Source organism: Calliphora vicina, chromosome 3 (assembly GCF_958450345.1).
Source record: "Calliphora vicina chromosome 3, idCalVici1.1, whole genome shotgun sequence".
NCBI lineage: Eukaryota > Metazoa > Arthropoda > Insecta > Diptera > Calliphoridae > Calliphora > Calliphora vicina.
In genome coordinates, this window is record NC_088782.1 from 32,113,388 (window position 1) to 32,257,566 (window position 144,179).

At 29.1% G+C, this 144,179-nt stretch overlaps 2 protein-coding genes across 2 annotated transcripts; one reads left to right on the forward strand and one right to left on the reverse strand.

The window, feature by feature from the left end:
- Nucleotides 1–16,070: 16,070 nt before the first annotated feature.
- LOC135955377 (band 7 protein AGAP004871-like) lies at nt 16,071–77,072 on the reverse strand. The gene is made up of 9 exons (XM_065505728.1): nt 77,020–77,072; nt 76,463–76,779; nt 46,020–46,129; nt 40,394–40,466; nt 40,160–40,242; nt 25,770–25,973; nt 16,834–16,889; nt 16,572–16,752; nt 16,071–16,503 (listed from the first exon to the last, which is right to left on the reverse strand). The coding sequence occupies exons 1-9, from the start codon at nt 77,070–77,072 to the stop codon at nt 16,318–16,320; spliced, it is 1,263 nt and encodes a 420-aa protein (XP_065361800.1). The 3' UTR covers nt 16,071–16,317.
- A 6,277-nt stretch (nt 77,073–83,349) lies between these two features.
- On the forward strand, nt 83,350–84,813 carry LOC135955378 (fibrinogen-like protein 1). Its single transcript, XM_065505729.1, has 5 exons — nt 83,350–83,379; nt 83,648–83,757; nt 83,825–83,956; nt 84,019–84,513; nt 84,580–84,813. Exons 1-5 carry the CDS (start codon nt 83,350–83,352, stop codon nt 84,713–84,715), a joined length of 903 nt encoding a protein of 300 aa, XP_065361801.1. The 3' UTR covers nt 84,716–84,813.
- Nucleotides 84,814–144,179: the final 59,366 nt, after the last annotated feature.

The window sequence follows — 144,179 nt, forward strand, 5'->3', positions numbered from 1 at the left end:
CTTTTTTCGTAAAAGCCTTTTAAATAAAACTAAAGCATTTTAGTTTTTTCTTTAATATAATTAAGTTTTTAACAAAAGAAACACTAAAAATAAATAGTAAATAGTATATGCAAATAAACAGGAATTAAACAGCATTTTTCAAATCTATATAAATAAAAAACATTTTGATTTTGTTAAAAACTAAATAAATAAACCAATGAAAAGACAAGGGGGTTAACTATAAATTTTAAATGATTTGTTTGCAATGTTCCATAATATTTATTAAATTTAAAATTTTCTTTGATTTCAAAGTTTTAAACAATTAACCACTTTGTCTTTTCAACTCAAGTTATTGAAAAAAATTTATATATATAAATAAATTTAAATACAATACATAAATACATCGTATGTAAACGCAATCATTAAACATTAAGAAATCATAAATTTAACTAAAAACAAAAATAAAACCACAAATTCCCCCACATAAAAATCATGTTAAAAATATTATATAAAAAAACAATTATAAAAATGATAAATAATAGAAAGAAAAACCTAAGTAATTAATAAATAATTAAAAACATAAACAATTATATAAATAATAATAATGTGCTTAAAATTGACTTGAAAACATAATTATTATAAAGATTTTTTTCTATTGATTTTACTTTTCTAAATCAATTGATCATTTATTTATTTAATTGTTTAAAATAGTGTTGTAATACGAATAATAATATTAATGATATTTAATGTATTAATATAATTTCATATAATTTGACATTTTTTTCTTTTGTATATAAATTATAATTTTTAACCAGGATTAACAATAATATTGATGATTGAATAATGATGATAAATAATGAAAATCATAAATTTAGCTGAACCCTAATGTGTAAGTGTATTAATAAAAATATTAAAAAAAACAAAAAAAAAGAAAATAACAACAAATAAAATTATTATATAAAAATTAATTTTAAAATAACGAATTTCAATTTTGGTTGAGAAGATGGTTTTGAAAAGGTTTGTATATAGGCTAGGGTTTTTAATTTTCCGATCTATTTTGATTAATATATAAATATATAATAATAATGTAAATCCTAAATATTAAAGCCGAAATTCATATAAAAACTTGATATTTGTTAGAATTATTATGTAAGTTGTTATACAGCTGCGGTCAAAATAATAGCACCACGACATTCATATTGTTATATAATAATATTATGTAAAAACTGTTAAATTATTTTTTGTTGGTTTTGTATAAATTTATACTTAATTAAATAAACTTTCAAACATTCAAAATAATTTTGAAAATTAGATGCAAATTTTAAAGAAAAACTACATAATATATAACTACCTAAGAAATTCACCATTAAAAAAAAATAGCACCAAGATAGAAATCGATTAAAATAAACAAAAATTAACCAGGACAAAATTTAATTTAGTAACAATTATTATGGTTTGTAACATTCTTAACACGTTATTTTTAAAAATAAAATATTGTTGCCTTTTGTTTTCGTATTTTTTTTTGCAAAAAATAGACCTACCTCCTACACATAAAGATTCTAAAATTTTGTATCGAACTTGTATGCCAAATATATTTTTTCATTCCACAAAATAAATTCTTAAATATTTTTGGTTTCCTTTTACTCTTTTTGTGACTCTTGGCCATCTATTTATACCCTACACCACCATAGTGGGGAGGGTATTATGCGTTTGTGCAGATGTTTGTAACGCCCAAAAATATTAGTCTAACACCCACCTTAAAGTATACCGATCGACTTAGAATCACTTTCTGAGTCGATTAAACGATGTCCGTCCGTCTGGTCGGCTGGCTGGCTGGCTGTCCATGTAAACTTGTGCGCAGAGTACAGGTCGCAATTTTGAAGATATTTCGATCAAATTTGTACTTATTATTTTTTCCGCTCAAGGACCAAGCCTATTGAAACAGGCTGAAATCGGTGCATTATTTCACCTAGCCCCCATACAAATGTCCTCCCGAAATTGAACTTTACCGGTCATAAATGTTTAATTTATATATGTATCTCCACAAATTCCGCTTCAAATAAGTCTTATATACACAAAATTCATGTCACCAAATTTTGTTACGATCGGTCCATAATTAGTCATAGCTCCCATATAGACACGCTTCCGAAAATCACTTTAACGTGCATAAATCGCTTAAAAATGTTGGTATACACACAAAATTCAACATAGTTAACTTTAATATAGACATAAATCACACTAATTTCATATTAATCGGTCCATAATTGGTCATAGCCACCATATAAGGTCCACTTCGGAAAATCACTCAAAAATATAAATTATTGAAATTTTAAAAGAAAAATGTTTTTGCTCTTTTACTTAGTGTAGGGTATTATATGGTCGGGCTTGACCGACCATACTTTCTTACTTGTTTGAATAAAATTCTGTTTGGGGTATCTCATCCTGTGCCACGACATTAACCTTTTAGCTTGAAATCCAAATTTATATCAATTTATCATTCCGTAGATTATTCCTAACGTCATAATTTCTTTGATTTATACACAGAGAAAACAGATTCGTGAAATGAAATGATTCTGTATTAGTGACCGAATTTTACAGTTATGGATATAGTATTTTGGAAGGGGTAACTAAAGTTTGGTGGTCTCAACTGAAATTCTTCTTTATCAACTGACTTTCTGTTGTTAGAACTGAAAAATTCTATGTGTGCAACCGAATCTTTCGATTGGCAACAAATTCGGTTGCTATAACGAATCTGTTTTCTCTGTGTATCTGAGTATGATTTTGTCAAGCATTTGTTCATATAATATTGAATTATTTATTCCACATATTCAATATATTCTTCGAATGTTATAGTAGAAAAACCACGATCAAACTATAATTTTAAAATCTGTGTGTTTGTAAGAAAAGATGAATATATTATCTTAAATTTTGGTTGAAATTGGATTTGGAGGACATTTTATAGAAGTCTGATATCAAACAATATAATTTGTTTCATTATTTGACCAAGAAGTGCTTTGGGACTTGAATGTAGAAAAATGGTAATGCGACTTTGGAAATTTTACCTTTAATAGAGGATGTAATATTGTTATTGGTGAAACTTTTCTAGGATTTAAATAATTTAAATTTAAACACTAGTCGCCACTTTTGACCACCGTGCAGAACATAATTGCCTGATTTTCGAAACGGTGGGCCAAGAGTGTTATGATTAAAAGCGATATGCGGTTTCGCAACCTAAAATTTATATTTTTATTTCACCGCAATGTTTTTTAATTGAAATTGATTTTATTATTGATTACGATTCATTACATCATATTACATATGTGTGCAAAATTTTAAACTTTTCAAAAATAACCAAGTTATAACCAAAATTGAAACTAAAGTATCATCAAGTATATGATTTTCTTAAACAAAATAACGTATACGCTTTGAGTAATTAATTAATAAATCGTTTTTACCTTATTTTAGGTAGTATCCTAATTTTTTAATAAATTTGTTCCAATTGAATATTTTTTGCAGTCTTAATGAAGAACCTTTTTTAGTTTAAAAAAGTAGTTGTTAGTAATTAAAATTAAAAAAACATAATACTATTAAAAATGTATATATAAACTGCTTTTATTTAAAATAAAAAAAATATTTTTATTTAAGTTTTTATTTTTTCATAAAAATTTATATTGATGATACGTTTTTTTGTTTCAGAAAATAACAATTCAAAAAAACTTAAGCCATATAACTTAAAGTGTGCTTTGAAAAAATTAGTTTTTTTTTCATAAAATATATTTCTAGAGTAACTGTAATTCAGATTTGAAAATTTTTTTCAATATTTCAAGTAGTTTTCATTTTATATCGTTTTTTTCTTCTGCTATAAACTTATGAAAAGTGATGTTACGTTATTTTGCATTTTAGATGACGATATGTAAGTTAATTCAAATTATAATTTTATGGCGATTTTTTAAATCGAAAACATAAATATTCTATATTTTTTGGACAATTTCATACGATGGTGCTTTATTTTGACTGCACAAAATCTAGGTATTTTTCAAAAATACCATATAATTGATTGAACGGTTAATATTTCTTAAATAAAACTTTACTCATAGAAGAATTAGAGATTAATTAACGATCTTATTTTATATTTAATTAAAATTACTATGGAAATAAAAATATTTTCCATGTTAATTGCTTTAATGTCCTGTAGTGCTATTATTTTGTATGTACATTATAAGCCAAAATTTTTTTTTTGGGAATTTTGGAGCGGTTATTGTTATATTTGGGGATTATATATGGGGGATTTCACGTCAAGTGAACCAATTTTTAAAATCGATGTCTTCCAATCGGGATGAAATTTACACCAAGGTTAGACCTATTGGACAGTAATTCAGACACAATTTTGGGACAAGATTTGACATTTTGGCCAAACATGTGATTTTTCTCATCCATGTAACTTATTACCTATTGTTCTTAGCAAAATGTGTTCCAAATAGTTTAGATAGCTATTTCTATTAAAAAAAAAATAAAATAATTTTAATATTTTTTTTCCGAAATCAAAAACTTTTTTAACTTTTTTTTCAAAATGGGCCTTTTTTTTCTTAAAATAAAGCTTGGATATTTTCCTTTCAGACCTATTTGGTGGCTTAGTGGGATGCGAGTGGGATATCTTTCAAAATAAATGTTTTGTAACTCAAAACATGCAATTTTTCCCTTTTTTTTAAAATAGAACTTTTTTCCAAAATGGGCCCTTTTTAAATTTTTTTTTTGCTCAAAAGAAAGCTTGGGTCTAGTCCTTTAAGATATATTTGGTCGCTTAGTGGGATGCGAGTGGGATATATAGCAAAATAAATGTTTTGTAACTCAAGATATACAATTTTTAATTTTAATTTTTTTTCGGCAAAATAGAACTTTTTTTCAAAAGGGGCCCTTTTTTTAAATTTTTAGCTGAAAAGAGCTTTTTGGTCTCGTAGTGGGATGCGAGTGGAATATCTATCAAAATAAACATTTTGTAGGTCAAGACATACAATTTTTGTGTTAGAACATTTATTTTGATACTATCCCACTCGCATCCTACTACGAGACCAAAAAGCTCTTAAAGGAATAGACTAGAGGAATTACTATCCAATAGGTCTAACCTTGGTGTAAATTTCATCCCGATCGGAAGACATCGATTTTAAAAGTTGGTTCACTTGACGTGAAATCCCCCATATATAAAACTATAGTTAAATATGAAATTTTGTCTTTCTATCATGATTGAAACCCGTGCCGACTTCCGATTTAGTTTTGAGGTGCATTTACAAGGGGAAAAATGCAATTTTTTCAGTTTTTGTAAAACTTTTGCTATTAAGTAAATACTTTTGCAATTTAAATTAAAAGAATCGAAATGTGTACGTAATTATCATTCTAATGAGATATAAAAGACAAAAATTGGTTAAAAAATGTTAAAGTTATATAAAATTCGCCAGGCATTTTTAAATATTAAAATAAAAGCTCATTTTTACTTAAAGTGTATCCACATTTAATTGTGTATGAGTTTTTGACTTAGTAGGAAACCGTTAACCTATTCACAGGTATGACCAAAAAAATTCAAATTTTTTTCAAATTTTTAAAAATTTTGTTAAACAAATTTTAGAATTTTTTGATCATCACATGGGGATTTATTAACAACATAATAGGGAATAAAAATTTGAAAAAAATGTTATAAAACCTACTATAGTTTTTCCGTACCTGCGATTTAAATTTTACGATTTTCGAGAAAAACTAATTTTTTGGCCATATTTTGGCGAATGAGCCGAATTTCCTTACTGTTATAATTTTTAAGTAAATGCCATTCAGATTATTATAGCCCAGGTAATTATAAATACAGTCTGAAAGTTTTACTAAAATCGGAAAACGTTAACCCTTAAATCGTGAAGGTCAAAGGTCAAATTGTTCAATATTTGGAATTTCTAATGGAAAGATAGCGAAATGTTATATATTTTGATGAAACTTAAGAAAAATATAACATAAAGTCAAGTATTTATAATAACAGCTCAAAAATGGAAATTATCCCTTAAGAGCACTTGTTTTTCTTGATTTTAAAAGTTCAGGGTCATTTGGACCACAAGTGCGAATAAAGGTTAATTTTAATTTTTCTGCTGAAATTGTCATTGTGAATACCGCTAATGTTTTCAAGGAAAGGCACAATAAAATAATCTAAAAAGTAACTGAAACACGTTTGTGATGTGTTCAAACCATAAAACAAGCCAAAAGAAAGTGCATTTATTAATGATTTCTTTAAATTTCAATACTAGAGGACCTTCTCACACGTTCCCGATCTAAACACCTTTAGAAACTAAACTATAGGTCGGATCGCAATTAACTTTTTTAAACGATTCTAGATAAAATTTCCTTAGAATACGTGTGGGGTTCCAGTATACTTCTCATGAATCATCAAAGAATAATTTCAGTTTGAAATTGGAGGGTTAAAAACCAAAACCATGTTCAAAAGATACGCCATATATTGTTGATATAAAATGTGTTGATCGTCAGAAGCAGTATGTATTTATGGTTATTTAAACCTTTATATTTTGTTAATAATAAGACAAAATATATCCCCCATCTTTTTTGATAGTGGGTCTAAAAATACTTACCTTTGCTTGCAAACTTTAAAATAAAAACTTCGTCATAAACTTTTTTTATTTTGTTGAATTTTTATACTTTTATTAAATATTTTTAAAATATTCAAAATTTACAAGACTTTACATGGTTTCATTTCATTTTATTTGTTGTTGTTGTTGTTATTTGTTGTGACATTAATGAAAATAAAAAATATTATTTTAATTATTATTATTAATACTTTTGTTGTAAATTACATCAAAAAATGGTTTTTGTTGTTGTTCTTGTTAAAAAGGGTGTATTGTATTTTTTTATTATTATAATTTTAATTTTTGTCATAATTTCTTGTTAATATGTATTTTAAATTTATTTGACACAAATATTTACGTTTTGTAATTTTCAAATTCAATTTAAATAACTGTGCATTTTACATACATACAAACATATTTAAATTTTTATTGTAAAGTTTTTTTTATTATTATAAATTTTGGGTTTATATTTTAATATAATTTTTAACAGTTAATTTGGTTTTAGTTGGAATTAAATAAATTTATGAAAATTTGTTTAAGATTTTTTTTTTTGTTTTGAAAAAGTTTGAGGTTTGTTTTTTAGTTTAAATTTTAATTTTATATAAGGATTATCATCAATTTCTATTATAAATTCGTATTAAAGAATTTGTTATTTGTTTTATTGAGTTTTATTAGGAGTACAATTTTCTTTTTAGATTTGAACATTGAATTTGAGGGTTAAATATTTAATGCAATTGGTTTTTGTTTTTGAAAAATGAAGTAGAATAAAATTTTAATTTATAATATTTAGTTTTAGAATTGCTTAAATAATTTACTTAAATAATAAGACAGATTTTACCGAATTAATTTAATTTTGATTTACTAATGGTACTTTTTTTGTATAGAGGGAATTAAATTGACATTGATGAATCTTTTGCTGTTGCCGTCTCATAATGATCTGCTTCTGCGTATAAATCAGTACTCAATATTCAACATAGGCTACTGTCGCTCAGTGGTACTGAGGCTACTGTCGCTCAGTGGGATTAATCCAAAAAAGGTTGTAATATATCTGGATCTTCTAAACTACTGGCCCGATTACAAAATTAGATATGAACGAATCATAGAGGAGTACTAGTTGACCTAGATCCGTGCCTACCCTTGCCACTCGTGATGAAGATTATAAAATATATTTTTAAATAACCAAAATCGTCTGAAAATCTATAACTTTTTCACAATTTACTATTTTGATTTTAAAGAAGAGAAATATTTAAGAATATTTATTTAACTTAATTGAGGCAGTTAGAAGAGTATAAAATTACAAAATATTTTAAAGTTTATTTCAATTAATATTTATTTGTTTTACCTAAATTTTGTATTAATTTATTTTTCTTTAACATGTTTCTTTAATTATATAAAGTTTTATTTCATATTAACAACTACAATCAAATATACAAATTTATTTATTCGTTTTTTAGCTTGTTTTTATATTTCGATAATAAATTGTAAAGTTTTACATGTTTCTATTTGTTTTTTTTCTTTTTTAATTTTTATTTAATAAGACCACATATAGATTGATTAAAAAAAATTGTTGTTGATGGAAAAAATTCTAATAAATATTCTATATATTTTCTTTAATATTCGTTTGTTTGTTTATGTTCTACACGTGTGTTGAAACGCAACTAATACATTTGTAAGCATTTGAAACAGTACTTTTAAAGGATGAATAGTTTAAAAAAATTAAAAAATTTAACTAAATAAGTGAATGTAAGCGATTATTTTTTTTAATACAAATTTAATATTTTAAATACCTACGAACTTGAAATTCTGTTTTATTTAAGAGTTCATTTGTTTAAAATATTTAATTTATTCTTTACCCGAATTTTATCTCAAAGTTATCAATGACGTATGAGTGTTAATATATTTAGAACACAAATATCACTCATACGCCATATGTGTGTTTAGTAAAGCATTCATATACGCATATGTCGTATGAGTGATATTTATGTTCAAAATATATTAACAATCATACGCCAGTATGAATTTTGAATTTAACAATTATGTCAGCCCATACTTTTTAAATATATGAGACAGGGATGGCAAAATTGATACAATTGTACTTTTTTTTGGTACAATTTGATCTAAAAAAGTACAATGGTACACCAATGACTCATTTGGTACAATTTGAAAATTTATTGCACAGTTAATATATTAAAACCAATTTACGAATTTATGTTCTCTATCAATTATACCAAAATATTAACAATAAACTTTTTAAAATTATACTTTTGAGTTGTTGAAATAAAGAAGAAATAGCGGCATTTGACTAGTCTTGTCACCCTCGCAATTTTAAGTGTTTTTCAATTTGTAATTCTTAATGACAGAATTTTTCTGCTGTGGCTAAAAAATGTTAGATGGTTGACAAAAATTCGATAATATAAACTACCATGCTTTATTATTAACTGAATATCTGTTGCTAGAAAATGGATGTAATGAAATCGATCCAAATTTATTCATTACAACTGTTCATTTGTTCATTGTAACTTTAAAAAAATCTCGAAATTTCACTGGAATTTAAAAAAAAAAAAATATTCCCGGAAAAAAAATTTCCGTGGAGGAACCCTAGTTTTGGTACAATTACAGTCGAAAAAGTACAATTTCAGATGCTTTTGGTACTATTTTTAAATTCCATTTTAAAATAGGTTACGCAATGTATTTTTAAGAAATAATTTTCACAAATTTGAGACCAACAACTAACCATTAAAATTTGTATACCCTAAACCATCATAGTGAGGAAGATATTATGCGTTTGTGCTGATGTTTGTAACTCCTAAAAGTATTAGTCTAAAACCGACCTTAAAATATACCAATCGCTTCCGAATCATTACGTCGATTTAAAAAAAGTCCGTCTGGCTATCCATGTAAACTTGTGCGCAAAGTACAGGTCGAAATTTCATAGATATTTCGATAAAACTTGACACATGTATTATTTTCAGCCCAAGGACGAAGCCTATTGAAACTGGCTGAAATAGGTCTATTGTTTCACCTAGCCCCCATACAAATGTCCTCCCGAAATAGGACGTTTTGGACATAAATGCTTAATTTATATAGATATCCACACAAGTTCTTTCAAAACTAAGTTTTATAGACAATTTAAGCACATCTATAAATTTTGAGCGGATCGATTTGTAATTGATCATAGCTCCCGTGTAAGGCCCACTTGCGAAAATTATTTTAACCAGCATCAAACACTTTGAAAATTTTGATATCCAGAACAAATTCAACACAAATAAGTTTAATATATAAAGAAATCACATGACTTAATATCATGGCAATTGGTCCGTAATTGGTCATAGCTCCTATACAGGGCCAAATCCCTAAAACTACTTTAACGAGCATAAATCTCATAAAAATGTTGGTATCCAAATAAAATTTAACAGAAATATGTTTCATTTAGAAATAAATCAAGCTACTTAAAGCAAAACATTAAATAAAATGTGCAACCTCTAAACTTTATCCATTTATATTTAGGATTATATTGTTAATATAATAGTCAATAAGATTGTCAAATGAGAAATGGTTCTTTAATTTTCACATAGGCATTTGTGCAGGCATAGCCGAGGAGACCTCACTAATATCTCAGTGGCGGCTCTGTTGGGGCATCTCATAACACCCACCTTATAGCATACCGATCGACTCAGAGTAAACGATGTCCGTCCGTCTGGCTGACTGTCTATGTAAAGCTTGTGCGCAAAGCACAGGTCGCAATTTTTAAGATATTACGCTCAAATTTGGCACATACATTTGTTTCCGCCCAAGGACGAAGCCTATTGAAACTGGCTGAAATCGGTCCATTATTTCACCTACCCGGCATACAAAAGTCGTCCCGGAATAGGTCATAAAGGTCATAATTTGTATAGGTATACCCACAAATTGCATCACAAATAAGTTTTCTACAAAAGTAATAACGTTTAAAATATTTGTGGATCGATTCATAACTCACCATAGCTCCCACTTCTGAAAATCACTTTAACAACCATAAAACTCTTCAAAATTTTGGTATCCATTTAACATAACATTTAATGCTTGTACATAATATAATATGTTTACCTATTTATCATTATTTAGTTGTTCGAATGTGCAATGAAAATATAATGATTAAAGTAACTTAAATATTGTTGAAATTACAAAGAATATAGTATAATTGCCGAACCATGTTTTTTCTCTGCGTGTACAAAGAATATTTGGGGGAAATTTCACCCCGTACTTCCTTTTTGCGCTATTGCGCCAACAACGGACAAATGGATAGACGGACAGACATACCTAGATCTTCTTAGAATTTTATAAGGACCCGGAATATACCTTTTGGTACAAAGCCCAATATTTCAATATGTTACAAACGGAATGACACACTCTATATACGCTACATCTTTTTGGTGGTGGGTATAAAAGCAATAAATTAAACAACAAAAAACTCGAGTTAAAAAATATTTTTACCGATTTTGACCCATTATAAGACTATGTACTATGTACTATGTCATTATATACGTCGTACAGTGGTATAGAACAAAAATAGGGAAATAAATCTGTAACTTCTGAACGGTTAGTGAAGTTTAGGTTTTGAATTTAGACCTCATGGCCCCACCAGGGCCGCGGCAAGGGGTCCCAAAAGTAGGGTATATCAAACTTTTAAAACGATTCTATTTCTTCGTTTGTATTCCAATATATTCAATTATCTCTTATAGTTAAGAAGATATTCGCATTTGAAAATTAGTTTTCAAAATTTTTACATAACCTACGCCAGTTTTTTGATAACAGCATAGAGTAAGTTCGGGTAATGTGGTATACCTATTTTATATTTGACTATAATTTTTAGAATCTTAATTCGATTGGAACAGTTTTCAGGTGGTGTTTTACTACAAGTGTTAGGTTTACATCCATGAAAGTAAAAAAGTCTTTTAAGTTCAAGTTTTAGAGAAATTTGGGGAAAAGAGAAAACACCCATAAACAAGCCATTGAAAAAATTGGCGGGTAATGTGGTATACCATGTTCTTTTAATATTGTATACCAAACCGCATAACCGATATATAGTATTTTAATTTGTAAATGAGTTGCGTTTTATTTAAATCATCTTTAATGGATGCGGTTAAAGTTGGCGGCTGACCAAGCTTACCAGAAGCTCCTCAATACATTCTTCGCTTCGTAGGAGACATTGAATGACTGATGCGAAAAAAATTGCCATTTGTTGTTTCTAATAGCTCAGATAGCGTTCTTCAAATCTTCCGCTGCCCATTTTCATACTTCACATTTCTTTGGCATATTATTTGATTGAAATTCTTTAGCTATACCACATTAGCCGACCACGTGGTTTTATAAAATTAAACATATACACTAAATGTACTATATTGTTACATATGTTCTTCCCATTTGACTTTAAAATTAAATTAATAAAGTTTAAAACACGTGATTGTAGAAAAAAATTAATTTTTAACAGATCACAAAAAAAGTCTACCATAAGATAATGCTGATTTTTTACAACTGGCTATTTCCATGACCTGTAAAAATTAAGTACACTCTCCCAATGTGAATTTTCTGAGATCATAAAACTCTTAAGCTTGGTACAGCTACTGCTATGCTCTTAGTTTTAGAGAAAAGCAGCTATACCACATTACCCGAACTTACTCTATCTAAGTATTTCCTGATTTTTTTTATTTTATTGCACTAACAACAAATGTATATGTCAACTAAAAAAAATCATGACTGACTCCAAAGTTATATGCATTTGAATTTGCGCTAGTTTTTTGGAAATGAAAAAAAAAATGGAAATTTATTATATTTAGGGTAAAAATTCTCAAATCACATACTCGAAATCAAAATATAGTAACCCACTTTAGATGGCACAATATGTTCTTAATTGTAAAGGGTTCTGATAACGCTATGGATATTATTATACAAAAAACTAAAAAAAACCCTTTTTTGGAATTTTTCAATTGTTTTTTGGGAATTGCGGGATCATATATGTAAGTCATTTGGGGGCTACGAAAAGTTGATTTCAACATACAGATGTACATGGCTATATCGACTCCATGATCCAGAATATATATACTTTATGGGGTCGCAAATGAAAAATGTAGAAATTAGAAATGGAATGAAAAACTTGACTACTTCATACCACCTGTACTACATACATACACACAGAAAACAGATTTGTTGGAAATCGGTTATGATTATTAAAATTTAATAATATATATCGAATATTTATTGTAGTTATTAAATAACTATAAATTTAACTGAATTTCGGTAATAAGAATCGTAAAACCATAATTGCAATTGAAATATGGTTGAAGCAGCCTTAAAACACCGGTTTGTGTCTTTACTAAACTTAATTTAATGTATTCGGAAAACACTACCGAATTATATTCAGCATATTGATGGTTGCAAACGAAAAATTCCATTACGATATACAAGTATACTAGTTTGTCAACCAATGGAAAATTTTTTAAGTTTTTTGTCATTTTATAAAAAGAATTATTAAAATAAAGTGAATAATCAAAATAATTAAATTTATTGTACAAGAAGAAATAACCAGGTAAGTTCTTCATTATTAATTAGGTCCATCTAAATACATTTTTGTACATAAATTTAAAATGTCTCTATAGCTTTTTTAACATTATTTCAGAGAAAAAAATCGTGACTGTATCTTCAACACTTGACATAAACGCAGAAATCAAATGCTTTGCTGCTTCACGCCTAATGAAACCTGAACATGTCTCCAATTTTGGTACCTACTGTGATGGACGACTTATATATAGGACAAAAAACGAAATACGGGCCTGTTCCAACCTTCGCAAGATCCTCTTATTTTAAGAATCATTTAGTATTATTTGTGTTATATTTAGATATAATTAGAGATGTAGCATATTTACATGTAATTTTAGTATAAACGAATAAAGAGTCACAAAAAAATAATTAAATTATGTGTGTATGTATTTTGACAAAACAAAAAATATATTAATTGTTCCAACTGATACTTTCAGTCCTTACCACTGAATTATTATTTTCGAACAGTTGTGTGTATCGTTAATTCAGCAAAGGGATATTGTATATACAAATATATTCAGTCATTGCAACTGAATAGAATGATAGTACTTGCAACCGACAAAATTCGATTGGCGCCAAATTCGGTTGTGAATACGAATCTGTTTTCTGTGTGTATATGTATGTAAGTAGTTTAGTAATGGCTGGCATATATATAACTTGTTTATGAGCTGATTTACCAAATTCAGAATTATTTTATAATTAAACGCTTTTAGCGTTTTATTGATTAAATTTGTGTCGATTAAAATCTACTACAAATTGATGACTACTTGAAAACTTTCAAATATTTTCAAAAAATATGCACACATGTGATATGAAAAATAATATTTTGTATTTCATACTTATTTAAGTCCCTATTTGTAAGCGAATGTGGTAAGTACTTGCCTCCAATGACATCACCGTGTTAAAATAATGTGTTAAAATGCCAATATATAAGTGGTGAAGAGTAGTTATATTAGCTTTTTAACTCATTACTTTTCAATATAAAAGCGACCTGAACGTTTTGTTCAGATTTTTAGAATCAATTAAATAATTCTTCGCTGAGCACTCATTTAGCATAACTGAATGCAAAATTAAGTAAAGTTCTTCATTATTGGACATATTATTTAACTAATATAATTGTTTATTATAGAAGCGGGCATCGAGTATAGGCATCTACATCCATTAAACAAATTGGACCCCGATCAGATATTCGTGAGAAGCCTTTTAAGAAGAGGAACAGTGTGTATTTTAAAATGGAGAGTTTTCGGTCATTAATTTGTTAATTTTTTATTTTTAAGTTTATGTTTTTGAATTTAGTACAGAGACAAATTAATATAATCCTGTAAAACGCCTTCATTAACGGAAAATTTTTAATACCATCTTATTTTAAGGTAATTGTCGATGACATATGCAATTTCCTAAGGAAGAGCAGGTATCGGTGAGTTTATAGAAATAGTTGTTTATGTAAACATTTATTTATGTATAATGCTTGTAAAATATATTGAATAAATTTGGTTAATATTAAAAAAAATCGTTTATTTAATGTTCTGAACGCAGCTGTTAAAATAATAAACTTACGTTCAGTACACAGAAAAAACTATTTCTTAAACCGTTTCAATTCAAATATTTGTCACATATTGAACTGGTTTCAATTATTTCATAATTAAATCAAGTATTCATTTGCTCAAAAACAAAATTTTTGATATTTGTTATTGAATTTTGAGTTTTGAATTTGATTATTTTGACAATTGAGTATACAATTTTCGTTATTGGTTGAATTTCAAATACAAAAATTATTGAATAGATAATTTTCGTAATTGAAACACAAAAAATAACAAAAATGTGTTTTCAATTACGAAAATTATCTATTCAATAATTTTTGTATTTGAAATTCAACCAATAACGAAAATTGTATACTCAATTGTCATAATAATCAAATTCAAAACTCAAAATTCAATAACACATATCAAGAAATTTTGTTTTTGAGCAAATGAATATTTGATTTAATTATGAAATAATTGAAACCAGTTCAATATGGGATAAATGTTTGAATTGAAATATAATTTTTTCTGTGTAATGAAGAAATTGAATGCATCGGATATAAAACTAAACTGTCGTTCAGTATTGCGAAAATATAGTTAAAACCTGAACGCCCATTTGCTTTTGTACAAGCTGAACTCTATAGAGTAAAAAGCGGAACTCACGTTCAACATAATGAACGTTTTATTCGGTTTTCTACTACAGGCATTTAGGGTGCAAAAAACCTCAAGTCAAATTTATTTGAAAAATAATCAGCATTCAAAATTATTTCTTTATTTATTTGTTACTAAACTAATATTATTCATTTCATTATTTAAAAGTTCTGTTCTCAAATATAAATGTAATAGTTACACATACTAGATACATAAGCAAGTAAATCCTAAATGTACATACGATCAAGTTCAAATTTATTTTTATAACTATTCAGTAAAGTACAATACATGTAAGTATATAAGTATTCATATGACTGTGTGTAGGGTATGTTTGTATGTAAAGTATGTATGTAAATATATATTTACTTATTTTAATACTTATGTCTGATGTTGTTGTTGCTGCTGTTCAAAGAAAACCAATGAATTACATTTGTAATATTTGTGTAGTAGATTTTTGTTTTTAATAATGTTGTTTTTGTCATCAAGTAGATAAAGTAAACATTTATTCACAGTTTGTAAAATGAAATGTTGACACAGATATTTTTTATTTTTTTTTTATTTATATTTTATTACACACTCTTTATCAAATGTTCAAAAAGAGGTTAGAGAATTTTTATTATTCTTTAAAGAAATATTTCAACAGATTTTAAAGTCAAACTTTTTTAAGTAAAATTAAAAACTTTTGATAAAGAGCATATAGAATTCGTCTAAGACATATTAAATTAACTTGTTTTATTTTGTTTTTTTCTATTTCAATTCTAAATATTATTTTACACATAAAAAGTTCATTTGGCTGTTGTTACTGTTACGAGTTTTTGAAGTTCTTTTTAAGTTGTTTCTAAAGTATTTTCGTTTCTATTTGTTTTTGTTTTAATAAGTTTTTGTTGTTGTTGTTGTTAGTTACATTCAGCTTCTGGTATTTATTTGTCCAAGTTTTGTTTGTTGTTGTCTAAAGATAAAAATGTTGCAATTTACATTTACATGGCGGTTGATTGCTGTTGGTGGGCAATGGCCTCCACCGTTGACTGGGCAATGGCTGCACAGGCTTTGGCAGCATTTTTCTGTGTCTTCTCATCGGTTGTTTTCAAAAAGTAGGTAATCAAGTCAATGGGCAAGGGGAAAACAATCGTTGAGTTCTTCTCAGCTGATATGGCGCTTAAGGTCTGTAATAAAATATTGGTTGTAATTTAATTAAAATTTTTTGAAAATATTTAAGGCATATTGAAAATACCTGTAAATATCTTAATTGTAAAGCTGCTGGTGAATCGCCTATAATTTCCGAGGCTTCTCTTAAGGCCTTCGAAGCTTTTTGTTCTCCCTCGGCGGCTATAACTTTGGCTCGGGCCTCTCTGGCTGCCTCGGCTTCTGCAGCCATGGCTCTTTGTAGTTGTACGGGCAAGCGTACATCTTTGCTGTTTTGTAATTTTAAATAATATTTCAATATTTTTTCTTAAACATTTTAATATGTTTTAAAAAAGTGTTAAACTACTAACATTTCCACACGTTCAACTTTAATACCCCAGGCATCGGTAGCTTCATCCAGTTGTAGCTGTGTTTTGTTATTTATTTTTATATATTTTTTTGGATTTGTGGTTGTGGTGGAAATTTTTGTTAAAGAAATTTTGTTTATAAAAATAACATACCATTTTGTACATTGTTTTCTTGTGACAAGATGATTTTGACTTTAAGTTGCATATTAAGATACATATATTTTTTAAAAAATAAAAATAAAATGGAAACAAGAAAGGATTTGTTCATGTTTATAGGGGAGTAAGGAATACCTCATACACATACATACAAATATATTCATTTAGATATTTATATCTAGACCTAATCGCAAAAATGCTTAAGTCATAGAGTATTATACATAGAGACGAGACACTTCGTCAAACAAAAATAAAACAAATCTTATATCTGATACAACAACAAAATACATATGTTACCCTATTATGTGCTTAACACATAACTTCTCAATAGAAAAGATGTTTTATGTTTTTTTGATTCCAAGCAAGAATTGTTCCGATACAACCGAGTTACGGATGAATCATATTAGGCTTAATCATAGATTATATTTCCATTAACACAAAGTCTGATTATATGTTAACTTACAGTTAGCTTTCGGTTAAAATAATGTTTGTATGAAAACTGTCAGTTTAAATTTAGGCTAAAATACATTGTGATAATGGGTGTTAGGGGTATTGTGGGATTTAAAGTACTAATTAATGTATTTTTTAATGGTTTTCGGATATTTTTATGCAAAATCTAAAATTTTAAATTATTTTTAAGATTTTTAGAGGAGAGATGAAAATTGAGCCATCCCCACTATATGTTTGGCTGGACCCGCATGGAGAAACAATAAGGTGCCGATGTTCCCAACTAAAATTAAAATTTATGTGCTAACCTTTATTTTAGGCTAGCTCTTGTTTTCGAGATATACCGTTATTTCGAAAACCCGAAATTCCAAAAAAACAAATGATTTAAAACTGTTTTCAATTTTTAATTTTATAAACAAAATATAAAACAAATACATTAGTAAAACCGTTTTTGAGTTAAGCGAATACATCGAGGGCCTATATTCAAAACCGTCTATCTTTAATTTTCACGAAAATTACTTTTTGATGGTAAAATGTTCAGTAAAACAGCCCTCATATATTGTGAATTTTATAACAAAGATGTTTTTTTTTTTGCTGTTTTATTTGCATTTTTGTTATTTCTCTATCTTACACAAATAATTTTTCTGAATGTAAAACCCTCTATCATCACAAAAAAAAAAAAAAAAAGATTTTCAAATATTTTTTTTAAATTTCTTCAATCAAACTTCAAAAAAATTTACAAAAGCAAAATAAAAACATTTTTTCTATAATTTTTTTGTTTAATATTGTATTATTAGACGATATCTTAAATAAATTAAGTTATATTAAATAAATCAGGTTAAAAACTGACAGATGGCAAAAATGAAATCAAAATAATTAATTTTTATTAAAGTGCAAAACCTTCTATCTGGTCATTTCATACATACAAAATTTTAAAAACCAATTATATGTACAGTATGTCAAAAATGAGTTTACACATTGAAAATAAATTTATATTTTCGAGTTTGATTACATGAAAATACCACTTATTCTTTCATTACATGTATTTTTTTGGTTTGTTATGAATATATAGAGTATATACAAAGCTTACATAAGGAAAAAGTTGAATTATAATGTAAAATAGACGGAAAAAAAGTTAAAAACAAACATTACTTAATCTTTTCACAACCAATTTTATTTGTGTTTTTTGGTACACACTTAATGATCAATGGTAATTTACAGATAATTATGATCTGTATTCTTCTTCTCTATAAATTTGTTAGTTAGTTCGCGATCGATTTTTTGTTTTGTGGTCATCATTATGTAAAATATTGTTAAGAAAACTTCCAGGAAGAAGAATATCTTACAACGTGACTCTGCTAATTTACTACAATTGCCAATTGGAAAAAAGTATACAGGAGTTGTTGGGGATGTTTTTGGCAACACGAAATATAATTTATAGTGTTTGAGAACGAGCAGAAATGAGGGTAGAGGAGCGTTAAAATGTAGTGGTAGCCCTAGACCTATAATAACTGAGCGCCTAATGTCAGACAACTTCATTAAAACGCTCAGATTTCAACCAGAACTCCTCCGAGGGAACTTAAAGAAGAATGTGATGTAGTCATTTCCCATGAAACAGTTAGACAGACCATAAGAAAAAACGAATATTCAACCAGAGTAACATATAAAAAACTACTGCTTTCTGCACCAGATGTAGAAAAGCGTTTTTTCTTCGCGTCGATTATTGGGATGACGTTATATTATGCGACGAGACTTAAATGATCTTGTATTACAACAAAGTGCCATCTAGAGTTTGACGTAAGGTGTTACTTTAAAATTTCGATTATGATTTGGAAGTATATCTCAAGCAAAGGATTGAAAGACTTATGTTTTACTGAAACAATCATGGTCGCGGAACAATATTGAAACACTCTGAAGAACAATTTGCTAAGAAATGCAACTAAATTTGGGTTTATCAGGACAATAAACTACAATACAAATTTTATCTAAACTTAAATTGTATATAGTGGGGATGTGGCTTCTGTATAATTTCTGCGATGTTATAGACATGACAGCAAAAGGTCTCATCGTCAATCCAACTGAAAATTTTAGTGTGTGTTTAAAGAAAAATATCGCTAAAAGGCAACCAAAAAACAATACTGTAAAATTAGAAGAGTTACAAAAGAAATGGAACACTATGACATATAAAAAAACAAAAAGTCATCTGCATTGCGTGGTATATCCTAAGCGTGGTCATACCAAATAGTAAAATTGCCAAATAAGTAAATAGATTAGTTATTTAATTACTTAAAACTAACTTCTTGTAATTTGTGAAAAGAGTTAATTGACACTACCAAAACTAAATAGTATTTTATTTTCACTTCTTGTTCGTTTCTTTTACATTGGACTTGAACTTTTTCCATATATACGATTTATATATACTGTGTATATTCATAATAATCCAAAAAAGTTTATATATCGAAATAATAAGTGGTATATTTCTTGCTATCAAAGTCGAAAATATATTTTTTTTTCAATGTGAAAACTCATTCTTGACATACTGTATGTGGGATTCAGTAGTTGCTTTAAAAAAATATTGTAGAATACCGAATTTTACTCTAGTAATACGCGAATAAAAAGTATTTTGTATCTCCTTTTGAATATAGGCACTCGATATGTTGTGCAACCTCCTCCATTTTCGAATGGTATATCTCGAAAACAAGAGCTAGCCTAAAAACTGAATTCAGCGTACTCGAATTAGGTGCCCCGCTTGACAGTTTTTTCAACTAGCACAGAAATTGAATTGAAGCCGAAAGACCTTGAAAGACTATTTTGCATCTCCGAAATGCAGCTTGAACGCTACAAAAGAATATCATTTTTGCACCGAATCATTACTTGCGATGGAAAATGGATCCATTACAATAACCCGAAGCGTAAGAGATCGTATGTGAAGCTCGGCCGACCAGCTGAATTTAATGGGAGCGATTCGTTTGAAGCGAGAATTCGCCGAAAAACTGCAAAAATATTCGGCCAGACCTGATACTTTAGTATTCCCTCAACCCTCGGCCACATGTTGCAATACCTGTTAAAAAGTATTAAGAATGAAGTGGTTGGAAGTTTTGCCTCACCCGCTTTATAGTACAGATCGTTCCAATTTGTTCGATTGATGCAGAATGCTCATTGTGGGATACGCTTCACTTTGGAACAGAGTATCCGATATTGCCTTGATTCCTTCTTGGCCTCAAAAGTTGAGCAGTTCTTTTGGCTCGTAATCCATATGTTGCCCGAAAGATGGGAAAATATTATAGCTAACAATGGCCAGTACTTTGAATAAATTTGTATTGTACAAATGTTTCAAAATCAAAATCAAAAGATTTTAAAAAATTCCGCATTTTTAAGTCATAAACCCTATAGTTAACCCTATGTAAATTTAACGAAACAGTTTTTTCAGTTTTTCGAAATTCAATCTATTTCGATTTTTTTTTTAATTTTTGGAAACCTATTTTCATTCCGATCTAATGTTGGCTATATGCCCATGATAATCACAATATGGATATCAAAATAAGCATAATTTGATAAGCTTTTCATTGGTATAAAACAGATATTTTAATTTAACTAAAATACTTTGTTGATGAGAATAATCTTATACATGACTGCCAATATGGATTTAGGTCCCAACATTCAACAACTTATCAGATCAAACGAATTGTTAGTATGATAAAATAAAAGATAAAAAGACTTTCAACAGGTATTCTTTTTGTAGATATAGAAAAGGCGTTTGATTCGTTTCGGCATGCATGACATCTTTATAAGCTTCGGAAAATGGAATTTCGTTTATATTTAGTTAAATTAATCAAGAATGTTCTTATTGAGAGATGATTATTTGTATTTACAGTGCGAGAAATCTGAATAAAATCAGAAAACCTTTTAAAATGGAAATTTTTATCTTTGGGTCCAGCTCACCAGGTCAAAGATGTTGAAAAACGGTAATATAAAATAAATTACAAATAAATTGGGAACATCCGTGATGCCCTTATATATTAACCTTAATATTAATATACTCGTACACTTCCTTTAATATACAAAATTATAACCCATTTCTTTGCTTTCATTAACATGCTGATATTGTTGTATATATATTGTAATATCCTGATTATAATGCCATCAGGTTTATGGAATTTTCGAATGTAATTATTATAATTGTTGATTAAATATTAAGTAATTTAATAATTATTTAATTTTCACCATTAAATATGCATTAAATAATTTATGTTCATATTATTTATGCAGTAACTGTATGCTGAATTTCATTCATGAAGTTAATTGTGTGCATGAATGTATAATCTTTTATTTAATACTTAAATGAAACGTTAATTATGGTAAAAATCATAGCCAATAAGTAACCTTAGTTACATGTATTCATTTGGTTTTTATTTAACAAATTATGGCTTAAGGGGAAAAGGACGTAAAGTAGAATTATAGTGTTCTGTAAAGTAATGAAGTACTTTGGATAGCAGTACAAACAAAAATTTATATAAAACGAGAACAAATTTGTCTTTTTTTTGTTTTGAAATTTATATCACAGATGGACAGATTGAATTGCCATTAAAAACTCGTTTTCCCAAGATTTGAGTTAGCACATTTTAAATATAGGCTCTAGATATGTTTAAGGATAAACATATTTTCGAAAGTTCCTCAAAATTTGTTTGAAATATAACGAATTTAATGAAATCGAAGTATTAATTATTTTCAACATTCCTTTCGTTACTTTTTTTCAAATAAAATGAATGGCTGTAACGCCCTAATTCACATGAACACTTTTTAGTAGAATATTAATTATAAAATTCTCATCTTACAGTTCATTTGAATTGGATGCTGGTTGTTGTTTTTTTCCTCTTTTATATATGATTTTTGTTTTTATTGTATATATGCAATTTTTCAGTTTAAGTGCGTATGTTTCCAATCCAATGATTGTTAAGCGTACTTATTTACAATAAATGGAAAAATACAAACAAACACCTATAGACAAATTTGCCAGTATATATAACTACAAAAAATTTAAATAAAAAAGCAAAAAAAAAAAACTGAAACTCATTTGCACAAGTGTTTGTAATCGTATATTTGAAAAAACCAGATCTGTCTTTTTTGTTGCTTTTTATTTATGAACTCGTATATTGCAAGCGAATTGAAAACTGCAAGTAAGTGTACTGGCAAGTATGAGTACGTACATACACATATTCTGTTAACTCAATAAGTATATGGATGTGTCAGAAGTTAAAAGGCCTAACTCCACAAAATAAAAATTAGAGTAAATTGATTTCCAAAATCTATGAAAATAATAAAACGAAACAAATGGTGGTAGTCACTCATCATAAATTAAATTAAATAATAGAAGAACAAATTAATTTTCAAAGAGTTCACAACTAATTAGATATTAATATAACAAAATTGAGAAATTTTCGAAAACCGGAGTTAGGCCATTTAGCTTATGACACATCCATATGTATATTAGGATGTGACTAATTTTGCACTTTATGAGTTGCTCCTAAATAGGTCTCCGTTAGCTTTAAAAAATTAAATTATACGCTTGGAGATGATATCCGAAATAAATTTTATACAGCCAAAGCTGACGTGTTTCGTAACATTAAGTCGTAGTTAACATGGGGACTAGTTGCCGAAGTTGCTTACCTCAGCTCACAGAATCAGAAAAATTCCGAATGTCGAGAAATTTTACATTTGTATACCCTTTGCCATGAGTGGCAAGGGTATATTATCCCCTCAATAAAACAATACTGTATAAGCAATAGTTTATTGCATAATAAGATATTTTTACAAATAAAGCTTGAGTGTCTGTAATTCTCAAACACTCTATATTTCTATTTGTATAATATCTTTAGTTTTTCTAACGATATCTTTTGGGAAAAGGTTTCCTGATGATCTGGCCTAAGCAATCAGTGAAATGCGCATAGGAACTAGCTTATCCCCCAACAATAAATTTCAGTGAATTTATCAAATTAAAAATTGGGAATTTAGCATAAAACTATTTTACTAGAATCTCTACATAACTGATTCTATATGTGGTCAAAATTTGGTGAAATTCTACTTCTACAAAGTGGGTCAAAAGATCAATTGAAATATTACTTTTGTTCTAGATGTCTACTAACACAAAAAATTTTAAACTCAATTATTTCGAAATGGCAAAAATGTATGCACTATTTTTTTTATTAAGGGGACGATATATAGTTGGGTCAAAATCGGGAAAAATATTTTTTAACCTAAATTTAGTTTTCGTCAAAAAATTTTTTTTGTTATAAATTCTTTTTCCAAAAAAAATTATCTTTAAAACTAAAAAAAATATTAAAAACAAAAATTTGGAAAAAAAACTTTTTTTAAAAAAAATTTAAAAATAATTTGGAAACCAAATTTTAAAACAATTAAAAATAAAAAATTAATTTCGTTTAAATAATATTTAAAAAAAATATATTTTTAAATATAATTTGGCATATAAGATTCGGCACTGCCGAATATAGCTTTCTTACTTGTTTTTAAATTTTTTATATTATATTTTGAAACATTTGTTAACTATGTCATTACTCACATCTTTCCGGCAACATATGGATTTCGAGCTAAAAGAACTGCTCATCTTTTGAGGCCATGAACGAATCAAGCCAGTATCGGATACTCTGTTCCAAAGTGAAGCGTATCTCAGAGAGAGAGATCTGCATCGATTGAAGCAAATAGTAGCCGGACGGGTCAAGGTCTGGACTATAAGGCGGATATTTTAAATATTTTTAAAAGGTATTGAAACATGTGACCGAGCACTGTCTTGATGAAATATTACAGTCCATGACTAGCTTCATATTATGGGCGTTTTGCGGTCAGATTTCAGCAGCTCATAATAGATAGGAGCCTTTTGCACCCACAAAATACAGAGTATTACCTTAGCGTCATGGATATTATCTTTGGTGTGGATTCGGCTGGATAGCCGGGCTTCACGTATGATCTCTAACGCTTCGGGTTATCGTAATGGATGATATTGTTGATTGAGTAGCTCCCATTGATTTTGCAAGTTCTTGTTGTGTTCGACAACAATCTTCATGGAGTAATGCCTACAATTCTTTGTCTTTGAATTTTTTTGGCTGGCCTGGGTGATCTTTGTCTTCCGTGTCAAAATCACCACTTCTGAACCGCACAAACCATCTCTCGCATGTTAAAACTGATGGAACACATTCATCATAAGCTTCGGTGAGCGATCGGTGTACTTCCGCGGCTTTTATGATTTTTTTCATTTTAGAGAAATAAATTCAAAATTCAATATTTACAAATTTCGGTATTTAGGTGCAAAAAATGGAAAAAAATATCAATTCATTGATTAAGCGACCTTTTGAAATATGTAAGTTCCAAATTTGTTAACGATATCTTACTAAACATGTTCGATTTTTACTCTAATTCAAATCAAAAAATTTTTCTTCACAAAATATCACTAAATCATGAAATTTCATGGTGAATGTTAGTCTAAACATTGCTTGGCTATATTTTTTTCTATAGTCTTTTCTCTAGTTTTAAAGTATTCATTAATATCAAATACTTGAAAATAGTGATTATATCTACTCTTCAGGATACTCAAACCCCTCTTTCCCTTCTCTTGCAATTTTTAATTTAAAAAAATTCTTCACAAATATCTCTTGAACTAAAAGACAGAACAAACACATTGAAGCATATGTTTTGCAGATATTTTCAAGAGCTATCTAAATATAAAATTTCTTGATATGGATAAAAACAAAATTTCTTCTAAATCTTGCAATTTCAAATCGTTCCATACGCTCACGCATAATAGATCCAACCGTTAAAATTTCCATTTTTTATACTGGTTTAGTAGTCATTAAAACCGAATAAAATTTATTGAAATTTCGTTAGAAAAAAATTTAGAAAATTTACAATTTGGGTTTTGAGATATTCATGCTTTTTGTTGGTATCAAGTTCTAATAGCCCAGCAAAAACTTGCATTGCAAAGTAATGAGATGAAATGTTAATATATTTTATGACACAAAACAATTTTCGACCTTGGAAGCCATCGACAATCGCTAAAGTGCAAAATAAGTGCCACCCTAATATTCATAAACACATAGTCTCTTAACTGAAAATATGTACTAAAAACTATAGCTGCTGTAGTATATAAATATGCATGTGTAGTGAGGTATAGGAATGGTTTTTAGTGCGTATACAATAAGTACATGGGGAGTAAATAAAGTAAAATTTTGTTAAAAGGTATGTAGTATTTTTGTAGACTTTTTTTTATTATTATTTTTTGTGTGTGTGTGTGTTTTTTTTCTTTTTCTTTAGGTTTTGGTGCTTACCTGCATTGAACCAGATATAGATACACGTTCACTGAGTATCTCATGCAAATGCCGAGTTCCCATTGTGTTTCGTAGAGTAGTCTGTGCCAATAATCGTGTCGAGTGGTGAGCATTCTCCACGTTCGCTATAGAAACTGTCGCATTCGAAACGCGATAGTAAACCACTGCATCCACTGAGACTGTGACACTATCCTTAGTTAAAACCTACAACAAGTGCAGTGGGTAACGATTGGTTTTTATGTTTTACTATTTATGTATGTAGTTATGTAGTATTTTTATTTATTTTTTTTTGGTTGGATTTTTTACTTAAAGTTTGTTTTTTAAATGGTTTTTGTTATTTTTATCTTATTTTTTTGGTTTCATTTTCATTTATTCATTCAATATATATCAAAAAAAGTGTATGTATTTCATAAATGGAAATACATTTTTGGTTTTTTAGAGATACATACATGTATGTATGTATGTATGTATAAGTGGTATATGGGTGTTTCATATTAAGAATAGTTTTCAAGGTTTTATTGTATAAATCCTTTAACAAGCTTTCTAATTTTTAAATTTTATAAAGGAAACTTACAAAATGCAATATTTTAAAAGTTATATAGTTTGTTTGTTGAAAGATACTTAAAAAATTATTAAAATTTTTAATTGACCTAAATTAAAATTAAATTATGTGGAAGAATTTCCAAAATTTAGGTTCTCTTATTTGGTCACGAATGTACTTAAACAAAATATTTAAAAAATACGTATTGCCCATTTTATATACAAATCATTGGTTTTATATTATTGGTACAATTTTCAAAACATTTAACCTCCAAATATATGAAAATAAATACTATTTTTAATAAGAATTATCTGGTTTAAATTTGATTCTTTTTTTTAAATCGTAAAATTTTAAATATGTAGTTCCCAAAGATTTTTCATATCAAATTAAAATTTTATATTAATCCTTTAGACCAATTGTAAAAAAATAATCTTGTCCTAGATATTCCTAAAACTAACAGTTTCAAAACGAAATCTTAAAATAAACAATATTTCCTTTTGAGGTGATGACTGAAACGCTATTATTTATGTCTGACTGATTACTTTTGACAAAGCATATAAAATTTGTGGATGTATATTGTGATAGAAAACATTTGAATAATCATTTTGCTCAGTTTTATTTATACTAATTTGAATTCTCCCCAAAATTTTTAGAAAAATTTTACTAAAAAAAGCGTAACCAATATTTTTAGCACAAATTTGTTTGACGATGCACAGTGGTATGAGAATAAAAAAAGAGGGAAATAAATCTGTAACTTCTAAACCCGTACGCCGATTTGAATGAAATTTCACATGCGCAAAGAGGAAGTGTAGTCGAGTTCAAGTTTTGAATTCGGACCTCATGAGCCTACCAGGAGCGGGACCAGGGATTCCCAAAATAGGACACCTCGGGTATGAACGAAGAAATAAGATCATTTTAAAAATTGAACATACCCAAGGTGTCCTACTTTGGGAACCCCTGGTCCCGCTCCTGGTGGGGTCATGAGGTCCAAATTCAAAACTGAAACTCGACTACACTTCCTCTTTGCACGTGTGAAAGTTCATTCAAATCGGCGTAAGGGTTTAGAAGTTACAGATTTATTTCCATCTTTTTTTATTCTCATACCACTATGCGATGTTTATTCCTAAAAGTTTTGGAAATAATAAAACTATTGCTGAATTCACAACATTTTGTATCGTGTATGTTGTATTAAATACACTTTTTGTTTACTAAATACACCATTGTGTTTTTGAAAGAGTAGTATGTATAACATGTAGTCCGACTCTCAATTTTTTCGAATTACTCTCTTACATATACGGGTACTGTGTGAGCTCAGAGAAATGTAAACAAATTTATAGCTGTAAACCAATACAACTTTTTAAAAACATATGAAATAAAAGTGTATAATGTATTTAATTTTTGTATGAAAATTTCCAACAACAAGCTTACACTATTGTATTGAATACAATAATACACTCGATATACTCGATACAAGGGGTTTTGTGAATTCAGCATATGTATCTACTGTTCTAATTGTTCTAATTAAGAACATTTTTTAAAGAAATAAATAGAAAAATTAAAATATAGTTGTATTGTTTATCATAACCATTTCAACATCACTGTAATTATTTTCATAATTGATTGTAGTAAATAAATATATGTTTATGGTAATCATGTTCATGATGAATCATAATATATTGTTGTTGGATTGCCATGTGTGGCAAATATAAATATAAGGTTTTATAAAATTATATAACGTAAAATATTACAATAACTTCAAATAGGGAATTTGTGGTTCATATTGGGGGTGTCCTCTAAAGTCGGATAGACCCGTTAGTTTGGACTAAAGCCTAGAATGAAGTAAAATAGGTCTCGCGATCCAAAATCGGTACTTAAAGTATCAGTACATCGAAAAGACATGAAGTCTGTATTTGTTACAAAAAAAGGTACATATGGATGGAAAGGTAACAATGGATACTTGCCAATTTATTGAATCCAGAAGGATATATTTAACTAACATTTTTTATCTTACAAAAACAAATGCGGCTAAATGTAGAGTCATGTCAAGTGCAAAATATGATATAAAATAGAACCACAAAGAGTTAGAGTAACCATACCACCAACATATATAAGAAGGACGCAAGTTGAACTGGTCTATGTCAATGAACATCAGTAGTAGACAGGAGAAATTCACTAACCGAAGCTGATTTTGAATAAACGTTAGAGAAATTTGTGATTTTTATTTGAATTTTAAAATTGTTTCTTTATGGACTTTTCCTTATTAATTTTGAGTAATTTTTCATAGTGTACAGTGGTGCACTATTAATAAACAATGATACACAGATACAAAGGTGGAGAGAACATTTTAAAGAAATTGTTAACGTTGCCACAGATGCAACTACTGAGGACTACGAAATTGAAAACAACAGCCCCGAAGAAAATATCCTAAAAATAATAAGCTTGTATAAGTGAGATAAAGAAGGCTATCGGGAAGTTAAGAAATAATAGGGCTACAGTAGAAGATGGAATACCAGCTGAAATTGTTCGCGATGACTTCGAAACCACAGATTAACTACTACGAACATAAAACAGTATGGGAGAAGGAAAGGATAAGGAAAGGATACCATCGTTAAGTTACTGACTTTGAAGATTGCAAAAACTGAAGAGGAATTACTCTGCTTAACACCATATACAAGATACTTTCAGTCATAATATAGGGTAGGTTTCAAAATAAAATGTGAACAATCAACCAGATGAACATTCAAATTTTCGGCCAAACAGGTGCTGCATAGATCAGGCCAACACCCTATGCATTATAATAGAATGGCGTACTCCACTGTCTACTATCAAATGGACTGCCTTATGCAAAAAACTGTGAAGAAAAGGAGGAACTCTCAGTTCTTAACAAAGGGAATATATGTCAACTATTTCACACAAACGCTGGAGTAAAACAAGGATGCCCCTATCAACCCTGCTATTCACCATAGTGATAGATGTCATAATGAGAGAAGTCTGTTCAGAGAGAAGAGGGATTACATGGAGTCTCTCACGCCAACTCCAGGACTTGGATTATGCGGATGATATTTGTCTACCCTTGCACAAGATTTCCAACATCTGTGCAGTACAGCGTCAACGAATGACGGCGATGAAACAGATAACAGGCTAAATAAAACTAGAGCGGCTTTCGGAAGACTATGGAGACGAAACCATATTCAATGGATGTGTAAAGTCTACTCTGTTGTATGGAAGTGAAACCTGGTTAGTATCGAACACTATCATGCAAAAGCTACACGTATTCATCAGCAAGTGCCTCAGAATCATATGCAGAATATTCTGGCCTAACAACATCAGCAACTCGGATCACTGGGACAATACCGGAGAGGAACCCATACTAACACAAACAAAAAGTAGGAAATGGCGATGGATCGGAAATGGAAAGAATCCTGGCAATATAAAAAGGATGGCACAAGAGTGGAATCCTCAAGTCTCAAGAAGCCGTGGTTGGCCAAACAATACATGGAGGAGCACGATACTCCAAGAGCTTACATGAGAAGACGGGTAAATGACTGTAAAAAAGCGTGTAAAATTTAGATGATTTGTGGAAACCATATGCTACCAAGGGTGTAATAAAGAAAAAAAAAAATATAGAATAATCCACATGTGCTTCTACTGTAAAGCTTTGATTATTTGAAGTGATTTTATATTATAATGATTACAGTGGCCATACTATTGCAGAATAAATAGTAATAATATTAACAAGTAAGAAAGTATGGTCGGTCAAGCCCGACCATATAATACCCTACACTAAGTGAAAGAGAAAAAATATTTTTCTTTTAAAATTTCAATAATTTATATTTTTGAGTGATTTTCGGAAGTGGGCCTTATATGGGGGCTATGACCAATTATGGACCGATCACCATGAAATTAGGTTGTGTGATTTGTGTCTATATGAAAGTTTATTATGTTGAATTTTGTGAGTATACCAACATTTTTAAGCGATTTATGCACGTTAAAGTGATTTTCGGAAGCGGGTCTATATGGGAGCTATGACTAATTATGGACCGATCGTAACAAAATTTGGTGACATGAATTTTGTATATATAAAACTTATATAAATTAAACATTTAGGACCGATAAGGTCCAATTTCGGGAGGACATTTGTATGGGGGCTAGGTGAAATAATGGACCGATCTCAGCCAGTTTCAATAGGCTTGGTCCTTGAGCCGAAAAAATAAAACCAAATTTGATCGAAATATCTTCAAAATTGCAACCTGTACTCTGCGCACAAGGTTTACATGGACAGCCAGCCAATATTTCTGGGCGTTACAAACATCTGCACAAACGCATAATACCCTCCCCACTATGATGGTGTAGGGTATAAAAAGTGTCTGTGATAATAACACACCCATGTTTGTATTTTAGTGCAGAGATTTTGGATATTTTAAATTGATGAGACGATGAGTAAGGTCACATAGTTTTTTTTGCATGTAAGATGACAAATTGAAAATCTTGACGAATACAAATTCGACGCAATCATCTAGCATTAGTTTTGACGTTTACTAGTTTATCACTCTGAAAATAACGGTAATTTTAGTAAAAATAAAAAACTATTCAAAAAAGTTTTGTTTTTTGAGTTATGACTCTTATTTTGTAAACGAGGGATATAAATTGATCTAGAAAAATTGGGAGATATAGTTATTTTTAAGATTATACTTTGTTCAGAATGTATAGAATTGGTCCATGTATTTTGGAGAGTATCAGATGATATAATATATACTTTAGAGACTTTTAGATGAAATTTGACTAAAAACCATAACACATGGAATATGACTCAATTGGAATAATGCCCAGACCAAGTCTACCTTAGTATAAAAATCCCTATGTTTTTTTATAAAATTTGTGTTTGATTTTACCTTGCTATTATCGCAATAATCTACAGCTATTATTCTTAATATGAAACTACCCATATACTTATACATACAAGTGTACACAGATTATGTTAAAATATATGTATCTTTAAGATAAATATATTTATATCTATTTGTATCATAGTTTTTGGGATGTTTGGTAAGTAAGTAAATGTTGATTTATTTAATTCTAAAGTTAAACGAATTTATATGAATGTATATATTTAGTTATATTGAAAGAGATAAAAATAGTAGCAAAGTTGACAAAGTAGAAAGTATATTTCTTATTGTTTATTTTGCATATCTTGCCGGGAAATTGTTTTTTATATAGATATATTTTACCAGCTAGAAATAACTGGGAATAAAAATCGTAACGTATTTGTTAACATACAATTTCGATTTGAAATGGTTTTTTTTATTTATTTTTTATATAGATATGTATGTATATAGATTGTTCTGGTATATTGTTGATTTGGTTTCTTAAGTATTGTATATATATGTATGTATTTATAAATGTATTGTACATTTTTCGCTGGTGAAATGCACTAAACTTTTTTTGTTGTTTTGTTCTTCATTTATTTAAATAGGTTTTCTTATATTGCTGATGGCTTTGAATGGGTATCCTTTTGTTGGAGGTTGGTTTTGCCATTCTGTGCTGGTTTTAAATTGGTTTTCTATGCTCTTTGAGAATGAAAGAAAAGTAGTAGGAATTGTGGGTTGGATGTTTATTTACAAAATAAACGAAAGAACGAACGAACAAATAAACAGAAAATAGATTTCTTAAAATAATTATTTAGATACAAATTCCTACACACATATACTTTCGATTCGCATGTGTTGTCTTTTGTATCTGACATGTAACTGCTGTACTAGCTGTAGTTTATTTTTGTATTTACAAAAGTAATTACTCTTTTTTTCTTCTGAGGGAGGGTTTTTTTTTTATTATTTCTATTTATTTCGCATAAAGTTCTTGTCGTCGTTTATAGTTTTCTAGAAAATTTTGTTTATTTAAATTCAAACTAATTTTGTTGTTATGTTTGTGGGTGATTTCGGCCAACTGCGCTATAGCGATACGTGGAGCAAACTCAAAAGTTCCAAAGTTATAGTGTGTTTAAATTTTTTTTTTTGGTAATTTTTGATTCTACTTAGTTTTTCTGGGGTTATAGTCTCTTCTCTAGTTTGTTGTCAAAACATTAAATGTTAAATTTATTTGTAAAGTTTTTGTTTTGAAAAAGTTCTGTATTGTCGTGCAGAAATTATTTAATTTTGGGTTATAATCACTTCAATGCACAATGGGTCAAGGAGTTTGTGTGCACAGATTTGTATTGAATTTAAGAAAAATAAATTAAGGATATTTTGATACATTTGAAATAGTTTGGGAAGAGAACTCTACATCATTAGCTAAAATAATTTGAGTGTTACTAATTACAGTTTGAGATATAGTAATGTCCTTAAATCTGACATTATCCTCTTTAAAAATAGTTCATATCTGCCAGAATATTAAATAAAGTGTTGAATATTTTGTTTAACTGGATTAATTAAACAGCCAATAAACTTATTTTAACTGTAGACTAGCGTTTTTCGTTAATATTCCAAATTTTATTCTGGGTAGTAAAATTATGGCCAAGACAATACAAATTTTATAAAAGCTTTTCCCTTGTGTATTTACATGCAAAGTTAAGTTTATTTTTTCTAAAACCAAATCGAAAAGGTGTAACACTTTTTTGTCAGAAGTCTTTGGAGTAATGTAGAGTGCTCTTCCAAACATGATTCATTCTCCACCAAGATGATGTGATAATCAAAATATAATATGGATGATCCCCTGTCCGCAATACACTTTTGAATGAAATAAAATTATCTTTAAATGATCAACGAATCTCAGATATAATCATATCAGTTCGTAAATAAACAACTCTAAATTGATCTAAACCATTGGTCTCCAGCAGTACGTCCGCGGGCACCATCTATGTGTGAGTTTCTTATATATGTGAAACCGAAATTAAAAAACGAACATGAATATTTTTACAGGTGTTGCCAGTGAAGGATATTTTCATAAGAAATTTGGTTCAGTGTACACACATCTTAACACTAGAATAAGAAGCAAATCTATTGTTGTGAGAGTTTGGTTAACAATGATCTAAACTGAATAATTGCGATTTATTTTAGGTCGCAGTTTTCTTCGTTAAAACCAAACATCTGGTACATTAAAGCAAAAGGAAATAAAGAAAATGAATTATTTATTGAGACCTTATAGAATAAGTTAATGTGTTATTCGCCACAAGGTCTACATAAAAAAGCTCTTTATCATAAAAAATAATTTTCGTCCAAAAGCTTTTTCACCAAAACAATTTTTTTTTTTACAAAATTAACTCTTATGAAAACTTTGCGTGAGGAAAACTGAAGGTGTAAGAAAATGATTTGAGGAGCAAGGACAGTGGAGAACAATTTGTAAAGACTTTGTGTAAAACGAACGAAAAACAGATGTTTTGTTCCATTTTAAAGCGGACACTTTTTAAAAGTACTAAAAACATAAAAGTTTTATAGATCCAAAGATAAATTAAACACCCAAACATAGACAAGATGGGGTCTAGTCTATACTTTAGTCTGGTCTCTAGTCTAATCTCTATTCTAGTCTCTAGTCTAATCTCTATTCTAGTCTCTAGTCTAGTCTCTAGTCTAGTCTCTAGTCTAGTCTCTAGTCTAGTCTCTAGTCTAGTCTCTAGTCTAGTCTCTAGTCTAGTCTCTAGTCTAGTCTCTAGTCTAGTCTCTAGTCTAGTCTCTAGTCTAGTCTCTAGTCTAGTCTCTAGTCTAGTCTCTAGTCTAGTCTCTAGTCTAGTCTCTAGTCTAGTCTCTAGTCTAGTCTCTAGTCTAGTCTCTAGTCTAGTCTCTAGTCTAGTCTCTAGTCTAGTCTCTAGTCTAGTCTCTAGTCTAGTCTCTAGTCTAGTCTCTAGTCTAGTCTCTAGTCTAGTCTCTAGTCTAGTCTCTAGTCTAGTCTCTAGTCTAGTCTCTAGTCTAGTCTCTAGTCTAGTCTCTAGTCTAGTCTCTAGTCTAGTCTCTAGTCTAGTCTCTAGTCTAGTCTCTAGTCTAGTCTCTAGTCTAGTCTCTAGTCTAGTCTCTAGTCTAGTCTCTAGTCTAGTCTCTAGTCTAGTCTCTAGTCTAGTCTCTAGTCTAGTCTCTAGTCTAGTCTCTAGTCTAGTCTCTAGTCTAGTCTCTAGTCTAGTCTCTAGTCTAGTCTCTAGTCTAGTCTCTAGTCTAGTCTCTAGTCTAGTCTCTAGTCTAGTCTCTAGTCTAGTCTCTAGTCTAGTCTCTAGTCTAGTCTCTAGTCTAGTCTCTAGTCTAGTCTCTAGTCTAGTCTCTAGTCTAGTCTCTAGTTTAGTCTCTGGTGTAGTCCCTATTCCCTATTATTCTACCATAAAAAAAGCTTTTCATTATCGAAAAAAGCTTTCTTATTACAAAATATGTTTATCTTTGAAAACAGATATAAAAAATTATTGAAAACATTATTTTTCTACAAATTTTTTTTTTTATTTAAAAAAAGCCTTTTAACATAAAAAACTTCTTGTCATCAGAAAGGTTTTTTTTTATCAAGCAAAAGTTGTTGAAAAAACCAAAGCTTTTTCTATGCCAAAAACCTTTTTTTAATATTATAAAATAGTTTTTCACAAAAAAAAAAAACGGTTTTCTTACCAAAAAAATTAAAAAAGGATTTTATTATCTTAAAAAAAAGTTTTTTAGTACAAAATTAAGTTTTCACTTCAAAAGCTATTTATTATACAAAAAAGTTTTTCTTTCCTAAAAAACATTTTTTTTATTTATAGAAATATTTTTGGCTATAAAAGAGCTTTTTAGCATTGTAAAGATAATTTTTATTATAAAAAAATTTTACACAACAAAAACTATACAAAAAGCATTTTATACCAAAAAAAACTTTTTTACTAAAACGTTTGGTTTATCATTGTTAAAAGCTGTAAGAAAATGGAAATTTAAAAAAAAAATAAAAAGTTTTTACCCAAGAAAGCTTTTTTTAACAAAAGGAAACTTTTTCCCAAAATTAAGGCTTTATCTTTTACAAAAGCGCTTTTTTATTATAGCTTGTATAGCAGAAAAAGCTTTTTTTTTTAATAAATAACGCTTTTTTTTACAAAAAAGCTTTATATCTATTAAAAGACAAGAAATGTTTTTTACAATAATAACGATTTTAGAAAAATTCTCATATAATCAAGATTGTTTTTAAGTAAAAAAGAGCTTTTTTATTTACAAAAGCTTTTTCACTTTTTCATCATACGAATACAAAGGCAAATGCTTATCTCAAAACAGTTTTAAACAATTTTCAACACTACCGAATATATTACAGACTTTTAAATAAAAATATTTAGTTCTACTTGACCCACTGTGCAATGAAAATAATTGTTCTTATATTTGTTTATCAAACATTTCTAAACTTAACTTAAATTCAATCCCTAACAGCAACACTATAATTTTAAAACCCAAGAGCTTTTGAAAAGAGTATAAACGAATTTAAACAGTTTTCACAGTTTTCCGAAATCATCCATACATTAATTAGGCGTGGCAAACTTTATCATTACATGAAATACAATTCATTCTGTTCATGAAAAAACTAAAAAAATAATTTTAGAACATTTCGTAGTTGGTTTTGTTCATACAACTATTTTCATTAAAATTCAAAATTCATTTACATACACTATTTAAATACATTATAATTGTATTATGTTTTGTTTATGCAAACATATTTTTTATATACATTTTCTTTTTTTTTTTGGTTTGAAAAAAAAGAACTAATATTTATAATTTATATTACAATTAGCATTTGGAAAAAAACAGCCTAAACCACGCAAAACACAGACTGAAGAACTCGACATGTAATTTTGTTGACTCGACAAATTACATCAAATCAGTTTGCATGTTTCTATATTTTTCTTTTTTTTTATATATTTTTTCTAGTCGATTTTTCTTAATATGTATATATTTTTTTTTATAATAATTTTTTTTTAATTGTTTGGAATTTTTTTAATTAAAGTCATATTAAAAAATCGTTTGTTTATATGATTTATTTACCTAATTAAGGTATTTAATTTAATAATTTAAAAAGTAAATAAAGTTTTTAAACAAATTTCATTATTATTATTGTTTATTAATAGGTTTTTTATTATTCCAGTAAAATATGCCAAAAAAATTTTAAATTTTTTTTTGAATTTCCAATTAGAGCTTTAGGCAAAGTTAATTAATTTAGTATGACAATATGGCATGTATGTATATTTTACTGAAAGTTTTCTAAAAAAAAAATAGTTTTGTTTGGTTTTAATAATTGAAAAATTATTTGAAAAATAGTAAAAAGGGGAGAGAGGCTTGTGTTATTATGCGGTTTAAGTGTTTATAGTTGAGAATAAAGTAAGAATTTTTTTTTTATTTTTTTATTTTTAAATATATTAAACTATATACATAAATATATAGAACAACATCGGTGTACAGAAACTGTGTGTTTAAATACAAACATTTTAAGGAAATTCATGCTTTTTTCAAAATGGGGATTTTATAAACAAGTGACAGGATGTGCAAGTGACATTTAATTGTTTTTTTTTTGTTTGGAATAAATGAGACTAAATGAAATAAAGTAATAATTACAAAAAAAAAACACAAAACTTTAATCTATAAGACTTTGCACATATATTGCTTAGAAAACTTTGCAGAATTTAACAAATATAATAAAGTTTTAAAGTTATTGAATGAGAACATTATGCTAAATTCAAAGAAGATCAAATAATTAAAAGCTTTAAGATAACCATCGAAAGTTAGTTTCTTGAAAAATTTCCACATCTCATTTCTATAGCGATTTTCCCAGTTCTTGGTGATTGTCCCAAACTAGTGATATTACCTATCACTTGGGATGACAACTAGTTACGTGACTAGTTATTATAATACGTGCATGTCCTAAACATACCCTTTTTGAATAAAATGTGCTACCTAACTGGTTACTTTATCAGCTACAACTAGTTATTTGAACATCTACAAGTGCAAGTGGATGCTTTCTTCCAGCAACTCTCCAATATATTACTTTTGTGGGTAAAATAACTACTTTAGGAACTACAGTACAAAATAAATGTTTAAAGTGACTAGACTCTAGGTTACTTAGAGACACTATAGTGATAATTGACTTGACGCTAGATTACCTGGAATGTATAAGGTAACCAATTGACTTCTTTCTGCATTACAAAGTGTACATAATTGTCAAATGACAAAAAGTAAGTGACAATTACCGTCTATAAGGGATAAAAGTGTGATATCATTGGAGTACTTACCACAAAAGCTTATAAAGGTTTTTTAAAGATCGATAGAACTTATAAAATGGTTAACTGTCAAACTATCATATTGCGCTCACTTTTTGAAATTTTTGATCAGTATAACCAGGCAAATTATGATGAATAGTTCTACGCTTCAACAACGCTACCAAATTATCCAAATTTACATTGAAAATCCGTCATCAATACGCGCAACTTATAGACGACTTCTTGATTTTGACCAATCCTGCGTAGACCGTAAAGACTTCATTAAATTCAGAAGAAAAAAAACGCTGATGGCATCATGGGCCCTTATTTCTTCAAAATTTAAGCCGGGGCTCGCGTTACGATCAATATAATTTTTTGCAATAATTTTTTGTTTAAAAATATGGATGACATTGATCCGGGCGAGATATGGTTTCAACGTTGACTTCAACCATTGATTTATTGAAATCAAAATTTGACAATAACTTGATTTCGGGAAATGCACCTATTAATTGGCATCCAAGGTCATGCAATTAGACACCTCTCGATTATTCCTGTGGGTTCCTGACGTTCTGAAGGCCATAATTGTTCATGTTATTGGTGACATGGCGGTATGTCACCAATAACATGACAATTATGGCAATGCTTGAAAAGTGGCCCAAAATTGGACGTCCATAATGCGCTTCGTTAAGAACAGCCATTTCGGCCATATACATGAAATCATTTTCAAACGTTAATGCCATGTATTGATATTGCAAATAAAACATTTTTACCGGTAGTTAAAAATGTTGAGTATAGTTTGTACCTGGGATAAAAGAGGAACACTTATGCATTGTCTTTTTGTTATCAGGGACAGAAAATTAAGAATGTGTTCGGAATAAAAATTATATACAAATTGTACTTGAAAAATTTAAAATGTTAATTTATTTTCATCTTAGCATAGTTGTGTGTTCTAAAAATTCTGTTATACTGAAAACGTTCTATAGAAAATGCTGTTATATTAAAGATTTTCTGTAGAAAATACTGGTTGCACTGTAGATTTTCTATAGATAATATAAAGATTTACTATAGAAAATACTGTGAGAGACAAAAATTTCTATAGAAAATACGGTTATACTTAAGATTTTCTTTAGTAACTAATGAAAATACTGTTATATACCAAATTTTGTATAGAAAATACAGCTACACCTAAGATTTGCTATAGAAATTACTGTTATACACATGATTTTTCTATAGAAAATATTAGTATACACAAAATTTTTGTATGGAAAATACTGTTATACTAAGGATTTTCTTTAAGAAAATAGTGTTATACACATGATTTTCTATAGAAAAATAGTTTGCTATATATATATTTATAGGAGTCTATAGGAATTTGCAAATAAGTCTTTATATATAAAATACTGAAAATTGTTTCAAAGTAGATCTCAAACGAGTCAAGGGAAATAGTATAAAAAGGACGATCGTATCAAAATTTCCATTGCTGATTGTTAGAGTTAGTTTAAGAGAAAACATCTGTAAGGCAGCAGCACAAATGTAATCGTGTTCCTTGAATATTCGAAATTTTTGTTGCCTAATAAATTTATTATACTCCATTTTTGAGAAGCTCTATTTCATAATGAAGCTAACTGCTGTTTTTTTTTAAATTATTTTTAGTTGATAAAATATGTGCAATGTAAATTTCAAACGCATTTACAACTTTCATTTAGTATTTTTTATTATTTTTTGTACATCCGCCATAAGTTTTTTTTGTTTTCATATTTTTTTTGAAAATAGTCCAATGTTTCTAAGCATTTTTAGCTTCTAGGTTTATTTAAATTCTACTTAAACTTTCTGTAAAAAAAAAGTTTAGACATTCCACGCGAAAATGCACAACATATATATTTTTTTTTGGCAAAAAAAAAGAACAACAACAATAATGTTGTAGTATTGACAACAAACAAATATTTGTTAAAAAGTTGAAACTAAAAACTACAATAAATTACAACAGATATTTGAAAACTTTTATTATCTAACAGTGATATGGAAAATGAAAATAACAATAATAGTTAAAGGAATGCACAACCTTTGGTAGCTTTAAATGGAAATTTCAATTGTGAATTTTGCAACTTTGCAACCAATAAAATCCTTTATGTGTGTTATAACATTTATTTTCAAATAATTATAAAATATATTTTTTAGGTGTTTGAAGGTTGTGCATTACTGGTAATAAATGGAGACTTAACACAAAAAAACTATTTACATATTTTTGTCATAAAAATGGGATACATGTGAGAAATTGTTGAAAAAATACATTTGGAGAAATTACACACATAAAAGACATGCAAATTATATAGAACACTAAACAGAAACAGGAAATAGACATTGAGTTGTAAATTTAAGGATTCCATTTAGGTGTATTTGATTAATTTTAAATTTGGGTAATTTGTAATTTACAATACATTTCTCTTACAGTATAAATTATTAAAAACAAGAACATAAGGAAATAAAATTATATTTAAAACACAAACATTCAACAATATACATATACACAAAATTATGAAAACTGTTTAAGTAAACTTTTATATTATTAATTTAAGTGTTACTCTAACTTAGTTATTACATACATTTACTCAACTAAACAAATATACTTATTAAAATTGTTATTTAGAAAATAAAAAAAAAACTAAAAAAAAGTTTTACCTCTTGTGGTGGTACATCATAAGTTCGAGTACGTAAATCAACACGAGCATATGAATCGATGCAGGGCAAAATGAAGAAAATACCTGAAGTTGATTGGGAAAAATTGTTTTTTGTTTGTTTTTGAAAGTTTGTTTTGTTTTGTTGTTGTTTTAAATTATAAATAATAATAATAAAAATGTTGTTTTAGTATTTTGCATAAATGGAAAATGTTTTTAATTAGTTTGAAATATTTACCAGGACCCTTGGCACCGCCTTGCATTAAACGACCCAATCTAAATATAACAGCTCTTTCGTATTCCTGTACCACCTTTAAAGAAAAAAGGAAAATTAGAAATTAAATTATGATTATTAAAGATTCAGTCCTAAGGCAGCCTTCATCACACAGGTTTTTGTTTTTAAACTCTGCACTACCATTATTTCTGTCTGTATATAAGTTTAACGTTTCATATGTAACACTTTGATTTACTCATGTTGTTTTAGAAAGGTCTGTCTGTGTAAAACACACTGACAACAAAAATACGGCACTGAAATCAATAAAATTCAACTGAAATGTTTATCATTATCCTAGACTGTTTGGTATTGAAAATAAATAAAATTTGTTTAACAGGAAAAAAGTTATGAACCAAAATGTGAGACAATTTTGAAAAACATAATATACGATATATTTACAGAATTTTTTATATATTGCGAGAGATATAGATCTGAAATTTCTCCTAACATTAAACAGCTTATAAAACAAAAAGTTGAAATTGAGAAAATCCAAATTTATATTGAGAAAAAATCAAATCGAAATTGAGAAATCGAAATAAATATTGGGAAAAATACAACTTGAAAAGGCTAATTCAAAATTAATAAATCCAAATTAATATTAATTTGAAATTGAAATTGATAAATCGAAATTAGTACGGAGAAAACACAAATTGAAAATAAGAAATCCAGTATTACGAGGACGGGAAAATAAATCCGTGACTTTTGAAATTTTTGCTGCGTTATTTAGTTTATGTTGAAAAGCCATTGATAGCAGACTACAGCGTGACTTAAAGATAAAATGGAAAGAAGTAAATTTCATGTGGACTCCCAGCTGAGGTCTCTGTAAGTGAAACAATTGCAAAAATTCAGGATATAGGGTTGGCCGATCGGAGATTGAAAGTGAGAGATATTTACAGAATTGTTTGTATATTGCGAGAGATAGTTTGTTCTGTTCAGAAATTGTGATTTTGACACGGATGATTAACATCGCGCAGACCAGTCAAAAAAGTTTGAAGGCCAAGAATTGGAGACATTACTCCATGGAGATTGTTGTCACACTCAACATGAGCTTGCAAAATTATTGGGAGCCACTCTAGCAGGAATTTGAAAATGTTTGTAAGTAGCAGGATACGCCAAAACGCATGCAAATTTGGCACCACTCGAATTGAAGCTGAGCATGAATTCTATAAATGAAAATCCTTTTTGCACCGAATCCACGATATACAGAAGCATAGAAGATCGTATGAGAAAAAAGGTAATATCTGTTAGGTAAATTATATGCGAGTTGTTAAGTTTTCCCTAATTTATTTGACATGTAAAAAACATAAGGTAGACATGTTATATATCAATGGATAGAGGATTTTGTCTATTTTTCAAAAATGTATATAACTTTTGACAATTAAAAACTTCATGGAATACTTTTTTGAAAAATATGACAAAAAATGCTTTTTATTGAATTTTGCATAGATACAAATTTTTCAAACTGAAATAAAATTTTTATTTATGAATATTTTTTAATGAAATTTCACAGTTATATAGATTTTTCCATTCAAAATGGAAAAATAAAAACAAATTTGTTAATTTGTTATCAAGAATCCCGCAATTCCCAAAAAAATCTTGAAAAATCCCAAAAATGGGAATTTTTCGTTTTTTGGCTTATTGGTTATCGGAACCCTTTACAAAATAATTAAGAACTTATTGGGCCATCTAACCTTATTTTGATATCGAGTATGCGATTTGAGAATTTTTGCCCTAAATTTTAATTTTACATAAAAAATAGGCATTTTTGGAATGGACCTGATCCCGTCGGTATCAAAAATTATAAATGTTATTTTCATTTAAAATATTTACCATAAAGTTAGCTTTTCAAAAAGTACAAATTCATTATACATCCTCTTAGAAATTGTTTAGATAACTTTAAAAGAATAAAAGCACTTTTTTCCCAAAAAAATTGCGAAAAATCGCCTTTTTTAATTTTTTTATATTCAAATGCATGTAACTTTGGAGTCAGTCATGATTTTTAAACACTTCTTTCTTTATTTGATATATAGATCTATTGTTAATCCTATAAAAGAAAAATGGATAAAATCGGAACCGAATATTTGGAACCGCGGTCACCAAAAAACTGGTGTAGGGTGGGTAAAAATGTTGAAAATTAAATTTTCAAATGCGAATATCTCCTAAGCTATACGAGATAATTGATAGCTACGACAATGTGTAATTTTTTTAAATCGGAACACAAACGAAGAATTAGGATCATTTTAAAAATTGAACATACCCGAGGTGTCCTACTTTGGGAACCCCTGGTCCCGCTGCTGGTGGGGTTATGAGGTCCAAGTTTAAAACTTAAACTCGACTACACTAAGGGTTTAGAAGTTATAAATTTATTTCCCTCTTTTTTATTCTCATACCACTGTGCAACGCTCGGCCACATGTTGCAATAACTATTAAAAACTATTTAGAAAGAAGTGGTTGGGAAGTTTTGCCTCTTATAGTGCAGACCTTGATCCGTCTGACTACTATTTGTTTCGATCGATAGGAATAGGCTTAACTTTGGAACAAAGTATACAAAATTGGCTAGATTCGTTCTTGGTCTTAAAAGATGAGCAGTTCTTTTGGATCGGAATCCATATGATGCCAGAAAGATGGGAAAATGTGTATAGCTAACAATGGCCAATACTTTGAATAAATTTATGTTGTACAAATGATCGGAAGATGCCGAACGTTATGGACGCCCAGCAGAGGTCACTAAACAATTGCACAAATTCACGATGCGAGAAATAATGGAAGCCATAGGCATTTCACACGTCTCAGTGGTTTCAATTTTGAATGATCACTTGGGTATGAGAAGACTCTTCGCAAAATGTGAAATTTCCATGGCAAAACTCCATGAATAGGCTACGAAATGCTCCCTCTTCCACCCTATTTTCCTGATTCAGACCCGAGTGATTATTTCATGTTTACAAACCTGAAGAAATTTGACCACAACGTTAAAATCATCTCACAAAAAATACCTAGACAAGTTTTATTTTTTGGATGGGATAAAAAAAAATTTTAGAAATCTTGGATAAAAATCGACCACAAATGCAATCGCGTGGGTAGATTTTATGAGGATTTGAAGAAAAACTCGCATTTGGCCAAGACAAAAAAAGTTCTTTTCACAGGGACAATGCAAAAGCGCACATAAGTCCAGTTTTCATGGAAAAAATTCATGAATTATGCAACGAATTTCTCACTTATCGGCGGAAAGAGATGACATCATCTCACAAACATATGCCTTATTTTTTGGAAGGGATAATTGAAGATAGGAAAACAAAGCTTGATATTCAGGATACCTTAATTTATATTGATATATAATAAAACTTAAATGTATACATGTAGCTTGTATTTATAAACAAGATATTTAAAAAGTAACATCAAGTTTTGTTTTCCCAATTTAAATTTGTTTCTCTAAATCAGAGCTGTAAATGAATCATTCTTTTTATACCCTTCACCATTAGTGGCAAGGGTATATATAAGTTTGTCATTCCGTTTATAATTTCTACATTTTTCATTTGCGACCCCACAAAGTATATATATTCTGAATCGTTATAGATAGCGGAGTCGATATAGCCATGTCCGTCTGTCCGTCTGTGTGGTGAAATAAACTTTCTGAAGCCCCTAAATAACTTACATACACGAATGATACATCAATATCTCCGAAATTCTTCCGGCTCGGTTGCTATTTAAAATCGAGAAAATCGGTCCACAAATGGCTGAGATATAAGGAAAAAACCAGGACAACCTCAATTTTTGACATATTTTTGACCCATATATGGATTACTAAATTATTAATATAGACAATATGGATATCTAATGATAGATATTTCAAAGACCTGTGCAACGAGGTATATAAGACCATAGTAAGTTGGACCTATAATGGGTCAAAATCGAAAAAAATATTTTTTAACCCGAATTTTTTTTTTTCACCAACATTTTTTTTCACTAAATATTAAAAAAAATATTTAATAACTAAAAAAAAATTTTGTAAAATTAAAAAAAAAATTATTAAATTTGGAAAAAACAATTTCGAAAAAACTACTGGAAAAAAAATTAAATTTTGTTTACCTAAAACTATTTAAAATTTTTATTTTAAAGTATATTTTGGTGAAGGGTATATAAAATTCGGCACAGCCGAATATAGCTCTCTTACTTGTTTGATTTTAATTCATTATGAATTAGCTAAATTTTGAATTAATTCATTGAATTGAATGAAATTTTTAATCAATTCAAACGAATTAGGCAGAAATGAGTTGCAATTCATATGAATTGATTTTGAATTAATTCAACTGAATTAGAAAAAAGAATTGGCAATTCAATTTTACCAAATTCAAATTTCATTCAATTAATTTTTTTGTGTGAATGATTCGCGAATTAATTCAAAAATTAATGATTCATTTACAGCTCTGCTCTAAATATTATTTTTTATTAGTTAGCTTTTTATACCCACCATCCACAAATATTATAATATACATACATATATTTAGCTATGTATATATGTATGTATATTATAATATTTGTTTGGCATTGAAAATGGGCAATATTGATCCATGATTTCACCTAGCCCCCATACAAATATTCTCCGGAACTCTATTTTCTTGGAAATTTTACTGTAAAGTACGCGACATCGGGCAAAATTTGTTCCTAGTACCCATGCAATATTCCCCTCAGGAAATTACTTCGTGATGAAATTGGACATAAATCTTTTTACCAACTTCTGTAAGGCTCGGTCCATAATTGACCCTACTCTAGCTAAATTTGTTTTTTTTTATGTCTTGTATATAAGAATATGAAAAAGATGAGCCGTATTTTTAATTAAAAGGGTCAGAATCCCTGGTTTAGAGCTTGAAAATTTTATTTGAAATTTTATGTTTTGGCTTAAAATAGCCAAATTTTTTTAAATTTTAGAAACTATAAAATCACTGTTTAATTGTTAGTGTTTGGTCCAAACTTTGATATTTTTAGAAATAAAGCCTGAGTGTTTGTAATTCTCATTTGATCTATAGATTTAATTGTATAATATCATTCGCTTTCCTAAAGTCTTTGGCAAAAGTTTTTCTAATGATCTGGCCTAACAAAATTTGTTGTTAATTAAAAAACAGATATTTCAAAAATATTGCGAAAGATTTGAATCAGCTATTAGCAAAGGTAAGAAAAGACAGAAATTTAAATATTCAAATGCGAATATTTCATAAAATATCAACATCTTTCAAAGTCGGATCGAGAATACAAATTTGGCACCATTTTGAATTTAATTTAATGTGACCTTGGTATTTAAAGTCTAAATTCAAAATTTAAGCTCTCTATAACCGTTTAGAAGTTACAAATTTATTTTCACTTTAAATTTTTGTAATTCTCCCACTGTGTACAGTTTATTAAAACCCCCAAAAGTAGACAATAGCAAAATGTTGCTGTGTGCCATTTATTCGCTGTGTGATGAAGGCCAATACAAATATTATTTTTCAAATACGAATGTATTGTACAGATGTTTGGGTGAGTGAGTGTTAGCCTGGAAAATACATATTTATTGTGTAGTGAGAAACCAAAATAGAAATAGAAAAACGTGACTTACTTTAAAACAAACAAATAAACTAAAAGGTAGTGTCAGTATACACAAAGCCACCGAAAGCAATATTAATATTGTGCCACATGTTGATGATTTTTCCGTTGTATCTTCTTCAGCTGCAAATAGAATAAACAATAAATATTGAGTGGATATTATAAAGGAATTTTATTTTATATTATTTTCAAATACAAAGAGTATGCATGTCTGTAGACGATAAAGGAATATTATATACTTAAAGTTGTTTTTGTATAAACTATATACAATTTTACTAGAAATAATAAGAGAAATAAATTTAGCAAAGAAAATGAAATAAGATAAATTTGTAAAGATAGATTTCATTTTAAGCTGCATAGCTCCTTATTGCTAAAGTACGTGTAAGCCTTGATTGCTGATTTTTTGTGTAAAGATTTGATTTTATTTGATTTAATTTTTTCTTTTTCATTATGAATTCACAATCACTTACTAATATTTAGATACACAATGCGTGTTTCGTGCTTTGGTGCTGGATCTGAAAATACGATTTTTATGTGTTAAAACTAAAACTTATGGGATTCAACTACATTTGCAATAACAACACAAACAACAAGTAATTAGTTTCAATAAAACGTTCATAACAGTTTTGGTTTTCTTTTATTTTATGTTATTATGTGTTCAGTTGTGGTAACAATACAAACTCAATTTCAATCCATTTAAATACATTTCAATTTTGAGTGGGAAAAATTTTAATTTATTTGTAAAACATTATCATATGGCTGTATTTACATAAAATTATTTATTTAACATGCTGTTGTTTGAACAAAAATTGGTGTTTCTAGTTGGTTTAAATGTTTTTGAACAAAGTGTATTATTTGACATTGTGTTTAAATGATGAAATGCATTTAAATAGAATAATTTGTTAAATACATTTGAGTAATTTTATTGTAAATTTGTTTAAGTCAGTGTTTAAAACATTAGTGTCAAGTATCAGGATGCTGTCGAAATACCCTCATGGTCAAACTCTGAACTATATAGTATATGTTGTTAGCCATATACAGTTGAAATTAACTGATTTTAAATCATAAAATTTGACTTTGGTTTGAACAAATGTTTAATTTTCCTTGCATTGAAATACATGACGTATGAGTAATATGGAATTACTTAGTAGGACAAACTTTATAACGTATACGTATTTTAATAACCAAAAAAAATATGGGGTTTCATGTCAAGCATTTCGTGGCAAAAAGCGACCAAAAGGGTCTCGAAGGAAAATATCTCAGCCTTTGTTTGAGCTAAAAAAAATTAAAAAAGGGATCATTTTGAAAAAAAAGTCAACAAAGTTTTTGATTTTGCAAAAAAAATAATGTAATTGTATGTTTTGAATTACAAAATATTTATTTTGATAGATATCAACTTCACATACCACTAAACCACAAAATAGGCCTTAAAGGAAAAGACCTAAGCTTTCTTTTGAGCAAAAAAAATTTGTTGTTTATTATGAAAAAAGTTATATTTTGAAAAAAAATTAAAAAAATGTGTTTCTTGAGTTACAAAATATTTATTTTGATAGATATCCCACTCGCATCTCACTAAAGCTGGGCTTCCGCATACACCGTCATCGGCGTAGATAACGAAAACTGAAACTGAAAAACGTTGGTGTTCGTCATCGTCTCGTTTCTGAATTGTTTTCGTTTCAGTTGGGTGCGTTGCGGCATAAAACAGAAACGAAATTATTTTATAAGTTGTCATTTGGAAATTAAATAGAATTTCATTATTTTTGACAAAATCTATGTATCTTCCAATAAAGAAAATTTATTTTTTTATTAATTTTAATTTTCTTTAAATTTGAAATAAAAAAATAATTTCGTTCCTACAGCACCGAAAACAACCTACTTGAAGTTGTTTTCGTTCCGGCCCCATATGAAAAAATTTTCGTTACTGATCGGTGCCGTTTCGTTCCCAATTTTCGTTGACGATTTCTGAAACGAACTTTTTTCGGTGCAAATGTATGGAATTTCGTTTTCGGTGCCGATTACGGTGTATGCGGAAACGTAGCTTAAGGGACCAATAATATCATAAAGGAATAGACCTAAGCTTTCTTTTGAGGAAAAAATTTGTTTTGAAAAAGCGCAAATTTTTAAAAAAAGTTAGATTTTGCAAAAAAAAGCAAAAATTTTATGTCTTGAGTTACAAAATATATATTTTGATAGATATCCCACTCGCATCCAACTAAGCGATCAAAAGGGTCTTCAAGGAAAATATCTCAGCTTTTGTTTGAGTTAAAAAAGGGTCCATTTTGAAAAAAACGTCAACAAAGTTTTAAATTTTGCAAAAAAAGTCAAAAATTGTATGTTTTGAATTACAAAATATTTATTTTGATAGATATCCCTCTCACATCCCACTAAGCGATCTTCAAGGTCTTCTAGGAAAACATCTAAGCTTTATTTTAAGGAAAAAAGGTCCCATTTCAAAAAAAAAAAATTTTGATTCCGGAAAAAAATATAAAATTTTTTTTATTTTCTTTATTTAAATATTTTTTCCGAAAGATTGAAGAAAGAGCTATCTTTGGGACACGTTTTGTTAAGAACAATAGGTAATAAGTTACATGGATAAGAAAAAACACCTGATTGGCCAAAATATCAAATTTTGACTCCCTCTAACTCAGAGAGTTGTCTATCGATCTTGTAGAAAAATTGTGTCTGAATTACTATCCAATAGAACTAACTTTGTTGAAAAATTTTGTCTGAATTACTATCCAATAAGTCTAACCTTGGTGCAAATTTCATCCCGATCGGAAGACATTGATTTCAAAAGTTGGTTCACATGACATCAAATATAAATGATATATAAAATGAATTTAAAATGTTTGAACAATTTAAAATTTTCTATAATTTGGAATTTTTTGGCTGCCGAATTCCTCTAGTTCTAAACTCTTTTTAATCAGTCATATTCTTGGCATAACAACTGGCTAGGCCTGGATAGTAAGATCTTAAAAATTATATTGTTGTTAAATGAAATGGTCCAGGTATGTAATGTCATCACGTGAGAACGGTTGGAGCGATTTGGCTGATTTTTTTTATTCGATTCGAAATTTGCAGGAGATGGTTTATAAAGAAAAAAAATTAAAAAATTTCGTGAAAACTCGGAAATTTTTTTTTTAGTCCAGTCAACTGTAATAAAAAAGCTCCCTAAAGTATGCAGTACAAATTTAGATATTTTATTTGCAAATAAATAAGAACAGGCAAGTGTATGTGGGTTGGAGAAACTTGAAGAACTAACATTATTAAATGCTACCGTGCGAAGCTGGTACTGTCAACTAGTACTTAATATAAATCAAGGTTAGCTAACGATTCCAAGTTGTTAAATGGTACTGGTACTAATGATAAGCATAATTTCCGTCGGACTTAAATTTTTAATAAAATTTACAAAAATTTAATAAGCTGATTGGTAAGTTGGGTGGTATTATGCGAGTATTACAGTTTAAATTTGGAAGATGTCAATACAAATTTTCATAATTTAAAATTATTTATGGAAAAGCGGCAAGGTATTTAGAGATAAAGATTTTTACGATTATATCTATAACGGTAGTTATTCATCTGATTCGGTATTTTAGGGATAATGGCAGCGGTAGCGGTAGCCAACCTTGATATAAATACTTTAAGATCTTATTAAACAGGATGTTAACAAAATTTATTAGTAGTAAAATTTCTATATTAAACTAAAGCAACATCCTGGCACTAAAAGGTTTGACTTGTTTTGCCAAAAAAAGAAAAAGTATCAGAAACTTTTACTCTTTTCTCATTTATAAGTTTTTTTTTTTGAACAAAATAAAGGACTTAACAATATGACAACTTGTATAAATATTTTGTTTTTTTTTTGCTTTCATTTGGAAACTTGCTGGTAAACAAGTGTGCGAGTAGTGATAAACAAAAACAATAAATAACAAAATAAAAAAAAATAAAAAAATAAACCAAAAACACAATAGATGGATACACTTTGATGTCATCATCAGTTGACATTGTTTAACCAGAAAATAAGAGCAAAGAAATAAAAGCAAAAGGAAATTGGAAAAAACTCTAGAAGGACCTTTATTTTTTTGCAGTATTAGTTGTTGTTTAACAGGCATTTGGTTATTAATATTAAATAGATGATAAGGCAAATAAGTACAATCAAGGATGGACAAAATAAAATGCTAAAAATATTTATTATATGAAACTTTTACAATGTACATATACCAAGTTTTCAATTAATTCTGGTAAATATTGTAAAAAACAAATGAATTAGAAAATTAAATTATTATAATTGAAGTTAGAGTATTCTGAGTCAATATTGCTGCAAGGCGACGAACGAAAGTAATTTGCTTCTTTTTTTATTAGGTTTTATATATTTCTTGGTTTTTTTTAGTTGTTCTATAAAATTAATTAGAAATGTGTAGTTTATCTAGATGTAAGATTATTCATTTTGTTGATTTTTCATTACAAGGTTATGGTTACAATTGTTCTAATTAAGTCATTAATTTATTTATGAGATAATTGTTGTACGCATGCATGAATATGCACAAGTGTTAATATAATGTTATTAGGACAGTGCAGTAATAAATTGTCTATTTAAATAACATATCGTCCATGTGCCAAAAAAAGGTCGGTGTGTTTTTTTTATTAATTTTTCAGTACAGCAGAAAAACAGTTAATTTTTACATGGAAGCGATGTAAATTTACACATTTTTTCGCATTTATGTCAAAATATCAAATTCGCCTCTTCAATTAAGAATATCCTAACATACTCTAAAATCATTGTAAAAATGATAATTCAAGTAATTTCTAAGACCCCTATCACACTAGGCAAGTCTCTTGTGTTTGTAGATGCCAGAGGTAATGCCGGGTTAAGGAGAAGAAAATTGTACATTCTGTTTTGTTGTTGGGCAAGAGACTTGCGCAACTAAATTGCCTAGTGTGAAAGGGGTCTAACTAAAAATAAATATACATATGAGGGATTTCATGTCAAGTGAACCAACTTTTGAAATCGATGTCTTCTGATCGGAATGAAATTTGAACCAAGGTTAGTCCTATTGGATAGTAATTCAGACACAATTTTTCAATAAGATCGGTAGAGATCTCTCTGAGGTAGATTTGACAATTTGGCCAAACAGATGTTTTTTCTCATCCATGTGACTTATTACCTATTGTTATTAGCAAAATTTGTCGCAAATAGTTTAGATAGCTATTATTTCAATCTTTCGAAAAATAAAATTAAAAAAAACAAGTAGGAGAATTATATTCTTAATCTTAAATACCCTTCAACTAATTAGACTTAAAAATATTTTTTTTAAATATTTTTATTTAAACAAAATTAAAAATTTTTTTAATTTTTGTTTTCCAAATTGATTTTTGAAAAGTTTTTTCCAATTTTATTTTTGTAACTTTTATAAAAAAAATTTTTTGGAAAAAGAATTTTTGAAAAAAAAAAAAATTTTGGATGAAAAAAAAAATTCGGGGTAAAAAATATTATTCCCTATTTTGACCCATTGTAGGACCAACTAACTATAGCATTATATACATCGTTGCAATGGACTTTGAAATTTCTATCATTAGATATCCATATTGTCTATATTAATGACTAGTAATCCAGATATAGATCAAAAATAGGGCAAAAATCGAGGTTGTTCCGGTTTTTTCCTTGTATCTCAGCCAGTTGTGGGCCGATTTTATTTTAAATAACAACCAAGCCGGGAGAATTCCCGATATTTTGATGTATGTAAGTTATTTGTGGGCTTCGGAATTTGTGCGGTCGCAAATGAAAAATGTAGAAATTACAAACGGAATGACAAACTTGTATATACCCTTGCCACTCATGGCGAAGGGTATAAAAATGGGACTTTTTATCAAAAGAAAGCTTAGATATTTTCCTTGAAGACCTATTTGGTCGCATTTTTTTCAAAATTTAATTTTAAAAGAATGCTTAGGTCTATTGATTTAAGAGCTTTTTGGTCTCTTAGTGGGATATATAACAAATAAATGTTTTAACTCAAAACTTGTATGCCTTGAGTTACATTTTGCCAAGAAAAAAATCGAAAATTGTATATCAAAAATTGTATGTTTTGATTCATAAAACATTTATTTTGGTACACATCCAACTTATTCAAGGAAAATAGCTAAGTTTTCTTCTGAGAAAAAGGGCCCATTTTGAAAAAAAGTAAAAAAAGTTTTTGATTTCGGAAAAAAAATTTAAAATTTTTTTTATTTTTTTTTTAATTTTATTTTGTGAAAGATGGATGAAATAGCTATCTAAACTATTTGGGACACATTTAGCTAAGAACAATAGGTAATAAGTTACATGGATGCAGTGTTGCCAATTTAGCCCTTTTTGGGCTAAATTTAGCCCTTTTCAATCTTGTTTAGCCACAAAAAAATTTATTTAGCCTTTAGACATTTTTTTAGCCTTTTTTATTTTCATTTAGCCATATATATTTACTCTAATGAAAATTATATATTTGCTCTAATGATCTGAAATTTTTGCTGTTGAAAATTAGTAAAATCAGTTAAAAAAAATTGGTAGGGATATTATGACAAAAATTAACTAAAAATGTTGAACCAGTAAACAATTTAATCACATACAAATTGTTGGACCTTCCATACATTAAAAAAATGCCATAACTAATATAGAGAAAATGGACGTTATTTGAATAAAAATTGTTAATAAATATGTTAATGTTTTACGCGCGGGTCCGGGCGTTTATAAAATCATATATAGGGTTAAAGAGAATACTTTTAACTTTATCTGGGCGATATATTGACGTAAATATAGTACTTTAACAAATATTTTATAACACATGCCATGTAGTATACCGTTTTCAAAGACTATAGTCCAACCAATTTAGAAAGAAAAATTCAGTTCATTATCGATAATAATTTAGCTATGATCATTTTTATCTGATCAAATATAGAAAATTAAATTTTTGCCAAATTTAAATTAAATATTTATGTTTACATATTTTGGCTACCTTAGTTTTGATATGTTTACTAACTAATGGCAAAATTTATGTTTTTGCCAATGAAAATCAATTCTGTCCGGCGACGTGTATAATTTTTAGAATATTTTTTTCTGCATTACATGAGAGGCATATTTGCCATATATTCACTTATCAAAATATTCTCCATCGAAGTTATTACAAAAGAATTACCTTATACATAATTTGTCTTTCATATAAAAAAATTTGCCTATGAGCATTTTGCAGGCCAGGTGATAAATACGAGGCTTTAAAAACATCGGCATATGATATACTTGTGGCCCCATATTACGCTATTTTAAAGTTAAGGATCAACATACAGGAATAAATATTCTTATTTTCTTGCATTTGAACGTGTGTTATATTCATACATTTTTGTTTGTCTATTCGGCTTAGCCAAATGTAACATTCTACGTTGTTTTTTGTGCCAAATGTATGTATTTTTTTTATTAAAAATGTTAGCCCCTTTTTTAGCCACTTCTTAGCCCTTTTTTAGCCTTTTTTTCTAAGTATTTAGTCCTTTTTGTTCACCATGAATTGGCAACACTGCATGAATGTGTAAAAACACCTGTTTGGCCAAAATGTCAAATTTTGAACCCGTCAAACTCAGAGTGTTCTTGACCGATCGTTTTGCAAATTTCATCCCGATCGGAAGACATCGATATCAAAAGTTGGTTCACTTGACATGATATCCCCCATATATATTTTAGCACTATAAGTGGGTGAGTTTTTTCCATGTCTTTAATTTATTTGGAAACCGGTTACCATGTTGCACCATCTGTCTCAATGTTAAATTAGCTACTTTTAAAGCAAAGTTAATATTTTTCTTTCGTTTGAACAATTGTTTAAATTTACTTGCATACATGACGTATGAGTAACATGGAATTAGTAGTAAAAACTTTATAACGTATATGCGTGTTTTTATACCCAAAAAAGAGATTTTCTTTGTTCCGTTTGTAATACATCAAAATATTTGTCGCAGACCCACATTAGTATATATATTCTGGGTCCTCATTTGATCTAAGATGATCTAGCTATGTCCGTCCGTATGTCTACCTGTTGAAAACACGTTAGGGCTCAAACGAAATTAGATAGCTGGCTGACATTTTTCACAAATACTCTTTGTCGTTAAGATTATGTTGGTATGGAATGTTGGCAATAGCGGTCCATGATTTCACATTGACCCCATACAAATGTTCTCCCGAAATACTGTTTGAGCAGTAATAAATATGTTTAGTGTTCGGCAATCCTGATAAAATTTTGCACAAATTAGTTCTAAGTAATATAAAACTACAGTGTAAATTATGGTGAAAATTGGGCAACATTTCTTCCTAGTCCCCTCCGAAAATGATTTGACCATTTTATTTGAACCCACATATTTCAGCAGCATAATTAAGTGTCCAACTTTTCAGCATTTTAATATTTACATGACCTTGGGTGCATTCAAAATCGCTAATGTAAGGGCCAACCTAATGCACATGTCAGAGTTTGATAAATATTTATCCAGAATTACAACACTTAACAATGTTAAAGGACAATTGACTAAGATTATCATCAAAAGCTATATAAAGTTATACACATACATTCATATACTGGTACTAACACTAATACAAGGATAACCCACATATACATATGTACTTATTTATATACATACATATGTATGTACTCACATATAACAAGTACATAATAAGTATGTTTAAAGTTTGTTTAGCAGTTGTAGTTGTTGTCATATAGTATATTTATGTAAATATGTCACATGTTTGTTTGTGTCACAAAGATGAAACATTAACATTAACAGCAACGAAAACGACCAAACAAAAGAACGTATGAAAGAACCAACAGAGTAGAATAATAATAATAATAAAAAATAAAATATTATAGCATAAAACAATGTGTGAAATACAATAAAATTTATATGTAAGTATATAAAATAAACATAAATTAATATTTCTTCATATCTATGTACATTAGGATGACTCTCAGAAAAAAGGGATTTTGTTAACCCCCCCTCTCAAAAAAACATTTCTTTGTTTTAGGATGTCATCCAAAATATTTCATAAATCAAGACAATTTTTCAAATATTTAAATTTTCTGTCAAAATAATAAACATTTTCATAACAAATTCTTTACTCTCTATATTGAGAGTAAATATTGACATGACAAACATGTGGCTAGAAGAGCCCTTTCAAATGATACTCAATATTATATGAGTTGTTATAAGAGAAAAAACAAATATGTATTTTCAAATATCAAAAAAAAAAAAAAAAAAAAATTTTTGGAAATGATCCAGCCCACGAACGGTTAATATTTTGGGAGGTTTATTTTGAGAGAGGTAACAAAATAACTTTCTTCATACTCTTCATACGAAGTGAGTCGCTCGAATGTATATATGGATGTTTGAATGAGGGGGAATATATAAAATCATACATAAGTAGATATAAATACATACATATATACTTTATTAAACTTAAAAAACTATATAAAATTAATCAACATTTTAATTATTGTATACTAAGTTTTATGGGAAGTTTCACAAATTTATTAATGACTACATTTACAGTTTTTATAATGAATTTATTTAAAGTGTTGTATTATAAAACTGTTAGCACAAAAGGGTTAATAATCTCATATTTTTAATCCATTGTAGTTAGAGACTAAAAAATCATAAAACTTCATGCATATCTCATATATTAAATATTTTGTTTTGATTCTAATAAAAAATTTTATTATGATTTATCATGGTGACCAAAATAAAATTTGACGGATTTCGAGAAAATTTTGTATTTGGTCAAATAATAATTGTTAAAATTATTTCTTAAAGAAAACATTTCGTATCCTATTTTCTAATATTTATTTTAAGATTGTTTTTTTCGGTTGCTTATTTAGAATGGAGTCAAAATTGTACACTAAAAATTATTATAAATATAAAATACATTATATTTGTTTGTTAAGAACATTTAAGCTGAATTCACCCATGAGTTTCTGAAACATTTTTTGTTCGGAACAGTTTTTTTTTTATATGTAGTTTGAAGTCTCTCTCAAAAATAGAATGTCAAACTACATATAAAAAAAAAATGTTCGGAACAAAAAATGTTTCAGAAACTCATTGGTGAATTCAGCTTTACTGTATTTTATTGGAACACAACTATTAAAAAAATAATATATATTTACTTGGATTTCATTAACCAATGATAAACTAAAGGCGGATTTTTATTCGCCTAAAATATGCTTAAAAAATCTAAATATTAGCTAAAAATCTTAAAAATATGGATTTATATTTTAGTGAATTATGAATATTCAAGTCAGTTTCTGAGGGGGCCTTCTATGGCGACTAAGAACAAATGTTGCTCGATTTTCACATACTTTACAGTATGTGAATTTACAACTAATTTATGCTAATTTATACTAATTTGTAAACGATTGCAACATAATCAAAATTTGTATGGAGAATAGAAGAAATTATAGAGAACAGAGAGTATTTGTGATAAATTTTAGCCTGCTAGTTACTTTCGTATTTTCAACAGATAGATGGACGGACAGAATGATAGATTATATATACTTTTTTGTTCTACAAACATAATAAGAAAATCAATATACCCCCATATTTTTTGATGGTTTTGGAATTTAATTTGATCATAATCTCATAATTTTACAATATTTATAGTCACATTTATATGCACTCGTAACTGCTTAGAACGGTAATTTTGAATTCGGCTTAATATGGGCTAATGCCATCCAAATAAAAAAATATTTACTTTTTTTAACAGATATTTTTGGAATTGACATTATTGTTTGAATATCACTCAAGCCAGATTTTGATACACCCCGGAGGAGAAAACCTTAGCGTTCGGCCGAAGGCCGGCAATGCAAACAACTTTTCAGAGCGAAGCCAGTTTTTGATACACCCCAGAGTAGAAAACCTTAGCGCCCGGCCGAAGGGCGGCAATGCAAAACAAATTTTCTGAGTGAAGGCAGTTTTTGACACATCCCAGAGGAGTAAAACTTCCCTTTTTTCAGATTACATAAATAAATTGCTTCGGATTGGGAATTATTTCATTTCTTTTTTTGGGACCAATATTTTTAAAATTATGAAACCGCCGATTATTGGGAGTAATTTCATTTTACCCTTTGGCAGTTATTTCTAAATTCTAAAGATTTCAATAAACTCTATTATTGAAATCAAAAATGTTCATAGTTTAAAATTATTTATAGAACAGCGGCAACGGTATTTACGTTTATATCAGTAAAAATATTTTATCGGGAATTGCAGTTTTTCGGTAACGATAACTTCGTAATTTATCCGTAAATTATATTTAACTGATAAATATTTTATGTATGACTAGAAGCCGCCAGACTAACTTTAAGCAATCACTGCTTATGAAAATACTTATTTGTCGTGAATAGGGTTCCTAATTTCCCGGACTTTTTTCTTTCACGGGAGGAAATTAAAAAATCGTTTCGGGAATTCTCGGGAATTTTTTACACTAAATTAAATGAAAAACCAGAAATTTTTTTTCGTATAAATTGACTTATAATGTTACCAGGGTTTTAAAAGAAGTATAAAATAACTATATTTGTTTGTTGGTCCAGCCTTTATAAGAGTTTATAATTTAATAGTGTTATTTGTTCGGTATTGTTATAGTCGTAGTTTTAATCAGTATGAAATCAATCAATTCTTTGTTTAATTAAAATACTTTTGAATGTTAAATCTATAAAACATGCGTAGTTAGAGAAATTTTTCAAATCTGATTGTAGAGAAACAAATTTCAACCCGGGAATTTGAACCCGGGAATTCTCTCGCGTACACAGAGAAAACAGATTCGTGATAGCAACCGAATTTGTTGCCAATCGAATGATTCTACCTTAGTAACCGAATTTTACAATTGTGGCTACAATATATCAGAAGGGGTAACAAAAGTTTGGTTATTTCAACCGAAATTCTTCTTTATCAACTGACTTTCTGTTGATAGAACCGAAAAATTCTATATCTATCATTCGATTGGCAACAAATTTGCTATTACGAATCTGTTTTCTCTGTGTAGGAACCCTAGTCTTGAAGCATATATTAGATTTGTATACCCTTCGCCAACATAGTAGGCTGGGTTTTATGCGTTTGTGCTGATGTTTTTAAAGCCGAAAAATATTAGTCTGCCACCCATCTAAAGTATGGCGATTGACTCAGAATTACTTTCTGAGTCGATTTAACGAAATCCGTCTGTGCATCAGTGTGGCTGATGTAAAGTGCAGTTTCAAAGTACAGTTTAAATTTTTCGGTTATTTCTATAAAATTTGGCAAATGTATTAGGGCAACGACAAACGTTAAACAAATTTTATATGGAAAATATTCAAGTTTAAAACCATTTTCTCAATATTCTTCATATGAAATGAGACCCTTAGTTTCGGCCTAAGGACAAAGACTATTTAAACTGATAAAAATCGGTACATTATTTCACCTAGGCCCCATACAAGTGACCTCTCGAAATAGGACTTATCGGTCATAAATGCTTGATTTACATAGATATCGACATCAGTTTTATATAGAAATAAATTACACCTACAAATTGTGTGCGGATCAATTCATAATTTACCATATGAATTGAACACAAAGATGTTTCATATAGTAGTTAATCATGCTACCCAATTTAATGACGATCTGTCTATAATTTAATAGAGCTCCCATATAAGGTCCACTAATTTCATGGCGATCGGTACATAAATGTTCATAGCTCCCATATAAGGACAACTTCTGAAAATTACTCAAGAAAATAAATTATCGAAGGTTTAAAAGAAAAATATACTTTCTTACTTGTTTTTCATTATGAAACTTCGCATAAGCTACAGGTGTTTAACACAGCGACAAGATATTTTTTTCGAATTTTAAATTTATTTTTATTACCTGAAATATTGGCCAATTATATTTCATTTATTTTTGTTGCTGGTTGTCTCTTTATACAAGTTTAAAATGATTTAGTAAAAACAGATATACATAAATATAACATAATAAAACAAGCATTAAAATCTAAGTAAAACAATTTAGTATAAAACTACATCTATATTAAATAAATACTAGTTCTTACGATGTTGATTAATGGGTACAATTGTCGCTCTTCTCTGATCTACTATGGACATGTTTTTGGTCATCATTGCTGCTGACAATGACGATAATGATGATCGATGGTGGCGATGACTATGACGTTTAAAACAAAATAAAACTGCAACACACTTGATATACAAGGAATAAATTCATTTAAGTATATATTTTATGGCAACACACACAAAAACACTCTCAAATACAAAGGATAAACTCACAGTTACACAAAACACACAAACACTAAACAAATGAAAACCGCTTCAATTGAATTGAATCCCCGCTATAATGGAATAGAATTGAATTGAATAGAATATGAGAATATATATATGGATAGACAATACAATTTATCACTGGAATATTTCAAATCAAACTAGTGTAAAAACTACTATTAGTAACCAGTACAATGTGCAGTTGATTTATTTAACTTTTCTGTTTAAAAAAAAGAAAACAAACTAAAAAATTCTCTCACTTGGCTTCGATAAATTTGAGTTTTGGTTTTCAATCTTTATACAAGTTTTTGTGTTTTTTTTTTGTTATTTTATTTATTTTCTTTTGGTTTTTAAGAGTGTTAAAATATGCTGGTTAAATATTATACACCAGGGTGTTATACGGTTATGATTTGGCATCCATTCAAAAGCTCATTAGGTGGTCGTATGGTGCATATGAAAGGTAATTTATCTTGTAAGAAAAACAAAAACGAAAAACTTTAAATAAAAAGAAATTACAAAAAACTCAATGAATTGCAAAGTTTTCTTAGATTGTTGATACTCATACGAGTGGCTACTATTTGATTATTATGAATTGTGTTTCGAAGTTAAACAAACAGAAAAAACAGACGTAAAAATATGTTAAAGCACTTGTTTAGCAAATATCCGTTGGGCTTTCAATAACCGGCGGCAAAAATCTATAACGAAATTGTCGTTCTTTTTCAATGCGTTAAACACTTTCTATAATGTTTTACTCGGTTTGACCAGTATTTGAAAACTAACTGAACGTTTTAAATGTTTGGCATCTTTTCTATACGTCATACAGCGTCATATGCAGACGTTAGTTTTCTCAATGAAGTTAATTGAGTTGAAAATGAAAAGCAACATTGTATGACATCTGTTCACTTTACATCACATACATACAAACACACCAACAAATGCTTTCAATACAGAGGAAATTGTTTAATTCTCTTATTTGTTAAAGAGTAAATCGTAGCTCTCAATTGCTGTTGTTGAGGCAGGCATCTCTTGTTATTATTATTGCAGCATTTCATCAATCTTGCGCACTTAAACTTCAATTTGTTTTTGTAACAAAAACTCTTCCTGTTCATTCGACTTGTTGTCACTTTTTTTCGTTTTGGTTCGGTTTCGGTTTGGTCTATTAGAAACACATTTTTTTATTAGGGAATTGAACAACCAACAGCAAAAAAGCTTTTAAAATGCGTAAGCTAATTTGAAAATGAAAGACGTAAATGAAAAGCAAAAAAAAAGAAGAAAAACGGGAAAATAAGGAAAAAGCTTCCTTCCGTTTAACTGCTGTTTGGCAAAACGGAAATGTTGTGTTTTTTGTAGCTTTTCGTACAATTAAAACATTAAGGATGTTTTTATTAATTAATTGAAGGATACTAAATGAGAAAGTTTCGTGTGTTTTTTTTTTGTTGTTGTTTAGTTAGAGCGAAGGTTCTATTTTTAAAGGATGCTTAGTTTTTAATGACACTTTTATTTGTGTTTCGCTTTTGTCGTTGATTAACTTTCTAATGGAAACTTTATATAAACATTGGCTGCACACAACAGCAGTTGAAATTAGTTGAAGGAGTTTAATATTACAAACAAATTAAATGTTTGAGGGGATAATTTTAGAAATGTTATATAGAATAAATTTTAAATTCAGGTGAAAATTTAAATTATAGATGGTATGTATATTAGGGTGGCCCTTAATAAACGAAAGTTGGATTTTGGCCATTCTCACCCTCCAGTTTGGTGAACATTAGTAAAAAAAAATCATCCTGAAAAAATTTTAGGTAAATCGGTTGGGGATAAGACGTGCCGCAAGCCCTCTGAAGTTTTGAGATGCATTTACAAGGGGAAAAAATGAATTTTTTTCAGTTTTTGTAAAAATTTTGCCATTAAAAAATTACTTTTGTAATTTAATTTAAAAGAATCGTAATGTGTACGTAATTGTCGTTCTATTGAGACATAAAAAACAGAAATCGGTCAAAAATGTTAAAGTTATTAAAAATTCGCCAGGCCATTAACGTGTCGCAGGCCACTAGAACAAGAAATGTAGGAACAAAATTAACATATTTTGATAAATATTAAAATAAAAGATAACAAATAAACCGATTAATTTGTGTCGATTAACCGATTAACCGATTAACCGAAATTCCTTTTTTTGCACTTTTTTGGTATTTATTTTTCCCTTTCAATTCAAATACAAATTTCATATTAAAATTAGATATTTTTTGAACATCTAATAAACATGATTATTGAGTATGTATAACACCTGACATATTTAATTTACATGTCTTTGAAACTTTGTTTGTATTTACAAACATTATAGACAAAACATTTTTTTGAAATGAGTCTTTTATGATAACTAAACAGAACTACTAAATTAATCAAAATCTAAAACAATCCAAAAAGGAATATTCTTTATTATGCTTTTGATTTCTCCAATATATACAATCAGCGAGAGAGTTTTTTTAAAAGAAAATTTTTATTAAATCTAAAGAAAAAAATCGTTTAAATTATATTCTTTTTATAAAAGATTATTTCAGAAGATCTCACTAAACCCCTAAAAAACTCACACATCGCTCATTTGCTGCAACAACGTCATAATTCCAAAAAAGGAGTTTCGAGAAAAACGTCTTTGAATGTTTTATAACATTTTACTACTGATAAAACTATTACTCAGTTCAAAAAACACGGATTTTGAGTTATGACTTTGTTGCAGCAAATAGGCGATATGTTTACAAAAATTATTTCAAATACCTTATTTGCTGTTTTTTATGTTTTTGTACACAAAATTCGTTGTTGTATTTTCAATTTAAAATTAAAATAGAAATTATTCGGTTAATCGAATAATTTTAAATTAACCGATTAATAACCGAATAAATCTAAACCTCGATTAATTATTTGCTCGATTAACCGATTAAACCAGAAACCCGATTAATTGAATACCATAGTATGAACAAAAAAATACAATGTTTTTAACGGCAGTTTCAAAACTCCATTTTCAAATTTTTAAAAATTTTGTTAAACAAATTTCAGAATTTTTTGATCATCTCATTGGGATTTATTAAGAATATAATAGGGAATAAAAATGTGAAAAAATTATGAAAATATCTCTTATAGTTTTTCCGTACCTGCGATTTAAATTTTGAAATTATCGAGAAAAACCAATTATTTGGCAATTTTTAGGCCAATGAGCTCTATTTCCTTACTCTTATGAATTTTAAGTAAAACCTATTGAGAAGATTATAGTCCAGATAATTCTAAATATACTCTGAAACTTTTACTAAAATCGGAAAATGTTAACCCTTAAATCGTGAAGGTCAAAGGTAAAATTTTTCAATTTTGATGAAATTTAACAAAGATCTGGCTATCTGCTGAAGACCCTTGGGATCAACCTAGGGAAATGAAAATGTTCGAAAATAGCCTGTGTTGATCAAAAATATAATAGAAATATAATTTTTTTTTAGAATAAAATGTCCGTCCTACTTCTAAAAACTATTAACGAAGGTTAGGGTAAAAACTACGTTACCCTGAAATTTGGCAGAATCGCTAACTTATATAAAGAAAAATATATAAAATTGTTTGAACTGTTTGGTTTTGGAAATCTCAGCGAAATATCTGATAAAATAATCTTTTTATTCAATTAAAGTTAAATAACGCATTTAGTCTTGCCGATTAGGTATCAGTTAATAACTAATTAACGTTGCTTCTTTATTTAAAGATCTTAATTTTATGGTATAAGATGCAGTCACAGTTTAATTTCGAACATAATTTACCTCGTCGAGATTATAAGCTCGTTGTAGCGAAACAGGCCTGAGTCTCGGGCAGAAATCTTACCCAGATGGACTAGTCAATATATAAAAATATATGACATTCGTTGTTATATTTTACTTTTGAAATGGATGGAAGGCATTAAAGCTTATAACTTTAGACCAATCAGCCTCTCTCAGACCAAGTACACTATATCAGCTTGCCTACAAGAAGCGTAGATCCATAGAGAAAACACATAGAGCGGAAACTCTCCTGTCAAAGACCTAACTCAGTTGTCAAAAACCTAAGTGTTAAGAATGTATTAGAAAAAAAAAACTATGTGAAAACAAAAACAACACTCGTATGTGTAACTTTTTTGAGTAATTTTTTTGTTTGAGTTTTTTTTTCGAGTTTCCGCTCTATGTTCTCTATGCGTAGATCTATCAAAACTACGCTACACTCATTAGTTAATCATGCAGAGATATCTCTGAACTATTAGTTTAACAATGTTAAACTGGATAACTGTAATTTGATCCTAAATTCAATTCAAATTTAAATTGAATCTACTCTAGGTATATACAGTGGTGGCCAGTAATTTAAGACAAATACTTGAATTTTTTTCATCAACTGAATTTTAAGAGCGATAGAGCTAAAATAAAAGGACCTCTAAGGGTATGAAATTTATTATTAATGTATCTAGTTTCTCAAAAATGTTTGGAAAAATCAGTAAAACATATGTATATGGACAAAGATATGCGGAAATACGTTGACCCACCTCAGCGAACATCCGCTGTTAATAACATGATATGACCGCAACTAATGGAACTAAAAATACGAAATTTGGTCCGTATATTTTATAATAATAATAATATAATGATTTAAATGTGAGAAAATATTTGTATTAAAAAAAAATTTTTTTTGGTCAAGTTGTAGAAAAATCTTATGGGTTCGTGGTGAATATGTATGAATTGACACAGTTGAATAAAACACACTTGTGTGTTAAAATAGTCCTCATGCATACATATTTGTGGAAATATTTGAAAAAATAATTGACAATCACATGGAATTTAGCAAAATAATGAAGTGTACTCTCTTTCCTGTCCTGATATCTAAATATCAACACTTTGCTAAGAGCCAAGTTAAAATCATGCAATATATGATAAAACGTACAAATTTTTCAAAGGAGGCAAGGTTTGTGATATTTCTGAGGAGTAAATAAAGGCTTTTTATATATGTACTAGAGTTGTTCTGCCACAGATCACACAAAGTTTGAAGACTCCCACTATTATAGTACTCCAGATATGCAATAATAAATTTTTATTTCGTATGGGAGGTGCCACGCCCATTGTACCTATATAGGTCAATTGTTAATCTAAATCATCCAGAGACCCACCCAAACACACACAAAAAATTTCATCGAAATCGGCCCAGCCTTTAAGGAGGAGTTCCGTTACTAACACACATACAGATATATATAAAGATTTGATATTGTTGACAACCTTAGCACTTGAAGATTGATATTTTAGTACAATTAAATAATTATAAAAATTTTTGAGAAGTCATTTACCTTAAAATCTAAAAAAATTAAAGTATGGTAATTTTCCATGAAGAAAAATATAAAATTTTAATTAATGTAAAATTTTAATAGTTAAATATAACATAACAAAATTTGGAACTAGTATAGACTCAATTATTTTTAAATCAACGACATTACAATTTTTGACATTTTTTATTTTCAAATACCGAAATTCCTAAACCGGGGAAAATGTGTTCCTAAAACTGTGTTTTTTTTAGAAAAGTGTCTACTGTGACGTTATTTACTGTGTGATACTAAAACAAACAAGTAAGAAAGTATGGTCGGTCAAGCCCGAACATATAATACCCTACACTAAGTAAATGAGCAAAACCACTTTTTTTAAATATCAATAATTTATATTCGGAAGTGGGCCTTATATGGGAGCTATAACCAATTATGAACCGATCACCATGAAATTAGGTCGTGTAATTTATGTCTATATGAAAGTTATTTACGTTGAATTTTGTGTATATACCAAAATTTTTAAGAGATTTATTCACATTAAAGTGATTTTCGGAAGCGGGTCTATATGGGAGCTATGACTAATTATAGACCGATCGTTACAAAATTTGGTGTAATGAATTTTGTATATATAAAACTTATTTGGAGCGAAATTTGTGTAGATACATATATAAATTAAACATTTATGACCGATAAAGTCTAAATTCGAGGGGACATTTGTATGGGGGCTAGGTGAAATAATGGACCGATTTCAGCCAGTTTTAATATGTTTGGTCCTTGGGCCGAAAAATTAATATGTACCAAATTTTATCGAAATATCTTCAAAATTGCGACCTGTACTCTACGCACAAGGTTTACATGGACAGCCAACCAGTGACTCAGAAAGTGATTCTAAGTCGATCGGTTTATTTTAAGGTGAGTGTTAGACCAATATGTTTGGGCGTTACAAACATCTGCACAAACACATTGTACCCTCCACACTATGGTGGATAGGTTCAGCCAAAATTTACTTTAGACGCTTTTGCATTAAATTCTCTTTCCGGATAATATAAAAATTGTATATAGTCCCGAAGAAAATTTTTTTCTACAAAAGAAAAAAAATTAAAAATTAGGCACTTTTTACATGTTCCATTTTTGGAAGAGTTTAACTTTTTATAGGAATAAGATAACTGTTAGCAAGTTGTCTTTATTTTATTTAGAATTTTATCGCCAATATATGTGATATTTTAAACAACAATTTCGACCCTCCGTAGACCCGCCACATCTAAAAAAAACATTGAGCAGAATCAAAACAAATAAATAAACCAAAATATCTCTTTAAGTAATAGAGATAATTTTTGTATTATTTTTAAATTGCAGCTCATTTGGATCATAAATGGATTTTTGGCGATTTTTTAAAAAAATTGAGACCCGAGGTGACCAAATTTGAGGGACAACGCACTGGTCGCCGTTAGCGCTAGGAAGCTTAACAACTGCAAATCAACTCGAAAATACCTCAGCTCCAACCATATGAAATTTTGTAACAATATCTCTAATAGTTCCCGATATACCGAATTATTTCAAAAAAAAAAAAAAACGTATCTAATCCACTGGGCAACCGATGTCTAACAAGCCAACTATCTATGTACCAAATACATTGAAAAAATTTCCACATTTTTGTGACGAGTAGTGCAGACCATGCTCCGTACCACAATTTATAATATGAAGAATTCAGATTTGGATTACCAATCATAAGTATAAATAAAATTGTGCAAATTGTTTTTAAACCAAGTTAGTGTTGTTTTTACTTTATATACTGGAGCAGAGTCCTGCTAAAATAATCATGGGTAATTTTTAAAGATTTTGTTATTTAGGGGATTCACAACTTTCTTCGAAAGGTCAGAATGGTACACAATTCCTGATGTTTCTGTTACCCCATTACATGCGACTCCCCACCATCACAGAAGCAGGTTGCACTACAGGAATAACTTTGTATGCTTGTCGACGTGGCTCTACTACGTGGCTCTAATGTGAAAATTGTCTAATATGTAATTGGAATTCTCCTATGGGTGTTACTCACTGACCAAACAGTTCTTTTGATGATTTCACGTGTGTGATCAGTACATCTCTTACAGTAAGAGAAAAAATATTTGAACCAGAACTTGTGAAAACAATAGGTACATGCAAAATATTTTAAAATAGTGTGAAACCATTTTTTATGACAAATATTTACAAATAAACCTCGTATCCAATGTTAGAGAAAAATGTGAAGTTTAAAGTATATTTTTTGTTCACCAGTAACATCAGTACACACTTTAAAACTCTTAACTTTACATACTTTTAGAATATTTAAAACTGTTTGCATGGCCTACAAATGGCATACGTGGTATTTGTACTTGTGGGGGCTACGTGTTGGTAGGAAATAAATTTTCTATTTTCACAAGAGCATGATTGAAATTCAAATTGTATATGTTGACTACAACTTTTACATGTGAGTTAGAATTTTTTATGGAAAAGTTAGTTGAAATTGCATTTAAAAATATCAAGAGTTGGGGAATTTTCGAAAAATATATATATTTTAGATACAAAATCTATGAAAAAATACTTAATGCTGAACAATAATAGAAAACTTGTTAAGCTATGGTGACGTATGAATTATATCAGATTTTATATATTGCGTATATTAAGTATACGTCTTCGATATATGGGAAAATTACAAAATTTTTTATACCCAGAATCAAAACATCAAAATATTTGTGGCGGACTCACATTAGTTAACCGTTAATCGGTTAATCGATTAATTTAGATCGGTTAACTGTTCGAATAATTAAAAATTGACGATTTTCAAGTTGTATAAAAATCGTATGTAAATATGTATGAATATGTGAATATGTATGAATATGTATGTGTTGAAACAGTCCTCATGCATACATATTTGTGGAAATATTTGAAAAAATAATTGAGAATCACATGGAATTTAGCAAACAATTTTTGTCTTAATTACCTGGCCACCACTGTATGTACAAATGTCAAAGTAAAATTACATATTTTTCGAACATTCAAGAAACATGTTTAGTGAGTATTATTTAATTTACATGTATTTGTCGGAGGAGGACATGATAATATACAAAACTGGAGACATTACTGAAACGAGTCTTTTATCAGAACTTGTCGAAATTATTAAAAGTATTCAAAATCTAAGAAAAAATCCAAAGAAGACTCCAATGGTATAATGGAGGATTTTATATGCTTAGAAAAAACCAAAAAATTAACTGAGATATTAGATATTTTAGTCATGCCTTAATTTCAATTTGTCTAACATCTGTGAGAGAGTTTTTTCCAGAAACCCGATTAATTGAATACCCAAGTATATATATTTTGGGTCCTCATAAGATTCTAAAACGATCTAGCGTACGTCCGTTTGTCTGTCTGTCTTTTGAAAATACGATAGTCCCAATCGAAAGGATCTGGCTGGCTGTAATTGTCCACAAATACCCTTTGTTGATAAACTTAGCTTGGTATCAAAAATGGGCAATATCGGTCCATGATTTGAATCACCCCGCAATACTGTCTGAGGTGTCACAAATTTATTGATTATGCGGCAATCCTGATAAAATTTTGCACAAATTAGTTTAAGTACTTTGAAATTCTTCAATAAGACTGAGTTATTCGATTGAAATCAAATTCAGTTGCCGCAACGAATCTATATTTTCGGAGATAAGGTATTCTAAACTAAAAGTTCATATTTGCATATGCGATATTTTAAAAATTGGACTCTTGCCTTATTACCTGGAATTTTATTGTAATTAATAAAAAATCACGTCCATACTAATTATTGCTTCTTTTTCACCTTTAGAAAATTTCATTCATTCTGCATATTTCGCCTTTAAATTCTACTAAACATTCAAAAAACTAAAACAAAAAATCTGTTTCCCTTGAGACATGCCACATAATTTTGCAATCAATTATAAGTGTCTCATACCAATTACACTCCAGTAACTGTGTAGGTAACTGGATATTAAATATTCATGTTGCAAAATAAAGAGAACACAAAAACAAAACAAAAAGTCCTGGGATTTTGTGACACGTTCTATCCAGGTTAATTTCTATGACAGTCACAAGTAACGCAAACATGTTCTAATGTTCACTGAACTAAGTAAAGTTATAAATATTTTATTATCTATGCAGAAAATATGTATGTATTTCTTACCAAGATGTATAAGAATGACAGGTTTTTTTTTTAACATGCATACACTATAGCAAACATAGAAATATTATAAACTATATAAAAGTTTTGAAAAACTTTATGCCTGACAAGGAATATAAGAAATATATTATTAAATTCAAAGAGTAATTTTACCCTAGATACAACTGTCATAAACATTAATTAAAATAACAATTAAATGATTGATATTATTGTTCACTGTTATAAAAGAAAAATAAAAATAACTATTATTAAATAACTAGAACATCATTATATAAAAACTACTTAATTTAATTGAAAAAAGGCATCAGCTGTAAAATATTAAAAAGAATAGGCTGTTTTTATCTTTTCCATTTGAAAAACTTTATTTCCTTTTGCTGATTTTTCTATTTCCGTTTTCTTTTAAACAAATCCTTTTTACCATGAATTATGTGTGTATGTGTTTGAAATACCTCTTGATTTTGGTTGATTTTACATGTGTCGCTTGATTTGACGTGGCATGTGTGGCAGGCCACAGGATTTGTGATGTGGCTGAAATGAAATTTAAGCCTTAAAACGTAATAGGTAGTGGGTACATTAAAGGCTTAAAGTGATAGGTGTGCATATTTATATTCAGTTTACTCTCGATTAAAATTATATGTGTTAGATTGATGGAGGGTCATTAAACGTTATTGATTGTTTTTTTCCTAAACTTTAAAGTTTCTTAGTATGGAAAATCCGTGACTTTTTGAACTTCTTTCATAGATAAACATAAATTTTTTTTATATCTATATTAACATATATTTAAAAAATAATACAAAGTTTGCACTTGACTGGTTTCTGAAACAAATAAACATCATTATTGTAAATTTCATATGAAATATTGTAATTTTAATTGGAATTTCAAAAGTAAAATGACAAATGAACTTTTTAAATAGTTGAACACATAGAGCATAGATATAGAGCAGAAACTCTCCTGTCAAAAACCTAACTCAGTTGTCAGAAACCTAAGTGGTGAGAATGTATTAGTAGAAATTTGAGTGTGATTATTTTGTGTCATTATTTTGAGTAATTATTTTGTTTGAGTTTTTTTATAGTTTCCGCTTTATGTTTCTCTATAGTTGAACATCATATTCATATATACATTAGGGTGGCCCTTAATAAACGAAAGTTGGATTTTGGCCATTCTCACCCTCCAGTTTGAACAAGAAAGGTAGGAACAAAATTAACATATTTTGATAAAAATTGAAATAAAAGCTCATTTTTACTTAAAATATGTCCATATTTACTTGTGAGTTTTTGTCTTCGTAGGATACCGTTAACCTATTCTTAAGTATGAATTTTTTAACGGCAGTTTCAAAACTCCATTTTCAAATTTTTAAAAATTTTGTTAAACAAATTTCAGAATTTTTTGATCATCTCATGGGGTTTTATTAAGAATATAATAGGGAATAAAAATGTGAAAAAATTATGAAAATATCTCTTATAGTTTTTCCGTACCTGCGATTTAAATTTTGAAATTTTCGAGAAAAACAATTATTCTGAAACTTTTACTAAAATCGGAAAACGTTAACCCTTAAATCGTGAAGGTCAAAGGTCAAATTTTTTAATATTTGGAATATTTCATGGAGAGATATCGAAATATTATATACTTTTGGGCCGATTTTGATGAAACTTATGAAAAATATAACATAAACTCTAGGGTTTATAATCCGTTTACAACCGGTTTACCTAAACTTTTTTCAGGATGATTTGTTTACTAATGTTCACCAAACTGGAGGGTGAGAATGGCCAAAATCCAACTTTCGTTTATTAAGGGCCACCCTAGTATACACATTTGTTCTGAAAGAACTATTCGTCATTATAACTCGTTGTACAGTGCATTCTGCATCCGTTGTATGCCTTTAAAAATAGTCCAATAAAACTCTTCATATCCAACCAAGTAGGGTTTTAGAGCTTGTAAATCTTTTTTGCACATTTATTGAGACCTACATGTAGGTCCTAGTATTACATAGTATAAAATAAATCACTTGACTGCTTTCTGCACTGAACACCTATTTCTTGGCTTTGTTTCACCATAATAGGGGACAGTATATAATTTTTTGCATTAAAAGAAGCATTTACCTTTACATTTACCTTTTTTGTCGCTTGAATGGTTTTTGAAATAAACGATTCAATTAGCTATCGGCTTTCTAGGTCTCCTCATATTTGAAAAATCGAACGGACCTTTTGTTCCGAAATTTTTTATTGTCAAACCGATTTTGACCATTTTTAACACCAAACATTTCTGATCAACAAATGAAATTTGTGGGAAAATTTCCCGAAGTAGTATAATTTTATATATGTACGTACGGGTGGTGTTTAAATTTCCCGGCTCTTAACTGAAATGCCAACGCTGCTTCTGTCAACAGGCATCTGTCAGTTGACTACTGTCAAAATTTGAACAAGTTGCATCATTTAGTTTGTGTTTGACAGCCATTGATAGCAGGCTACCTCGTTACTTGAGGGGAAATTGAAAAAAAGTATTTTTGTGGCAAAAAAAACATTACTCAAATAATGGTTAACCTTCGCTTTACCAATACCCACCATATCGATTTTATTGGTTTAATATTTTTTTTAATTTTGTTTCGATTTAAATGAAATTTGTACTCACTGAACAAATTCTAGAGTTCTATAGAATTTAATAGAACCATTTTAAACTTTTTATAAGGTTTTTTAAATTTTTTAAAATTTCGTTCGTCGCATATATTTATAGAAGTGTAGTGTCACCCGGGTGGGTAAAGCGAAGGTTAAGCTTGATAAATACTATGGGAGTTCTGCACCATCAATTTCAATGGTAAATGTTCAGGAAGCCCAGTTGAGGTCTCCGCAACCGAAATAATTTAAAAAATACCGATATATTGTTGGGCGATCGGATATTGAAAGTGCGAAAAATTGTGGAAGCCATAGGCATCTCACATGGCTCAGTGGTTTCAATTGTAAATTACCATGACAAAAATCCATGAATTAGGATACGAAATGCTCCCTCTTCCGCCCTATTCACAGGTTTTAGCAACGAGACTATTTCTTGTTTCGAAAAATGAAGAAATGTCTCGGTGGAAAGACATTTGTCTCCAACGATGAAATCATCTAACAAAAAACCTATTGATGACCTCGAGAAATCTTATTTTTTGGAAGGGATAAAAAAAATTGGAGAAACATTGGACAAAGTTTATAGAGCTCAAAGGAGAAACAATAGGCAAATGATTCCTTGCTATGCTATTGCAAATCATTTGGAGAAGAAATGATTCCAACAAGACGGCATAACATGTCATACATCGCGTGAAACTATATCTTTGTTGAGCCAAACGTTTTTTGACCGAATTATTTCAAGAAATGGACCTGTAAATTGAATACCTTGTTCGTGTGATTTGAGACCTTTGAAGTACTTTTTGTGGGGGTACGTCTAATCTCTGGTCTATACTGATAAACCAGAAACTATTGATTTTAGAAGCCAATATTCGACGCACTATTGATGAAAAAGTTGTGAAAAATTGGTCCGACAGGATGACATTCATAAGGAGCAGTCGCGGAAATTAGAAGTTATTTTTAAACATTAAATGCCATGAAATTTGTGAGCTAATAATAACAAAATGTTGGCCATTCCATTATATTTGTTGTGTTTTATTTTTACAAAAGCTTCTTCTCTATGCCTCTAAAAAACACCCCTTATATTAAAGTCAACAAAATCTAATTCTCTTCCATTCTTTAAATTTACCCCAAATTATGATAAAATGAAACTAAATAAATAAATTGTATATTTAATAAATTAAAATATTGTCATAAAATCGTTATCTATTATCATAATTCTAGTCAATTCAACACCACACTAAACATTGTTCAACTAAAACTGATTCTATAGATTATCTATATTTACATTATTTGTGATAAAATATATCGATACTAAAACCATTTGGGCGTTAAAGAAAATAATTGATTTGATAATGAATGAATTTAATCCATTTAACTTTTGCACCTTTTGTATGTTTAATCAATGGGAAATTAATTTACCGAGCCATAAATTTAAACTTAAATTTTTGCAAATATACAAATCTGTTTGTGCATGTGTGCTACTATATACATATGACAACATTATTTTAGTGTGTTGGTGCAACTATACATGTATGTTTTGGACTATGTACATTAGGGTGCTACATGTTTATCACTTTTTCGGATTTTCAATGCTTCCAAGATCACTCTAATTGCTCAAATGTTCAGCATTTCATTTTTAAATGACGCAAGTGGGCATAATCTAATTTTTTTTGGAAATAAATCTGGAATTTGTAAATTGCTGGTCCGATCGGGATAAAATTTGACGTGTTCTTCAAAAGTGAAATATTTTTGAAGGATTGAGTTTTAAAGTGGCATATTTTTGAATCTAATTGAGATATTGACTTGAAGTGTTTTTGTAAGACCAAAAATTAACTTATCTAAACAAATAAAAATTATTGGGAATAAATGTAGATTAAATTGTTCCTAATATTTGCAAAATAGAAACTCAATAAATTTGTACTCTATATATATAAAAATGGATTGACACTGTAAGCTCAGATTTTTGATATTCGGTCTGTGGGCGGAGAGGTGTGTAAAAATCGAATTTTTACATTATACCGTTAATGCCATTATATATAAAAACAGATGTGTGTATGTATGTTCCATATGGACTCAACGGCTGGACCGATTTTGATAAAATATTCACGGAATCTTCCAACGTTCAAACAATGACAATTTTCATTTTGTTGCTTAACATCATTCTAAAAATTAATGATTTGGTGTAAGCGAAAAAAGGAATACATTCCAACACATGTCCGGTACTATAGAAGTTCTTTTATATTATCAATCGATGATAAACAATTTTGTTTACTCTTGGAAATTAGGTGCATTATTAAAAAATTTCCATATGAAATCTATTAAAAAAATAATATTTTGAATAACTCTTCGCATATCACTTCAAATAAAAAATAACGGTTTTATTCAAATAAAATTTGTTTTCGAAAGGGCATCTACGTCTAGAGTCGCAGATCGGGAAGAGAACGAGAATCACGGCTTCAGCAAATGCGTCGCAGTGCATCTTCATCGAGTGCTGCAGAAACACCTCAACAGCATATAGTTGTTCGCTCCCGAATGGCTCGATCAAGAGAAAGAATCGCTTTAAAGTTGCCCGGATTTTATTACAATAAGTATGATGCCTACAGGAATCGCAAGGATGTACTATTTACATTGCAGCATTTTGAAGTTCCCTAAGGAATCCCCGGGAATGTGCTGTTCGAATTGTAAAGTTATTCTGCCACCAGTTATTGAGCCGTCTGAGCTGCTACTAAGTTACATTTCCGGCGCCAATCCTATTTCCAAACACTTCCTGCAAAATATCCAAAAGTACAACACATGCCTTCAAATGACGTCGGCTTCATGCCCACCTTTAAAGTTCAAGGCCAAATGTACCACAGATTTGGATCATTGCTCACGCTTCCCAATGACGATACGAAAAATTCCAATTGATCCCTCCACAAATGAGATTTCATTTCCGGATTTCTGCCAAATGCAAATGAATATTCAAGACGTTGTCGACAAAGTATTCCCAAGTCTTACAACGAACTACAAGAATTCGGATTGTCTGTGGAAACATGCAATTTTGGCACCAACAAATTATGATGTTAATAAGATCAATAAGCAAATGCAATTGAAACTGCCTGGCAAAACAATAAAATACAAATAGATTGACACAGTAATGAACGAAGAACAAGCCTTTGATTATCCTACTGAATTGTTGAATTCATTGGATCACCGACTTTGTACGAAACTGTATATTAAAATCGAGATGCAATATAAAACAGATGTTTTCTAAGGGCCAGCAACGCGGACCGGGTTCAGCTAGTCATTTCATAAAAAGAAACAACAGAGATTTTTTTTTAAAAAGAAAGTTCTTCTTAACTTTTCCACCATCCAACTGTCACGTCAAGATGATTATGGTGTTTCCTACACCCTTGAAATTTTAGACTTTCTAAAGTGTCCATATTTTTTTAAATTAAAAATAATTTGAGAGTTTTTGGAACTTTTTAAATAGAAGAGTTTTTGTAGTTTATCTATATATATAAAAATGAAATGGTCCATGTATTTAATGCCATCACATGAGAACGGGTTCAGCGATTTGGCTGATTTTTTTTTATTCGATTCGAAATTTTCAGGAGATGGTTTGTAAAGAAAAAAAAATTCAAAAATTCGAAAATATTAATTTTTAATATATTGCCTTCTTTTCACTTCTCACTTTTCATAACAAGAGACATTTTTTGGAGAAACTTGAAGAACTAACATTGGCTACTAACAATAGCTACCGGGCGAAGCCGGGGCGGTCATCTAGTTTAAAATAAAAATCGAGAAAAATAAGACCATGAAACTCAAATAGGAGTGAAAACAGAGTTTTTGTAGTTTATTTAAAATAAAAATCGAGAAAAATAATACCAGGAGCTGAGAAAAGTGCAAACATCGGTATTTTTAGGACCTGTATATAAATTTCTTCATAACTGCCACAAAAGTACGTGAATACAATAAATTTGTTGCTTACATTAAATCAATACAATGGGCTATTTTATAAAGGTTTTATAAATTATTTATTTCAACGTTGGAAACAAATATAGCGTTTTCTGTTTTATTGCAATTTCATTCCGCATACGTTATTCTAAAATAAAGTTTTTTTATTTAAAAAACGACACCAAAAATCTACTATTTTTTTTAATTGAAAACGTTTATTTTTGGATCCATAATCGATAATGCTCTGAAATTGTTTGTATATTATAAGTGATTTAGTTGTCTGACTAACAAAACTATTCGATTCCATTCGGTCCAAAAGTACGCCCTATATTTTTAAAAAAGCGGACCAAGGTATGGCAAAATTTAAAATTTTTAATTTTGAAATGCCTATAACTGGAGAATTTGTAGGGATCATTTTAATAAGTAAAACTCGAATACTCTTTGGCTAAGATCACGTCAGATTTATTTCCAAACTAATTTTGATTCTGCTCCCACTAGGTTGGGTCGATTTTTTTCACGAAAAATCGTATAGCAGAAACGCATTCTACGGAAAATTCTAAGAAATTTTCCCCCAGGAACCATAGGTCTAAAATCAAATCCTATCTTGCGCATTTCGTCTTTTATCCAATGATATTTCAATATAATTTTTTTTAATAGTTTTTTTATTGGATAAAAGACGAAATGCGCAAGATAGGATTTGATTTTAGACCTATGGTTTCTTAAGGAAACTTTCTTAGAATTTTACGTAGATTGTGTTTCTGCTATACGATTATTTACTTTTTGATCCTCCATACAAATCGACCCGGCCTATGCCTCATTCACTGTGTGACGGAGAAGAATTGTGGGAGCATCAAAAATCTAAAAAAAAATTCAATATAAAGGCCTCCCTAATATATTGTATATAAAGTAAATTTGATACAACATGAATTTAAGCCATTTGCCCTTTTATCAGGTTTTTGTGTTTTATGCTCACTCGCCCTCTTTCACTCTCTCACGCTTTATTTGTTTGTATGTAGTATATGATTTTGTTTACTTTATTTTGTTTTGTTTTTTTTTTGTTGCACATGAGTGAGTGAGTTAGTGAGTGAGTTTATGTATGTATAGGTAGAATGTCCTTTTTGAGGTGTTATTCAATTTACCTTGTGTATACATGGTTGATATGGATACCATGGTATCCGGTCTTTTCGATGTTGTTTCTCGCTGACTACTGCTGCTGTTGCCAGTGGCCAAAGCAACAGCATGATGTTGATAATGATACTGATGCAGCAGCTGATGATGCTGTTGTTGTTGTTGTTGATATGAGGGATAGTTTTGTTTTGTTTTTGCATTTTGGCCATGAGTATAATGACCACCACGATATTGGTGTTGTTGTTGATGGGGAAATGCTGACGTTTGTCTTGTGGCAGCATGGCCCACTTGTGGTAGCTGCACACTTGACGTCTGCCACAAACTATCACTTAATTCCGATATTTTGATGAAATTTTAAAACAACCCTTTTGATTTTTTTGTTTTTGATAAATAAATTGTGATTTTTTGTGCAATTTTTATTTGTTATTTCTACATAAAATATTCAGCTATTGATAAAGTTTAATGTTAGTTTTTGTTTTTGCTATTAAGTATTATTAATATAAAATTGTTTGTGTTGTTTTTTATACATAAAATGCATATGCTGTGCAAACACTTACAGCATATATACATGCATTCATTCACACTATAGTTACATGCATAAGCACTGCCAGTATCAATCATGGTGTGTTTGTGTATGAACATGCAACTCGTTTGTGGTGATAAAGTGGTGGCAGGTTTATAGGTTGTGTGCTTGATTGTATGAATTTTAATACATATTTTCAAAATGCTTAGAATTTTCTATTAAATCTATGTCAGTATTTTAGCTACGTGCATGAATTTTTCTTAACTATGTGTTTATGCAAAATATTTTTGGAATTTTTGAAATTTTTATATATATTTATCTGGTGTTAAAGGCCAATTTTTAAAAATATTAATTAATTAATTAATTGGAAAACATTTGTTATTGATGTTATATTTTACAGAAAAACTTTTGATTAGAGATCTAAATCTCAAATATATTTATGATTAATTTTGTTATTTTTCTATCATAAATTTTTATAATTTTTTCTTTACTATAAAAATATATTTTGTTCTTTATCAGCTTTAATATATGAAAATTAATTTTCAAGGGGGACAAATATAAAACTTTTGTTATAAATTCTTTTCCTTTTTTGGTTATTAATTACACTGTCCAACAACATTTTTTGGAACAGAATAGCGACCATATAATTCTGAAAGGGTCGCTAAAATAAAATAAACGAGCAAAAAAAAGTAAATATATAAATAAACCTAAATACCTCTTGAACTAAAACTTAGATATGTATATATGTGTACATATTTGTAGACTATTTATTTTTTAAATTTCTCATTCAGATCATAAATGGATTTTTGGCAATTTGTTTAAAAAATGTGAGACTCAAGGTGGTGTTTAATTTTGCTAATTAAGCGTAAAGAACATTATTTACAACTTTGGTATCTTTGGTGATCCCCACTGAAATTTTCCGGCAAAAAGTTTCGTCTAAAATCTTAATCCTTTAATGTCCTTTTTGAAAATAATTTTTTTGATTTTTTCGAAATAGGGGTCAAATTGACCCCAAAAGGAGAAGCTAGAGGGTTAAGATCTTCCCATAAAATTCCACAATATTACTCTGACAAGCAGAATTCTCTCAGACATTAACTTACAACAATTTTTTTCATTCAGTCAACTTTGACAAAAAAAAAATCAACATGCCCATTCAGAATTATAGGGTCGCTATTCTGTTCAGAAAATGTTGTTGGACAGGATCAAACAAATAAAATTCCAGTACACTTGAACAAGAAAAGTAACAATAAATTATATAACTTTAGAAATTTAATTTTCAAGACATTCTAATAACTCATAATCAAATGATTAAACAAGTGTTACAGTGTGGCTGCTGGAAGCCTCTACTAAAAGAAAACTAAGGCAACCATATTTATGATGAATAATTTTATCATAATATGTTGTTCTCAGATTATGATAAGCCTTACGCCGAGAGCACCATAATATGATAAGTCCTTCATCATATGAATGGTTGTCACAAACATATATTTGTTTACTGTAACCATATATATGGTTGATACAATCATGTGAATCGTAAATTAACCATATTATGGTTACCACAATCATGTAAATGGTTACTGTGACTATAATATTGTTAAAAAACTTGTAACAGTATTGAAATGGTTACAGTAACCATGCCCAACTATATTTTTTCTCTGCGTGTAGGCACACTTTGCAGACAATAATGCATAAGGATAAATTCAGTAGAAGATGCTTGAAAAAGTGGAAGAGGACGAGAACTTGCTGAATTGTCTTTTCATGTCTGATGAGGCTCATTTCGTTTTGCACGGCAAAATAAGGAGTTGTTCCAACCCAGAATAAAACGTACAAAGCGTTGTGGTTACTGGAGATCGTTTCTTGAGCATGATAATTTTTTTATCCGGAACTATGCCGATAAAGAATTCCTTTCAGCTCTGTGTGGTTTCAACAAGATGATCAAAAATTGTGTACATAGCATGGGGAAAATTTTTTTAAAATTCAATCAATCGAAAGAAGAACATTAACTATCCTATTTTATGTGTATCAAACAAAAAACTAAAATTTTGTGAAAATTAGAGAATTCACTTAAATGTGAATAAATTCGAAAAGAATCTATCGATTTTTATGATCGATATCTCATTTGGTTCCTATTACATGTGGCTTTGCGATAATGTAATAAATCTGACAAAAAATTTTACGTTTTAGATTTTTCATGATTTTTTTAAAACATAAAAATTAGATATTTTCACATAAGAAATAATTTTTTTGCTTAATTTTGTTATTATAACTCCGAAACTACCGAGCCGATTAAAATGCAATATATACATTAGAGTGCTCCAAGATTGTATGGACGAAAAAAACTATCTAGGTACAGGCCCTCCCCCCTCTAGAATTGTTCTATGTATTGTAGAAACACGTTGTGTAAAATATTAGGATGATAGGATAACGTTAACTGGTGGCGCAACGACGCTGAAGTTTTGAGATGCATTTACAAGGGGAAAATATGCAATTTTTTCAGTTTTTGTAAAAATGTTGCCATTAAATAATGATTTTTACAATTTAATTTAAAAGAATCGAAATGTGTACGTAATTGTCGTTATAATAAGATATAAAAGATAAAAATTGGTGAAAAAATGTTAAAGTTATTAAAAAATCGCCAGGCCATTAACGTGTCTAAGGCCACTAGAACAAGAAATTTATGAACAAAATTAACATATTTTGAGAAATATTAAAATAAAAGCTTATTTTTACTTAAAATATATCCATATTTACTTGTATATGAGTTTTTGTTCTCGTAGGATACCGTTAACCTATTCGCAGGTATGACCAAAAAAATTTAATTTTTTTAACGGCAGTTTCAAAACTCCAATTTCAAATTTTTAAAAATTTTGTTAAAAAAATTTCAGAATTTTTTGATCATCACATGGGGATTTATTGACAACATAATAGGGAATAAAAATGTGAAAAAGTATGTCAATACCTCCTATAGTTTTTCCGTACCTGCGATATAAATTTTGCGATTTTCGAGAAAAACTAATTTTTTGGCCATATTTTGGGGAATGACCAGAATTTCCTTACTGTAATGATTTTTAAGTAAAAGCAATTCAGAATAATATAGTCCAGGTAATTTTAAATATAGTCTGAAAGTTTTACTAAAATCGGAAAACTTTAACCCTTAAATCGTGAAGGTCAAAGGTCAATTTTTTCAATATTTGGAATTTCTCACGGAAAGATAGCGAAATATTATATATTTTTGGGCCGATTTTGATGAAACTTACGAAAAATATAAAATGAAGTCTAGTATTCACAATAACAGTACAAAAATGGAAATTAACCCTTAAGAGTACTTGGGGTCTAAATTAATGTGTTTTTCGTGATTTTAAAAGTTGAGGGTCATTTGGACCCCAAGTGCTATTAAGGGTTAATTTCCATTTTTGTACTGTTATTGTGAATACTAGACTTCATTTTATATTTTTCTTAAGTTTCATCAAAATCGGCCAAAAAATATATAATATTTCGCTATCTTTCCATGAGAAATTCCAAATATTGAAAAAATTTACCTTTGACCTTCACGATTTAAGGGTTAAAGTTTTCCGATTTTAGTAAAACTTTCAGACTATATTTAAAATTACCTGGACTATATTATTCTGAATAGCTTATACTTAAAAATGATTACAGTAAGGAAATTCTGGTCATTCCCCAAAATATGACCAAAAAATTAGTTTTTCTCGAAAATCGCAAAATTTATATCGCAAGTACGGAAAAACTATAGGAGGTATTGACATACTTTTTTCACATTTTATTCCCTATTATGTTGTCAATAAATCCCCATGTGATGATCAAAAAATTCTGAAATTTGTTTAACAAAATTTTTAAAAATTTGAAATTGGAGTTTTGAAACTGCCGTTAAAAAAATTAAATTTTTTTGGTCATACCTGCGAATAGGTTAACGGTATCCTACGAGGACAAAAACTCATATACAAGTAAATATGGATATATTTTAAGTAAAAATGAGCTTTATTTTAATATTTCTCAAAATATGTTAATTTTGTTCATAAATTTCTTGTTCTAGTGGCCTGAGACACGTTAATGGCCTGGCGATTTTTTAATAACTTTAACATTTTTTCACCAATTTTTGTCTCTTATATCTTATTATAACGACAATTACGTACACATTTCGATTCTTTTAAATTAAATTGTAAAAGTCATTATTTAATGGCAACATTTTTACAAAAACTGAAAAAATTGCATATTTTCCCCTTGTAAATGCACCTCAAAACTTCAGCGTCGTTGCGCCACCAGTTAACGTTATCCTATCATCCTAATATTTTACACAATGTGTTTCTACAATACATAGAACAATTCTAGAGGGGGGGACGGTCAAAATTCGCAATTTTATTTTTTTGGAGCACTCTAATATACATGGATTAAAGGCTATGTAAATCTCAACTTTTCTAAATTTATTTTAATAATATCGGACTAAATTATGTGGAGAAACGTCTAAAAAAATTTATAATTTTACTTAAACATTTTTTAAAATCTAGGGGTCAATTACGGACCAATCATCGCAAAAGTTCAAAACTTATTTATGTACAATTTTATAACGGTATTAATTACACTGTGCTAAAATTTGACACATTTTTACAAACATTTTTTTTTTGCCAAAATAAATTATTCTAAACGATTGCTCAGATTGAAAAAGTCTCTTACTTAAAGGTAATTATGTATATTGCGTAATTTCGTTTTTTTAATTTATTCAATAAGCTAAACCGTTTTTGAGTAAAGCGAATATATATGTTGGCAACCTCCTCAAATTTCGAAATAACGAAAACAAAAGCTGTCCCGCATGACAGTTATTTCAACTAGCACAGTTTTATTATAGGACAGTTATGAATGTTCAAGACATTTTCTAATTTGTGCAAAATATTATCAGGATTGCTGCATAATTAACATATTTATGAATGCTCAAACAGTATTCCGGGGGCCAATTGTTATGGGGACTAGGTGACGTCATCAACCGATAGTGCCCATTTTCAATATCAAACAAACCTTATAAAGATAGAGTATTTAAGGACAATTTTGTCCAGCTATATCCTTTCGTTTGGGTCAATCCCCTACTCACTACCAGAGGTGCTGCAATATGTACAGTAGTTTCCGCCTAATTGTCCCCCGCTTTATTGATTTGCCCGCTTATTTGATCAAGAAAAAACGCTAACATTAAATTCCATACAATATATTCAATAAACTTTTCGTTTAATTGAGTTCGTTTATTTGCGTTACCCTCTTAATTGACTTATGTATTAAGAATTTATTTTTGAAAACAATACAAAAAAATCCGCATAATTATCAAACAAAAAAGTCGATTGCAAAGCAGAAAAGTAATCCAGTTATTGAGCAAAACAGGTGAAAATTGGTAAAAAATTAAAATTTTTGCAATTTTTAAGGCACTGGATGCACTTTTTTCGGGTAGGTATGTTCCGCTTTTTTTTCTCCATTGCTTCAGACACAAAAGAGATATTCCGTAAGGTATACCGAGATATAACCGTGTTAAAATATAGAAAAAGTGATAAAAATCCACCTTGAGCAAAAAAAAGATCGCATGGACATTAAATTACTTGACAAAACTAATGATGCAGAAGTTCTTATTTTTGGGGCTTCTTTCACGTGCAATTGTCAGAATTGAGTCACAAAGCAATGAACTGAAAAATGTTGTACTGTGTTATACATATCGATCTCATTTTTATGTGAAGTTAATTTAATATTTTCCTTTTACCTTTTATTTACTTTTTGGTATTGTTTATTTTAAGAAGTTATTGTTATAAACATTGTTTCTAATAAATGATTTAAAACAATAAAATTGGGGCAATGTATTTGCAATAATGCATTTTATTTGTATATTAATATATGAACGTTTAATTGCTTCATTGGAGCAATTAAACGGGTGTCTTTTAATTGAGTTGCTGAATCAATTAACAGAATATCGGGTAAATGATTTTTCGGATAATTGCAGCAAAAACTGAAACATTTTCGAAAATCAATTAAGCGAAAACTACTGTACTTGAGTGTATAGAAGAGAGAGGAAGAAAATGAGGAAAAACTTTCCGATCTCCACTCTCATCAACAAACTGAAGAATTGCCCAAGTAAACTTGAAGTGTGTCAAACAATTTTGAACAATTATTCAACAAATATTTTTTTGCAATTTTATTCGCCGTTTCTACAATAGGGCTGAACAATTTTTTTCCATTAAAACAATGCTGATAAAATATTTTATTTAAAGATTTTGTATTTAGTTTGACTTGAAACATAGCAATTAAACATTGTGAAAATAAACGGCGAAATAAAATATGATATACTTTATAAAAAAATTTACAATTTTCGTATTTGTATTTACTGCAATGCAATATATAACGGCTACGACTTTAGAGGTAACAAGGAAGAGTGTTTTTTTAACCTTATTAAAAGAGAGTATTTGTGGAAAATTGTGTTTTCAACAGACAGACATACGGACGGACGGACATAGCTAGATCATCTTAGAATCTTATGAGTACCCAGAATTTATATATTAATGTGGGTTTGCGACAAATACTTTGATGTGTTATAAACGGCATTACAATATCAATATATCCCCAACCTTTTTTTATATAAACAAAATAATCATTGTTAATTTGTGCTTGTAATTATTTATTCTAACAGAAAAATGATGAATATAATTCCATGGTGACAATGGCTTTATTTGATAAATTAAATTGGGTTATAAGGGAAATACAAAATATTGAGCAACAATTTATAGTTTTTAACAAAAAGTAAGTATTTAGCAAAAAGATACTTAATTTTCAAGATACTATTTAATAAGGTTTTCATTAATTTCAGACTCCATAGCCTGGAAAATATAAGAAAATCAAATTTACTGGCTTTCAAATTGGAAATACGAGAACTGCTACAGCAGCAAGATTTAAAAACTGAAAAGCTATTGTGGCAAATGGAACAGGAAGTATTCAAAAAGTAATTTTATAATAAAAATCTATTAAATTCTTAAAAGCACTTAAAAGCTCAATTTATTTTAGAATGGAATTGCAAGAAATTATAACAAAAAACACTTCCCTAGCTATGGAGAACTTACAAAATTTCAATGTCGTTTCATTAAAACAAAATCGCAATTGGCAGACAATTTTACGGCGACAAGATGGTTCTCAGAACTTTAATCTCAGTTGGCATGATTATAAAACCGGGTTTGGCAATGTTAATGGAGAATTTTTCATTGGTCTAGAGAAACTTCATGCCCTCACCACATATGCTGATCCTCATGAGCTGTTAATCATTTTACAGGATTTCGATAATCAAACCCGTTACGCTAAATACAGTGATTTTGTGATTGGCAGTGAAAACGAAAACTATCAAATTAAAAAGATTGACAAATTTCAGGGTGATGCCAATGATTCACTTTCTCAACATTTGAATTGTGGATTTTCTACCTATGATCGTGATAATGATAATACAACAACGTCCCATTGTGCAAAAGTGTTTCAGGGTGGCTGGTGGTTTTCGTCATGCTATAATTCGTAAGTATTGGCTTTTTTCTTTTGTTGTTTTTTTTAATAAAATTTGTTATTATTATTTATATTTAGACATTTAACTGGACCCTATGTGCATCAATCAAATATTACGAGTATTAAGGAGAAAGATAAGGGTATAATTTGGAATTCTTGGCATGGTTTGAATTATTCATTGAAATATGCTGAAATGTTGATAAGACCAAAATAGTTGTTGATGAGTTTTATATGAGTGAAGATAAAATGTTGTTTTGATATTTAATTCCATGAAATTATTTATTATATTTTTGCTGCGTTTTTTTAAGAATTATAAAGAGTTTTATCATGTATTATAATAAAAAAAATTTTAGTGTATAAATCTGTCATTTTGTTTGTAATTTATACATTTTTCATTTGCGACCCCACAAAGTATATATATAATGGAGCGTTATAGATAGCGGAGTTGATACAGCCATGTTCGTCTGTCCGTCTGTACGTTGAAATCAACTTTCCGTAGCCTCCAAATAACTTACATACATGATTCATACATCAATATATCCGTTTTAAATAAAACCGAACCGGGTCGGTTTTATTTAAAATCGAGAAAATCGGTCCACAAATGGCTTAGATATAAGGAAAAAAAACCAGGACAACCTCAATTTTATATCTATTTCTGGATTACTAATTCATTTATATAGACAACATCGATATCGAATGATATACATATATTTCAAAGACTTTTGCATCGACGCACAGTGTGGTCAAATGCCCCTTTTTTACGGATTTATTAATATCTCAACAACAATAATAGCGAGGCTCGCAAAATTTTACGTGGGTAGCCCTTAGACCAATCCGCATATTTTAACAAAATTTTAGGGATATAGGAGGGGGAAGTCAATTACCCACCATATAAAATAATTATTAACTGTGCTATATCTATAGAACTACAATAGTATGCACACTAAATTTGCTGCGGGTAACTCTAAAAACAAACTACACGTTCCGCCAAAATCGGAAGATTATACAAATGAATTATTAATTCTCCTATATCTATAGAACTACATCAGTGAGACACACTAAATTTATGCATGTTTTTGATAAAAAAATACCATATTGTTTTAAGATGATATCATTATATTAACTAGTAATGGAAGGTTGAATAATAGAGATCTTTCCCAACTCCTGCCACTAAAAGACTTGCAAAGTTTAAATGCACTGCTTTGAAATTTATACAACACAATATTTGAAATGAGACAATATAAAAACTACAGATCTGAACGTGAGTGATAACTGGCTCCCGATATAAAACTTTAAAATTCTCGAAGATCGCGCTCACTGACATGATTTTTTTATTAAGCTAAATTGGCTGCTATCGGATGACTTCGTATTAACCACAAGAAAAAATTTCGAATTAATCACAAAAAAAACTTTTAAACAAGCATATACTAGCATGAGTGCATGAGAGTTAAATTGTTAAAATTCCGCTTGCTATTCATTCGCGATTAGAATATCAATGGAAGGAAAACTAAACTGAAATAAAGAAAAGTAATTGGTAAAAGTTTATTATTGTTTAAATCATTATAATACAAGAATATAGCCACGTCCAGGCCTGACTCACACGTGACTCTCGTATTATTAATCACAACACTTGCACATCTCTTATAAAACAAAAAAAAAACAATGACAATAACAACAACAACAACAACAACGACAGCAATAAAACGTTTATCAGAATCGCAAAGTCCTTTTTGATGGTAGACTTAAAGGGTGAAGCTTTTACTAATTTACATATAACTTATGAGGCGCAGCGATGCGCAACCTAATTTTTTCTGAAACAACGCCTTTTAAATTATATTAAATTCTCTGCCCAGCTGAGCCCAGCTAATAACTTTATGTCCATTTGAACTGACAAAATCCATTTTTTTTTGCACTTCCAATATAAAAACTAATATCAATTAATTCCACAAATAATTCAAATTTAAATTTAACCAAAACAAATCAATAAATACCTGAACTTGATGGTTGCATAATTAGATTTGTTAATTTTTTTAAATTAACTATCACAAATAGTATTTATTTGTGCAATTTTTTAATTTTTTTAGGTTTTTAAAAAAAAATACCTTTTAATATTGCACATTAATTTTTTGCTTGCTGATGTAGAATTTTGTGCTCTTTAAGCTGGCACTTTCAGTTTTCACGATACTTGAAATTTGTTTTTTCAATTAATCCGCAAAATTAGTATGTTTGGCGCCTCTGTGCGACGTATAGTAAGTCGGACCTACAATGGTTCAAAATCTAGAAAAATATTTTTTAACCGATTTTTTTTTCATCAAACAAAATTTTTTTCACTAATAAACTAAAAACTATTTTTTTTTTCAAACTTTTAAAAAAATTTCTTAGCCATACACTATTTCATTAATAAATTTTTAAAATGAATAAAAGAATTTTGTTTTCCTAAAAATATTTAAAACTTTTGTTTTAAAGTATAATTTGGTGAAAGGTAGAGTAACTTCGGGTATTGTGGACTATGCGTCTAATGTGGACCAGTGTCTTTTTTCAGAAACTATTGAAGGTATGATAAAACTGATTTGTCGTACATTTTACAATTAGTTTGAAACAACAATTGCACATTTGCTTTCATGAGTAATTGATATGTTGGCTTTTTATTCTTGTATTGAAATTAATGCGCGTGCTCAACATTTTTTTCGGCTCAAGTAAGAAACAAAATTTGGTACAGTTACTTGGTAGAATTTAATGTTTGGTTGTTTTATATAATTAAAGTGGACACGTAGTTTTGCATATATTTGGTAAGAATTTAAGCAAATTTAGATTATTAGGTAAAAATAATTTTTTACCACTGTAACCCAAGTTCGTGTAATGTGGACCACTTAAATTACTTGATTATGTACTACTGGTCCATATTACCCGACAATAACTATGTACTTTGTAAGCAATCTGTCTAAGCCAAGAACGCGACTTTTTAGTTTGTATTAATAAAAATATATTGAAATTAAATTTTTTAATCATTCATGATTAGCTGGTTCATGAATTTTATGTATTAAATACTAGTCCACATTACCCTCATATAGTGGTCCATATTACCCTCCATTTTTTTTAATGCTGGTTTTTGGGTTCCTTACAATATTTTCACATAAACTTTTTATCCTTTGACGGAAAAAATTTTCAACTGCAAAAACAATTAGAGAATACATTAGCTAATTTATTGCTTCACAACTTTTTTAATATCCATATATATTGTGGCCAAAATTTAGAAAAAACAAAACGGTAGTCCACATTACCCGAAGTTACTCTATATAAGATTCGGCACAGACGAATATAGATCTCTTACTTGTTTTTAAGTAGGATTTTTGGATGAAAAACAATTGTGTTTGTGAAATCCTTGTTTTCTGAACAATAACACACACTTCCGATGATTGTGTTATGTTACATGACACTAGTCTAATTTTTAATGACGATTTCAAATCGATGATCAAAATTTCTGTATCAGCTAGTTTGGAAAATATGGCTCATCTGCCTTTTTTACAATAAAACACAGTATGTTTAAAGTTTATCCTATTTTATTAAGTTGAAGTAAGAGAGCTGATCTGAATGCTCCAATAATAGTCAGTCATCATATGTGAGTTCCAGTAGCCTGGATAGCGTTCCTCCTTTCAACATGCGAGAAATGTTTTATGCGGTTCACAAGTGGTGATTTTGAAACGGAAGACAAAGATAGACCAGACCAGCCAAAAAAGTGTGAAGACCAAGATGTGGAGGTATTACTCAATGAAGATTGCTGTAAAATTCAACAAGACCTTTCAAAATCAATCAGCAATTTCAAAACGTTTGCGAGCATCAGGATTCATCCAAAACCATACGAAATGAAGCTGATAGACCCTGAAAGACTATGTAGCATGTCCGAAATGATGATTGAACGCTATAAAAGAAAATCCTTTTTCACAATAAACCGAAGCGTAATAGGTCGTATGTGAAGCCCGGTCAATCTGCCGAATAGACACTAAAGCTAACTATCCACACGCAGAGAAAAAATATAGTTGTGCATGTTTACTGTAACCATTTCAATATTGTTACAAGTTTTTAAACAATATTATAGTCACAGTAACTATTTACATGAATGTGGTAACCATAATATTGTTAATTTACGATTCACATGATTGTATCAACCATATATTTGGTTACAGTAAACAAGTATATGTTTGTGACAACCATTTATATGATGAAGGACTTATCAATTGTATCAACCATATATATGGTGGATACAATCATGTGAATCGTTAATTAACCATATTGTGGTTACCAAAATCATGTAAATAGTTACTGTGACTATAATATTGTTAAAAAACTTGTAACACTATTTAAATGGTTACAGTAAACCTTCACAACTATATTTTTTCTGTGCGTGAAGGGAGCTAATGAAATTCTCTGTATTTGGTAGGAGCAAAAGGGTCCTATGTGCTGCAAAAATCTGGCCAGACCATCTCAGGGAACGCCCAGACTATGCGGCCAGACATGAAACCGTAATATTCCATCATAACAACGCAATACCTGTTAAAAAGTATTTGGAATGAAGTGGTTGCGAATTTTTGTCTCACCCGTTTTATAGTCCAGACCGTGCCTGGTCCGACTACTATTTGTTTAGATCTATGACGAACTCTCTGTCTGGGATATGCTTCACTTTGAAACAGAGTATCTGGTATTGTCTTGATTCGTTCTTTTGGATCGGACTCATATGTTGCCAGAAAGATGGGAAAGGGTCATACCAAACAATGGCCAATACTTTGAATAAATTTAAAATAAAAGCTAAAAATTTAAAAAAAAAACTACGAATTTTTATGTCATACACCCAATATAATTTTAAAAATTCACAAAATAAATGAATAATTTACTTTTCCCCATTTGAGAAATAACAAGTAAATGTGCTATTTCGGCAATGCAAAATCTTATTTACCCTTCACTTCGATAAATATTAAAGACTATATTTGGAGAATTAAATATTGGTGAACAAATCATAGTAGTCGCAGTGTTTTGCTTGTATCTCAACCGTTTGTGGACCGATTTCTTTAATTTTAAATGGCAACCTAAGCTGGACTATAGCGGATATATTGATGTGTCATGTATGAAGGTCACTTGAGGCTTTGGAAATTTGATTTCAACAGACAGACGGATAACGATCCAGAATGTTTGTACGAACGGAATGAAAAATATACAAAGGCGCATCGCGATTCTTGTTCTATGAGGCATTCCAAGAAACTTTGCCGAAGAAACCAAAATTAATTTTGAGTCCCCAGGTATCAATTTCGTAAATTTTCCCCCCAAAAAAGCGATAAAATCCAGACAATTTTTCGAAAACACCCTCTGGTGGCACTTAAAAAAAACATTTTGCTTGGTTCTTGAATATTTTGGAAAAATCCGGGAGCTCGAAATTCATTTTTGAGCTATTTACAGATTCTGCTAATTTGAATAAAAAATTTTCAAATTACGAATTTAAAAACTGAAAATGTGGCTATGGTAAGGTACGATCACATTGTTCAAACAAAATATGCGAAATAATATCTGACTACTGAAAGATTTTCACTTTAAACCAAAGTGATTTCAAGTCAGTAATTTGTAATTTACAGTTTTGCTGGTGTATTACTTCAAAATCATGTCATTGACTTTTTACTTATAAACATACATTTCAATGACTACTTCATACCTGCATTACTTAGAAGTAATCTAATAATGACATGTTTATTATATGGTAAATAACTGCATATTTTTTAGTTACTTGCATTTAATGTTTACATGCATAATTTTGATTTTTACAATGACTAGTGAGCAGTGTTCGTTTTTTTCCTAGATCTCTTCAGAAGTATAAAACCAGTCACCTGTTCCGTTAACCTGTTTAATTTAAAGCAGATTTAACATCGTAAAACTCAGATTTAACATCTATAATAAATAGATAGACCATTTTGAATTCAACAATATGTCCTGACCATTTTTGACCATTTTAACCTATAGCTCGACTACTAACAAGTAGGTCGACCTAGACGATATCCTTGTGTCATATATTATGATAATAAAATAAAAATATCTTTTTTTTATTTTTAAGAATGCAATTAAAACTTTCTATTACTATTCATCACATATGTATGTATATGAATGTGTAAGTGAAATGAATATCTATCTATGTAAAAGTAAATGAATGGCAAATATAATAGTTTAGTTTAGTTTTTCATCTTTTATTTTAATTTTAATTTAGTGCAAGTAAGAGATGAAAGATGTTTAAATAGAATCACATACATACATAAATTCAGTGATTAAAAGTTTGTGGTTTTTACACCACAATCTGGGTCAGGTTATCGTCAACTGTAAAAACAACAAAAATTACTTAAGGCTTAGAGCTCAAGGGAACCCGCAATATCATTCATTCCTTTTTTTTTGTTTTACATCACATTCACAGTTTTTTTTTATTATTTATTTATTTTAGTTTTTCAGTTGTGTCGAAGGATGTTTTGCGCTGGTGTTTATTTGTATCTTTTAATTTAATGAAATATTTCCGAGTGATTCTTAAAATTACAAATAATTTAACGCCACACTAAGGATGTGAGTGAGTGTGTATCTTTTGGCGGTAAATGTAATCTGCTCTGCACTCGAGGAAGGCATTTGTTTTTGTTTTCAGAAAAAAGAGATAGGCATGTTTTTCATATGGACAAATTCGAGCTGCTTTATATTTATTACTTGAGGTTTTAGGAGGAAAATAATCTCAATTTGTTGCAAAAAAAAAAAAAAATAAAATAAATGTTGCCCGATTTTCGCCATAACTAACAATATAATATCAGAGTACTTAGAACTAGTTTGTGCATAATTTTATCAGGATTGTCACATAATAAACATAAGTACTTTTACGAAATTGCATTATCAATTTGAATTCAACGGTCTGTAACGGCTGCATGTAAATTTAATTTCCTTCACACAGAAAAAACTATATTTCAATTCAAACATTTATCACATATTGAACTGGTTTCAATTATTTCATAATTGAATTAAGTATTCATGTGCTCAAAAACAAAATTTTGTGATATTTTCTATTGAATTTTGAGTTTTGAATTTGATAATTTTGACAATTGAATATACAATTTTCGTTATTGGTTGAACTTTAAATACAAAAATTATTGAATAGATAACTTTCGTAATTGAAAACACAAAAAATAACAAAAATGTGTTTTCAATTACGAAAATTATCTGTTCAATAATTTTTGTATTTAAAGTTCAACCAATAACGAAAATTGTATATTCAATTGTCAAAATTATCAAATTGTAAACTCAAAATTCAATAGAAAATATCAGACAATTTTGTTTTTGAGCACTTGAATACTTGATTCAATTATGAAATAATTGAAACCAGTTCAATATGTGATAAATATTTGAATTGAAACGGTTTAAAAAATAGTTTTTTCTGTGCAGTTGAAAATTCTACTTATCATCAATGTTGGTAACACACTGTTATTAACATTGTTTATATGTATGAGAACATTAGCTGTTAAAGCTACTAACATTAACATAATAGCTGCTATAAGCTCCAGGTGATCATTGTGGAAATTGAACATTCTAGTTTTCTTCCGTTAGATTGTTCATGAAACTACTAGAAGATGGCACTGTATATATAAATAGTAACAGCAAGTTGCAGAGTAGTTAGTATATCGTAGGTGCTGTTAGATTTAATATCAATTGTATCTCCTGCGTATTCTTGTAAATTACTTAAAACATTGGGATTCACAACAAAGGGCATTTGAAAGCGGTTTTTGTTTCTAATAACTTATAAGTAAATTTGAAGGTTACATATCTATCATTTATGTTCACTTAGTTATTGAACATTATAGTGTAAACAACATCGTTTTTTTTTGATTCGAAAATGTCGAATTTTGTGCCAACAAAGCATCAGATGCGGGAATGCTGCTTGAACGCTATTAAGAAAATCAGTTTTGTACCGAATCAGTACTTACATGAATAACGGATCCACTACAGTAACCCGAAGCGTAAGATATCGTATGTGAAGCTCGTCCAACCAGCCGAATCGACACCAAAACCAAATATCCATAGCGCTAAGGTAATTCTGTGTATTTGAGGGAGCAAGAGGGTGAACTTTCTGAAATCTGGCCCGACCATCACAGTGAACATGTACCGAACTCACCTGATTTGTTTGAAGCGAGCATTGGTCGAAAAACGCCCAGAATATGCGGTCAGACATGACACCGTAATATTTCATCATGACAACTCTCTACCACGTTTTGCATGTTACCCGATAAAAATTATTTAGAAAGATGTGGAAAAGAAGTTTTGTCTAACCGGCCTTATAGTACAGACCTTGTCCCGTCCGACTATCATTTGTTTCGATCGATGCAGCACGGGATACGGAGCACTAGAGAACTGAGTATCCGAAATTAGTAGATTCGTGCTTGGCCTCAAAAGATGAGCAGTTCTTTTGGCTCGGAATCCATATGTTGCCAATACTTTGAATACATTTATATTTTACAAATGTTTCAAAATAAAAGCTAAAAATTTGAAAAAAAAATCCCGCATTTTTAACTTATACACCTAATATAAAGAGTGTTTTTAAAGGGGTATGTATTAAAATAGAGTGACTACACGCAGAGAACAAATATAATTGGGCATGGTTACTGTAACCATTTAAATAGTGTTACAAGATTATAAACAATATTATAGTCACAGTAACCATTTACATGATTGTGCTAACCATAATATGGTTAATTTATGATTCAGATTATTGTATCAAACATATATATATGGTTACAGTGAACAAATATATGTTTGTGGCAACCATATTTATGATGAATACTTTTATCATAATATGTTGTTCTCATATTATGATAAGCCTTAAGCCGAGAGCAACATAATATGATAAGTCCTTCATCATATGAATGGTTGTCACAAACATATATTTGTTTACTGTAACCATATATATGGTTGATACAATCATGTGAATCATAAATTAACCATATTATGGTTACCACAATCATGTAAATGGTTACTGTGACTATAATATACTTAAAAAACTTGTAACAATATTGAAATGGTTACAGTAACCATGCCCAACCATATTTTTTTGTCTCTGCGTGTATTTAAATTATTGTGTTAATTAAAATAAAGAGCTGATACGATTTTTAAACTGCTGATCGCTTTTATTTTCAATTAAAAGAATCAAGTTTATTTAAAGAAAATAAATGATCGGTTTTTGAATAGATAAAAACGTAACAATATTTATGACTGCTCAAACAGTATTCCGGAGAAACATTTTTATGGAGGCTAAGTGAAATCATGGACCGATATTGCACATTTTCAATACCAAGCAAACCTTATCAACAAAGAGTAGTATTTGTGGAAAATATCCTTGATTTGGGCCCTTTCGTGTTTTCAATACACAGACGGACGGACGGACGGATATAGTTAGACTGTCTCAGACTCTTATGAGGTTCCAGAATATATATATTAATGAATGCAATTTTTATAATGTTTCTGTGTTTATATTATCAAGTCTGAAATAATGGTGACATTGCATCTATGTTGGGCTACGTTAGTACTGAGATTAAAAAACTCAAAAATAAGCACTCTTTTACATTTTGAAATTAATAAAATGTGATTCTTTAAGAAGAACATTACATTATTTAAGATATTTCAATATTCATGCAGTTCGGAGTACACATGCTGTACATCAATTTTTTATTGACAAAATGATTGATGGATTAGATACATACATTTAATTAATCAGCATTCTCTTATGATTACACTCATTCTGATTGAACATGTGGCTATTAATTTGATTGTATTTTCTTTTAATTTGTCTTGTAATTAATAGTGAAAGTATTAATTAATAATGATTGATGTTCTAGCTGACTCTAGGGCCAATTAAAACAAAAAAATTATATAACAAAACACATAAGACGAATGTTAGTGAAAAAATAAATACACTGTTATGTATCTATACTATAGATTCTATAGTACACAGAAAAAACTATTTCTTAAACAGTTTCAATTGAAATATTTGTCACATATTGAACTGGTTTCAAAAACAAAATTTCTTGATATTTTCTATTGAATTTTGAGTTTTGAATTTGATTATTTTAACAATTGAATATACAATTTTCGTTATTGGTTGAATTTCAAATACAAAAATTATTGACTAGCTAATTTTCGTAATTGAAAACACATTTTTGTTATTTTTTGTGTTTCAATTACGAAAATTATCTATTCAATAATTTTTGTATTTGAAATTCAACCAATAACGAAAATTGTATATTCAATTGTTAAAATAATCAAATTCAAAACTCAAAATTCAATAGAAAATATCAAGAAATTTTGTTTTTGAGCAAATGAATACTTGATTTAATTATGAAATAATTGAAACAAGTTCAATATGGGATAAATGTTTGAATTGTAATATAATTTTGTCTGTGTACAGAAAGTTTTTTTAAATAACTAATTAGGAAACATTTCTTCCATTTTCAAGCTAAGTATTTAATCATTTGTTTGTTATTTACCCAAGCAAAAAACTGTAAAAACTATAATTACAAATATATGCACTAAACTCTATAAAAAATGTTTATTACATTTCCACTCTTATAAAATTTCCATTTATTTTTCCATCACTCCTTTCCTAATACCCCCTTGTACTGTGTGACCAATGTTACTCGCATAAAACAACCATTAAAAGGAATTTTTTTTTGCTCTCTAAATTTAAATTGTGTAATTTTATGTATTTTGTTTTACCAAACCTTTTTACTGTTATTTAATTATTTTTGCATGCGAAATACCACAACCGCAGCAAAAAAAAAAACATTTCTAACAGATTAAAGCTAAAACCGAAAAAGGAAAACGTAACAAAAGTTTTAAATAAACTTGAATATGGGCTTAGATATTAGAGTTAAATATATATATAATTCTGAATTGAAGCAAAAAAACTGACAAAAATATTTATACAGTTTATAAAAACAAAGAAGTAATTGTATTAAAATAAAGTTTATTTAGGAAAACCATGAAATAGTTTTTGAATCGGGACTTTGTTGGAAATAAAGAAAACTTAATAAAATGTATATTTTTATATTTTAAAACAGTAATAACTAGTTATTGTTCTCTAGATTTAATTTGAAGAATAAAAAACATCCTATTGCTATAAAAAAGCAATCGTCAAATGATTTGATAAATTTTGTAGGCCTGAAAATACTCCCAATATCTAGTTTTATGGTCGTCAACTGTTTTCTGTGCTCTTAGCTAATTCTAGTATAAATATTTCTTTGCACAATATAACATAGAATTAAACAAACAATTTATATCCTCAAACGTGTATTCTAATCGGTAGCCGCTCAAAATATTGGTATATGACTAAAAAATGCAATTTTTTTTTAATTTATAGATTTTATTTTAAAACATTTGTCATTGTTAGCTATGACCTTTTCCCATCTTTTTCGAGCAACATATAGATTCCGAGCTAAACATATAGATTCTTCCAAAGTGAAGTGTATGCCCAACCACTTCATTCCCTATACTTTTTAACAAGTATTGCAATATGTTGCCGAGCGTTGACGTGGTGGAATATTAAGGTTTCATGTCTGGCCAATACACATATCAAACGAATCAGTTTAATATGGACTTTGATTACAAATCCTACATGTTTAAGTCATGCCCCTAATATCCAGTAGCATGATTTTTGCATACATACAACTGATCTGAGTAAAAATTTGGCTAGATATAGATATTTATAAGACATTTACATTACCGAGAATAAAAAATGCAACGCACAGTAGTATAGAAAAAAAGGGAAATAAATCTGTAACTTCTAAACGGTTAGCCGATTTGAATTAAATTTGATATGCGCAAGGAGAAAGTATTGTCGAGTTTAAGTATTGAATTTGGATCTCAGGACCCACCAGGTGCATAGTCAGGAGTCCCCATAGTCAGGAGTTTAAAACGATCCTATTTCTTCGTTTGTGTTCCGATTTAAAAAAATATAACATATGTACATAGAATCTCGTAGCCATGTTAAATAATTATTTTTTAAAATATTTACACAAATTTACCACTGATTTTACTAAAATTGTTTGACTACACAGAAAAAACTATTTTTTAAACCTTTTCAATTCAAATATTTATCACATATTGAACTGGTTTCAATTATTTCATAATTAAATCAAGTATTCATTTGCTCAAAAACAAAATTTCTTGATATTTTCTATTGAATTTGATTATTTTGACAATTGAATATACAATTTTCGTTATTGGTTGAATTTCAAATACAAAAATTATTGAATAGATAATTTTCGTAATTGAAAACACAATTTTGTTATTTTTTGTGTTTCAATTACGAAAATTATCTATTCAATAATTTTTGCATTTGAAACTCAACCAATAACGAAAATTGTATATTCAATTGTTTAAATAATCAAATTCAAAACTCAAAATTCAATAGAAAATATCAAGAAATTTTGTTTTTGAGCAAATGAATACTTGATTTAATTATGAAATAATTGAAACCAGTTCAATATGGGATAAATGTTTGAATTGAAATATAATTTTTTCTGTGTACGACCACAAAGAATTTATAAATAGCAAGTGGTGAATTGGAATCCGTTATAAGAGAAATCATACCAATTAAAGATCACATAACATAGCGTTGCATTTTTTTTCTCGCAACTGTATGTTGGTAAATGTATTTTTTTGAAACTGGTTTATGATCAATTATAGGCCCTTCTTCATAAATGGGCAAAAACACAATTTTGTTTAAATTTGGGTTAATTTTGTTCATGATTTTGACAGCTGTTTACAAGTTGTTCATACAAAACCCTATTGATGTGGTAAGACAAACATTACCGTACATTTTTCTGAATGTAATGGAGTCTGTAGGGTCCGTTGTGAAATGGTCTAACTCCATTAAGCCAAAAATTAGCCTCATCGCTTAATACAATTTTGCGATAAAACAGTCGTCAATATGTTGCGCGAATCGGTGACAGATTTCCAAAGTAAATTTGGATATCATCTATACATGATGATTTGCCAGAGTATGTATACTGATCATAAATGTCAAATAGTGAGCGTTTGACAGTTAACCCTTTCGATAGGGCACGAACGAAAGGAGCTAGCCTACTGACAAATACTATCTGTTGATCAGGTTTGTTTGATATTGAAAATGGGTAATATCGGATTTCACCTAGCCCCTATACAAACGTCCCTCCGGAATACTGTTCGAGCTGTCATAAATATGTTGATTGTTCGCAAATCCTGATAAAATTTTCCACAAACTAGTTCTAAGTACTCTGAAATTACACTGCAAAGTATGGCGAAAATCATGTAAATCATGTAATTGTACATAAACAAGTTTTATGTGAATCTAAATATTTATACCAAGTTCTGTGATGATCGGTCCATAATTGACAGAAAAAATATTTTATTGTCAATAAATAAGTTACATATAATTGAACAATTCACAATTGATATCGTAGTGTTGTAGCATCGTATGCCATAAATATTTTTCAAAAAAATGTTTGGAAACAAAAACAAAACATTAATAAAACAATTACGACATACAACGATACAACGCTACGACACCAATTGTGAATTTGGAAAATGATATTAACATAAGTCAGTTTTAAGAAATTACTCACTCTATCAAATTCTATACAGTTCGTACAATAACTGTTCAAGTCCCCATAGAATGGCAAAACTACATATTGATGGTGGGTATACAAGATTCGGCACAGCCGAATATAACACTCCTACTCTTTAATTTTAGTTTTACTGTATACTAACAGTGTATAAATTTCGAATACTGCACTCTTACTTGATTTATATCAATTGAACATTTCTTTTGACATTATATGCAGTTTTTTTGAAAAAATCATAAAAAGTGCAACGAATACACATTTCCAACTTATCTCTAGTACACATTTCGAGTTTTTGTTTTTAATGTTAGTAGTTACTTTTGATAGTTCATATCAAAAAGTTAGGCTACTTCATATTTCAACTACATTTTTTTTGTACCTTTCAAAAAACAACCAAGCGATACCCGCAAAACTGAATTTTGAATAAAGTAAAGTTTTTGTGTTACAACAAAAAAAAGACGACTATATTTTGGTTAGTGTGTAAGTATGTAAGTGTGTTTTTTAAAGCACGTAAATTTCGAAAGTTTTCACATTTAAACAACTCACAAATATCCGAAAGTACACACTTATACAAACATACACAGATGCCAACACAAATACAAACACACTCACACTCGTTGTTATAAACAAATACATACACAAGAGTTTTATGAATGAACAAATATAATTTAAGTAGAGTACGAATACGAGTACGAGTGCAACTACATTGTAAATGTTCATTATAAAACTGCATATATACTCTGGATTGTAGGACGACTGTTGGATTGTAGATGGTTGGACGGACGAAAACGGACGGATATATGGCTAAATGAATGAAGGAATGAATGTTTTGTTTGTTTATATGGATGAGTGTATTTGAGTTTAAGTTTTAAATACATATCACAGTGTGTGTATTTATTCAATACACATTCACACACACATATCTATACATACAAAAACAGTAGAGTCATGTTAATACATACACTCACACATGGTCTGACACACTGCAAAATGTCAATAAAATGAAGACTGATGTACGTACGGCAGTTTTGGTTATTTCAAGTTTTTTTTTTATTATTTTTTTTTAACTAAATTTTTTGCTTGTTTGTTTTTTTGCTCTGTTTGTGTTTTATTTTTCCAACTCACAAATCTACAACACACCAGATTTTACTAACTGACTTCAAACCAAAATTTCAACTAAAATTATGCATGAGATGCAGGCTGAAATTATGTTTAAAGATGAGTCTCTAACCATTTAAACCACAGCTGTAACAAAAATAAAATACACAGTTACTCAAACATACAGAAAATAAGCTATGAAAACAGAAAATGCAATAGAAATAGAAATGTGGCAGCAGCAAGCAGCGGCAATAGATGAAGAACATGATGAAGGAAAAGTATGTTAGCCACTATAATAACCAGTGGAAAAAAAACAACAAAAAAAAAACAACAAACGAAACAAAACAATTGTCTATTGTATGAGGTTGTTTTTGTATTTGAGTATGTATGTATCTCTGTGAGTATGTGTGTTTTGTGTGGTTGTATGCACTCAGTAAATTGTGGTTAAAAGAATTGCAACACACATACACACTTGCAACACGAAGGCAGCTGTAATGCTTTTATTGCAATTCATATTTATGGATGTGTGTGTGTTTGTATATGTGTCGATTTATGATTCTGTCCTCGCTTTACGTGGTCACTGATGATGTCCAGCACTGTAGTTAATGAGAGTGTTGAGTGATTTTAAAACTATGTTCCAGTACTAGCACTTTTACGACTGGTTCATAATTTCCAAAAAAAAATAAAAACACTTGAAACATGCTGTTAATAAATTGCTTTCCATTTAGTCAAAATCATGGAGAGGCATTTCTTGTATATTCAAGTGATCATTCATCAAAACGTTTTTAATTTAGACCATCTCTGCTGCAAATATAGGACGCCTTGAATATTGACAAAAAAACTCTGCAAAAGTTCATAAAAGAGTATATTAGAGTGGCCCATACACTGTTCTTTTGCGATCCCAAAATGGTTCTCTGTCGTCAAAAAAGTAAAAGCTGAAAATTTTAGCGAAATCTGATAACTTTAAGATGTGGTGTTTTGGGTTAATATATCAAACTTTTTTAAAAATTATAAAAATTCAATTGAAAATAGTTTTTTGTATTTCTTTACACATATATAGATGTCTAAATATGAAAATTTTATAACATAGATAACCAATTGTAACTTGATTCTAACAAATTTATGAAATGCAGATCTCAAATCCCAAAATTAAAATTTTTAAGAGTAAGGTAATTATTATTATATTAAAATAGCTTTTGTTTCTAAAAATAGTAAATGAGGGCTAAAAATTAAAATTTTAACAGTTATAACTATTATGTTATAAAAAAATTGTAAATAAGCAACCCAAAGAAATAATCTGAAATTAAATACAAGAAAATATTCTACGAATTGTATTTTTAAGAAAAAATTATAAGAAATTTGTGACCCAAAACTAAATTTTTTTTCAAAATCCGCCAATTTCAACCTATAAGAGATACAACCGTTAAAATTTTTCTTATTTACACATTTTTCAATTGTAAATGAGAACTTTTCAATTCAATTGGAATTGAGAATTTTCATTTGATATTCAGAAAATCCCAATTGAAAATGAGATTTTTAATTTCAAATTCGGAAAACATAAATTTAAAATGAGAATTTTCATTTGAAATTCGGAAAAGAACAATTGAAATTGAGAATTTTTATTTTATTTTCAAATTCGGAAAAAATTATTTTTTTTTTCGGTATCAAGTTGTAATGTGTAAATATGATGTCAGAATTTTTTTATATTTTATACTAGGGAGGGTCAATAAGTCCGTGACTATTTCAATTACCTGTCTCTTAATTGTAAAAAAGGAATCTGTCAGTTGACTCCTCTCAAAATTTGAACATGCTGCATCATTTAGTTTGTGTTTGACAGCCATGTAGCGTGACTTGAGGAGAAAATGGAAAACAAGGAATTTCGTGTGCATTAAGTATTATTTTTTTCTTAAAAAACCATCACCTAAACCAAGGCTAAGCATGATAAATACTAAGGCAACTCTGCATCATAAATTTTAATGGTAAAAAAGTGGTTTACTGAATTTCGTTATCGCACGAAAGATGCCGAAAGTGCTGGACGCCTAGTTGAGGTCTCTACACCCGAAACAATTAAAAAATTCACGATATGGTGTTGGTCGATCGGATATGAAAGTAAGAGAGATTGGAAACCATAGGCATCTGACATGGCTCAGTGGTTTCAATTTTTAATGATCGCTTGTGTATGATATAGTATTCTGCACGATGGGTGTGACAACTTCGCAGGTGTGTTTGGCGTTGTTCAACCGCAATATTGACGAATTTTAACGTCGTTTCGTAACCGTGAGTAGAGACCAAACAGCGGTCATAAACAGTGGGTTTCGCAGGGTGAATCCGCCAAGGTGGTTTTGTCAGTCAATAAAGTCATGGTGACCATTTTTTGGGATACACGCGGTATAATCCACATTAACTACCTTCTAAATGGTAAAACAGTCAATGGCGAATATTATGCCAACTTATTGGGTTGATTTAATAAGAGTTTGAAAACATTCGAACGCATTTGGCCAAGAATAAAGTGTTTAGTTCCGAGTGACTATTTCTTGTTTCTAAACCAGAAGGAGATTTAACACCAACGATAAAATCATCTCACAAACAAATACCTATTTTGATGACATCGGCAAATCTTATTTTTTGGAAGGGATAAACAAATTGGAGAAACTTTGGAAAAGGTGTATAGAGCTCAAAGAAAGACTATAATCAGTGATGCCAGGAGATTTTTACAGAAATCCCTACGCTTATGAAAAAAATCCATTTTTTCCCCACACTCACTTTTGATTTTCCCTACATTTTTCCCTACACTACTTTTTTCTTTTTTGAACAGCTAAGTTGTGTTCAATCAAAAAAAGGCTTAATCGGATTTTTAAATTGGCACCATCATTGTTTTTTCCAGGACTTGCTTGCCAAAAAGAGAATCCATTATATCTGCATTTAAAGTCGTCATCTTTGACCCGCTCCAGCCATCCCATTAGCTTCTTGTTTCTCAACCAACTTGAGCAGTATTTCTTTACTTTGTTTCCATCATTATCAGAAGACGAATCAGAAATTTTTTCTAAAATTTGTTGTTTTTATTTATAATGACATTTATTTCTTAAAAACTTACTTATTAAAATCGATGAGACCTGCGAAGATGGAGTACGTATGTATGTAAAAAAATGCACAAAACCAAACATGTGTTTACTTCAAAAGAAAATTTATTTGTAGAATCTACTCTTGTAGCTAGATCTTTAAGGAAATGTCAAATACCGTAAAAAGGAGAATCCAAGGCGTATTAACAAGGTGAGTGCGTGAGTGAGTTAATACGCCTTGAGATAATCACTATATATGTATGTAGTTTGAAAGCGGTGATGATATTAAAGATGCCACATTATTACTTACTTCATATTATACCAGATTTACGAATTTCTAATGATATGCTTAAACAAATTTTATGTTTTTTAATTTTATATTTGGAAAATACATAATATGTAGTTTACAATTGCCATTGCAAAAAATCCCTACAATTCGACAAAAGTAAAAAATCTTTCCCTTTTTCCCTACATGTGAAATTTTGGGAAAAAATCCCTACAAAAAGGGAAAATTCCCTACACTTGGCATCACTGACTATAATGAAAAATAAAATGATGTTGCGTATACTTTATAATTATTGGCTTTTCAAATTCAATATTAAGTATACGCCTTCTTGGTTTTTTAACTTGTTAATTTAAATTGTTTGGCTAAAACTGTATTTTATTTTGTTAATGAACCACCCAAAAACCTATGTTTCAATCAAAAAGTCACGCACTGATTTAATTTAGGAGTATTGTAAAAAGCTATGTTTTTTTAATTGTTGAATAAATTTAAATAAAGAGTTGTTACAAATTTTAAACTACTAAACATATTTTATTTGCAATCAAAAGTATTCGGTGTATTGAAAGGAAATAAACCATCGTTCTTAAAAGGTAAAAACGTAACAATATCAAAAATTAAGTTTCACAGTGACAAATAACCTGTTTCCATTGCAATATTTCTTTAAAACTAAAACCGTTAAATTAGTGAACGGTGTTGGTAGGTTGTTTGCAATCGTAGTCATATTAAAATATTTATGTTTTTCATCTACATTTGTATGTACCTTTGTATATGCATTCATTCATACGTATGTATGTATACGACTACAACGATTTAGTAAAGAGTCAAATACAAAGCAAAAATGCAAAAAAAAAACAAAAACAGAGTAAATGCTAATTTTTTTCTGTAAAGAGGGTTTTGCAAAAATTATATTTTATGCAAAAATGTTTTCTAGAAAACAAAATTTTCAAAATGTTTTTTTTCCTCTTTCTTTTCTCTTGGCATGTAGAAATTGTGTATTTTATTGAAAATAAGTGGGTCGATTTTTAAATATTTCCACTAACAAAGGCAATTGCTTTTTTTCAAGTTAAATCATGCAGAATTTATTGGTTAAATAGGAAGGTGGAAATAGGTGAGTTAACTATGAGTATATGCAAATGCTTTGGTTTGTATATTTTTAAAGCGTTTAAGGTTAAATTGCAATTAAGTTTTGTATAGATTAAATTCGTAAGCAAAATACATCTAATAGAATGTAATAGAAATGTTTCAAAAACATATAGTTTTTATACATGAGTTTTTAAGATACAAAAGTAATTTATAGATTAAGATCATCGGTGTTTGTGATCCTAAAATAGAGTAACTTCGGGTATTGTGGACTATGCGTCTAATGTGGACCAGTGTCTTTTTTCAGAAACTATTGAAGGTATGATAAAACTGATTTGTCGTACATTTTACAATTTGTTTGAAATGACAATTGCACATTTGCTTTCATGAGTTATTGATATGTTGACTTTTTATTCTTGTATTGAAATTAATGCGCCTGCTCAACATTTTTTTCGGCTCAAGTAAGAAACAAAATTTGGTACAGTTACTTGGTAGAATTTAATGTTTGGTTGTTTTATATAGTTAAAGTGGACACGTTTGCATATATTTGGTAAGAATTTAAGCACATTTAGATTATTAGGTAAAAATAACTTTTTACCACTGTAACCCAAGTTCGTGTAATGTGGACCACTTAAATTACTTGATTATGTACTACTGGTCCATATTACCCGACAATAACTATGTACTTTGTAAGCAATCTATCTAAGCCAAGAACGCGACTTTTTAGTTTGTATTAATAAAAATATATTGAAATTAAATTTTTTAATCATTCATGATTAGCTGGTTCATGAATTTTATGTATTAAATACTAGTCCACATTACCCTCATATAGTGGTCCATATTACCCTCCAATTTTTTTAATGCTGATTTTTGGGTTCCTTAAAATATTTTCACATAAATTTTCAACTGCAAAAACCATTAGAGAATACATTAGCTAATTTATTGCTTCACAACTCTTTTAATATCCATATATATTGTGGCCAAAATTTAGAAAAAACAAAACGGTAGTCCACATTACCCGAAGTTACTCTAGTAACCACTACCTTGCATGTATATTTTAATGACGTAGTAGTTGTACCATGTACTTGAAACTATATAACTAATTATCATCAAGAGTCAAGACTGCTTTCTCTAAAGCTTCTCGATATTAGATGAATGTTGGTTTTTGTCCAGACATTTCTCCAACTCATTTATGTGTGACTGGAGTTCTTTGGATGGTATCGAGATTATGCTTATAAATGCTCACAAAGTCGGTATAGTCTGCTTTTATACGCTCTAATCATTTTAATTAAAATATCACAATGTTTTTCAAAATTGTGCACACTGAATATTTATAAGGTCACAGAATATAACTACACCTGTATTGTATAACAAACAAGTAAGAAAGTACAGTCGGTAAAGCCCGACCACTACATTGAGTAAATGAACAAAACTTTTTTCTTTTAAAATTTCAATAATATATTTACGTAAGTAATTTGCGGAATTCGACCGATCGCCATGAAAATAAGTAGCTAGATTTCATTCTCGACTGGGGTTTGCACTAAAGATTAGAGGTCCTTGAATACGCAGATGACTTTCACTTCCTATCTTTTAGCCATACTGACATTACCGAGCAATTAAAGTGTCTTACCATCGTATCAGCAAAACCTGGACTGAAAATTAATATAAACAAGTAAGAGAGCTATATTCGGCTGAGCCGAATCTTTATACCCTTCACCAAATTATACTTAAAAATATTTTTTTTAAATATTATTATTTAAACGAAATTAATTATTTTTATTTTAAATTTTTTAAAAAAAAATTTTCCAATTTTTTTTTAATTTTTAAAAAATATTTTTTTTTCCAAATTGATTTTTAATTTTTTTTTTTAAAAAAAAATTTATGACATAAAGAATATTTTTTATGAAAAAAAAATTTTTTTGTAAAAAAAATTCGGGTTAAAAATTATTTTTCCCGATTTTGACCCATTGTAGGTCCAACTTACTATAGCCTTATATACATCGTTGGACTTTGAAATATCTATCATTAGATATCCATCCAGATATAGATCAAAAATAGGGCAAAAATCGAGGTTGTCCCGGTATTTTCCTTACATATCAGCCATTTTTGGGCCGATTTTGTCGATTTTAGATAGCAACCGAGCCGGAAGAATTTCCGATGTATTGATATATGAACCATGTATTTCTACGTGTACCTCAAAATTACTTCCGTGTTATGTCACGTACGATATACCCTTATTTCGCTCGATATTTTGGACAATAATATTTCGAAAGAACTCATTATTTTTTTAAAAATATAGTACCCTCTGAATGAAACATAAAGACCAAATTAATTTTCAGATACTCTTATTTTTGCAAAATCTATTCCACTCTATAGGCGTACAAATGTCACGTACAATGACATGGAATTGTACATATTAGGGTAATCGAATTATTCGACTTTTCTTTTGTTCGAATAAAACGAATAATTCGAATAAGAGATTTTAACTAGTTCGAATAATTCGATCACACGTTTAAAATTAATCGAATTATTCGAATAATTTAAATTTTTTTAAAAAAACTATAGAATGAAGTTTTGATGTCGGTTTTTTAATATTTTATTGTAAAAGAAAAACAAAAAATAACGCTAAAGTTAACAATTCTAGTATTGATAATGTTAAAAAACATTCGAAAACAAAGTCTATCATTAAATTTTCATCAGAAATATTCTGATCAGATTAACTCCCGAACAATCTACAAAACAATTGACCTTTAGCTTAATTGTCAGTTAACGTGGCTAATTTAAAGTCAGGCACTGCATGATTGACGCATTTACAAATACGCAAAAAGTTTATTACCATATTAGACAAAGATCTTCAATGATGTTGAAAATCATGTATAAGGCGAACTCCATGCTTTTATTGCAACAAAACGTTAGTTTGCAATATTTGCATTTATCATTCGATTTATTAAATATTTTGCAACACTTAGTACGCGGTTAATAACATCACTTATATACATATATTTTAAGATCATGGCCTTCATCGATTTTAATGTAATCATTATAAATGTCATCCTCAATATCACTTTCGATGACCGTTTCAAAATCACATTCTCAATCACATTCAACTCCACTTTAATCTAAGTTAATATTTGGATTATTAATTGCGATTCTTCTAATATTTCGCCAGCTAAATAACAAATATTTTATGCCGTACATTTTATTTTCATTGGTTCAAGTCCAAAGTTAAAAATTTTGAAAGATTTGTTTTTAGAATTGTAACTTCTTGCAGTAATATTTATATATTTATAGAAGGAGCTATCGGAACACTCATCTACAGAAGTCCCTTTGTCTTTAGTTATTTGTCGAATTTCAGAAACAATACAATTTTTGAGAGTCATTATTACTTATTTAAATTTGGAATTATGAAAAATTTAAGCAGTTTAATAAATTTAAATATATATGAACATTTATTCGTTTTAGTCGATTATTCTACATAAAATTGTTCGAATTATTCGTTATTCGAAAATGGCCATTTTTAATTTGTTCGAATAATTATTCGATTAATCGAACGATCATTAATCGAATGAGTACCCTAGTACATATGCTTTTTTGGGTCGTAAATGAAAAATGTAGAAACTACATCCAAACAGGGAGAAGGGTATAATTACTTAAGCACAAATAGGTTTCATGTGAAAATAAATTCAAATTGCTAATGTAGTGTATCGTATCGTAAGTCGTGAATATCCTTATAACTTATTCCAGTATTAACAATATCAAGTTCATATCTCCAACCAGCAAAAACCAACCAGATTACAAATTGCAACAAATTATCGTTAGAAATCTAAGCTGCTACCACCCTGGTAGATACATTTTTTTGTAAATTCTAGGGTTACGTTGGCCATTATGTCTTTGAATAGAAAAAAGTACATAATTTTTAGTTTATAAAATCAAAGCACAACAGGGTACACTGCGACTATTGCCTCTGCTGATGACGACGATTATGAAAGGTACTGCTGTGCAGTACACTCCTACCAAACAATATTGCCATCATATCCTTTTATTTTTATATTTCTTTCTTTCTTTTTTTTTGTTGTGTTAATAATAAACAAAACAATCAGTTAACCGTTACAAGAATTGTCAGGCATTTTAGTTTGTTTTTATACATATTTTTTTTTATAAGCTCAAGGTTTAGAAATGCTGTTGTAGTTGAGTTTTTTACTGTTTATTTTTATTATTTAAATAACTATTTACAGTTGGTGCTCATACCACTACTACTTACTAGTAGTGTATCTGTGCATTTGGGTTTAAATCTAGCCAAACTATACCATAGCAAACCAAACCAAACCATTCCCTTACTCTTCCTATTGTTTGTTTGTCATATTGTATTAAGTTTTGTTTCGTACAACGTTTTCTTTTTTTGTGTGTTTTTATCTAAAAGGATATAAAGGATGTTGTTTCATTCGTTGTCTTTTTTTTGCAGCTTTTTTGTATGCTCTTGCCTTCATTATTAATTCGAGTTTATGTTAAAGAAAACAAAATACAGCTAAAGAAACAAAACTTAAATAAAGATACAATCTCTGTAATGGCCATCAGAATTTTTATGTCTGCCTGTGAGTGAGTGTTTTATACTTGTATTGGGAGGAACAAAAATGTTCAAACAATAAACAACACATTGTAACTATACAACACCGAAAAAAACTATTTACAGTTTTTTCTGTTGTAATAACAAGAATGGCAGCAGTAGTGGCAGCAAAAAATAGCTGAAAAGTAAAACGAAAAGATAAAAACAAACTAAACATTTTTCAGTCTATTGTGTGCTAAACACAACAATTGCCTTCAATTCATTATTATTACCACTACACTTATGCCAAGTACACCAATATGAACAAATACACTACATGCTCCTGCTGCACTCTGGACTTGAAAAAACCAAAACTGAATGCTGCAGTATTTTGCCAGCCATTCTTCATTTTCAACCAAAAAATATATTAATAATAATAATAAATTGAAGAAGGTACATATTTGAGAATGTTGTTACATGTGTCAGTAAAATTTGGAAATAAATTTTGGATATAAAAAACTTCTTACATATAAAATAAAACGATTATTTTGATAAAGTCTTTATAAAAAGGCTATAGTCGAAGATCGTGACAAATGATAGATCATAAGTCCAGGCATAATGCTAGGGCAAAAAATATGGAAAAATGTAAACGCCATCGTAAAATAAAAACTATGTTAATTACAGCGAAATCTTTTTTGTACTCGCCATTAAAAAAGGGAGTGAGGTTGTCATTCCGCTTGTAATACATCAACATATTTGATTTAGACCCAGATTAGTATATATATTCTGGGTCCTCATAAAATTCTATGACGATCTAGATATGTCCGTCCGTCGGTTCATCTGTCTGTCTATTGTAAACACGGCCCAAACGAAAGGAGCTAGCTAGGAGCTAGTTGATAAGTTTTGTTTGGTATTGAAAATGGATAATAGTGGTCCACGATTTCACCTAGCCTCCATACAAATGGGTTCACTCCTTGAACTTTGGGATACATAAAGGATTCTACCAGGATTTGGACCACATCGCGTGAGGAATCATTAAGTATTTTAACGGACACTCGGGATTCCAGTACTATTCGATCCTCTTAAAAGTTTCAAATCTTACAGATTTCACGGTGTTTCACACGAAGTTTTTATACCGGCGAATCTCATTGGCCCTCTGCTACTGAGAATTTATACTACATGTATCAGATTTGTTTCCATTCCTAGTCGGTGGAAATATAAGATAGTTGTCTTCATTTGGAAGGCTGGAAAAAAAACTCTCATACTTCATCAGGGAACTTCAGACTGATAAGATTATCTTCCTTGCTTACTATCTACATAGAACCATTGGTCATGAATATAGCTGATGTAAGCCGACCGAAATGGCTCTATATGAACTTGTTAGTAGAATATATAAATCCTTTTCTATATTTGAATGGACATCGAAGATACTTTTAACAATATCACTCCCGATGTGTGCATTTGGAAAAGAAATAACTACTACACCGAAAGACAACCTATTTCTTCTAGAATTACTCCTATACTATGGAATCTGACTATAAATCCTGTATTGTTATCCTTAGAAACTGAGGAGTGCAAATAATTTGCCTAGGCTGACTTTCAGTTAGAGGAATATTTCTCTAATTTTCGGGGGTAATCCTATAGGAATTTCTCTTATACAAATAGTCTGGAGCGCGCAGGATGTTCTCCGCTTCTAACTAAACAGAACATGGTATTTTCCAGGGTTGTATACGATAACTATCTTCCTGCCAATAGCTCTTAGCAATACTAAAATAGATAGGACAAATAGTGATAAATATATTGGTATCATTTGTATATACAAGTTGATTTTAAAAACGGAATGTTGTATTGCACATTATTGTTGCAAAATATATATTAAATGAAGTTGGAATTTGACTCCAAAGATCGTTCACTGGATCTGTACAGCAATTGTTCGTCCTATTCTCTTGTATTGAGAATCGTCGAGATGGCTGAGTAGTTCAACATAAGAATCAGTTGGAACTAAGGGCGGAGCGTCATACAGGGGATCGAAGGGGTGGATAAGCTCGTGACACGAGAATTATAACTGCTACCACCATAATTGTATTGCGGTATTCCTTCACCGCTCTCTAGTAGAACCTGAAATCGGCGAAGACTAAAGCTTTGCTCAGATGGTTATCAGATCTAACAATATTGTCAGCCAATGTGATGATAATGACCAAATAACGAACAATTGCCACCACAATGTATATTGTCAATTCACACGATTACAAGACATTTTTCAGAAGACATTTTTCAGAAGACATTTATCTGACAATAATATTATCTCGCCTGAACAAGTAGGGTATCTCTATTGTCAGGGAATAGAATAACAATTTCAATGCTGGTTTCTGTGAAATCCAGATACTTTCACATTGGAAATCATGTATAGGGCTTGGATGCTCAATAAAAAGAAAAGCTGCAATGATATAAAAGACGACGAAAGTATGAATATATTTATATCACTGCCACGGATTGGAGAGAAGTCGAATGATTAACATGAGTTCTTTAGAATTCGTCGATCCCGCCAAAGTAGGAGACACTGAATATATTACTAGCTTTATAATAAAATGGGGACTCTGCATGAGTATAGTTTCATGGTATCACAGTCGACGCTGCGATTCTGACAATCTTAACTAACCTAACATTTGCATTAGATGGTAGTTAACGTTATTGTGGACCAAAATGTACGATATTTGGAATCATATTTAGAATACTTAAATGGTATTTTAATAGAAACTTCCGAACATTGACAGTTGATAGCGGCCATATATCGAATTGACTACCATTTATTCATTTTGTTTTGCAAAGTCACCATGGATGGATAAAGTGTTCAACAACACATGTACATGATAAAATTGTTTTATTGAAATGTGTGTAATGTTCAGGCAAAGGTTGCCATAATTTCTGGATGAATGGGTACTAGGGTAATCGAATTATTCGATTTTTCTCTTGTTCGAATATAACGAATAATTCGAATACGAGATTTTAACTTGTTCGAATAATTCGATCACACGTTTAAATTTAATCGAATTATTCGAATAATTTAAATTTTTTTTTAAAAATGTAAAGAATGAAGTTTTGATGTCGGTTTTTTAATATTTTATTGTTAAAGAAAAACAAAAACCAACGATAAAGTTAACAATTCAAGTATTGATAATGTTAAAAAACACTTGAAAACAAAGTCCAGCTTTAAATTTGACTAGCAAACCCTTTAGTTTCCGTTTTGGAGCTATGCTTTAAAAAATTTGAGCTAGTTGGACATGATCCTGAATTTAAATACAATATAAACGTATTAAGAACTTTTTATGTTGTTCATTAATTCGCGGTTTAAATTAAGTAACTAATTCTTTAGTAAATTAATTATTCACTATTTCTAAATTATAAATAACATATTGTATTATACATCAAGCACATTTCCAAATACGCAAAAAGTTTATTACCTGTTAGACAATGATGTTCAACGATGTTGAAAACCATTTATAAGACTCCATGCTCTTCTTGCAACAAAACATTAGTTTGCAATATTTGTGTTTATCATTCGATTTATTAAATATTTCGCAAAGTACGCGGTCAATAACATCACTAATAAACATATATTTTAAGATCATGGCCTTCATCTATTTCAATGTAATCATTATAAATGTCATCCTCAATATCACTTTCGATGACCGTTTCAAAATCACATTCTCCATCACATTCAACTCCACTTTAATCTAAGTTAATATTTTGATTATTAATTACGATTCTTCTAATATTTCGCCAGCTAAATAAAAAATATTTTATGCCGTAGCTTTTATATTCATTGGTTCAAGTCCTAAGTTAAACATTTTGAAAGATTTGTTTTTAGAATTGTAACTTCTTGCAGTAATATTTATATATTTATAGAAGGAGCTATCGGAACACTCATCTACAGTGACCGAAAGTCCCTTTGTCTTTAGTTATTTGTCGAATTTCAGAAACAATACAATTTTTGTGAGTCATTATTATTACTTATTGAAATTTGAAATTATGAAAAATTTTAAACATTTATTCGTTTTATTCGATTATTCTACATAAAATTGTTCGAATTATTCGTTATTCGAAAATGGCCATTTTTAAATTGTTCGAATAATTATTCTTAAGAAATTATTTGATTAATCGAACGATCATTAGTCGAATGAATACCCTAATGGATACGTCATCAATCAAAATTGTCGAATTAAAGACGATACCACAGGAGATCCAAGATCATTAGACTTTTCTTAAGTCGCTACAGCGGCCCTTAAAGCCAACATCCCATGTCATCGGACATGGACATTGCACCATGCTATGTTACATACATAACGGAGTCTGTATGCCTAGCAAACGAATAAAAAATTTCGATGGTATCTTACACACACTTTGTTTTATTTAAATTTAAAGATAGGAAGCGCTTAATGAAATACCCTTTATATGCATCCCGGGAGGACATATAATAAATTCTACTAAATAATGTTTAAAATTGTCACTTTCAGTTTGGATGGATAATATTCTTTAAGGTTACAAATCGGTGCTTCTAATTCATTTAATATAAAGAAATGCCCATGCTATCTATTTATCAGCATCACCAGGACATTTTTCATTCAATAAATATTTTTGAAACAGACTTTCTTTCAAAACTGTATCTCTTAAAATTCTACAGTAGCATAACTTTTATATCGATTAAATTTTCTAACTATCTAATGAAATGTCATAAAATTTGTATTGGAAACTATAGAAAATTGGAGCAACTACTATAGAACAAAACAAAAAAACTGCCCTATCTGTTTAGAGACTTATAAATCCTTGTTAGTTAACTAAAACTTTAAAACCAACAGAGACTTTCCTTAAGTATTTACGCTCAAACAAATAAATATAAAATTTCTTTAAAAGAAAAAATCACAACATGCTAAATAGGAAAACGGAAAAGCTAAAGCGAATGAATGAATGATACAACAAGAAACAGTTTTAATGTTTTGACACATCCCTGGAGCTTTATGGCCACATACATACATTCTCATACTCTTTCCCTTGTAGGTCCTTTATGTTTAAAATCTCGTGTTATAGTCTTTATGTTTCTCAATACGAGGAGTATTAGTATGTAGTCAGAATTGTTAATACAAACAATTCCTAAGAGTGATTTTTCTCATAAAAATTTTTAGATGAATAACACACACTTTAGTATTACTTTATATTTTTGTTTCGTTTATCCATATTTTCTTGTTATTTTTTTTTTTTTTGTTTTTTTGTAGCAACATTCAACACTCATAAATATTATTTTCTTTATGAGCCCCGCACAACGTTAATAATGAATGTTTCCTGGTAATCTTTTGAACTTGTTATACAATTAATCATGGGGGGTTGTACATTTATTAGAAAATATTTTGGGGAAAACATCTTTTGGTATAACCTTCATTATACCCATCATGTGGCCACACAGGAGGATTTATTAATATCATTATTATTTGGTTTTTGTTGTTGCTGTTGCTGGGTTCTTTTTAATGTAGTTGTGAAGATTAGAAAAATTATAACAATTTCTAACACCTATTGCATATTTACATAAATATTTGTATTAATCAAATAGGGTGTTGAAATATAACGAAAGTTTTAATAAAAAATGTCGTGAGATAAGGGAAACCATTAAAATTTAAATTATATAATTTTTTAATCAATTTATCATTTTTGGTTGGAAAAAAGAAAATTTTCCTTTGAATAGATTGTGTATATCTGAATGTTTCCCTTATGTATAATAAATTAAAGGCATATACTCGTAACTTAACTAATCGATTATTGTGTAGAGAAAATCATGTGGTTTTCTTAATTATTTTATCCGTTTATACAACTTGCAATTAACTTACATATGTGTATTACATAAATAATTATACAATAAAGTAATTTGCATTGAATCAGAAATAATTCGGTATACTTTAATGTGGATGCAGGGCAGTGTTGCCAATTTAGCCCCTCTCAATCTTGTTTAGCCACAAAAAAATTAATTTAGCCTTTAGCTTTGCCACTAGAATAAACATTAGTCATTTAACTAACGATCTTCTAACCGCTTTGGGTTTCAACCACGGCCACAGCGTGCTCAACGATGTTACTTCACCAATGATCCAGAAATGACAAAGTTCCGGGGTTCACTAGGTCCCCTTTGTCCTAAATAAGACTCTAGTTAGCTTAATAAATTAATAAACACGTCTTAGGAATGATAACCGTGCACTTCGAAGCCCTGGTATCGCTTCATATTTACTTTTGTAGCATAACATCAAGGTGTGGAACTTCACCAATATGTACAACCAAGCTCCAAATGGGTACTAAAATTTACAGTGGGTACTAAAAATTATCATTTTTAAATGTAGCAGTTCAATTATCTCACATTGGCGATGCCAAATGAGTATTCAAATTCCAAACAGAAAACTTAAACTCAACCACATATCCTCTATATTTATAAAATCAGACTATCCGTTTACTAGGAAACAGCAAGCATTAAATTATTTGTAACAGATCTTTATGGGTAACTTAGTCAAAAGCCAGTGTGATATGTAAAAACTTGTTCATGTCTTACAAGGTTTTATATTCATCTTTCTGTACAAATATAAAGAACCTCATATTTTAGTTAGGAGTATTGATACAATTTTTAAGGCCCTACTTCATACACCATACGAGTATGAATAAAAATTCCTTTGGTTTTTAAATGTTAAAATTAGTTGTACAAATTATGCAGCATAAATCAATTATAAATGATTTTATGAAAAAAGAAAAAACAAAATTCACATCAGTCATTACAATTACATCAACTTTTTTACTTATTAGAGCATAAACATTTTGCATGTTTTTTTTTTCTTCTGCATTTTAATTGCTTTTACTTTGTATTACTATTGAATTGTAGAAACAACAGCAAAAGCATGCACCCCATTTTAATGCTGCTTCAACTACAAGCTGCTTTGAAATGGCTGTTGATATTTGCAGCAACAAAAAAAATCTAGAAAAAATTCAGCCAAAATAGCGATAATTTACCTGTGTTTTAAATTATACCAATGTAATTTTCTACCAATCAACATGTCTGGCCTTACATACCTACATACCTTTATAAATTTTTGTTCTGTTTTCCATGAATATTTGAATTGAAATTTCAATAAACGGTAGCGTCTCGTGAAACGTGCTCAAAAGTATTTTTCTATTTTTGAAATCACTGTTGTGTTAAATTAAAAAGGACACTTGTAATTTGTGGCTTAAAATGCTTGTTTATGATGGTGGCCAAACAAAAATGTTATAGTTTATGACATGAAATTTAGCTGGCTGTGAAGAAGGTTGCAACATAAAGGATTAAAATTGAAATCATATTTCTTTGGCAGAAAGGATTTTAATTTAAAAACTTCAAAATTTAAATCTCAATATATAGTTAATCAAATTTGGGTATTCAAAACTTTAATTTAGTATTTTGTAATAATTCTCTTTTCACAAATTCTTCATGAGACACAAAAAATGTTCTGAAATCCTTGATTTTAAACATTTTTGAAATCTATACATGGAAAAATCCATCCATACTTGAAAGTCAAGACCATACATAGTAACACTTCGTACTACTTTTTTCGTGATCGGGTCAACTGTCCTTTTAAATGGACAGTAGCATTTCAATTGATAACCAATTCTTAAAAAATAAATGCCGAACAGGATCGTTGAACAGATTTAAATTAGTCCTTAATCATTTTAAAGATATATGCAAAAACCAAAGCATTCGTAAGGACCAAAAATAGATGTAATTTTCGGGGCCAACAATGCAAACGACGATTTCAGCGAAACCAGAGACAATATTTCAAAGCGACTAATTTTAGAAGGTTGTGCTTTGATGTTACTTAAAAATTATTTTGATTTCACTCAAAAATTATTTACAATATTTCAAATTCATTACAAAATAGCTTAAAAAATGTATTGAATGATTAAATTTTTCTCCAATTCCAAAATATGACAAGAATTGATTAAAAGCATGGCAGAACAAGCAAGGTACAATTATTAAAAAGTACGTTCTCAATTATACATTCCCTATAACGTCAAACAAAAGAAAATTAGAAAAAAAACAAAACGAAATGTCTAAGACAAAAATAAATTAATTGAATAAAGTTTTGTGTATTTAGTTTTTTTCGTGAAATATTCAATTCAAATTAAATTTTTTCCAAATAAATATGTGTTAGTTTTAATATAACGTGCAAAACATTGCGAAAACAAAATAAAAAGTGATGAGAGTAAATGCGTTATTTGACGTTGTAGGGGTAAATATTGAAATCTCTCCCTAATAATTGTACCTGGTTGGTTCTACCATGATTAAAAGCTAACCAAAACTGAATGAGGAAATATTTTAATTCAATTTGTATTAGATTTGAATTAACAAAAATTCAAAGGTTTAATGAATTCTGTTATGAATTAGTTCATCGATGAATGAATTCTACTTAAGTAAATAAAAGCATTTCATTGAAGCTAAAGCATTAGACTTGGGAATGAAATTATGGAATGAATGGTTGACATTATTTAATTTCGAATTTTAGTGAATTAAGCTTAAATTGAACTAATTGATTTGAAGCCTACACGCACATTGTTACATTTAACATTGTTACAAGTTTTTTAACCATATTATAGTCACAGTAACTATTTTCATGATTGTGGTAATCATGGTAATCATGGTAATCATGGTTAATTTATGATTCACATGATAGTATCAACCATATATTTGGTTACAGTAAGCAAGTATATCGCTGGCTTAACATGCAAAGGCTCTAAGTCCACTTTTTTTTAGTAGATTCTCGTAGATTATGGTAAATACTCAGTTTCTCGTGCTGAATACAATACTCTCAACAATTTCCTTTATAATAAATATTTACTTAAAATGAAAAATGATTTTAAACTTAACTCTAAAGCGTTTTACAACTTTGTCAACTCTAAAAGAAAGACAAATGGATATCCTTCTGTAATGAAATTCAACAATTGTGAATCTTCCGATGACGTTAGCGTATGTAATATGTTTGCTGATTTTTTTGCTAGTACATATTCGGATGCACAATATGTCTCTGATAGTTACCCCTACTCATTATACACTAACCGTGATATAGCGTTCCCGTATATTGACTCTGTTGATTTATTGGAAAAATTTCGTATAATTATGCTCCTGATGGTGTTCCAAGCTGCATCTTACAATATTGTGCTCAATCGTTGGTAAAACCATTAATAATGTTGTTCAACACATCCATTAAATATGGCTATTTTCCTAAAATTTGGAAGTCTTCTTACATTATTCCGTTATTTAAATCCGGTAATAAATCTGATATCTCCAATTATAGAGGCATTGCTAAACTCAGTGCAATTCCTAAGATTTTTGAGAATTTTATCACTGATTACATGTACCATCAATCATCATCTATACTGTCATCGTGTCAACACGGATTTCGGAAAGGTTGTTCTACTACAACGAATGTCCTTCATCTTACAACACATGTAAACCAAGGCTTTGTCCAACGAAAACAAACTGATGCCGTATATACCGATTTTAGTAAAGCTTTTGATAAAGTAAATCACAACCTTCTTTTTATTAAGCTGGACCTTCTGGGTTTAATATCTCGCAGCCTAAACTGGATAAAATCGTATCTTTTGGATAGAACTCAATGTGTTAAATTCAATAATAAATACTCCAAAAATATTTTGGTTACTTCTGGTGTACCTCAAGGGAGCCACCTTGGTCCTATTCTCTTCTCCCTGTTCATCAATGACCTTCCGGGTGTTTTAAATTTTTGCAACATTCTAATGTATGCGGATGATGTCAAAATCTTTTTGAGCTTCTCTCAATATGTGGATCATTTTTATCTCCAATCCGATCTCAACAATTTCTTTTTTTGGTGCAGTCAAAACCTAATGGAATTAAACTTAAAAAAATGTAAACTTATGCGCTTTTCTAGAAGTAATTATATTCCCGCCAACTATACTTTGGGCAATTATCAGCTTGATTCTGTTGAAAATTTTCTTGATCTTGGAATTTTACTAGACCATAAATTAAACTTTGTTTCGCATATTACTATGACAATAAATAAAGCCAGAGGTGTACTTGCATATATAAAACGTTGGGCTAAGGAATTTAGCGACCCCTACATCACAAAACAACTTTACATCTCTTTAGTAAGACCTATATTGGAATATGGCTCTGTTATCTGGGATCCTTATTACAACATTCATATTCAGCGAATAGAATCTGTACAAAAACAATTCTTACTCTTCTGTTTACGTGGTTTACGTTGGAATCCTGAAATAAACCTTCCATCATACATTGATAGACTTAAGTTAATAAAATTGCCTACATTACACAGTAGAAGAACTATGCTTAATGTAACATTTATGATCAATATAATTAATGGTGAAGTCTGCTCCGAATTCCTTGTAAATAATGTTACTTTCAACGTCCCTCAATGATTGTCACGTCATTTCAAGCCACTGTATGTCAAAAACGTTAGAACTAAATACGCCCAAGCTGATGCAATAAGGAGATTATACTGCGAATTCAATAATCTTTATCATCTAATTGATTTTTATCTTAAAACAAGTGTAATTAAATATAACATTATTCGTTTTTTAAATGATTAATTATTTGTTGTACTTTTTGTAAATTCATTAAGGGTCCTCATGTAAACGCTTAAATGCCTCGCAAACTGTGCAATCTGTGCATTTTTACACTCTCGCAAATGAACTGTCAAAAAATGTATGGAAATTCGTTTGCACAACCCCGATAAGTTTGCGCGACAATTTAGACTCAAACTTGAATTTATTGTGCATTTGATGAATCAGCTGCTTTTGTTTACTTTTATTAATAAGAAATAAAAATCAAATAAAATATAAAAATTTTGTGCATGTGAAAATTGTGTAACTTTGGAACAGAATGATTGTATTAAATGGCATTGTGTATGAAAACATTAACCAACAGCTAGAATATAAACAAAATCTTGCAAACTCTGTATATCACCGTTTGTTCCAAAGATTTAACTTTCATTCAACATTTTTAAAATTAAAATTTATACAATTTGAAAAATTTGTTAAGGCTTTTGTTGAATTTATTTTTATTTGACATTTATATCAAATAGAGAGAAATTTAATGTATAAACTTGCACAAAATTGATAAGGTGGGTTCATGAAACACGTCGCGCAAATTTGCACAATTGAACAAATGGCAAACATAAGCGTTTAAATGAGTACCCTTATTGTAATTATATACTATATATTTTCAAATTAGTCTGTAAGGATTTAATCCATTGACTTAAATAAATAAATAAAAAATGATTTCCATAGTATAAAGTATTTTGGGAGGACATTTGTATGGGAGCTAGAGGAAATAAACGAAACGATTTATGTCAGTTTCAATAGGCTTTGTCCTTGGGCCTAAAAAGTGTATGTACCACATTTTATCGAAATATCTTCAAAACTAATCGACTCATGAAGTGATTCTGAGTCTATCGGTATAATTTTTAGGGTGTTAGACTAATATTTTTGGGCGTTACAAACATCTACACAAACGCATTATAGCTATGAATATTCGGCTGTGCAGAATCTTATATACCCTTCACCAAATTGTACTTTAAAATACAAATTTTAAATATTTTTAGGTATACAAAATTTAAAAAAAAAATTTAAAAAATTGTTTTTTAACATTTTTTTAATAAAAATATCTAATTTTTTTTTCCAAATTGTTTGTTATTAAGTTTTGTTTTTTGTTTTTTTAAATTATTAGTGAAAAACAAGTAGGAGAGCTATATATGGCTGTGACGAATCTTGTTCAAAAAGTTTTTTTTCCAAATTTGATAATTTTTTTTTTAGTTTTTAAAATTCTGGTTAAAATATATTTTTCCCGATTTTGACCCAGTAGGGCCAACTTACTATAGCCTTATATACATCGTAATAATGCAATGGACTTTGAAATATCAATCATTAGATACTCATATTGTCTATATTAATGACTTAGTAATCCAGATATAGATCAAAAATCGAGGTTGTCCTGGTAATTTACTTATATCTCAGCCATTTGTTGACCGATGTTGTCGATTGATGTATGAATCATGTATGTAAGTTATTTAGGGGCTACGGAAAGTTGATTTCAACATAGAGACTGACAGACTAACAGACGCACATGGCTATATCGACTTCGCTATCTATAACGATCCAGAATATATATTTTGTGGGGTCGCAAATGAAAAATGTAGAAATTACAAACTGAATGATAAACTTATATATACCCTTGTCACTCATGGTGAAGGGTATAAAAAGTAGTAAATAAGAAATTAATGACAAGTTCTAAGAAAAAGACCTAAGTCCATCAAAAAATACAAACTAAGCAATAGAAAAAGCTCTAAGTCCAAAAAAAACTTTTATCTCGGCAAATACTTATTTTATCATTTTGCTTTTACGCACATAGAAAAGAAAGAAAAATACCAAAAAATAGCGTTTACAGAATTCGAAAATATTTACGCAAAAAAAAGTTTGAATGTTTTTTGTCTCTCCTGTAAAATTTTAATATATGGACAACCATTTGTATGATGAATAGTTTTATCATAATATGTTGTTCTCAGATTATGATATTCATAAGCCGAGTGCAACATAATATGGTGAGTCCTTTATCATAGAAATGGTTGTCACAAAAATATGTTTGTTTACTGTTACCATATATATGGGTGATACAATCATGTGAATCGTAAATTAACCATATTATGGTTACCACAATCATGTAAATAGTTACTGTGACTATAATATTAAAAAACTTGTAACAATGTTGAAATGGTTACAGTAAACATGCACAACTATATTTTTTCTCTGCATGCATATACGTTAGACAAACTATCGAACAAGTCGAATCATATTTAAAATTCTTTTCTTTTTCACACAAATTTTACTACAATTATTAACTTAAACTCCCCCTAGATTATCGAAAAGCTTACAATTTCGAAAAAAAATTCTAGTATTCTTTACACAAATTGCTGGCGTTTTTCAAAATAAAACCATAAAAGAAAATGTTCATTATGTTAGGAATTTGCTTTACAAATTGCTAACGAATTTACCTAGTTTTTTCTGCTTTCATTTCTTTTTCGCCATTCAATTAAGTTCTTGTGTTAAGAATTCTTGAACATGACAATAAGTGTGTAGTCATTTATGTCTGTTTTATGTGTTGTTTCTGTTTTTTACTGAATAGAACAAATACGGCCATAACAATTCACAATTTACCTAAAAACAATACAAGAATGTATAACTAAAGAAACTTAAAATGATTTACGAGACAACAAAGGCAAATTCAAATAACAACACGGGTACTTTAATGACATAAATGAAATTCATTGTTGGGTGAAATCTGTTAAAAAAAAAAAATGAAATATGAGAAATAATATAATATAAATTCTATAATATTTGGTTTGTACATTAAAATAATAATTTCTGTTAAAATATTTTTATGTTTAATGAATATGTATTCATTCACTGATAATTAAGTTTGATAATACATATTCAATATTGTTTAATGTACTCATATATGAATGTTAAATACGATTTGTTTATTGAATAATTAAATTTAAGTTATTTTATAACACAATTACATTGTTTGTATGCTGATTAGAGTTTCCAAAAAAAAAAAACCGGTTAACGATTTAACAGAAAAAGTGTATTTTTGGAAAAACCGGTTTCGTCTTTTGTCATTATATTTTTATTGACATTTTGGATAAAGAAAATACAAGTAAGATAGGATAGTCGGTCGAGCCCGATCATATATTATCGTTAATTGATTATGTGCAAATTGTTATTCTATTAAATTTTCAATAATAATAATAATAATATAAGCAATTATGGACCGATCGCCGTGAATATTATTAAATATTATTTGTATATAAAACTTATTTGTGGAAAAATTTGAGTAGCTATCCATTTCGGTAGGGCATTTGTATGGGTGCAAGGTGATATAATGAACAGATTTTTACCAGTTCCAATAGGCTTTATCTTTGGGCCAAATATAATATTTGTGCCAAATTTTATTCAAATACCGTCGAAATTACGACCTGTACTTTGCGCACAAATTTTCATGGACAGCCAACCAGACTCCCTTTCTGAGTCGATTCAATTTAAGGGAGTCAGATGAATATTTTTGGGCATTATAAACATCAGCACAAACTAATAATACTCTCCCCAGTATGGTGGTGTAGTGTATAATAATTACATATATATTTGAAAAATTAATAGAAATTTTAAAATTTTTTATTAACTTTTTGGTTTTACTGCCTGTTCCACGATGTCGAAAGAAGAATGAGTCGAAAAAATTTGTATGAAAAACACTCAGTTTTTAAAATCCTTTCAAATACTTTTCATACAGATTTCTTCGAATCATTTTTCTTTCGACATAGTGAAATTCTTTCGAATACTTTTCATACAAATTTCTTCGAATCATTTTAATTCCTTTTGTAATTATTGGGTTTTTGTTTTAATTTTAGTTATACGATTTTATTACTTATTGTAAGGCCCAAGTAAGGCAGATTCGATAGATAAATAAATAAACATTGTTAGCACTTCCTTCTAAATAGTTTTTAACAGGTATTGCAACATGTGGTCGATCGTTGTCATGATGGAATATTACGGTTTAACATCTGGCCACAAATATTCTGGACAATTTTCGGCCAATGGTCGCTTTAAACGTATCAGAAAAACCGGTAACCTGTTTTGGATACTCTAATACGGATGTAAACAATTATTTATTGTTTACATTCAATTCGGTGCGTATGAGTGTTGGGACTGTTCAGTACTGGCATAATAAAAATACGTATACGTCGTGATGTATTTTAAATAAGAATAAATTAATATGGACATAAAAATAAAAGTTTTTACAAATGAATGAAAAAATAATTAAAATAAATTAACTTGTTTATTCACTTATTTGTTGAATTTAAATTGTTTTGTTGTACGTAATTGTATCAAATAATTAATAGCATCCTAAAAAATTATTGACAAATAAATTTTCAATTATTTAAAAAAAAGAACTGCGATAAAATATTTGAAAACCTTGTGCTATTTTCTGCTTTTTCAACGGAAACTCATTCCGATGCAATGAAAAAAAAATTGTTATAATTGTCTAAAATTATATACACATACATAAATAATTGCCCATAACTTTGAAACTACTCAAAATGGAGTATTATTCGGAGTATGTATTTCAATGTAAAAATATCAAAGATCGTGGTGATAAAAATTAATATAATTCTGTCAGACATGCTTTCGAGAAGTTTGGTCCACAAATGGCTGAGATATGAGGAAAAAACCAGGACAACCTAGATTTTTGACCTATTTGTGACCTATATCTGGATTACTCAGTCATTAATATAGACAATATGGATATCTGATGATAGATATTTCAAAGACCTTTGCAACGACATATATAAAGCCATAGTATGTTGGACCTACAATGGGTCAAAAGAGGAAAAAATATTTTTAAACTCGAATTTTTTTTCACCAAACAAAAAAGTTTTAAAATTTAAAAAGACAATTCGAAAAAATGTTTTTTCCAAAAAATTTGAAAAAAAAACATTCTTTTACCTAAAAATATTTAAAATTTGTATTTTGAAGTATATTTTGGTGAAGATTCGGCACAGCCGAATATAGCTCTCTTACTTGTTTATTTAGAAATCAGCTGTCTTTTAAAAAAATCATCTCAAATGTAATGTGAACGGCTTTAATTAACTTAATCAACATTTTGCTTAAACTCGTTTAAAAACACATGTCTGAACATAGCATAATATGGAAGTAGAGTAGTGATGTTTAAAAAATTGATTTCCAAAATTTATGAAAATTAAAAAAAGATAAGAAAATGGTTGTAGTCAAAATTAAATTATCTTTTTAATAAATTCGACATTAAATACAATTGTATTTTTTACTCTTGAAAAACTGAAAGCTATAAAAAACATAAAAAACTATTTAGTAAAACAATTTTTTTTTGGTAAAAACAATTTTTTTTTCAGGCGGAAAAAAAATTTGATGGTAAAAAAAATTGTTGGTGATCAAAAATTTTTGATGACAAAAAATTCGGATTAAAATATAAATTTTCCGATTTTGACCTATTGTCGGCCTGAAATACTATGGCGTTTTATACGTCATTGAAAAGGCATTTCAAATGGTTTTCATTTGATATCCACATAGTTTATGTAAATGACGTAATCGATATATGGGTGGAAAATAATCGTGATATTGGTGGCAATTTGCTTATATCTTAGCCATTTGTGGATAGATTTTCCCAATATTACATGGGTGTAGCAAACATATTTGTAAGTTATTTTACAGTTTCGGTTGATTTCATCAGACAGAGAGATATTCATGGTTATGTCAACTCCGCTTTCTATAACGATCCAGAATATTATATATTTTATGGGGTCGCTAATGAAAATTGTGGCAATTCCAAACGGAATGACCAAACACTTTTCTTTTAAAATCTATGAAACTGACCTTAATTGTTTATTATTACTTAAGTGTTTATGATTTCGGCAATATTGCAAATAATTTTTTATAAATGACAAGAAGAAACATACTTTTTTTTAAGTGTTTTACCACAGATCTCAACTTTTGGATTTAAATATGCGCGACTTTATGAATTTCCCGACATATTACTGAAAAGCGAATACTGCTCATATCAACAGCCATCTGCCAGTTGACTCCGATCATAATTTGAACAAGCTGCGTCTTTTAGTTTGACTATCTCGTGACATGAGGAGCATTATATTTTGCAGAAAAAATGTTATTCAAATAAAGGCTTAGTTTGATAAATACTATAGGGACTCTGCACCATAAATTTGAGTGGTAAAAAGTGGTTTACTGACTTTCGTTTTGGACGTACAAGCACGGAAGATGTCGAGCATTCTGGGCGCCCAGTTGAGGTCTCTACACCGGAAACAATTGTAAACAATATGGTGTTGGCCGATCGTAGATTAAAAGTGCGAGAGATTGTGGAAGTCATAGGCATCTCACATGGCTCTGAGGTTTCAATGTTGAAGTATAACTTGGGTTAAGAATGCTGCCGCATTTTCTCACAATCCGGTGCACAAAATGGTACATGCATGTGCACTTTCCATGTCAAATATCCATGAATTAGTCTACGAAATGCCTTCCGCCTTATTCTCCGGATTTAGCCCCGAAGAAATATCTCGGCAGAAAGAGATTTGATTTCAAACATCTCACAAAAATTACCTTTTTTGAAGACCTTTAGTTGTTGTAACCAGTGTATTTTTTTAATTTCGAATTTGATGAAAAATAGTTATAATTCATCAACTTACCTAACCATTTAATAGAATAGTTGTTGAGTTATAGTCACAATTTTTTCTGGCTTTAAAACTTCCAACAATTAAGACTCTAATCGGAACAAGACAGACAAGTAAGAAGATAGGTACTAAATGTGTTAAAGAAGACTTGAAGTTAGAGCACAAAAAGTATTCAAGGTATTACCATTTAGTCTTAATTAATTACTACCAATTCATTTTCATTGAACAACCCAAATCACTTTCTGTTTTATTAATTAATACATTAAAACAAACCAATGTAAATTGCTGACCCATTTCGGTTAAAGCCTTAAGCTAACTTGTGTTCGCTTCTTTTTAACAAGAAACAAGTTTTTATTTTCTTTCATTTAGACTTATTACAGTTTTAGCCTTTATTCTAATGTGTTTCCTGTTCCACAACCTTTTGTTATTTATACAATTGCAATGTCAGCTTTCTATTAAAATATGTTATTGTAATATTTTTGTTTCATTTAATCTATAAAATTTATAAAACCTTTTTTTTGGTAAAATTATGATGTTGTTACGTTATGGTTTACCCAGAAAAAAAATAACAATGAAATTGAAGAAATTACAAAAAGAAATCAGAAAAAAAACACTGACTACAAACTGAAAATCTTTTTATTGGCCAAGAGCAAGAAAAAAAAATTGAGTTCATTGTACTTTTTTATGTTTTATTTTCGTTGTTGGTTCTTTAATAGCAAAAAGTTTTGCTGATAAAAAAATATGACTATAAAAATGAAAAATAGCCCTAAAGGTCGAAACTAGTGAAAGAGTGAGTGAGAGTTGCAAAACTAAGAAAAGTAGCAGCAACACTAAGATAAGTATGTATATGTATTGTGTAAATATGTAAGTTTGTATATGTGTGACATCCTGATATGACAAATGTCGTTTGTTTTATAAATAAACGTCTGTTCTTCGGCAATATTTTCCTTGTTGATTTTTCTTTTAACAATTTCATTAAAACAAAAAGTAAATGTGCTAAATTTCAAACAAAAGGAAATAAAAACCAACTGAAAAAAAAACAGCACAAATGATGACCATTATTTGAATTTTAGTTTTTAGGTTGATTTTTCTTCGTTGTTTTATTTTTTTTGTTAACATCAAATACTTATTGCCAATGCCATCATTTTAGTGAAAGATTCATTGTATTTTCAATTTGAAATAAATGTTGAATTGAGTTGAGCCTGTGTTTTTGACATACTTATTGAAAGTCATACAAAAGAATGACGACTGCCTGCTTGGCTGCCTGACTAACTGAGTGAATGAAAGAATGAATGAAATAAATACTGAAAATGCATCTCATTATTATTCAAGGATGGGCAAAAAAAATAAAAGCACACCGATGTGATGTGGTGTTCTTTTGTATAAAAACAAACAAAATATGAACATAAACTAAGAACACTTTAAATATGTATTTATATCAATACTAGAAGAAACTTTTAAAATGAAATTGACATTAATTTGAAAATAAAATAATTACTTAAAGCTAAAGTGGTTTAAATAATTATAAAGTTTATATTAATGATATATTTATATATAAATGTAAATACTAATGTTTATGTAAATACACATATGTATTTACATAAACTCAGACATTTATTTAGACACCCCTGAATTTCTCAGCACGATAAAATCAGCAGGTTTTTAGCTAATTGTATTTTAAATTTTGTTCGTGAACCGGTTTTAATACTTAAAGAAAAGTTTATATGGATTGCAAAGATTTCAAAATATCAATTTATCACATAATTTCTTACAAATTTGTGGTTTAAATAACGAACAAATAAATTTAAAAATATGTTAACAGGTGGCGTATGATTAATATAAATTATTGTCTATTTTCATATAAATCGCCATAGCTTTTATAAGGAACGATAAATAGACAACCAATGGACTGCCTAAGAAAGTAAACTTTTAAGGGAATAAATAAATGTTTATTTTGTTGTATACTACTTAGAACATAAAAAAATGTTTTCAAAATAAATAAAATCATTTTATTAATTTTAATTTTTTCAACAATGCAAATTAATGAAGAACTTTTCTCCACACTGATAAATTGCATCTCTAGGTATTTACTTTTCGAAATTTTATATCCAAATGTATATTTAAATATATAGTAAGGTTTTTAATAATTTTTTTTTTCAAATACTAACATCGAGAGCTGATTTTATTTCTTCAAGATCTGTTTGTTAAATTGAGTACAATAAAAACTTATAATATATGACGTATGATTAATATTAATTACACTGTCCAACAGCATTTTTGGAACAGACTAGCGACCCTATAATTCTGAAAGGGAATGTTGAGTAGATCATTTTTGTAGAATAAACTTATAGCCCAGCTGGTCTGAATTTTTTGTCCTTTTTGAAAAGACTAAATAGAATTCTGTATTTTCCAAATCTGTTGGATAAGCATAGTACCAACATCATAGGAATATATATATTTTTTTTTAATTTACGAAAAATATTTTATTTTTGTTTCATCGCGGTCTAACGTGTAGTAGGTTTTTAAAAAAACAGAAGTCCAAATAAGTATATTTCAAGTGTTTATTTCAACATTGCAGTACCAAAAATGTCATCGCAAGATTTGAGTTTTGGCCATAAATTGTATATTTCTAGACCTATGTGCAGTAGGGTGGCCCTTAATAAACGAAAGTTGGATTTTGGCCATTCTCACCCCCCAGTTTGGTGAACATTAGCAAAAAAAATCATCCTGAAAAAATTTTAGGTAAATCGGTTGGGGTTAAGACGTGCCGCAAGCCCTCTGAAGTTTTGAGATGCATTTACAAGGGGAAAAAATGCATTTTTTTCAGTTTTTGTAAAAATTTTGCCATTAAAAAATTACTTTTGTAATTTAATTTAAAAGAATCGAAATGTGTACGTAATTGTCGTTCTAATGAGACATAAAAAACAGAAATCGGTCAAAAAATGTTAGAGTTATTAAAAATTCGCCAGGCCATTAACGTGTCTCAGGCCACTAGAACATGAAATGTAGGAACAAAATTAACATATTTTGAGAAATATTAAAATAAAAGCTCATTTTTACTTAAAATATGTCCATATTTACTTGTATATGAGTTTTTGTCTTCGTAGGATACCGTTAACCTATTCTTAGGTATGAACAAAAAAAATTAATTTTTTTAACGGCAGTTTCAAAACTCCATTTTCAAATTTTTAAAAATTTTGTTAAACAAATTTCAGAATTTTTTGATCATCTCATTGGGATTTATTAAGAGTATAATAGGGAATTAAATCGTGAAAAAATTATGAAAATATCTCTTATAGTTTTTCCGTACCTGCGATTTAAATTTTGAAATTTTCGAGAAAAACCAATTATTTGGCAATTTTTAGGCCAATGAGCTCTATTTCCTTACTCTTATGAATTTTAAGTAAAACCTATTCAGAATATTATAGTCCAGATAATTCAAAATATACTCTGAAACTTCTACTAAAATCGGAAGACGTTAACCCTTAAATCGTGAAGGTCAAAGGTAAAATTTTTCAATATTTGGAATTTCTCTTGGAAAGATTTCGAAATGATCGAAATGTTGTATATTTTTGGGCCGATTTTGATGAAATTTAACAAAAATATAACATAAACTCTAGGGTTTATAATAACAGCACAAGAATGGAAATTAACGCTTAATGGCACTTGGGGTTAAAATGACACCAAACTTTTAAAATCATAATTTTTTATGGTTTTAGAAGTTTGGGGTCATTTTAACACCAAGTGCTATATAGGGTTAATTTTAATTTTTCTGCTGCTTTTGTAAATACTAGGCTTTGTGTTATATTTTTGTTAAATTTCATCAAAATCGGCCCAAAAATATACAACATTTCGATCATTTCGAAATCTTTCCAAGAGAAATTCCAAATATTGAAAAATTTTACCTTTGACCTTCACGATTTAAGGGTTAACGTCTTCCGATTTTAGTAGAAGTTTCAGAGTATATTTTGAATTATCTGGACTATAATATTCTGAATAGGTTTTACTTAAAATTCATAAGAGTAAGGAAATAGAGCTCATTGGCCTAAAAATTGCCAAATAATTGGTTTTTCTCGAAAATTTCAAAATTTAAATCGCAGGTACGGAAAAACTATAAGAGATATTTTCATAATTTTTTCACGATTTAATTCCCTATTATACTCTTAATAAATCCCAATGAGATGATCAAAAAATTCTGAAATTTGTTTAACAAAATTTTTAAAAATTTGAAAATGGAGTTTTGAAACTGCCGTTAAAAAAATTAATTTTTTTTGTTCATACCTAAGAATAGGTTAACGGTATCCTACGAAGACAAAAACTCATATACAAGTAAATATGGACATATTTTAAGTAAAAATGAGCTTTTATTTTAATATTTCTCAAAATATGTTAATTTTGTTCCAACATTTCTTGTTCTAGTGGCCTGAGACACGTTAATGGCCTGGCGAATTTTTAATAACTTTAAAATTTTTTAACCGATTTCTGTTTTTTATGTCTCATTAGAACGACAATTACGTACACATTTCGATTCTTTTAAATTGAATTACAAAAGTAATTTTTTAATGGCAAAATTTTTACAAAAACTGAAAAAAATTAATTTTTTCCCCTTGTAAATGCATCTCAAAACTTCAGAGGGCTTGCGGCACGTCTTAACCCCAACCGATTTACCTAAAATTTTTTCAGGATGATTTTTTTTACTAATGTTCACCAAACTGGGGGGTGAGAATGGCCAAAATCCAACTTTCGTTTATTAAGGGCCACCCTAATGTGCAGTGGATTGAAAGCATTTTAAAAAGTTTTTCTTCTACATTGCATACATCAAATTGTTACATAATGTCTTATAAATTCCTGCTCTAAATCACGAAAATATAAATTTAAATATGTTTAATTGACGACGTATGTTTAATATTAATTATTATCTATTTTGATATAAATTTTCATAACTTTTGTTTGAAACAATAAACTGGCAAACTAAGAAGATAAATCTTTAATGGCATAAAACACAATGTTTTGAATTTTTTGTACCAAAACATTAAAAAAGTCTTCAGAAATATTTTTTTTAAAAACTCTACATATTTTTTATTTTTTTGTTAACAGTATTTAAAGAAAATAAATTGCATGTCACTCAGGGATATTGCTTAGGAAATGGTATATCCAAATATATCTTTCTGAGTCTAGCGTGCAGAGATTTTTGATTACAAATTGAAATTCTGCATTTTTCAAATTTTGGCATAATGAACCCGGTTTAGTTCTTAAAGATTTCTACCTGTTGATTAAAAATCAAATTATAACATAATTTCATATAATTTGTAGCTCTAAATAACGAAAATATAAATTTAAAAATTTTAAATAGGTGACGTATGATTAATATTATTTATTTTCTATTTTCATATAAATCGCCATAACTTTTGTCAGGAAAAAATAATTGATAATGTATTATGTCCCTGAGATGATAAAATTTTAAGCGAATAAATCAATCTACAAAATGTTTTAAAGTTTTTATACTAAAACCTTAAAAGTAACTTTAAAAAAAATTATATAATTTTCTTTAGCTAATTTTAATTTTCTAGTTATAAAATTTTAACATACGACTGGTTTTAATACTTTAACAATACATACAAAACATCATATATCACAGTGTCACATAATATCCCAGAAACTACTGCTTTAAATAATGAAAAAATCAATATTAAAATTTCTTAATAGTTGACGTATGATTAATATTAATTATTTTCTATATTCATATAAATCTTCATTACTTTATTTAGGAAAACGAATTTGACAAGCAATAGAAAGTCCAAGAAATTGAACCTTTAAGGGAATAAATCAACAAATCAAAGTATTTAATTTTTTTATAACAAAACCTTAAAAATGTCTTCAAAAATAAATTCTTGAAAAAATATTTTTTGAATTTTTGTATATGATTAATATTAATTTATGACTTATTTAAAACTGGACAGTAATTGTCACATTGCGTCCTTTCTTCTTTGAAATGATTGGGTAGGTGCTTATGTTGTCTTTTCAATAAGGCAAAATTAAAATATAACGAATAAAAAGATGAAGAATATGATAATTGTGAGTCTATAGGTATTTATTAATTTCTAGATAAAATACCGAAAATTATTTGAATATAAAATGTATCAAAAAAGAACGATCGTATAAAATTATAAATCTACATTTCGTAGTGTATTTTGCCCACAAGCAAATGTGAATAATTAAAAGCTCCTTTTAATCTCTTGCCATTGAAAGCAAATCAACGGTAAGTTTTAATAAGAAAAAAATTAAAATCGTATCTCAAAATGCTCCAAACTTAATTTACAGGAGGTGACTACAGCAATTTTTGTTTCCGCAAAACTAACGTACATAGATTTTAACACTAATACATACAGGCATACATCCTCTTTATATCCATTTATACAGCTACATCTATGATCATAAAAATAAATCTACTTACCCATGGAACGCACTGAGTATGTGTTACCAGATGTTGTCATCATAATCAAATATTGTTGAAAAAGTTGCATTAATGTTGTCAATGTTGTTGTTTTATTTTTGTTGTTGCAACCAAGCATTCATACATTCACCAACATGTTGATGATGGCAGGAGATGAGGCAGCAAATGTGATGAATTGGCATTTGACATTTTACAGAGTTGATGTTCGTTATTTTTTTTTCGTTTTCAGTTCATTTTAATTTTGTTGAATAAAAATCCAATTTTTCGTATACAGCAATTTATTAATGGTTGTGTGTTGTGTTGTAAAAATTGAAATTAAAAGAATCGTAGAAAAAGATAAATTAGAATGTGTTTTAAAGTGTTCTTTATTATTAGTTTTAGTTGTTTTTTTTTATATTCAAATTAAATTAATGTGTGTTATTTGTCATTCAGGAAAAGCTGGTAAAATGAGTATTATCAGTTTTTTGCATGAACCATAAAAAGTTCGTATCTTACGATTCTCTAAAGTGGTTTCACATGGAATTTTGTTTGTTTATGATGATAAAATGCTTTTATCATTATATTGCCATAAATTGTGGAAATAAAATGCAAACATTTTATGGTTGAGATTTTGATTGATTTTCAAGTCAGCATTTTTAAATCAATATTTAAAATGCTATTTTTATATCATCACTTAAGCATTTGTAGTATATGAGAACGACTTATAGATTTCAATTTGCGTTTTTATAAGGAGTTTAGCTATTAAAACAAAATTGCGAGGGTTTGTCTAAAAATGAGTGTAATTTTTTTAATAACTTTAAAAGCAGACATTTGTAACAGTATGGTTCATCATTATTTTGAAACATCCGTAACTCATCATTATTAAGTATGCTTGGTAACTTTATTTTTTGTAAATTTGACTGTTGATTATTAAGAAATTTTATTAGAAGACAGCGAAACACAGTGCTTTGTTCTTATATAATCAATTAACATTGAAGGAGTTAGACGAATAAAATGTTTGAAGTAAGTTTTGGGCTTATTCTTCAAGAAAATGTGTATGAAAGCTATATGAAATAATACTGAACTTTTAAAAATGTGGGATTTTTCAAAATTTTCCTTTTCCCATCTTTTTGCAACATTTAGCTTCTGAGCCAAAAGAAATGCTTATCTTTCGAGGCCAAGAACGTATCAAGCCAATATCGGATAATCTGTTCCAATGTGAAATGTATACCAGAGAGAGCTTCTATATTTGGCATTATCCTGGCCAATGTGTTTACTACATTGTTTGCCTTTTGACAGGAGTATTCGGTGTAACGTTTAAAATTTAATCGGTTATCGATCATCATGACCTTACCAACACCATACAGTTGCAAGCGAGTTTGCAAAAATCAAAAATTTCACATGCCCTAAAAAATATTGAAAAAAAATCTATTATACAGGGAATTGTCCAGCGATTTCAAATATGTTACTATTATTACAACAAGAATTTTGGTTCAGAAGATATTGCCCTTCAAAGTTGAATGATTTTCAAGACCGACCATATAATACCCTACACTAAGTAAAAGAGCTAAAACATTTTTCTTTTAAAATTTCAATAATATGATTTTTGATTTTTGAGTGATTTTCGGAAGTGGACCTTATTCGGGAGCTATGACCAATTATGGACCGATCACCATGAAATTAGATCGTGTGATTTATGTCTATATTAAAGTTAACTATGTTAAATTTTGTGTGTATACCAACATTTTTAAGCGATTTATGCACGTTAAAGTGATTTTCGGAAGCGGGTCTATATGGGAGCTATGACTAATTATGGACCGATCGTAACAAAATTTGGTGACATGAATTTTGTATATATAAAACTTATTTGGAGCGGAATTTGTGGAGATACATATATAAATTAAACATTTATGACCGATAAAGTCCAATTTCGGAAGGACATTTGTATGGGGGCTAGGTGAAATAATGGACTGATTTCAGCCAGTTTCAATAGGCTTCGTCCTTGGGCCGAATTTTATCGAAATATCTTCAAAATTGCGACCTGTACTCTGCGCACAAGGTTTACATGGACAGCCATCCAACCAGCCAGCCAGACGGACGGACATCGTTTAATCGACTCATAAAGTGATTCTAAGTCGATCGGTATACTTTAAGGTGGGTGTTAGACTAATATTTTTGGGCATTACACACATCTGCACAAACGCATTATACCCTCCCCACTATGGTGGTGTAGGGTATAAAAACAAATATATATTTGCCATATTTTCGAAATAAGTTCCTTGATTATTACTTTACCTAATGCAAAAATTTCCACATGGTTCCAAAAATGTGTTGCATGCATTTTTGGGCAATTATTTATGACATATAATAGTGAAATCCCATTAGATACACCTTCTTTTACGGTTTGTGAGTAATATTTTACAAAAAATTAAAAAAAAATTTTGGAATATTTTACAAAAATTTCAAAAAAAATAATTATATTTTCTGGAATAATTTTAAATCATAAACGCCTTTAAAAAGAAACATAAAAAATCAAAAATTTTAAAAAATATTGTATTTAATTTTTCACACAAATTTCAACCTATAAGTAGGCACCTAAGAAGCCTTTTTCAAACATCAATTTCATAGGTTGATCAATTACACTAGTTTACAAGGTTTTTGCTCATGAATTTAAACATTTGGGGATTTGTGTATTTAGGTCTTCTAATTTCGGAAAAAATATTAAAAAAAATCCTGGACGTCAAACTTTTGAAATATTTATTAAAAACGGAACATATAAAAATGTACATTAAATTAGGACAACAAATTAAAAGAGAAGTATTTAGTCCTCTTTTTATAATTATTTTCATTTGTCTCCCTCACGATACTTCAATAGTAGTCTCCTAGCATATTCTAATCCCAAAAACCTTGATAATTCCTCTCGAAAAACTTCAAATCTTGATGGAAACGCTCTCCATGTTCGTTACTCATGTGTCCGAGGTTTTCCGGGAAAAAGTCCACATGAGAATGTAAAAAGTGAACTTTGAGGGATATATTTACACTCGTCAGTTCAAAATTATGTAATAAATTCGCAACAATATCTCTGTTATTTTGACTTTTCTTATTCCCCAAAAATTCTTGAACAACAAGTTTAAAGGAATTCCATGCTGTATTTTTAACACCGGTTAATAGACACTCAAATTTGGAATCAACCAACATTTTTCTTATTTGAGGACCCACAAATATCCCTTCTTTTAGTTTAGCCTCAGAAAGATTCGGGAACATAAATATTGAAATGCTGGTTTTGTCTTATCTAAAGCTTTTACGAAATTTTTTAATGTAAATAAGCATTTTGCAGTGTTTGTGTTATAGGAAAACCTCGATTTGACTGAATAATTTTTCCGCAAATAAAACCAAAATGGTCTGGGTTTATTTTACACTTTCTAGAAGACATTTTAAAATAGTTTTTACTTTAGAGTTTTGTATTTAATAGCGATTTATTAATGTTTATCTACAAGAAAGATGTACTTTTAAGCAGTATTTACTTTTTCCCGTTAATTTTTTTTTGGAATTTGTCAAAAGAATACAACTCTGAAAGTATCTAGTAGCTTCGCCAGAGTGTCGAGTATCCAAAAATTATGTAAATACTTAATTACTATAATTCGGTACACTACAGTATGCATTAGTAGTACTCAGGGCAGGTGAAAAATAAAAACCCATATATCTCAAAATTTTGACGTATAGGTGGGAAACAAAAAATGGTCAATTAACTAGCGTCCGTAGTTCTTCTCAAAAATATAAGTTTCATTCCATGAGCAAACAAAAATGTTTGATTTGTAAACTAGTGTTATCTATCATATGCCTTTTAGATTTTTTGATTATGTCATTTGGTTCAAAAGTTATGATTTTTGCAACGAAAAAACTCAAATGGCACCACTGTGTACCAGGTCGGTTTTATGTTCGCCCAGTTTCAGGTTCATGTAATCGAAGCATAACCTTATGGTTCTAATACCCTCATTTGCATAAAGCTGTACATCATCAATGGTCTGGTCTTGAACGACAACAGCGATAACATCCGTGAATCCTACAATTTTTACACCGTCTGGTACTTTAAGTCTACGCCATCGTTCATGATGTCCCACAGTAGTGCCCTAAGACCGATCCTTGGTTAACACCCGCCGTAATATATTGGGATTCAAAGCAATTTTCCATATCGTACCACAGGGTTCTATCAGAAAAGTAACATTTTACTATTTTTATAGCATTATCGCGCAATAATTTCTTGCTCTACCTTTACCTTGGATTGCAGTTTTCGCCGTTTCTACAACCGAGAGAGCGTTCAGCATCGACCAAAAGGGTCTGGACTATAAAGCGGGTGATGTAAAGCTTCCCAACCACTTTATTCTAAATACTTTTTAACAGGTATTGAAACATGCGGCCGAGCGTTGTCTTAATGGAATATAATGTTTCATGTCTTGCCACTTTTCGGCCAACACTCACTTCAAATGAATCAGTTACGTTCGGTATAGGTTGCCCGTGATCGTCTGGTCAGATTTCAGCAGCTCATAATAGATTGGACACTTTTCCTGTTCCTACCACCAAATATATGAGAATAATATTAGAGTTATGGATATTTGGATTTGTGTCGATTTGGCTGATTGGCCGGGCTATTCATACGATCTCTTACGCTTAGGGTTATAATGGATCCATTTTTCATCGCAAGTAATGATTCGGTGCCAAATTGATTTTCTTTTATAACGTTCAAGCATCATTTCGGACATGCAAAATCATCTTTCAAGGTTTCACTGCTTCAATTCGTATTGTACTAATTTCCCAGCTTTTGTTGGGTTTTACAACAATTTTTATGGAACAAAATTCGACATTTTCGAAGCAAAAAAAAACTTTGTTGTTTACACTATAATGTTCAATTGCTATGTTGAAATAAATAACAACTATCTAGGCTTCGAAATGACATATAATTTATTAAAAACATAAACTGTGTTTAAAAGATACGCCATCTATTATAAATCCCTCATTTTTAACCCAATAACTTTTTAAAATTAATTTAAAAATATATATTTCTCTCAATAAAATTACTGTTGAAAATGTACGGACATAAGCGACCTCTAGTGACTACTAAAAGAGATATTTGTTGAAAAAGTTTATTACACGAATGTGTTATTTAGTTGCCTATTCAAAGATATCAATTTCATTCACATCGCTGACATACTCTTATTTTTGAATTTTGTCTATTAAACAAAGCACTGTGCAGCAGTCGGACTGATATAAATATCACAATTTGTAAGAGAATCACATTCCAGTATTTCTGAAACTTTTGTGTCAATTTGACATTTTATTATTTTGAATTTATGTGGTGTTTCACGCTTGAATTAACTTTCGATAAAAACGATAAAAAAAATCCACCCCACTTTTAAATCAAATAAAGGAACATGAAACTTTTCACTTTTAAAAAATAATTAAGATAAATCATGAATTTCAACTCACCCACACATTTAGGTGAACATTCATTAGAATGTAAAAAAAAATATAAAAAAATCAATTTTTTTATTTTTGTTATTAAACAGAAATTTGCTGAAAGTTAAATGAGTTGTGGTTAAACTTTGACCTATTTCATTCGTAGCAATCATCAGTTTTTTTCCCTCTATTTCTTCTTTGATTATTTTCATTTATTAATTTTGTTCGATAGTTTTATTCTCCAATATTTTTTCTCGTTGCGTTCCATGTATTCAGTTCAGTTCGTTTTAGTTTGTGTTTGTGTTTGCGTTTTATGTAAATTTCATACTCACTGTGCATTATGCGTTTTCTATAGTCATCATCACGTTGCATTGTTATGCTGCCACCACCATTAGAAACCATTGAACTTATTTGTTCCATTGGTACAATATCCTGTAATAGAAGAAAAGGAAAATTAAAAAAAAATACATCTCTCTAGAATGTAAATAGATAGAAAATATTTATAGGATGAAGGCTATATGGGGTAGTACATGATATATTGATAACAAAATAAAGTTTTTTCTTATTATTTTTTAAGTGTTTTGAAAACAGTTTTGTTTTCAATTCCAATGGGCTGAATTTAATTGAAAGCCAATGTAAAATGTTTTTTACAATTTTTTAAGAATAATATGAATACTAATTTGCCCAATACACAATGATGTCGTAGTGTTGTAGCATTGTATGTCATAAATATTTTTCAAACAAATTTTTCGAAACAAAACCAAAACATTAATAAAAAAAATTACGACATACAACGCTACGACACCAATTGTGAATTGGGCAATTGTTTATTTGTTTATATGTAATTAAATCTAAAAATTTGTTTCTAGTTACTATTCATCTCCATTTGGTTAAAGCAAACATGGCAATCTCTAAATTTCTTATAGTATTTGTCTGCAAACCTCTATGTGAGTTTGGTTCAAACTTGCTTCAATCCTCAACTCATTTTTTATAGTGAGTCATGAAATAATTTATTGAATTTAGAGATACAGGTTTTTGTTATTTATTACACAAACTAAAAATGTGAATATAGCTTCGTTTGGATGTATACCCCTCACATAATCATTATATGTAGGTAGTCGGTTTAACAGTGTTATTGTGATGGCAAAGTAGTCTATATCTCGGATAACATAGACAATATGTATATCAAATGAAAAACGTTTCCGAATTACAATATTTTTTGCTGAGTCTACTTCGACTTTTGGAAGGTCTACTTCATAAAGGGTATTCGTTGATTTGAATGTGAATTATATCGACCAAAACTTCTACTCCATACTCTTAGATCTACTGTGTAATTTTGGAAGTTCAGTGTAATTACGACAATGGTTCTGGCTGTTAAATATAGCATGTAAATTTATGGGCAACATATATGGTACAACATTTATTTATTTTTGGATAAGGTATTTTGAGAACTTAGTAATTTTGAACTTGAGGGATATTTATTTAAATTTTTATTGATTTTCCTACATTTTAAAATATTTTTGAACTTTATTATACCCTTCGCCTTCGTTAGAAGTTTATATATAAGTTTGTCATTCCGTTTGTAATTACCACAATATTTCGACCCTAAAAGTATATATATTCTGGATCCTTATAGATAGCGGATCCGATAAAGCCATGTCCGCCTGTATGTCCTTCTGTCTGTTGAAATCAACTTTCCGAAGCCCCCAAATAACTTACATACACGATTCTTACATCAATATCTCCGGAATTTTTCCGGTTCGGGGCTATTTAATATCGAGAAAATCGGTCCACAAATGGCTGAGATATAAGGAAAAAACTAGGACAACCTCGATTTTTGACCTATTTTTGACCTATATCTGGATTACTAAGTCATTAATATAGACAATATGGATATTTAATGATAGATATTTGAAAGACCTTTGCAACGAAGTATATAAAACCATAGTAGTTGGACCTACAATGGGTCAAAATCGGAAAAAATATTTTTTAACCTTAATTTTTTTTTCACCAAAGTTTTTTTTTTGCCAAATATTAAATAAAAATTTTAATTTTAATTTTTTTTTTTAAATTTAAACAAAAAATTCGAAGATATTTTTTTTCCAAAAAATAAAAAAACAACTTTGGAAAAAAAAATAAATTTTGTTTCCCTAAAAATATTTAAAATTTTTATTTTGAAGTATAATTTGGTGAAGGGTATATAGGATTCGCTCTCTTACTTGTTTTTTAATATTTCCGTTACAAACCAGATATAAATGTTTACCGGTCCTTAAAACAAACTAAATCAAACTGAACTGAAGAATTTTATTAACAGGAACTTCATCAATTTATTATTTTTTATTTATTTAATAAAAAATAATATTTATAAAAGTTTAATTTAATATAAATTGTTTACAATCGTTTTAGTAGGTAGGCATGGTTACGGTTATAAGCAGAGAAACCAAAAATATGCAATTGCATGATTTTTCTTGTACATTGTATGGTACTAAAGATAAAATGTTTATACTTTTCAGAATGCATGCTTTTCCTTTAGAAGCTTATTTATGTGTATTTTGGAATTAATGCATAATTTTACGTTTAAGGGCTCATTTAATTAAATATTGATCTAATAACTGAAGATTGTTCATGCAAAATATCATTGACTTTCGTCTTTACATTCCAGTCTTAACCACCTTAAGTCATACATGTCCGCAATGTAAAATCATAAAATGGGATGTTTTTAATATAAATCTATTATTAATTTAGTATTGCAATTAAACATTTTACTAATAATAAACTATGTTTTGAACCTATTATTAGTTATACGATTTTAAAAGTTAATCAATTATGTTCCTTATAATTTTTATGTAAAGAATATCAAAACCAATTAATTAAAAGTTTTTACTTTACCATTTTATATATTCAAACATACTCACGAATAATACCATTGGTTAAAGTATTAACGTGATGAAATTTCTAAAATTATACTTAAATATTTTTTTAATTTTAATAAAATACATCATAAAGGGTCTTTCAGTAAGCGCATCTTTAAGTTTAAATAAAACAACGTGATTGTGAGATATCGTTTACATTTTTTATTCGTTTGAATGTTCGTTTGAAAGCTCAGCGAATGTGAAATTCCCATGACTCATAGGCTAAATTTGACCAATGGAATAGATAATGTTGGCTCTGAGGGCCGCTAAGGTATGTGGCTTTTTCACATAAACCTATGCCTTAAGAAAAACCCACAAGCTCGTGTCTAACGGACTCAAATCGTACGATCTTGGTGGCCAGTTCATATCACATCCACGTGAGATTACCATGACCCCAAATCGATAGTTCAGAATGTTCAATGTGGCATGAGCGTAGTGCCGTCCTGTTGAAATCACATGTCGTTGGTGTTCATATCATCCAATTCAGGCCAAAAAAGTTCCAATCATCGACCTATAGCGGTCGCCGTTGACGGCGATGGCTGGGCCAACGTCGTTCTAAACGACATATGGGCCCATGACGCCATCTGCCCAAATTCCACACCAAACAGTGACTTTCTCTGGATGTATTGGACGCTCTTTTATCTCACGTGGATTGGTATCATTACAAATTCGACAATTATAGCGACACCATAACATCCATAACATAACCCTTAAATGCATGATTTTTACTTTAATTTTTCTATAAAGTATCAAATATTTAGTTGATTTTTATTTATTATATTTCCTTTAGCTTTAGTTTGATTAAGAATTTCTGTTGCTGAAACTGTTCGTACTCCATTTGATTTTGCTGAAGGAGAATCTGAATTAGGATCAAGCTTATTTTCGTCTAAAATTAAATGGAACTGGATTGTAGACAATTGGCAACAATATGCATTAAAGGGATAACATCCAACATAACATTGATTTTGATAAAACAGAAGTCTCTATTGTAAGACCCTTTATTATTAATCATGACAGATGTTTCAAATATAAATACTTTTCATCCATCATATGAACGAGTATTACACAAAATGTGTTTAGATTAAGAAAACGTGAAAAATTATGTATGTGTTCAATACTTGAAATCTATTTCAAAAAGGGATTATTTCTTCATTATTAAAGTGTAAAAAAGTATATCGCAATAGGTAATTAGCGGTTTTATTGAACAGCTAATGATGTATTCAGTTCAGTGCAGAATGTTAGAAGGATCAGCAGTTATTATTTGTGTTATTGTATATGAAATAAAACTAAGTTTATACTCTACTAAGTAGTTAAAGCAGCTTAAGTGTTTAATTTATTTTGTAACATTTCTTAAATCTCATGTTTAATTTATTATAGAAAATATAATTTTATGCCTCCCCTTTATGTATTTTTCCAATTAGAATTCTTTTGTTCAATTTGTTTTATTGTAATTGCTAGCAAATTTTTTGTGTTGTAATTCTATTATATATTTTTAATTCAAAAGAATACATTGTTTGAAATTATTGTATTGTTTGGGTCATAACAGTTTACAAAATACTCATGCTATATTTTTCTGCTGGATTACAATACTCACACCCACAGAATATCCAGTAACAAGGAACAGACTTTATCAAAGTAAGTAAATATAGTAAAATACTGAAATACAATGTTGCATACAATGAACTTAAACAATCATTAACCTGTAGTTGTTTAATAATTCAAAGACTTGTTTTAATCCCTGCAAACATTTATATATTATTTTCATTTTTATTACTATCATTTGCATAAAAATGTTTACTTTTTTTATGAATGTCTTGTCAGAGATGCCAACAAACCAACTGAGAAACAAGGACATCAACTAGAAATTAAAGAAGTTGTTATGTACGAGTATTTTTTTTGGTTTAAATATTATACAATTATATGTATGCTTATATACCCTACAGGATGACCTAGTTTTCAAGTTTATGAAGTTGTATTTTGAAAAATAATGACAAAATCAATCAGTCTCTTACAATATAAGAAACTTTTGTGGGAAATTATTGTTTATTTAATTAGGAATTAAATAGACCTTAGGGTTATGATGAATAATTATATCATAATATGTTGTTCTCAGAGTATTAACAACAATCCTAGAACAACACAATATCGAGCCCTTAGCGTCAAATATCGTAAGCGACAAAACACATATTTTACAGGAGAAGGTTTTTTTTGATTATTTTGAAATTTATACATAGAATTAAAAATGCTATGATGCGATATAATCTATTTTTCAAAAATATTTATAACTTTTGACAATTAAAAATTCATGGAACACTTTATTGAAAAATATGACAAAAAAATTTTTTTTATTGAATTTTTTGCATAAATAAAAATTTTTCGAATTGAAATAAAATTGTTATTTATGATTAGTTTTTAATGAAATTTCACAGTTATGTAAAATTTTCTATTTAAAATGGAAAAATAAAAACGAATTTTGAAATTTATTATCAGCAATCCCGCAATTCCCAAAAAAGTGTTGACAAAGCCCAAAAATGGAAATTTTTAGTTTTTTGGCTATAATATCCATACCAGGGTTGGAGTTATCGAAATCCTTTATAAAATAATTGAAAGCATATTGGGCCATCTAAAATCGGTTACTATATTTTGATACCAAATATGCGATTTGAGAATTTTTGCCCTAAATTTTAATTTTACATAAAAAATAGGTATTTTTTGAATAGACCTGATAGCCTCGGTAACAAACATTTTTAATTTTTTTTTCATTTAAAATATGTGATGAAAAGTTAGCTTTTCAAAAAGTATAAATTCCTTATACATCGTCTTAGAAATTGTTTGCGATAACATAAAAAGAAAAAAGTACTTTTTTCCCAAAATATTAGCGAAAATCGCATTTTTAAAATTTTTTGAATTCAAATTCATATACATTTGGACTTAGTCATTATTTTTAAACAATTCTTTTTTTAGTTGACACATACATCTGTTGTTAGTCCAATAAAGAAAAATTGAAGAAAATCGGGAAATACTTGAATCCGCTGTTATCAAAAAACTCGAGTAGGGTGGGTAAAAATTTTAATTTTGAAATGCGAATATCTCCTAAGCTGTAAGAGATAATTTATAGTGTTGGATGAGGAGATTCTATATGTACAATTTGCTTGAAATTGGAACACAAAGGAAGAAATAGGATCGTTTTAAAAATGGGACCCTTGGTCGCTCCCCTGGTGGGCCAATGAGGTCCACGTTCAGAACTTAAACTCGACAACACTTCTTCTTTGCGCATGTGAAATTTCATTCAAACCAATCTAATCATTTAGAAGTTACAGATTTATTTTCCTCTTTTTTTCTATACCACTATGTGTCGCTTACGATAAAATTCGTTTACTGTAAAATGTAAACATTGACTTACGATAAAATCTTACCCCCTATAATTTTGAAGTTATTAACAATTTTGATATTCTAAGAATGCTACAACATCAGTCGGTCTATAAAATTTTAATTTTTGCAGTAAAAAAAATTTAGAAAATGTCGCTTACGATAATTTGGCACTAAGGGCTCGATATATTAAAAAAAACTGAGTAATTAGTGATCCTTTTTCTATAAAAATCTATAGATCGCTTTGATCAGATAATACAACTGTATACATCAATTGCTGCCTGCAAATAAAACATTTCACTTACTAGCTTTTGTTCGATTACGATAAACATTTATAACTTCCATTTTTATGCCCTGCGCCATGAGTGGCAAGGGTAGTTATATGTTTGTCATTCCGTTTGTAATTTCTACAGTTTTCATTTGCGGCCCCACAAAGTATATATATTCTGGATCGTTATAGAGAGCGAAGTC

What these genes read in the sequence shown, in the direction of transcription:
- LOC135955377 (XM_065505728.1), bottom strand. Translation starts at nt 77,072, where the DNA reads ATGATTGATACTGGCAGTGCTTATGCATGTAACTATAGTGTGAATGAA. An exon ending in TATAGTGTGAATGAATGCAT is followed by an intron (nt 76,780 to 77,019) that starts GTATATATGCTG and finishes ATCGGAATTAAG; the next exon opens with TGATAGTTTGTGGCAGACGT. An exon ending in ATGATGTACCACCACAAGAG is followed by an intron (nt 25,974 to 40,159) that starts GTAAAACTTTTT and finishes CACTTGTTGTAG; the next exon opens with GTTTTAACTAAGGATAGTGT.
- LOC135955378 (XM_065505729.1), top strand. Translation starts at nt 83,350, where the DNA reads ATGCAATATATAACGGCTACGACTTTAGAG. An exon ending in TAACGGCTACGACTTTAGAG is followed by an intron (nt 83,380 to 83,647) that starts GTAACAAGGAAG and finishes TTATTCTAACAG; the next exon opens with AAAAATGATGAATATAATTC. An exon ending in TTTTCGTCATGCTATAATTC is followed by an intron (nt 84,514 to 84,579) that starts GTAAGTATTGGC and finishes ATTTATATTTAG; the next exon opens with ACATTTAACTGGACCCTATG.